Genomic DNA, 127,813 nt, shown 5'->3' on the forward strand with positions numbered 1-127,813 from the left:
CGTGTGTGCTCGCCGGTTTTGGATGTCACTCCGGATAGCGTTTCTGTTTTCTGCAGCTCCCTGAGAAAAGGCCGTGTGCTGCAAAACGTGGTGTGAGAGTCGCACTGTGAGGAAATGGTTTCATGGATGACAAAACAAAGTTAATATGTACAGTAGCCCTTCCTGTATGGCTGCTGTTAGCGCAGGAGCAGAATCGAAGAGAGAAACAACTGAAAGAGAAATGTGTGAGTGTTGGGGTGAGACAGACAGAGAGAAGACCACAAATAATACCGCAATTCTGGTCGCCTGAAGCTCTTTACTGCACTTTCAGTGCTGTACGCTGGGGCACTGCACCACAGTACACGGCGTTAGAGCACTGAGAGCCTGCTGGGTCATGGGTGCCTGGCCATGTGACACTAACCAATAACAGGCCTGTCCCAGAAGCCGTGGGAGCCAAGCAACTCGGGGACTGAAGACGCAGATGTGTTCTGAGCTTTCACCACTGTGTTTACGCTGAAAATGACAGCTTCATTATGAAGATCTACAGGGCCAGTGAACAGCATTTCTGCGGTTGTGGGCACTGACCATAATTCATGCTTTAGCAATAATTCTGGACCCTTTTTAGATAAATGTGTTGATTGATGCAGCTTAATTAACTCATGTTTACATGTTGAGTCTAAATTGACATATGCCAATCTAAAGAGGAAAATAGACTGTACTATAAGTGTATACAGAAAGGAAAAACTCAAATTTGCATCTGGCGTGTACGTCTTAGGCAAATCTAATTATGAATCAATTATTTGATAAGTGTGTTTACTCTTGAAAGCGCTTTCATTTAAACATTTTACTCACTGGGTCACCATGCAATTCATACACGAACAAAATAATAACTTGAGGTGTATTTCATTCGCTATCAATCAAAATATTTTAGTGCTTCACTGAAGAATAAAGTCATAATTGGGACCAGGACTGTGCTTTAACGATTCTCAGATGCATTTCAGCCACTATCGATTATTACAGCTGTTCACTAAGGAGACCCTTCCCGGTCATCGCAGTAATGAATCTGCCGTGCGTGTGAGCCGACAGCTCCAGAGAGTTTTGCTCAGCCCACACTCTCAGCTCCTGCACCATCAAGTGGAGAGAAGCAGCACAGCACTGACTTTGAGCGCCGTTGGCCGTCTTGTGCCGGAGCAACTCTCCTTATCGCTCTGCAATCTGACATCGCCCGCAGGGATCTGGTTTAGGCTAAAGGGCGGTGTTTTTGGACAGGAAATAACTTCACCGCATCGCTATCTATTTGACTGCTACTTTAGAAGGGATCTATTAATTTGCTCAAGGAAGAACATTCAGCGTGGAGAGCCTGAGATCTTCAAAGGCGACTTAAAATGTGTAGGAGTGAAGGACACAAGGAGATCAGAGTCCTGCCCGGATCCGCCTAACAAGCGGCCGTTTGTGCGTGACAGCACATATCGTGCGATTAGCACAAGCGTCGTTTGCAGTGTGGAGGGACATATTTTTTAAAGAATGTTCAGTGTTTATCTGTCAGTTATTATGGCGTGTTTATGGATCTGGATTTAATCACGATCTGTGGTGAAGCGATTTTGATTTTGATTATTTATTGTTTAAAAAATGATGTATGTGTTTTGTCTTTAGCAGAACTGACAACATTGATCATGATTTTAATCATGAGAGTTTTAATAACTCTCATCAGCCATGCTGGCTAGTGGGACTCGGTTAGTATGCAACTCTGAAAGGAACCAGACAAGAATCTAGAAGTGAGATGAAGCCACAGTTGTAAGTAACCTCTGCGTCACATCTGAGACAATGTCCACAGTAAACAGAAGGCTGCTCAAGGGAATGTGGAAAGTGAAGTTCCCGTGATGGGTGGAGCAGTGGGTGCAATATGGTGTCAGGGCTGGCGTGCCTCGGAAATAGGCCCACGGGGGAAGAACGCTGTGTGCTGGGCAGATATCTGGGCCCTCCACCCGACCCGGTCTGAGCCATGTAGCACAGGGGCTAAGACAACGCATTACAGCAGCAGCCGTGTATCTTCCCTAATGTGTTTAGCTCTACAAAACGAGGGTGGGGTCGGGTGGGATGGGTGGGGGTGAGGGGGTGGAAGAAGGGACAGGCACTTGGATTTAAAAGGGCACAGGAGCCGTGGCATCTGTGGTCTTGGTGGGAGTTGAGCTAAGATGAAATGGTGGTGGAAACAGATCGCAGACCATTAGAAAAAACAAGAACCAGCCTTATTTTTTTGTTTTGCTTGCTAATTATATATATATATATATATATATATATATATATATATATATATATATATATATATATATATATATATATATATAATTTGCAAGCAAAACAAAAAAATAAGTAATATATATAAGAAATATATAATATCCTCAATATATATATATATATATATATATATATATATATAAGCGCCCCCTTCTACTCTTAATCTTAAATCTTCACATTTTCAGATTGCTACAGTGGGAGTCGTCCAGCAGTATGAGCTGGGAGGCTGGGTCTCTCCTGATATCCATTCCAGATGCTGGCTAGACTTGGCGGAGCCGGGCCTGTGGTACCGGGCTGGGATTTAGTTGTCTTTTCCTCCAGGTGCAATGCCTCACGCTGATTCCTCCACATGTTCGGCCGGCCTTATCCAAACACAGTGGGCCCAGGGACAACGCCACAGCCCCTCCCCCCACCTCCTGGAAGCCCACCCACGGCAACGGAGTCTGCAGTGTGCACGCCCCCCGGGTCGCCTGCACGGCCCTGCCAGCCAGCCCCTCAGCCGAGCACATCCAGCCTCAGCGGGGGAAAAACCTTCGAGGGACTTCTTATATGTATTTGATCCCCCATAGGTTTAAATACATACAGCCTAGGAAAGAGTCCAAGGCGATACCTGCTCTTTCCCCCTGATCACATCTGCATTAGCAGTGCTGTGTTTGACCTTCCTGGAGGTCGTCTGAGCTATAGGCCTGTCACACTAATTATTGCTCTTACAACAAGAGCCTGGTCAGCACTGTTGTAGAACATATTAAAGCTGTCACTTTTTAAGCCCGCTGGGTTTTTAGGACAATGTACCTTTAGGTAATGAGGGGGGGCGGTTTGAGAAAAGAGGAGGAAAAAAACACGGAAGGTTAAAAGTTGCTCCGGTACCTTCACGCCGCTGCCAACCACACGTCTTGCTAATAGTGCAGCTTAGCAAAAGCAAACAGCGCCACAGTCTCCGTTCGGCGCTTGTTCTAACGACGTGACGCCAATCTCTCAGACCAATAGCGCAAACCTTTGAAATCGTGTCTTGAAGAAAACATGGGTCCGCTGAAAACATCGTTGAGGTGCGTCAGTTCTGACTTGTAGGGAGGTGCTATTGATGTCCACGAAACATGTATCCCTGATGTATGTAGTGGCTCTCCATACCAGCTATGCTAAACTGGGCGTCAGTATCACAGATCATTGTTCTTACATTAATGCATTTCACATTAGAACCTTCTATGCTGGTCTTCATTCATATAAACTTGAGACATTACCATAGGCTGCATATATGAAGTAAACATGGAGTATGCATGGAAAATCAACACATTATGCTAAATTAGTTTGGTACTATCAAAGACCCACAATATGAAGACTAATTAAAGCAGGAATTCCACTGCAGTGAGGTTAGTGGTATGTCATCCTAACCAAACTGGAACTATTTTTACCTGTAATTACTAGTGTAAAGGTTTTGAACAATAACACAGACATCCCAAATGCAACATTTATTTAAAACCAATATTATTGCGACAGGGAAGCCTGAATATTTCCATCTCCGCCATGGATTCTCTATGGGAAGCTGATGGGCTGGAACACAATTATAAAAGTATTATCTATTCTGACTTGCATAACATTGTCTTAGAGCAGTAGTATTCTTTATGCAACACACAAATTGTGAGAACTATTTGCACCTATGTCGCAAAAGGCTAGATTTAGTAAACATCTTAATGTGTTTTTTCTTCTTTTACAAGTAGTTACCCAAGTTTCGTAGACCGCAGTTTCCGACTACTGCGCAAACATGTTAAATGGCTGCTGTCCTCTGACTGTGGACCAAGACATATGTTAATAATTCCAAAGAGAAAAAAAGGCAACTCAAGCACTGGGAAAAGAAGCTAGAGATAATTATATGTTGAATTATCAAGATCCCACTCTAAGTAAATATTATTGTTTGGAGCTCATTGCAAACAAGGGGAGGGAGGGATTAGCCTAAGAGCTTTCAGATGGCACCATGGAGGAGACGGACCCTGTGGAGACACGTGGCACTGGAGACGCATTCTCGATAGGTTCTGTCTTCACCGTCACGTTTATGCATGGACCAAGCACCAAAGCCTATCAGCATCAGTTTCAGTCAGGGCTTGGTGATCGATGCAACAAACATCTAGTTGGAACCTGGTGCAGAAAAAGGAATTTAGACCTTTACAGGGCCCCCGTAGCTGGTATTAATTTCTGGGTCTGTTGGCTTGTGTTTCCTGGCACTGGTGGTTCTCTGTTTTCTAGAAGAAGTGTTACTGGAAAGTGGGATCTGGAGTTGATAATCGTTTCTGTCCAGATCTGCCAGCATCTGTACCAGATCTTACAGGCGATTTGGACTGTTGTGTCTCTGAGAGGGGCGAATGAAAGCAAGGAATCTTCTGGAATCATTCATCGCCATCACTTAAAAATGAGGGAAGACTTGCTGTGCATTGCTCACTGACACGACTGGAGCCTAATACCACAGTCGCCAAGGCCTTTGTGGTGTTTCATAAAACTTTGTCTTTGTCAAAAACAATTATGGAAGCTTGTTAAGCAGAGTGACGTGATAAGAAGCAGCAGTCGTCCAAATGAAATTTGAACATTACATTACTTTCATGTAGACGGCTGGAATCTGCTGTTTTGCAGAAATACTCAACAACCAGATGTCATTAGTTCTTTACTTACAGACTCTGCAGAGCACACACACAAAATGACCTCGCTGACCCCTCCAGCCCTCACCGGGTCTCTTGTCTTTCCACCACGAGCCACTCCAGTGTGGCACAGAACTCTCTTCCCGGGCTAATGTGGTTCTGTTTAGGCCGACGGAAGGAGGAGAGTAAATGACTTGCAGGACATAGGCTATACATCACAACACGGCTCTCTGGGGAACCCCAACGCTTCCAAAAACAAGCTGTTGAAGATCGTCTGCTTCAGCCAGAACGTGTGCCGGCATTGGGAAATCCCGGTTTGGGACGCCACGATTTCTACACAATAAGGAAATATTATATTTCTAATGAATCAAGATGAGAGAAAGATGTTTCCTTTTTGTGATGACAAGTGAATTTCAGCCAATCAAAAGCCTTTACTAAGCCTTTACAATAAGTACAAATACTCATCGGAGTGTTTCACTCACTGGAGCAAAGCAGCAACAGTATGCTAATAAATAATAATAATAATAATTCAGATTATTATTTGAGATCACTTTAAAGAATAACACATTGTTGCCTTGTGGCCCATTCACTAGGACAAGCTGATTGGCTTGGACAAGCTGGAGTGAAGGTGACCCAGAATTCCCTGCGACTCCTCAGCTGCCTGTTCCGCTGGCGCATCGCTAAACGCAGCTCGGCCCGTACGGCTCCCCGTTGCACCGTCCCGGAGAGCTTCTTCTCATTTGTCACAGTGCTGAGGCCTTATCCCTCACCCTCAGATGAAGGTGACCCGGCCCAGCCGAGACTAACACCGGTGGCGGGGGCCACTGGGTACCTTTCTAAGATTTGCCACGTGTTTCCCGAGTGTTTTTTTTAACTGTACCGTATCATCAAGGGCAAGTGTTCAAAGAACTTGGATTAGAACATGGACTAAAATAAGACGCTGCATCTCACGGTGCGCTCACTCAAGACGCAAACGAAATAAATAAATAAAAACCGGAGTACCGAAACCCTGAGCTGACAGTAGAGACCCTGAAGCAGCCATAAAGCACGGCCTGGACCCTCGGGAGACCCAGAGGCACAGCACGGTCCAGGCAGCAGGACGAGTGCGGAGCCAGAGAGGGGGAGGGAGGCACGGGGGGGGCTGTGATGGGGGTCAGTGACGCGGGAGCACGCGGCGGTGCCTCCGCACATGGCTCGGGGAGTGAGGGACCCGGACAGATGGCACCTGGTGGGTGACAAACAATTAACAAACCTACAAGAATAGCTGGCGCGACACCGTTCAGGCAGGAGCCAGAGGAAGAGGGGGCCCATCTGAGCACGGCCCATCTGAGCATGGCCCGAGAGCGCCGGTGCCTCGCAGACGCCATGGCCAACGCGGCACAGCCGTGGAAACGGGTCCTGGTTCTGTTTCATTGCAGTCATCTCGGTCTGCATCGCTGTCTGTCTTTACATGGATGACATTTGGTGAGATGTGATTGGCTCGTTGTTGAAGTGTATCAAAGCTGTTATTAAGGCCTTTGCAGTGCAGAGTCTCAGTGTCAAGCAAAGACCTATCCAGCACTTTAAAGACCTACCCAGCACTTTACAGACTTACTCAGCATTTTCTTAAACCCATGCTGTTCTTTCAGTTGTGTCTATGTTTCTGAACTTGTTTAATGTGTTCTTATGTTTCTGTATGGGTTGTCTGGGCATTGTGAATTGTACAGCATGGTTTCTGTCTTCTATTTATTCTGAAGAAGTATGATGGAAGTCACAATAAACTGAAATGAACTGAACTGAAAGCATTAATGTGGTCTTCAGCGTGCCCCACCGCTAACCCCGCTGGACCATCCATACTGCTTCTCCGCCCTCAAGTGAGCCTTGAGCAGTTTTGACAGTTTTGTAAAAGTTGCCCTCATCTTGGCAGGATGTAGGCTCGAACAATGGCTGCTTGTCCATGTGGGCGTACTGCCCACCAGCCGTCATCTGTTACCACACTGAGATCGGTGACGGCCATCGTGCACGTGGGCCCTAACTTCCATGTGCTAAAGTGGACGCTCTTTAATGCCTTGTGACGTGATTGGTTAAACAGAGCCACATCAGCCTGTGGAAGACAGCTCCACGCCGCACTGGAACAGCTCGACTAGCGACATTCGGATAAACGCTGATTGGAGTAGACGTGGCACTACTGTGGGTCACGGCCTGTAATACTGCCCTGAGACCAGTTTTGCGTTTCCATACGAATGGCTAAGGATAATGTGACAGTAAATGTCTTTGATCCTGGGTGAGCACCGGGGCTCAGTCATACACCAGTGCAGATGCTGACTTAGAGAAGTCACAGCATAAATCTCAGGATCCAACTTTTTTATCGCCATATCGAAATATTTAGAGGTGCAGACGAGAAGTGGGTTGGGCTAACACAGGCGGGTTATGTTTTTCTGTTTGTGCATGTGTGTGTGAATGTAAGGCTGGTGTGTGTGTGTGTGTGTGTGTGTGTGTGTGTGTGTGTGTGTGTGTGTGTGTGTGTGTGTGTGTGTGTGTGTGTGTGTGTGTGTGTGCGTGTGTGCGTGTGTGTATGTCTGTGTTTGTGTGAATGTGAGGGTGGTGAAAGCCTAATGAATTTTATTGAAAGGAGTTATGGTTAATCACGGAAATGGCCTTTGGGAAGTGTGGGGCTACTGCGTGTTGGTGGGCTGGCGTGGAGTGGGGCCCCAGCAGAACTCCCTCACACCACTTTATTGGGCCCCTCCAGAAGGCTGCCAGTTTCATTTACATCAGTACGCAGAGTGAACCCAGTATACACATGAGGCAAAATGATTGCTGCAGTATTTCTCAGGGAGTTGAAATATTGGTCTGGATTGGTAGTGGGATGAAACAGATCTTTCTCCTTGATTATGTGAAAGGGACGTCATGCCCAAATGTTTAAGCATAACTGAATTAAACATTTTGAATATTGAGAAATTATATATACTGTTCAAATATAACTGCACTTTCCCACTACACATCAGTTTAAAGAAATAGGACAGTTATGAGCAAGAAGTCAATTTATATGTTCAATGGACTGTCAAATAATATACATTTATATGCAAATATCTTTTGAATGAACAGTCAAATAAATACTACAGTCAAATAAATAATGTTACTTCCAAAAACAAAGTAATCTATATATTGCAATGGTTGAATGACTAAGAAATGACCTAATCAATACATATATGTTCCTAACTGACTGTAAATTCAAATAGAAATCTTGTGAACAAACCTCTAGTCTGTAATCTTGTAGATAGCCACTCTGGACACATGAACATAATAGAGACAGGCTTGCAGCTGCAGTTTGTCACATCACAGTGCTACTGCGGGAAAACGGCAAAAATCGATAGGATACAATCTGGGCTGAATATCGATCCACTGAAACAAGTGTATACTTGCAGTGCACTTGCAGGGACTCTGTGACTGCATTGAGTGTGTATGTATGTGTATGTGTGTGTGTGTGTGTGTGTGTGTGTGTGTGTGTGTGTGTGTGAGCATGCACGTGCCGTGCACATGTGCCATTGTGTGTGTTTGTGCGTGCGTGTGTCTGTCCTTAACACAGATGGGGTGGGAGAGGGAGGATGGTTAGCAAGCCGCCCCTGTCAGCCCACCAGAGATGAGAGTCATAAAAGCTTTCACAATGATTCACAGTGAACCTGAAAACGGCATTACCCTTTCCCTCACCCATACCGGAGATTAAACCTGGGCACTCTAAGCACACATAACGTTCCATTAAGTGTAATAGCGACTCATTAAAAGAATTACAAGTTTATAACTTCTCTTTCTTAAAAAGCCATATATGGTGTCTTTGCAGTGGCAACGTTTTCAAACATTGTCAGGTATGTTAACAGTGGTTCAACTACAGTTACATTCCCGACCTTAGGCATGACTGTGCTAAAAAAATATAGCCCTAACAAAGTAAACCTTGTTTGTTTCCTTCATTTATATTTAATGCCAAATATAAACAACATTTTAAAAATAGTATCAATTGCAGGTTTGACTGAATTCCTCCTGTTAGAAGCACGGTTAGCGCATGTGCAGAGCAGCCTTGTACCAAGCAGGGCTGGCTCACGGTTTACGGCCAGTGAGCGGTGGGTGATGGCGGGGTCGGGTGCCGGCGTGTTACTTCTTAATCCCAGTCCGCCTGCACCCTCCTGATTGGATGCCCTTCTTGTGTTGCCCCCCCCCCCCCCCCACGCCTCGCCTGCCCCATCTAGCTAACACTAACGAGAGTCATTTAGCACAGTCTGAATCGGAGGGAGCGGAGCCAAGGTGTGCACGGCCCCTGGCGGGCCCCTCGCTCCTGCCCAGGGCACTGACGCACCACACAAAACCCCCATTGTAAGTGCCCGAAGATAAGGATGGGTCCGTTTGGTCTGCGGCCTGTCTCGAGAGGCGCCAGGTCTATCTCCTCTATCTCCCCACCACCCCCCCTATAGCGAACATTCCAGCCAGCACTGACCCACAGCACACAGCCTAAAGATTTATGTTACAGTAACTTAATAGTCCCACATACACACAGAAACACATGCACACACACCCACACATATGCACAGCCTTTCTTTGGAGGTGAAAGTTTTGAAACAGCTTGGGCTGCCTCTCTACAGGGGGCTTTCTCGGGTGGAGATGCCACACTCTCTGGCTTTGATGTTCGTACTGGATGCGTGGTGCTCACATGCGGGGGATGAGCAGCACTTTAGCCTGCACTGGCATCTGCCGGGAGGGGAGGAGATGTTTACAGAGGAGGCAGTCAGCCACTTAGTGCACCACACACACGCACTGACACACACACCCACCCACAACACACACACACACACATACGCAAGCAGACGAACTTGCAGCAAAACCACAGCCACAGATTTTCAAGGACAGTACCTGAATTGCCTATGAACAAAAGACACTTTAAGAGAACATTTACCAAGGTGAGGAGAATCAGTGTAAGTTTAAAGTTTTTCTTTGATAAATTGCCTCAGAACTGTTTGCTTTCTGAAGCAGTTCACATGGGTCACGGTTCGTTCAGACAGCATGCAGCAGCTGAATGTGTGATGCAGAGTTTCATCACTCATGACAAAATCTAAAATTTAGAGGCAGCAAGCAATACAGTGCAATCAAAGGCCCATAGATGTGCACAGTCACAGCTGCAAGCATACAACATCAGTCATGCTTGCTAACTGTATTGGATTGTAAGTCACAATCAAAAAATACTGCAAAGAAATCTATTTGGTTCAATACCAATTATGTTTTTTCTTGATTACATTGTTCATGATTGGTTATTTCATGCTTAATCATGATTGGACATACACACTAGTGGGTGCAGCATAAAGAAGTCATACGCACATGGCACACTCCGACTCAAGCTGTCGAAGGCTGTCATGCCTATCTATAGTGCGTCTCACGCCCCCCTCGTCTTCGTTGTGTCTCCTGTGTGGACTCTCTCCCCTCCCCTAGCATCCGCACACCCCCCCCCCACACACACACACCCACCCCTCGGCCGCATGGCACTGGGGCTCCACGCTGATGTTTGTACTCTGCGTGGCGGCTGAGAAAAGGCGGTGGGGGCGGTCAGGTGGTCGTGCGACCTGCTTGGAGCCCAAGGCCAGCCTCGGGCAGGTGGGGGCTTTGGGGACAGTCACTGCTGAAGTGCCCTGGGACGGTCTTAAAGGTGAGAGTATGGGTGATGGGACATTACGCTCGCCGCCCCCATCCCCCACCACACTTGCCGTTGGCCCCAGTGTTTGCTGGGTATCGGGGTAGCTGGTCACACCCCTCCCCCTCCTCTCAGCTCATTTATGATACAATTGTACCGTATTTCTGCATATATGAGAGTTTCTGCCTTCAGTTTGTATTGTGCTTTTGAGACTTTTTCTTCTTTTAAAACGATTTCATAGTGAGAAGTGGATTTAATTGTATGTCAGTTCACTGTGGGTAGCCAATTATGGGGAAAATTGGAAGGAATGCTGTCAGGTAGTTCTATTTATTGAGTGACAGTATAAGCATGGGGCCACCATTTTGGGGGCTGTGCAACTAGCAATCTATAAAGTAGCTATGCTAAGCCAATTAGACTTCAATACTAGTAGACACAATAAGACACTAGCAGACAACAGCAGCCTAAATTTCACTTAATGAGTTAAGGTTTCATAAGAAATATGAATATGATGAACCGAAATGAACTGTTTACAGTGAAAAAAGCATGCTTCGTCACCAAGGTCAAAATGGTAATCAGCTTTCTGATACAAAACATTAAAAACACAAAGGGGAATGGTAATGGTAGTAAAAAGGTCATTTGTATTCAGCAGAATACATTACCTGGTGAAAGCACAGTGCCAGAGACACAGCACAAGCTGAAGCTCCTGGTCTTAAACCTTAGAAGGTTTGTTTTGTATTGAACTAGAAAATGGAAAGCTGCAAGTGTTCACCACTGGGGGTTTTGTTGTGCACGTGAGCGGAATGTATAACAGTGGTAAACTTTTCTGACCTTACAGCCATAAGGGCCAGAGGCCGCAGGGTGTGGACAGACTGCTGAAACATGGGAGTCATATTTCACCGCCGGTGGATGAGAGGGAGTGAGAGAGAACGAGGGACAGAGTGGGACAGAAAGAGAACAATTGTGAGTGAGAGAGTGAGATAAAGGGAGGAAGGATAGAGGGAGAGGGAGAGAGAGAGAGAGCACCCTGAAGGGAGCAGGAAGCAGGACAAGGTTAATGTACTATGACAGACAGGAGCCAGCAACTCTCTTTAATGTCATCCCTTTAGGGTGCCCCCAGTGCAGGCGTCTTTCGCATACTCCAGGAGCCTCTCTGCCAACAACTGGTGAGGGGAGCAGGGGCAGAGAACCAGCTGCCAAACATGACATTTGCTGGCTAGGGCCACTGAACCCCAGCAGGTGACATCTGTGGAGCAGCCTCCACTGCCTTTCATCCCCCCGTCCTCCTCGGCCCGGCGGTGGACGGGTACCTGTGCGGGGCCCAGGAGACGGGAGGCCAGATGAATGCGTTCCGTGTCCGCGCCCCAGCTGGGGCCGGCGCATAGCCACAGGGCCCGGGCGACTCGTGCTCGACCGCTTCCAGCACAACATCTGCACTCGTATTCACCCCCCCGTCCACCATTCCCCACCATGACCCTTCCCCCCCGCGGCCCACAATGCACTCCCCGCTGGTGACAGTGCACACACCACCGCACCTTTCCCACGCAAACCAATCGGCGGCGGTCGTCATGGACGGGAAGGTTATTGCCTCGTGGTGGGGGTTTGATCAAATATTTATAAACGCACTAGGGGAATGTGGAGCGGACAGGGCACCGTGGGGGCGGGGCTGGGGCTCGCTCTGACAGAACGGCTGGTTTAACAACAGCTGGCGTCAAGGTAAAATCCAGAGGTGAGAACACACATGCGTCAACAAAGGCCTTTCTTATCCTCTCAGTATCCTCATAACTGAAAAACATTTTGCTAAATACTTACTCGTTATGCTGCGTGTGTAAGATCCACTGTAAAAGATCAAATGTTCATGCTATACTTTATGCCGCCCTGTCCAGAACATTACCAGCCTCGTACATAAAAGAGCCCAGGCAGCATAAAGGATCGTGATTTTAATCCGCCTGTCTGAATCATTCTGCTTCGCCACTGCCATGCTTAGCATGAAGAGAAGTGACAGATTTGATTTGGGTACACTCGTCTTCTCAGCATGTAGGGAGGACATGAGTAATCTCAGCCTGCCATCTGGTTAAAGACACGGCCCTTGACACAGCTCCTCGCCACGGGGACGCACCGGCAGGGGTCAAAGGTCGGCTGTGCGACCTGCAGAGGGGAGCTGCCCCCGTTGCGCTGAGGTCACCCCTCCACTGCGAGCGCCGAGGCGGAGATGCTAGCGAGCGCCTCACAACCGCAGGCAGGCGGCTTGAGGGTCGATGATGAAGTATGAAGTGTTGAAGTTTCCGACATTCAGATGGTTTTCATAGCGGAGCTGAAGTTTGATGCTTTTGAAGTTTGAGCATCATTTAAATGCCACAATCTACCTCAGCACTGATCCTGACTGTCTCCCCTTCACCAAAATGTACCTGTCTTCAAATAGGCAATGTCAGTATGGACCAAAATCAAAACCTCTGAGGAACGTTTCCAGCACCTTGTTGAATCTATTCCACGAAGAACTGAGGCAGTTCTGAAGGCAAAAGAGGGTCCAACTTGGCTCTAGCTAAATTATATATTATAATATATTATAAATTATATATAGTTTCTGGATGACATTTTTCAACCTATTGTTCAGTCCTTATGTACATATGTTAATGACTCATCACACTTTCTACAAATCCTTGAATGCCTGAAAGGACAAACGCTACCTGCCAACTACTTGCTTTTTTTTTCATGCAAGATCCAAGAAGATCCCTCCCACAGAGATTATCTTAAGACTGGCTGAACTTGTGTTGAATCTGAACTGCTTCACTTTTGACTCCAAGTCAAATAAGTGGGGTCAGTATGGGAGCTGAAATGGGACAATCTCATACGAACCTCTTTGTTGGATTTATTGAGAAACATTTTTTTGAGCAATACTCTGGACTTCTACTCTTGCAATGTTTGATGACATTTTTGGTATTGCTCTATGCACATTAGAATAGCACGTTGAGGGAGGCATCCAGTGGACGCTTTTGCGGTGCGGTGTTGCAGACCGTCTCCGGGTGTGAGCACTGGAAGTGCGGACCTGCAGGCTTAAAACAGTGAACAGAGGGAATTGGGAACAGGTGCACCCAATGATGATAAGTGCCTAATAGACGGGTGATTGGGAAGGAAGGAGGGGTGTGTGCTGTGTGGATGTGTGTGTGGGCGTCTCCCTCACGGCTTGGGGCCGGCCTACTGTGACAGGAGCGTCGCACATCCTGGAATGAAGATAACCTTTTTGGATATTTCAGTGAATGTTACTAATTCTTGTTTAAATGCCACTATCTATTGTAAACCTACAGACCTTCATTCCTATCTACAATGCAATTCTTCCAATTTCAAGGCTTGCAAAAACTCAATTCTCCATTCACTACTCAGACTTAAGCACATTTGTAGTGACAATGAAGGCTTCCTCCAGAAAAGTTATTTACTTAATTAACCATTCAGATTCCAAGTGTGGTATAGTAGCCTGCAACTGATCTAGATGTGCTACGTGTAAATTTATTAACACAACCACTTGCAAGTGATGTAATCAGCATTATATTGGAGAAACCAAGAGAAGACTAGCTGATCGGTCTGTTGAATGTCTTCGGACCATCAGGATTAAGGATGTGTCATTTCCAGCATCAATGCACTTGAATACTAATGGATATTTTATTAACAACATATATATATATATATATATATATATATATATATATATATATAGAGAGAGAGAGAGAGAGAGAGAGGGAGAGACCTAGGGCTAGTTTCCCTAAGAACCTAAGAATGGCCCCAAAATTTCCCAAAGCTAGTGATTCATTCCATGAAATGATTTCCACCCAAAGGTTTTGTTTAGCAGAACATGACAGCAGGCCATCTGTGGGCCATGACATGTGACTCAGAGGATTCATAATAGTGCCCTTTGTTCACTCGTGACATTGGGCCTTGCTGATGTGGCCGAAAGACTCGTGCTAGTCCACTCGGCCGATGCTGGGTGCGTCTCCATTGGCTGACTCGTGCTCGTCCCAACCACTGGTCTGCTGCTCCGATACTTACGATGTGCTCTGAGCCAGCAAGTCCGTATAATGACATCATATGCTATTGTGGTGAAGTGGGGTTAGGTCACTGAACGAGGTCCAACACATCGTCATGTTTTTGTGCCAATAAAGGTGACGAAAAAACACTGTGAAATACAGCAAGCCCCAGTCTTGTAAGAACGTGTAGTCCCTGTCGGTAGGATATCTTCTGTGAAGTTCTGAAGCAGTTTTTATTGTTAGTCTTTTAGTTTAGTCTTTTGTTTCTGTGAGAGAAAGCTATGATTGTTCTATACGGGTGCAAAAGTGAAATCTGTTTGTTGGAGAGAAACTGCAAGGAATACATTACCCACTGAGTGCCTCAGGAACATTAAGTTAATTCTGTCAGTGCAAAAAAAGCACTGTGAGATAATTAATGAGCCTAATCTTTTAATCCCAAAAGGTAACCTCTTTGCTGTTTGACACGAACACCATCCGCTTTAAATACAAACATGTGGCAAGTGCGGAGGGGGTGAATTGTCCCTCGGAGACTCGAGTGCAATTATGATCATCAATGATAGGCCTCATTCTCCTTCAGTATGAGCAATTAGATTCCAACTGCTGGGAGCTGCCCTGACCCAATAAAGGAGCCCCTCTCACCTCCCTTATGGCACAGTACTATTACTGCAGCCCACTCCATGTTAGGAAGAATATTTATCTATGCCATATGCTTACAAGAGATTTCAAATCAAATCAAGAGAAATCAAAAGCCATGATAGGTAGCCTGAGGTTACATTTAAGGACAGATCACACACAAAAATGCACAAAGAAAATATTATCCACTTGTCTCCAGTTCCCAAGGGCTCTTGAAATGGTGTGTCATTTTGATCTAGGACATGCATACAACAGGATCCAATCCTGCAGGAAGTTCTCTTTGTGTTTTGCATCCAAACCCATGCATGACTTCTACGAAAAAGCCCCAATGTCATATACACCACCATCTCAGCCAAATCCCCAGCAGTACATTTCACTGCTCTGTTTGTGGTCCAGGTAGAAAGCCTTCACATGGCTGAAATTCCCCAGTTTCAGTGTTGCCGGGCTACCGCTGGCTACTGAGGCGAGGGGGGTGCGGGGCTGGGGGGGTTTGTGGGGGGGTGGGTTGGGTGTTATTATTCTCTATGGTGACGGACTCCCCTTGCCTGAGAAACACACGTACTCGTAGCGTCCATTAGTCATAATGGCATGGAGCCGCGTCGCTCTGCTGTGCTATCTTGAAGCAAAATAAAGGAAGCAGGTGTGGGCAGGAAATTAATGTAAATCCATCAGCTTTCAATTAGGCCTGCACAAAAAAGGAAGAAGGAAGAGCATCTTCTACCCCAACCAATAGGGCGCCACTTCCTTTGTACTAAAGCAGCATGCCTTTCTCTTCATCCATCTCTTTGTTTCTGCAGATAAATGCAGCTAACTTTAATTATGAAAAAATAGTTGAACAAATTCATCCAGGTGCATCTCTCTCTCTCTGCCTCTCTCTCTCTCTCTCTCTCTCTCTCTCTCTCTCTCTCTTCGAGGCGAGCAGCCTCACTGGTGGGTTTCTCCATTAGGCTGACAGCGTGGCGGCGGGTGTAATGTGGTGTGTGCGCCTGGAGGTGCTGAGAGCACCGGTCCTCAGTGCACGGCCCCCCAAAAGCACTCGAACCTAATTTGTTTCTAATAAAAACACACACACACGCACATACACACACACTTGCAGAAAGTACACCTGCCATGGATCAAGCCATGCTGGTCAGAAACAACATACAGAGCACACAGGGCCAGAGATTTCGAGTGTTGTTTTGCATATCTAACACTGCAGGGATCTACCCAAGGCTTTACTTCATGAGTGGGTGATGTATGCATTTCTGTGGCGCAGAGCATAGCATTACTGATTTTATCATGAAGACTCTGGGCACTGCTGTGATGCCACTGGAGCGATATGTAAACTATTTTGTTTAAAAAGAAGAGCGCATGGAGCATTTTGGGGCCGCGGCAGCTCTTTACTAAGTCTGATGCAAGCACAAATGAGCTAAACTCTGCTAGAACGCTGCGCTAATGACCAATTAGCACATGACATCGACTAAAGCAAAGGACCCTTTAAACGAGAGATGGCGAATGAAAATGAGAGGATCGCGTTTCGATCAGTGCGGCGCCGTAATTTACGATGATAGTGAGAACGAGCAAGCAGTGAGCTGACAGAGCTTCTCCGCTGAGGTCACTGTTATTGCCTGTGTTTCCCCCATTTTATTTAAGTATAAAATAGAGGGGTGCTTGACTGCTTTTCAAACAGACGCCAATAATGTAGGCTTATTAGGAAGTTACGAATGAATTGGGAACTTGAGCTCAGCTCACAAAGGATCATGCTGTTTGTCCTAAACGTGAGGTAACGAGGGATAGTGTGTCGTTTGGGATGCTGTGCGATGCGGATGTTGCCCGGTGAGGTTATATCTGGTTGCAGATTGAGGACGCTGCACACTTTACGTAATGGCGCGCCAAGGGCATTCGTGTAAACTGAGACGGAGTACGCCTATTTCCATCCGGTACCTCGCCGGCTGAAGACAGCGGTCGTCCTCTCAGAGGTTATCAAGAGACACATCCGACCGCTGGTGGTAATACTTGGTCTCCCATTGTATCTACTAATGAGGCAGGAGCATGTTCCTTTGACGTGTGGCTTCCTGTGGCAAACATAGGGGTGGCGAAAGCCTTTCGACGGGTCACGTGAAACATTAGCCGGGATGTCTGGCCGTTGGGCCGCTGCTGCACGTGCGATGTGAAAACCCAACGACCCCTACTGCGGAACGCAGCGCTCCTGAAAACCCTGGCTTGTCACCAAGAGGACAGCAGATTTAATAAGTGTTAAGAAGACGGATTAAAAGTACAATCGCTGGTTTTAAAATCACATGTTTCTTCATGGGTTTGTGCTCAGTAAACAGGAGCTATGAGAGAGGCTTGGTGGGGGGAGGGGGGACAGAGGGGGTTGTTTGGCACACTTAGCTGCTTGTGGAAGGAGCAGGTCAAGTTCTTGGCAGAGAAAGTGCAGTGTTGCCATGGCGACAGGAGATTTTCCTCTCACCGTGTCCCGGGGTTAGGGCGCCATCAGCAGGGTGAGCGCTGCTTGAGACATAGTACGGTCCAGCTCTTAATCGGACCCCCCCCCCCCCCCCCCCCCCCTTCCTGTGCTTTTACGGTGCGCGGCGAGCGGAACTGGTCACGCAGCACAGCGGTGGAGAGGGGAGGCTGGTTCATAACGCAAAGCAACGCACAAATACCTACTGTGGAAGAGACGCGTTAATAGACGGCAGTATGATAACAAACTTTAAACCTTCTTGTGCCTTATCAACAGAACCATTATATCACTAATGAGAATGGCAGACGTTTAGAGACGAAAAAACAGTGTTCAATACAAATATAGAAAAACCTTAAAAAAAACTATATACAAAAGAATCAAGCAAGGGTTAAGGATCATAAAAAACAAAGCCCATCAGTTCCAAATGTTTTACTCCGTGTCCTGCCTGCGTACGGGGGACTGAGCCGGGCTGTTTATTTGTCTGTCACGCAGTGACTCCCTCCTACACTCTTCCAGCTAAGATATAGCGTTCTCCATGTAACGATGCGCAGGGCATCCGGGGGAGGGAGAGGATACTGTATGGAAAAGAAGAAGAAGAAAAAGAAGTGAAAAAAGTAAACCTTGGCAAATGCTGTCGGCGCTCGTGGACTCGCGGTGCCAAAGAGACGTTATTTATGTTTGGATGGCAGCACTCGGTTCAGCTTGGCACAGCTTGCCGACTGCACTCGCTGGCTTCCTCCTGCTGTCTCCGTCCCCGCGCTGGGCCCTCGCCTCGCGCTCTGGCACCGCGCTCTGTCCTGCCGAGGGGACGAAGGCCTGCCACGCTCCCATTAACCCCCAAACCGCGCTCCGCTACCCAATTATGAAGAGGGCTTCAGAAGTACGGGGCACGCGCTCCGGCAAAAGTTGTGGAAGTCGGCTGGCGCCGCCGCTAGCAGGATGCGCGTGAGTCACCCACCTTACGTCTCGCCGTGCTCCCGTGCCCATTACACCCCCACCGCCCCAACTTTCCGTGTGGCGCGTTCGAAACGCCTGCCAGGACTATAACCGTACTCGGTCCCGGCGCGCAATACTCTCGGGTCAAGCGGACACATCTGTTATCGGTTGAGGTGGAGGGGACAGAGAGGAATAGCGGCAGGGTTTTTTTTTCGAGCTTTTCCGCTTTTTTCCTCCCGTTTTGCTTCAAAACACGGAACCGAGGCGGCTTTTCCTCGTCTGGCTCTGCTTCTATATGTGTGTAATTAGACAAGTATATTATTTATATGTCACAGGCACGCTCAGGGCCTTAAAAGGAAGAAGGGGCCTTTTTCCGGGGTGGGGGGGGCTGGATCAGGCGCGTCTGCGGAGGCTCAAGGCAGGGTCCTGGACTCGCCTGGGACTCTTCAGCGGGCAGCGTGGCCAGTGGATGGGGCTGGCCGGCCCATGCCTGGCGGCGGCGGTGGGCCTAGATAACAGCTGATAGGGGGACTAATTTGGTAATGTGCGGGCCCCTGTGGGCGTGCCATGGCGTTGCTGATAAAAAGCATGCCAGCTGAACTGGCTCCTCTCCGGGACGCCACGCACGATTTTATGACAGGGTCGTATCTGTCTTCGGGCGGGAACGGGCTTGCGCTGGGTACGCACACGCGCGCGCACACACACACACACAACCGCTCACACTAATGAAGCAGAGATGGTCGCTAAACTCGGCCACTTCGCCCACTGATAAAGGCAGCAGTGGAGTCTGTGTGCAAGCAGGAAAGGGAAGCTAACATACTTAGCTGTGTCATTACGTTGAACCAAAGGGTTGCACTATCCAAAGAGAGATAAGTCAGTGCTAGTTTTTTTTTCCCCAAACTTAGCTATTCCAATGAAAAATTCAAATTAGCTCACTGTCAGCATTCTGTGTGAACACAGTCATGTTTTGAGTCATTTTTCTCCTAGTGCCTTGCATTGCGTAGTGCTACCTTGTGGGGTCATGTAAACTCCTGGGTACGCTTGTTTCCGCTGTAGTTTTGTGTACGTCCATGCGCTAACTCTAAAGAAGTATCATAGTGATGAATAATGCAGCGAGGTCTGCAAATAATCTACAATAAGCAAGAGATAATTGCATCTGGCTCAGTGTTATTACCATTTAAATTGAAGCCCTAGAGTTGAGAGCCTCTCTACTGAACAATCTTACACTTAACTAAGCACACATGTAACAGTACAACCCTTTAGCCACATATGTTTCCATGTTCCAGTCGCGTTTCCCCCTCTTCCATGACTGAGACACTCCGAGCGTCACAATAAAGATTTATATTTTTGATGAATCCTCCATATGTCCCGATCGCCTGCACACTCCGCGGAAGGATAACGGCATTATGTAAACAGCGCTGTTGTCATGGGTGACAGATTGACAGTGGCCGACAACAATACACAGTTCTGTTTGGTATGCCTGATAGAGGCTGGCTTGTCTTAGGGTAAATAAAGCCCGGCGTGTGCAGCAGCGCTGGAGGGATGAGTGGATCCAAGCGGCTGGACAATGTCCGTGTCACATGCGCTATTCGAAGCTGCTGTATGTATAAGCACTGCCAGCTTCGGCCAGCTACTGACCACCACGCCTCTTTCTTCGTGCTCTTTTCCGGAACAGAGACGAGTGTAGGTTTTTATCTTAGCCACTGCAATTTACTGAAACTGCGAACAGAGTCAAATTGAAGTCCCGGGGTCATTGAGGGGTTAGGTGAAAGGGTTTGTTAATGAGCAGAGCGTGGTTATCAGCTCTCATTAACATGACAGAATGTGCGGCTAACTGCGCTAGCAGGCCCGTGTCTCAGTGAGCAACACGTGAGCAACTCGTTTGTTTCACATTCACTGTAGCTGTTGTGAAGATCAACACTTCTCATGTGCCTCGGTTCTTCCGAGAGCTACTCCATTGCACTGAGAGAAGCTAACTAGCACCCCCTTTTGAAAGAGTCACATCCTGCCTGAGCTGCAGTTTGATCAGAGCAGCTTCTATTGTTAGTTGCTTTTGGTTACTGTAATTCACACACTATTTCACATTTGTATATAGCAGTTTATAAAGAGTTTTACTTTTCTGTACATAAATTGTATGTACATGCAGAAAAGTCGGTCTGCACAAAGGCAGATGTCCAAAGAAATCTGATTAGCCAGCAGCCAAATGCTTCTATTTATCTTCAAATACAATCTTCTGTGAAATTGTACCAAACAACATCTAAGACCACGTTTCTAACTGCCGTTGCAGATGTGTCTGGTCTCTACAGAGTCTCCATGGAGCAGGAGAGTGTCATCATTGCCATGAGCAAGAGCAGTAAACGCCATGTAATTAATCCTACGCGCAGTCAGAACGCCTGACTCTGCTCTGCACAGACGTGGTGGTGGAACATCTCGTCTCTCTCTCTCCCCTCTCTCACTCGTCGGTCTTACCCCCAGCCCCTGGCTCTGGGCCCTCAACCTGCGTCCCTGCACTCTGCTTTCGAGAGCTGCGGGCTGGGTAGAGGACAGAGCTGGAGGCCCCGGCCCTCTGGAGAGCGTTGCGGGTGCGCTCAGATAAGCAGCTCAGACAGGATCATAGAAGGGGACTGGGGGGGCAGGCACTGTCTCTCTCTCTCTCTCTCTCCCTCTTTCTCTGTCTCTCTCTCCCTCCCTTACTGTCTCTGTCTCTCTCTCCCCCCCCCCCCCCCCCCCTCGCCTCAGAGCGGGGGGCCACGACTGCTGCTGCTGTCACCTTCTGCCGCGCTGTGCTCGCGTCTGCTCGCGCGCGTGCACTCCTTTCCTTCTCCCTCTCTCTCTCCCTCTCTCTCTCTTTTTTTTGTTCACAGAGTTTGGAGCTGCTGTAGGTCAAAGAGGAGACAGGCAGGCCAGGGTGCTGCCGGGCTGGGCGAGCGTTAAGCCGGTCAGGTGCGCCGCCACCAGTGATCATTAGGGTTACAGCTGCTCAGGCCAGATTGTCTGCTGCCTGCGCTGGGCGAGATGTCTCACCCTGGGAAAAAGAGCGAGCATCTGTCTGTCCTTCCCTGTAGACACGAACCTCCTACCAGCCTGTCCAACTCAACCCGACTGGTAACAAGGTCACCTAGCTCTCTCGCTCTCCTAACTCCCTCTCCCTCTCCTTCTCTCTGTACAGACGCCGTTAACCGTTTCCTTTCGGGTCAGGCAGGCCTTTTGAAGTGTTTCTGTTGTTATGTAGCAGCGCAGATAGCACACATTTGAATTACTAAACACATTTTAAATTTAGTAACAGGGATCCATGTTGGCCAGGGAAGATCATAATGGGCATAGAAAGTAAGGCCTGAAACAGTAATTAGAGCATGCGTCCCACCACGACACAGACATCACAACACTGAAGTTCATTCAGCCCGGCTTTTACACAGCCCAGTGTGGCTGGTGTGATGTCACTTCCTCCAAACGTTGCGCAGCTAAAACAAAAGCGGCAGAGGCTTGAGATAGCAAGAGAACAACAGGAGCACAGATTGACTCTTTTAATCCTCTCACCATAGGAAACATCCCCATTGTTGATTATTCTCAGATGTCATTATAATCCCCGTTAAACCATTAATAAAATTATGGATTTTAATCAGTGGGAGTGAACCTTTGTCTCCTGTGTCATTAGGGAAGTGTCACACAGGTAAATTAGAATTCTGTTTGAGTAGCCACAGATAACATATGGCCAAGCATTAATCTGTCAACAGCAAAATGCAGCAAACGTTCTGGTAAGCAACGAGTTATGTTAGTCAGATGATGGTTTGAGATGGACTTCTGACTCTTAAGTCATTACTGCCATTAGGCTACTGGAAAGGCCTAAAACGAAGTCCTTAGCCAAATGCTTAAAAACGTCTGTGTAAATACGCATGCATTTGTTTGCAAATAGGGGAAAGTGAACCAGGTTGGTGTGAAGCTGCATGTGTGTGGTATGATCGTAAGTGCGAGTTTTTCACATACGTAGACTGTGACAACAAACTTCCTCTTTGAGCCCAGTCAAAAACGTAATGTAAGCATATGTGAGTCAGTTCAAACAGTCAATATTCATTATTATGAATGAAAATAAGCGTGAATGTTTATGAACAATTACTAGATAGATAGATAGATAGATAGATAGATAGATAGATAGATAGATAGATAGATAGATAGATAGATAGATAGATAGATAGATAGATGGATGGATGGATGATATGGTGAATGGAGACCCTTCACAAAGGCTCAGGTAGGATTTAGTGAGCAGATGCCGGACGCATAATTGATCGTGACAGCTTCAGCTGTATGTAATTGTGGAATGGGCTACATTAGCTTGGCCTGGAGCAAACCAAGAGAAAGAGGGAGAGAGAGGGGGAGAGAGAGATGGAGAGAGAGAAAGAGAGACAGAAAGAAAAAAATCAACAGGACGAAACAGGTGTGACTCCAACTTTCTGCCTCACAGGAGAAAATGAAGCACGTAGTCAAGGACCTTGCACCTGGGCTATTGTCTACAACAAATGGCTTTTAAGTGCAAATTCCTGCCAGGCTTTAAGGAGGTCTATGGCCTTTGCACTTATTTTACGCATCTGAATTCAGATGATCTGCATAACTATAAAACATTTAAAGAGGAGTTGTGAACGCTTCTTTAGATGGAGATGGGGAGAAGACAAACAGCACCTACACGGTGCAATAAAGTCATCAACGACATACATTATTAGACTGTATTTACATAATTCTTCAGGCCATTGTTTGGACAATGCTAATATGCACAGTGTAATTAATGGTACAGCTTAATTAATGGTAGCATTGGTTCTAGAACATGTGAAGAAGTCTAGAACTTGCTATTTTTAAGGCGATCAAATAACAGGCCACATCGTCCTTTAGCTGCACAAGCAACATTGTTGCTGTCTCATTTCAAAAGATATGAAACGCAATCATTGCGGTGAAACACAACTGATTACATTGTCCATTAAGATGAATAATCAAATCTGTAACTTCTAGCAATAAATTAAAGTCTTCACAGAGTTGGAGATGTGTGTCGGCTACAATACTGGCTAACCCTTCATTCACTTCCCCATAGGCTGGAAATGAACGTCTCACCTGAATAAACAGACCTGGGCTCAGTAACCGAGGTCAAAGCGATTTTAATGCTTAATAACGCATGGAAGTGCTGATGCAAAACCTCAGGAATACCTCGAGACGTTTTCACAGAGAAGGGCCTTGAAAAGCCATCTCTAGCCAAAGCTGGAGGTAAAATGACCTAGCAAGGTTCCCAGCTTATTAAAACTACGTTTACATCTTAGAGGAGGGTCACAAATCGAATAGGTTATGTTGAAGTTGTGTACTGATCTCTCTGCAATAGGCATTGCTTGCGTGTTGCATCATTTCTTGCTCCACAAATTCCTTCCCCAAAGTGGCCCGTGCATATTAGTGTGCGGATTCTGAAAGGTTCGTACCACAGCGAATTTCCGCTTGATGAAATGATGCGTGAACCCGTGCTGTTGGCTTAGTAGTTCGGCCAAATGAAACATTTGATTTCATAAACATATTATGGAGATCCAACCCTCCCTTTGAATTTGCAACCTGTTTGCTGCAATTACAAACATGCATTGGAGATGCTGGACGAGTTTGGCATTATCTCTACTGTACAGCGCTGTCCTCAGAAGGCACTGAATGGGACTGCAGTTGCTCCTCAAGCTCATTGGGGGATTTTGCATTAGTTTTGTGCGTGCCCCCTTTCATTGAGCCCCCTCTCCTATTACTGAATTTCTCCAAGCTTGCTCTGCTTCCAGGTCCTGAAGATCTTTCCATCGGCTGCTTTGGGTTCTATAGCTCAGCTGAAACTCAAAGGGTTTGTGCCTGCCACTACACAGTAGACCTGTCCCTTCCACATCCACTAATAACACTAGGCTGAAATCTGTTTTTAACTCTTTGCTTCCTGACCTTTGCAGTTTTGATCCATTGTTGTGCTTCGAGGTTTAAGCTGTGGTGTAACCGATGTACGTCATGCAGTGCAACTGTATGAATCAGTTTGCTTTTAAATGTGCTTTAAAAACAAATGCTTACTTCCTTCACGTTGTTTCTAAACACGTTACTTTTGTTACTGTGGGTTGTGCTGTCTATCTGAGCACCAGAGTTGACACAGCGCTCTATAGCAACACGTCGATGGTTGGCCGTCATCAAGTGCGTTAGCAACCTGCAGGTGCAGCAGGGCTGTGGTCTTCCTGCACCGGTGCAGTGCAAGGCGTGTGATGGATCTGCATGGCCAGGTCTCGCTGGGGATTGGTTTCCTGCACCATCTCTGAGTCATTTCTGCTCTCATCCTATTTTCACATGGCATTCAAAGTCTCAGATGAGTCATGTGAGATGGGGAGTGGGTCACGGAGGAAACCTGAAGATGTAAACCTAAAGATGTAGCTTGGCTTGCAGTTATGGTTGTGTGTTGGCAACTTCAGAGTTTGCTCAGTCTCTTGAAGGATTATGCTTTGTAGCCTCAGCAAATATAGCCTGCACTAGCAGCGTGTGTGATATGCTGATCCATGTATAACGTTTTCATTGCTCAACAAATGGTTATTGTTACATGATCAGAACAGCAAAAGCAAGAGGCCGACTAAGCTGGTCAACTCCTTCGACTCTCATGATTTGATTTGATGCTTGTTCACATGAGTTCTTGGGTACACTTACTCTACACGTACTTGAGATTTTGACCGCTGCAGATCTGACGCTTCAGTCGACTGTGACTGAGTTTTTGCGCTACACGTTCGTGCTGAACAAAGCAAGCAGACCTGCCAGCCAACTTTTGTGCGAGGGTAGATTACACGTGCCTGCCTGTGCAGGACCTCTCCTGGGATACTTTAGACCACTGTAATAAAACTCTTATTGAGCCCCAGCCAAGTTGGGACATCTGCTCACCTTATCGCAGATAAGTGGGGGTTAGTCCCCGGCATCTGTTCAAATTAATCCATTTTGCAAACACACTTATCCTAAACCTCTAAATATGTCCCCTCACACACAAGAAATGCCAAGGAGGCACACTTCTCTCTTCCTGTTTACCAGCATCCCCTTTGGCGAGTATGTGAAACCACACCGGTGGAATAATAATAAGAATAAACACCCCCCCTACGCTCTGAGCCGGCATCCGAATCGCGCCGTCCGAATCGGGGTCGTCTGAAATGGGGCGAGCGCATGGCGTTGCCGGCCACAGTTACCAGCTCCACCACCGCACGCGCAGACACGAACCTCCTCTTTTGTCGGCTGCCTAGTCAGCAGTCACCAAACACGTGGGGCGCGCTTTGGCAGCACCTCGTCTAGGTAGAGAGGGCGGCGGACGGAGGCAGTGGCAGGAACCGAGACCTGTGAGGGGCTGACTGACGTTTCCATCTGTGGCGAAGGCTGGTAATTATCGGGAAGAGGAGCGCCCGCAGCACCGTGCCATCTGCTGAAGGGAAGAGGGGGAGGAGGAAGGGGGCGGGGGGGGGGGGGGGGGAAGAGGGGGGGACGGCTCAATGAGGTATGAGCGAGCTCTGCTGCACCATCGGGCCACTGCCTGCTTCTGACATGAGGGTCTCGCATCTGCTGCTGACGAGCCGTGGACCCAACCCGACACGCACACACTCGTGCACACACACACGTGCGGGCACAAATACACACACACACACACACACACACACACACGTGGGCACAAACACACACACACACACACGCACATACAGGAGGAACGGGAGGAGCCAAGTGCCCCCTGTGACCCTCTACCCTCCCCGTTTCCCCTCACCTACCATTCATGCCACCCCTCTGGCTGGAGCCGTGCACTCACCAGCCCCGCGTTGGGTGACGCCTCACACGGGGCACCATTTTGGCCGGTTCACCTCAGCCCGTCTCTCTCTCAACACACTCTTAATGTCTGCTAGCAGACGAGACAGGAGGCTGTAGATATGACAGGAGCTTGGCATGTAGAAGAATAACGGGTCACTGTTCAGTCAGACAGCGAGTAGGCACATGTGCATGTGTAGTTTTGTATGTGTAAACGTGTGTGTGCATATACATGTGTTAATGCACTGCAGATGTGGTGCGTGTATCTGACTCATCTGCAGGTCACAGCTTTGTGGGGCTATGGATGCTGGAGGTGGAGAGAGAGAAAGAGAGAGAGAGAGAGAGAGAGAGAGAGAGAGGAGCAGTGTTATAGCAGGGCTAGCAGGTGCATCTCTTCTCTCTCTCTCTCTCTCTCTCTCTCTCTCTCTCTCTTTCTCTCTCCCTCTCTCTCTCTGTCCAACTTTGATAGCTCTCTGCACACTGCCCGCAGACACACAGAAACATCCCCATTACTAGTGAACACGCAGCATCGGCCTCCTCTGGGAGACACAAACTCATGATGAGCATCCACACTGCCCCACTGCTATTATCTATAAAGACAGCTGTATACAGACAGTGTGTGTGTGTGTGTGTGTGTGTGTGTATACATGTATGTGTGTGTGTGTGTGTGTGTGTGTGTGTGTGTAGATGTACATGCATGTACTGTATGTATGAGGGCCTTAAAATGTTTTAACAGAACAAGCAGTCTGCCACAGATAAACTCATGCAACGATAAAAATGTTTACACATTTCCACATATTTGTAAACATTTGCACGGACATCTTTTTGGAGTGTGATGTATTTCCTGGACTTGCAAAAAAATGGATTAATGGACATCATCAAAATGTCAAATATATAACCCTGAGCAAAATAAAACACCATGAGCAAAACTCAACACCATGAGTGAAAGCTTGTATTTTTAAACATATTGTTCAAAATACAAAATTCAGTTTCTTTCCTTGTGCTAAGACACGATGAAAGTATCAAAAAGAAAATCACGCTCCATCATTTGAAGACTTCAGAGGTCTGCATCAAGGTCTTATCCTTTTCAGTAAAATGGCTTCTCGGGGGAAGCCTTGCACACAGCTCTCCCTCAGTCTCTCCTCTATAGCGTCGACTTTTCTCAGGTGCTTTACTAAACGCTGCGCAAATTCCTTCCTTTGTGGCTGTGTGCATTTTCCTATTGCCCCACTAAACCTCTCGGCCCCGAATGAGGCTATGAAATAGATGGGGGGGTTGACACACACCTCCCCATCACAGGAATTTGTCAGACTGTTTCGACAGATTGGTAGAATACAAAATGCAGCAGGGAGCTCTGATGTGGCAGTAAAGCGCTCGCCTTTGATCCCGCACCGGCATTTTTTTTTATTCCCCCATTTTCTCCGTGCACGTCGATGTCAATTACATCATACGTGGAGAGCAGTAAAGCCATCAACACTTTTTTCTTTTCGGTTTCACGCTGCTTTGAAATTGTGTTGCAGTGGTATGGACAGGTTGCAGCAGCCTGCAAAAAGATGCATGTTAACATTGTTTTCTCACTCCGTTTGTGTGTGCATGCGCCCACGTGTGTGTGTGTGTGTGTGTGTGTGTGTGTGTGTGTGTGTGTGTGTGTGTGCGCGCGCACATGTGTGTGCATATGTCTATGTTTGTGTGTCTGTGCACGCATGCATGCAGGTACATGAGAGACACACTAAGGAGAAACGGAAGGAAATGAAAAAAAATTTAAAATGTCTGCTGACAGCGTCCCCCTAAACAACTCCAACAAACTATTTCCACTAACATCATCTTACAATTAGCAACCAAAACATTAATTGACGGGGAAAACTGGAAGCGTCTCTTTTTCTTTGGCTGGAGTGGCTTTTTAGATGTCGCCAGCACTTAGGCGAAATCGGCAGCGGCGTCAACAGCCATGGCGGCCCCATTCAGAGGCATTAACTCCGTGCCATGTGTCTCCCAAACGGGGGCCATTCTGCAGTCCTTAATGACAAGGCAGGCACGCTCCTCTTGTCTCCCTCTCCGCTCCGTTCAAATTGCTCTCCAAATAAAGTACAGCTGTGCCGACCAGGTGCCGCCTGGCTCTACTCAGAGAGAACAGGAAACTGTTGGAGCCCCGAATTCCTTAAACGCGCTGTTTGCCTCCTTGGGTCTATGGGGGTTGTTTCTGCGTGCATTGGGTCTCAGACCACAAATACACGACCGCACCACACTTGGTGAAGCTCGGAAGTCAGGTGAACGAGTGGTCACGTTTAGGTTGAGGGAGAGGTCTGAATGGGCCTCCTTTAGAGTGGGGCCCAGCTTCACTACAGTGTAAACCATACACTCAGTAGGAACAATGAAATATGTGGACTTGTACTGGACACACACACAAATGTTTGTAAGAATTGCGTTATAAATGCTCTGATTTGTGTGTCTGCTTTTAACAGTGTAGGAAACATGTTGTGTTTCCACACAAACCCCCACTCACATCCCATACCCCAAGCAGATACGCATCAGGCATCCTGATTTACACACATAGTATATACAGAAAAAATAATAATTACTCAGTGGGATTATTAACACATGCTCTAAGGACATAAAGATAATGATTCTCTCACAAACAAACAAAAACTGTTTTGTCCTTGTGGAGGGACTGTAAAGAAGCGTATAGCTGTCTTTGTCAACAGAATCTGTCTAATGGGACTGGAAGGCAAGAAAGTACAAGGAATCAGCAAAACGAGACATGGAATGTCCTCTGTTCTCTCTACCTTGTGTCTTCTGTGTAAAATCTCCCCAATTGCTTGGGACAAACCCGTGAGGAACGTGCACTATTCCCCATTCTCTGGGTCATACCATTTATTTAAGTGAAACTTCTTTCCCCCCTAGTCCGCTTTGCTGTTCATGTACCTTGGCGGCATTCCCTCCCGCTCTGATACGACTCCACCACGCCAGCTCCAGAGTGCCTGGCAGGAGCGGCGCGCTGATCAAGCCAGCTAAACGTCACGCTCGTCGGAATCATAGGACACGTAGCTTTCAAGTCCTCCCGCACCATCGACGTTGACCTGGATCGGAGGCGAGTGAAGCTCATCCGAAATCAGCTAACCTCAAATGGGCAGTCTCTCCCGGACGCTTGGCAAGCTCTTTACCTCAGAAGAAAAAAGGGAGGCTCTTTGAAATGCAGAGTTCCATGAAGAATTGAGAAGCAGGACAGAAATCAAAGGATTTCTGATAGGAAAGCGGGAGAGAAAGTGATTCCTGAATTAAAGATGAGAGGGGAAATATGTCAGCTCAGGAGCGAGGACTGAGAATGGAATCAATATTATGCATACAGACGGCAATTTCCTCTCATGTTTTGCAAACCTTCGCCAGACTAACAGTCTCATTCTCAGTTTCACATACCACTAACAGCGAACAATATACATGAAACAAAATAGACGAGATTAGTGCTAGTTCACTTGCGGCAAACTGTAATAATCGTGTATGCCTTGCATATATTAAATCTCTAATCTTTGAAATATCTTTTCTTATCGCAGCTAGAAGGGGACAGACAACGGTGGCCGTTTTTGTGAGATATAAAAGGGGTGGTGGTGGGGGTGGTGGTGGTGGTGTTGGTGGTGGTGTTGGTGGGAGGGGGGGTGGTATTGTAATGCAGTCCTGACAAAGCGTGGTGGTGATGCTGACAGCTGATGACTATTATGTCCAGGTGGCCAGGGTTGTGTTGGGTCTCTCCGAGTGGCTCCCAGCTGCTGAGATTCTTCGCATGTCAATTAGGCAAGAAGGGAGAATGTATTCGTAGCCTTTTGCAAGGACACCCAGCGCCACGGCCGGGTCCACTCTGGCAAATAAGACATCGGAAAATTGAATTCCTCGCATTGTGCGCCGAGCCTTAAATATGCAGTGAATTCAAGAAGGTTTTAATTTGCTTTCGCGTGTGCCGAAAACCGCACAGCTAAAGGAGGCACCATGTCCTTCATTACGGTGATGGATGTGACTTCCTTGCCAATTCTGATTGAAATGAAATTGCTTACATGGTTAGTAGGGATAGCAGCACAGAGCGACGAGAGGCAAGAAAGGCTGCGATTCATTGTCCCCCGGTCCCTGAGCGACTGTATCACGCCAGTACCTCTCCACAGGGTGGGACTTCTGTGGTTCCACCTTGGGTGCATAGTAAAGGTCGAAGTGTGCCAAGACAATGCCCGTTGCCCTGTCCCCTGTCCTGTCGCCTGCTCTGATGGCATGCGTGGGGGTTACAGGTCGCGAGTGTGATCCAGTTTTAATGCCCGGTGGCGCGTGGCGCGGGTGGCGGGCGTCTGCGTGCTGGCCGCTCCCTGCACTGTGGCATGACAGTGGCGCTTGTAATTGGCTCAGGGAGGTGAATCAGGCCTGCCTGAGTGGCACGCTCCTCGCTGAATTTTGACACCAGTGCTGGAGGAGGTTGCGAATGTCACCAGTTGCCATAAGGGGTAACCTTGTTAGAGGAGCGCGTCATTGCAGGTGAGCTGACGCTAGTTTAGCCTCAGCACAGGACTTGGAAATAAAACGCTAAGATTCCTCCTCCTTCAGACGGGCCGTCCCCCGGTTGAGCGGGAGCGTTCACTAACATCGCGCGCAGCGTGGAGGGGGGAAAAAAAAAATAACTAGCCCAAAGTCATGCTGTAACGACTAATCTTACTCGTAAAATATCCCACGCTGCCAGCCTTAAGTTCCATATGGTGGAGTTGGACCTGTCTTTCTCTTGGCCTGATCTTGTATTTTTTTTTCCGAGAGGAACCGCTTCGCTCCTCCGAATCTCTACCTCCTCTGCGGCACACAGATGGTTATTATGGAGCTGCACATAAATTGATTATGTTGAAAATTAACTGTTGCTGTCAGAGACAGCCGCCAGACCCGTCCCTGTGTGTCCCGCTGCCCGCTGATGCATAGGATCCAGCTGATGAGCCAGATGTTGGATAGCGCTTTTCGTTTTTAAGGTCAGCACAGATGTGGCGATGGGGGTGCGGTTTGGGGGGGCCTTTCGCATGTACTTTTGCGTGTTATTTCGGGTGGCTTGTTATCCACATGCCTTGGTCAAAGAGGTAGGAGATTGTCGAGACCGCTTCGGCTCCGAGCGCATCAGAGGAGGAGGCTGAGAAGACGATCCTCAGGCAGTGTGCTGCACGCCATTTTTGAGCGTGACCACTGTTTTAGTGTCTTGCCATCTGTGCTGTCAATACATAAGTCTAAACTGATTCCGCAGAACAGAACTGTGGGAAACTGGAGAATCATCACACACTGTAGGACGAAGCTCTGCCATCTCCCCTAAAATATCCGTGTATGCTTTCCATCGGCCATAAAATATACGAGCCTCTCTTTTTTAATTTTACCAAGGCAATATCCATGTTCAGCAGTATACCTGCCACAGGCCACTCAGAAGTGGACGTTCAGCACAACTTCCTCTCTAGTGTAGGTCTTAATTAAAGCCCCACTCTCCAACACTTCTGCTTGTCGGACTGGATCTGGGCTGTGGGGTCTGGACTGGGCTGTGGGATCAGGACTGTGGGGTCTGGACTGTGATCAAAGTGCGTGTGAAGCCAGCGGGCCAGCCATACTCCTGCGACTTCCTCTCAGATCCCCCCGCTCATCTTCAGAAATGAGAGGAACTGGCATAATGGGCACTTTTGAGCACAAAGAAGACTATAAGAACTATAAACTGAGCTGTCTTATGTCATACTATATGTCGAACATGAACTACTGCATGCCTGGAGGAACTTAAGGATGTAACAGTCCACTGGGCCATACCATTGTTCAAATGGTTGTTGGTTAGTTAGGGATAGTTAGTGCATTTTGATGAGGTGGAAGCAACCTTCCCAAACAAGTACGTTAATCTCGCAGCCTTGCAAGTCTGAGGAAAATATCCCTCTTTGGAGAGAGAGAGTCGTTTTTGAACTGCTAGGCCCTGTTTTCATAGTGCACAAATATTACTCCTTATCCAGTGTCTCTGTCTGTGGCGCTGAACCAGTCTGGGCGAGGCAGCCATACTGAGAGCATATCTCTCCAGTTACAGCCTGCCGTTATCTCGGAACCAGGGAGGTGGGGGTGGTGGTGGTGGTGGCGGTGTGGGCAGTGGGGAAGTTGGGGGGGGGGGGGCGTCAAGCGCCGGCTGCGGTGAGTGTCTGGCCGAGGACGCAGTCCTCGCCCCATGAATATGGATGCGGCGTCAGGTGTAAACGAGTGGGCCCCCGCGCCCGCACACTGCCTGTGACACATCCTCTGCTCCAGTCACACCCCAGATGTACCCGAGCTGCTGCCGCTGTCACTCAATCTGCGGCCGGAGGCCCTGAGCCGGCGGGGACGGCCAGGACGAGGGAGCGGGCGCCGGAGAGAGGGGGACGTGCTAACGCCTGATTCGCCCAGTTCGGCGGGCCGGAGCTCACAGGAGAGGGGGCGGCGAGGCAGAACAATTCTGCACTCTGTCTGGAATCAGGTGCTACAGAACACGCTGCACAATGAGGATGAAGAGAAAAATTACAAATATTAAACAGTGATCCAGTCGCTTGTGTGGCAGGAATGCATTTATTAAACTCCCAGTACATCTTAATGCTTGTTTTCAGAAACAATGTCTTTCTTACCCTTTGCATCTGACCATTACATATCTTCCATTGCCTTTTGCAAGGATCATCTCTCCGTGATGAGTTTAATTTGTAAAGAAATTCAAGTCAGGGTTATTGTAGGAGTTGAAGTGAGATTTCTTTTCTCTTTTAAGGCCATTTTTTAATGTCACTGACAGTCGGTTTAGAGGCACAAAGAGAGCAGAGCATTTAATTTCTCTCTGGCTCCAAAGTTTGAAAAGCCATTTTTTAACACAGTTTACAGAAGTTTCACTCTCCTGTAATCTGTTAGCTGCTTTCATGTGCCTTTGCAAGCCACCATGGAGGATATCAACTTCTATTGTGTGTGTGAAAGGACGGAGCTTTTCTCAAACGCTATGTTAATGGGATGTGACACCAAATATGACATATAAGTAGACAGTCCTCCGCACACCCAGATGGGCATATTCAGCCCGTTTCAAATATTCGAGAAATTAAACGTTTGTGGGGAGGCAGAGAGAGAGGGGGGAAAAAAATCTTATCTCGTTTTACAAAGCACTCCTGTAGAATATCTCTGAGTATCCAGACGAACAGAAACAGGGGCGAAACAATGTTGAGATTTGGGAGCAATGTGCACTCATTGTTTTGTGAGTTAGATTAGAAATGGGTGTGGGAGGAGGGGAGAGTTGCAGGATTTTTTTTCCTTGCGTGATTCATGCTCCTCCTGCAAAAGGCGGATCCTTCAGTTCTACTCTATCAGGACAGAACACCTTGGCAGATAGGCGCTGTGAGGTGAAAAATAGCGAAATGAAAATTTCTCCACGCTTAAGCGGAGTGAGGGAGAGTGAGACAGAGAGAGAGGAAGAGACAGAAAGCATGGGATGAGGGGGCCATTCTCCCATCACTGCTCCACCGCCGTTGTTTTTGTTCTGAGAGGCCCTCTCTCCATTCTGCATGATTAACAATATTATCGGTACCTGCCCACGTCCGCCGGTGGGCCGCATGCCACAGTGTTCCTGTCAGGGGTGAGTGGCCAGGGTCTGCCGTGACACTGACGCCAGCATATCAGGTGCGACGGGAGGCCGGATGTGGGGGGAGGGGGGGTTGTTACGGGGCAGAAGAGGTGGGGGTGTGGGGATGTGGGGTGGGCAAGATTCCAGGTGGGCCCAGCGCCTACTGAGTGGGGCTCGGCCCGAGGGATCGCCACAGGGAGAGAGCGAACAGGCCGCCGACATCTGTCCAAAAAGACAGGCAGGTGAGAAGGGGGTGGAGGGTGGGGAGTGTGGTGGTGGTGGTGAGGGTGGTGTTAGGCCCCCACAGGGCCTGGTACACAGAGCCCCATCTGGTTGTGATGCTAAACAGAAAAGTGTAACCAAGTGCCACTGATACAGTAAGTCAGGCTAGTTGATGGATATTCTGGTTTGCCTTGGCTTATGATGAGAATCTTGTGATTTGATTGTTTGCATTTCGCAATTCTCTGCTGAATCTCTTTTTCTATCAAGTCAGAAATGGGTAATTATTTCAGTTAAATATGAAATAAAGTGTGAAATAGCATCTTGTGGGTATGTGTTATTTTTGCTTGTGTACCAGTGTACCAATTCAGAACAAATCTACTCACACTGAACCTGGGGGGGGGGGGGGGGGGGGGGGGGGGGGGGGGCTCATTCTGGGCCCCATGTAAGAGCTCCTGATTTAATTTGGAATTCTCTCTCTCTCTGGCTGCTCCTCTCTCCTGCCCCTCACACACACACACACACACACACACACACACACACACACACACACACACACACACACACACACATACACACACCCCTTTGCCCAGTATAATTGACTCAGCTGCAGTCTTTGTGATATAATAACCAGTTTACTCTACTGAATGACATTTCACAAGCTCAGCTCCAGCATAAAGCTAATTGTTCTAGAGAGAGCACCACGTGTGTGTGTGTGTGTGTGTGTGTGTGTGTGTGTGTGTGTGTGTGTGTGTGTGTGTGTGTGTGTGTGTGAGGCTAATGATAAGAACAGGGATGACATCCTCTTGCTGTGAGCGTGTATGGGTGGTGGAAGAGACATTTATCTGGAGTGAGAGACGTGTCCCTGTATGGGGATAAAGGGAATAGGCCCCTGGTATTTTTTTATCCACAAATACTTTTCAGTAACTACAATAACTCACCCAGAACACTGGTCCACTGTCCTGCAAAGCGAGGACTGGCAGTGGAATATCATGAGAACATTCCTCTCTATGTATAAGGTGAGGAAAGCTGTCTTTGATAACACTTTGATGTGTGTTTTATAGATTTATACAAAAGCTTTGGCTATTTCTCATGTCACATAACTCTACCCATTGCTTTATTAGGATATTATTTCTAAAATCCCATTAATTAGAAGCTGACATTATTTTATGAACTATGTAAAAATTCAGGCCTGAGCAGAGCAGATGCAGAAATGAGCAGATGCATAAATGTCACATATTGACAACATTTCTATATGTAGAATAAAAGGCGTTAGCTTTCACCCTGCATGAACTGTTCAATTAAAGCCACTCAAGACTCCTTGACAGCTTAATGAGATTGAATAATAACAATAATAATTATCATAATAACATACCTTATGTACCACCTTTTAAACCATTTTTCAGAGAAAAATTCATAAATTACTTTAAATCTTAAAAAAGAATAGGGAAAAGGGTAGTGATAGAATTAAAGTCAAACTTATAAATATAAAAAATTGGATTTGATTTTGTAGGTGCCAGGATTGTCCTTCAAACATAGGTTTTCGTATAGAGAATCTTAAATATGTGAAATTAAGAAAGATATTGGTTATGAATGAAAAATACTGATGGCTATTATCATGTCATTCCTTGGTCTAGTACATGTGAGATTTCCGGTAGCAGTATTCTGAACTGGTTTCAAACAACTGCCAGAGCTCTTGGCTGGGCCAGATGCGACAGCATTGCAGGGATCCAGTCTAAATGTAACACAGCCACATATTAGCATGCTTAGCATAGTTTTGCAGCCTCACTGGTGTGATTACTGAAGCTCTCAAAATGACTCATGGATTCTTCACAAAATCTATTTGCCTCTCAGAGGAGGCTATGTAATCACACATCCTCTTGTTTGACCCTCCCTACCTATAACCAGGGACTCTGTCTTACCTTTGTTTAACTACAAAGTTCTGAGATATACACTGGCTAATGTCATTTCTGAAGTCAAGATTCATTATGTTCAGCGGTCCTGACATTTGCTGTTTTTAGGTTATGTGGATCAATGTCATGTTGTAGCAATACGTTGACAGTATTCAACACATTATCCAATAATGAGCTAAGAACGAAATTAGCACCTGAAGTATGCAGAGGCCAGCCTGAGGAAAAAGTCAATGTTTCCCAAGAATGCTACAAGCTAATCACATTTTTAAAGATGAATTTAGATGTTCAAGGAGAAGTGAACGATTCTGTTTATAATAAAAACAAAATAAGAAACTCAGATCTAAGATCTAAGAATGTCTGACAAGGTTTCTGACAAGGTTGTTTTGTCTAGTTTCAGCCATTATTTATAGGTGTCATAATGAAATGTTAGTTGTGTGTGCTCCCAAAAAAGTGTCTTTTAATTTGCAAAATAGATACTGCATGTCTCCATGGGGCTTTGACATTGCCTGAAACAGTCTGAAACATCTGACGGTCTGCATCTCACAGCAAACACGTGTCTAAAAAGTCTCGCTATAGGTGGTTCCTTTAATAAATGAATGCTCAAACTTTAATTAATGAGCACACCAATATTTACTGATCAGAAACCCCTGTCGACTCTCCACATAGTTCTGTCCAAAAATATGTACAGGAATCCATTCTCCTTCAGAATGGTAAATGTTTGCTTGTTTTTCTATGTATGCAGCCTAAACATCACTAGAATATTGGTCACACTGCCCCATCCACACACACACACACACACACACACACACACACACACACACACACACACACACACACACACACACACACACACACACACACATGCAGCTTTACTTTGCACAACCACCATGTACCTGTACAGCTCATGATCATGTAGAGTGCTCATTGTGGAACCCATTTCAACAGCTTGAGCTTAACATCGTGCCCAAGCTCCTACAGTACATCATGAATGTAGCACTGTAAATATAGTGTGTTATGTCATGAGCCATTTGCAACTGCTGGGCATTTTGAATGGCGTTCTGGGGCACAGGCAGAGTTGTCAAGCTCGAGGTGCAGTTTGGCAGTCTGTGCTGATGAAATATAATATTTTTTTTACAAAGATTCATTTTTAGCTTAGATTCACTTATCATAATGCTGTAACTGTGAGTGCTTAATACATTTACTCTATCACAAATCTGTGGATTTATATGTATTTGCATCGATGTTTACTAACTTATAACTTGCCATATCCATGAATTTAGCTTGAAATGTGTGATTCAGTGAATATCCATGAGCATTAATCTCTACAGTGTCTAGAGATGCTCCTCCTAGATTCTAACAATCCCAACCTGCCCATCTTGTCCTCTGTAGCCTGGACACACAGTATGTCTGTCATACGTATGAACACCTCATTATTTCCCTGAAACAATTCTAGAAGCATTAGAATTATTTGCAGTCAGATCCTCAGTCAGCTCGTGAGAGGTCGTGAGAGGTCGTGCGAGGTCGTGCGAGGTCGTGCGAGGTCGTACGAGGTCGTGTGAGGTTGTCTTTGGCTCACTATTGCTCCCTTTCTCCTTCTGCGAGTGTTCAGAGTGTGTGGAAAGCATGTACGGCTCACCACGGAGTGGCAGGTGTGAACAGGAAGTCTTAGCCAACACCCTCTCTGCTCGACAGCCTTAACCCCCGTCACAGTTATCAGACACCCAACAGGGGGGCATGGGATCCTAGATGAGCCCCAGTGTGTGGAAGCACAGACAAAGAGGACTGTGTTTCACGCAGGAGCCATGGCTTATTCCAAGCTGGTTGAGTGATTATTTCAGCAGAATGTGCCGTTCACTTGCTGCAGCCAACGACTGGGACGTTCTGCATGTTAGCAGCAGGTGAATTAAACTGTACCTGCAGAATGTCGATGGGTTTTGTACACCTTGATATATATATAAATATATATGGCATATATATATGATGTATTTGGTGTTTCCAGATTTCCAGATTTGACAAATCCGATTGGCTAGTTTGGTAGAGCATCCATGATGAGCACTGTGGTTCGTGGCCGTTTGGGTTCTGGTGACAGCTGAGCTCAGTGCTGTCCCTCTTCTCTCCTCTCCTCTCTTCTCCTCTCCTCTTCTCTCCTCTCCTCTCCTCTCCTCCCATCCTTTTCCCTCTGCTTGCCAAAGCTTTCAGGGGCTGCAGAAATCTGCTCGGCAGATGGGTGTCTCGCTTTTTACATCTCACTTGAGGGACGGGGGAAAAAAAACGGCGCAATCTGCATCTCACAGTACAGCGTCGGCGAACCTATTGAAACGAAATAAGGAACCGATGCGAGGGCACAGCCCAGATTCCTTAGCAGTCCTTTTGAATCTTCATGTCCCTGCATCCAGCCCTTCAAAGTAAACCCTATTGTTTATTTATCCCATCACAGCAGCAAAGCAGGAGCACATAGTGTGTGCCTCCTGTTTGCCCCATTAAAAAAAAGCATAGCTGTTATCGAGTGCGAGGGGAGGGACAGTAGGGATTCACACATGTCGCAGAGAAAGAACTACAAATCCCAACAGGCTCGGCGGTGGAAATGGACCAGCTGTCCATGGTTTGTAGATCAGATCCCGTCGTCTTGATTACGAAATCACGAAATAATGAGGACCATAGTGCAGGCATGAGTGTTTTCCTCCTTTGTTGTCGCCTTTTCTTTGACAGAAGTTATTTTTCTGCCGTTGCCTCCAAGCTGTGGTCCGTAGCTGCCAATGTTTGGTGCTGGGCTACACTCTTTCCCTCAGACAGAAGAGAAGACTCATGCCCTGCCCTGCTAAAGCTGTCATCCAACTCCCGCCTCTTGTTTTATTTAATTTCGAGTGCAGCCCATACGACTCCCATACCAACTGTCATCATCAAAGTTGCAAAAGTCCGCAGCAATTAGACACTTTTTCCGGAAACTTCTGAAATGCCTGTGTTTCCTCAGTCATGATGCAGTATCAGGCTAGGACAATCTGTGTTAGATTAGCCAGGATCATTTGACATGGCTGAATGGTTCAAAATCTGATCTGCACTTTTAGCACTTGTTATTTAGCGCCTAGCAGCAAATTAAGAAAATGTAAACAAAATGTTCTCGTACATATTGTTGCATAAATTATGGGAGTCTTTCAGACGTTCATCCCCGGTGTGGCTTCCAAAGGGTGGTTCCCAGAATGGAAATCAAGGGTGAGCCCTGATAACCTTGGTGAAGATCCTCGCTGATTCACAGATCGGCACCAGCGTCAGCAAAGCCGCAGTTTCTTCACAGGAAAAGTTGCAAGTGAACACGAAAGCCCTCAAGCCCTCGCAACACACACAGCCACAGTTTTGAACCTTTCTAAGTTTATCATTCACGCTCTCTACACCGCATGCTTGTACAAATAAAGACAGGCAGCCTACAACAAATCCGACCTCTAGCACATAACGAAGACGATTCGTGAGGGGGAGCACGAGTGTCTCGGCGAGGGCCAAACACTCTCTCGTGGCGCTGTGTCCGTGTCAGCTGGGCTTCAGCACAGTCACGTAGCAGGTTGAGCCGTAAGCACTCTCTCCTCCGAGGGCACTGAGACACTCTGCTACGCTTTGTCTGGGTGGTGCAGTAAATGAAAAAATAAAAGTAAAAATAAAAATAAATGAAGTAGCGTCAGACTTCTCATGGCTCTGACGTAGCATGTAGCATTTGCTCCATGTATCATTCCCTCCTCCCCTTTGGTTTCGCTGTTGCTGTGATACAAAGATGAATGAAGTGGAGACAAAACAAGCATAACAACGGATGTAGAAGCAAATCCCTTTAAAAAAAATCTTGTGTGTTATAAGATATGTGTTATAAGATCAAAACTAAATCACAGACAAAGGATTATAATTTTGAAAAAAGCTTTCTTTCTTTTAATATCTATTTATTACAAATCTGCATGAAATGATTATTGTTGCTGAACGTCACGGCTTGAGTCCATTTGTGTATACCGTCATCTAACTTACAAGTTAAACAAGACTTCTCATAACACCCAGCACATGTTTCAATTCTTAGATCACACTTTAACTGAAACTTTAAGACAATAGATCATAAAACAACTATAACAAGCACTGAAACAGGGCCTGTATTGTAATAATAGGGTGAGAGAAAGAGAAAGAGAGAGAGATGGAAAAAAAGCTGACAGTGTTAATATGGAACCCAAAACGAGGAGTGCAACCTGGCATTCACTCAAATTCTGCACCTGCGCCTTAACAAATGGTGCTCTCCTGTGTGCCTCCCTGGCTTCCTCTGACTCCCACTCCCAGTTCTATTCAGCAGAATCTCTCTCTGCCCCACGTCCAGGCTCTGGGCAATGTTTTCCAGCCGTGTTTTTTTTTGTTATCCCTCTGCCCGCACCGTGCGGGGCCATACGTGCATTAATTTGTGGGACGGCGGTGGAACAATGATGCGGACCTGGTTTGTAGCGCCGGTCCAAGCCGAGGGGAGATGACACGGCGGCAGGCTGGAGACACCTGGACTGCCTGAAGGGTAAGTGGACGAGTGGAAGACTGCTTCAACCCCACCACCACCACCACCACCACCACCACCAGCCTACCTCCACAAGATCTCCCCTGGCCTCGATGGGTGGACCAAAGAGCTGTTGATCAGCAACGTACAGGCGCACATTGCCATGCTGACCCTGCCTACAACCACCAATCATCTTCAAGGCAGACGGCTCGGGCAAAGGAGGCGTTGATGGAGATAATGAATCCCTGTTGACCAGCCCCCAAGCAGACAGTGAAGCTTTATGTATTATGTATCTGAATCGTTGCTCGTTTTGATTGACTGGTTGACTCAGTTTGATCAGTCCTATATATGTTCTGAGGCCCTTGGTTGTTAGAGGAAAAGGTTTGGATATGCAGTATCCCAGCTGCCAGGACAGTGCAGGAGGCAGGGGGTGTACTGGGAGTTTACTGGGAGTGTACTGGGTGGGTTTTGAGCTTGCAGTGCCTCTTCACCTCTGTGACAACTGGTGCTCGCACCAGAGTGAGTCACAGTGAGGAGGAAGAGGGTGTGGAGTTACACTCTGTGTAGCACAGCATCCAAAAAAACATTCAATGTATCCAATGGACAAACAGTAGAAACACACACATTTAGTTTTTTAGTGATACACAGACTTTAGTGGAGAGGAGACACAGAGACACATTCAGGAGTCCTACTGCCCCTCTAAACACCAGCAGTCACTGAATGATCTCCTTAAAAACTCCTGTGTAGCTCACTCCTCACCCAGACCTACCCAACACTGCAGACATGCTTAACATTGCAGACATGCCTAACACTGCAGACATACCTAACACTGCAGACATACCCAACACTGCAGACATGCTTAACACTGCAGACATGCCTAACACTGCAGACATACCTAACACTGCAGACATACCCAACACTGCAGACATGCTTAACACTGCAGACATGCCTAACACTGCAGACATACCTAACACTGCAGACATACCCAACACTACAGACATGCCTAACACTGCAGACATACCCAACACTGCAGACATGCCTAACATTGCCGACATACCCAACACTGCAGACCTACCCAACACTGCAGACATGCCTAACACTGCAGACATACTCAACACTGCACACACACATACACACACACACACACACACACACACATACACACAGACACACACACACACACATACACACACACACACACACACACACACACACACACACACACGGTCAGCACAGATGAGTTGTGGGACAGCAAGCAGCTGCAGGAGGAAGAATAGGCCATAAGGCCCGAGCGCTTGCCAGATTTCATCATCTGTTATGGATTGGATGAGGAGCTGGTTCTGCAGCATCCGTGGCCACGCCCACAATTGCACGCCACAGCACACGAGGTCTGGCACCCGCACCTCTTCACCCTGAGTGAGGAAGGTGGGTAGTCCATGGGATCGAACACGCACTGAGGGAATACACAATGATTTGCATCAACAGTGTCTTGAGAAACTCATAGAACTCAAAGAATAATAATTAGATCACTGACTTTGCACCTTTATATATGTTCATTTACAGTATTTCATGCAGAGTCAGAACATATACATTTGAAACTTTTACACTAGACCTTTTGCTGAATATATGGACAAAACAGCATCTCACAGGTTACAGTGATTTCCTCTGATATGGTCTTCTGTGTTTACACCTGGTCCATTTGGAAGATCCTCCATTCTTACCTGAGATGTGTTAAAACCCAACATACAGAGCTATTTTTACCTGCTACAACAAACTGACTATAGGAGTCTGGGCTGTTGTGGCGAAGCTTGGATGTCTGCATGGCGCAGCCCCTGCTTTAACCTGCTCAATTGTGGACGTGGGGGCTCCCACAGGCCCCTGGCCCTCTTCTGGGGGCCCATCCTGCCATGGGCCACCTCCACCCTGCAGTCAATTGCCTTGTAAATCACAGGGCCAGGGTAATAAAAACTGATTTGTATATCACCAGGAGTGGAGAGTGTGTCTGTCTTGTAAATTTAATTAAACAGCAGGTGCAAAATCGGGTCATATGGCTTTGATGTGCCCCATGTGAGAATGACAAGCAGACAAAGATTCTAATATGGGAAGTATTAACATATTTTTGCATGGGAGCTCATATGCAGGGGGTGGGGGGCTTTGCGGGAGGGGGGGTATCACCTGGTAGAATATTGAACCGCCAACACCCCCCCCCCCCCACCCATCCAAACACCCAAATTAAAAAATAAATAAAAGGACATGATTCAAATGAGCTGACACCTTCAATTTTAATAAAGCTGAGCCAAGGCAAACGTTTAAGCTCTTCAGAACAGTCTCTGGTTGCCTAATGTCGCATAAGTATGCCTATTAGAGCTGCACATCCCATACAGAGACACTTGGTCTAATTGCATCCTCACTATGAGGTGGGTTGGGAGCTCATCAGAGACAGCTAATTCATACACCATACACACAGAAAAGCAAACAAGCCCACTAACAAACACTTAAAAAAAGGCCTAAAAAAGAAACACTCGACCGACTCCCTCTTCAGCGCTTAGAACGAGTGTTTCTTCTACTCGAAGACCACTCCTCGCAGGCAGCAGAAGAAGAAGCTAGAAATCACCTTCTTATTGGGCGATGTGACCTGTGACACGCGGCGCTGTCTCGACCCCCATTGGTCCCGCTCGTTTGATTTGACTTGCGAGATGTGTCAGATACCGACCTGATGGCAACACCCATCTTGTGTTTTTACCTTCTCTCTTTCCCTCCGTCCCACCCACCTCCACGTCCTCCCACCCACCCCCACGTCCTCCCCCTTTTCTTGGAGCTGGATAATTACCACCTAGGATGTTACCATCTGTGCTGCCCTTTCACGGTCTGTTAACTTGCCTCTCAAAAAGTTTTCCGGTGACAGGGGCCACGCATGTAAGAGGGTGCACATTCAAGCATCATTAAATTCAGCGCTAAAGAGAATAGGCCTACTTATGGGCCGGGATGGGTGGAGCTGAGTCTCCAGACCGGCCCAAAACAGACGCGAGTGAGAGAATCGGAAACTGCTGAACACCGAATTCATGGTCATTATGATTTTGGGGTCACACTAATTTTGGGGTCACATCGCCTTTGGTCGGGCCAGATGACACTGCTTGCCTTTGGCATACTGTCATTCCAAAGTCAAGCTGCCATTGCCCCCTTATGTCCACCAACACCTTTGCCCTTTTACTAAAGTTTGATTTTTTTTGCCCCTACTAGTGTCAGAGCTGAGAGATCGCTCTGCCGTCTGCTTCTTCCAGATTAGGAGATCGATTTGGACCGTCAACACAGAACAAAAATGAGTTATGAAGACAACTGTTTTCAGACTTCACAACCCAGAGATGTTATCTACAAGCGTGAACGTTTGTTGATGGTTGCATTCCTGAAGCCTCGTTTCAGAGACGCTCGTGTCAACTTGCGTGAGGTTTGTTTTTAATGAGAAGCTCCAAGCCGTGCAGATTGGAGCATCAGAGAGACGATACAGGTGCATGGCTGGGAGCTGTGGATGGTTGAGGGGCCAAGAGAGAACTTCTCTGCGCGGGATCTCCTCTGATTACTGGCACATACCATCAGAGAACTGAAGGTACAGCAGCACAGGTGCACAGTGAAGACATGAATTATGGAATTACAGGAGCCACACTAAGTGTTCTCACTATAATTCATACAAATGCTTTGGCACATACTGTGTCTTTAAAAAAAGGTCTTAAGTTACTTGTAGTGTGTGAATCAAACATGAGAAAAGTTACATGAAGCACACAAACAGGTGTCACCTTGGCATTTGATGTATATAAATGCCGCTCAACTAAATTCCAGTGTCAGACAGGTGCTGATAAATATGTTCGTCCTGGAGCCAAACTCTTCCAGCCAACCCAGTCCAACAGATGTGTTTACAGGCACAGCTGGGCAGGCTCGGGTGAACCACTTCAGGCTGTGTTCAGTCAGGGAGGTGTGGGGACCTGGGACCTGGTCCCAGTCCCGCACCACATACAGCCCGGAGAGCTCACATCCTCCGACTACACACACTACTGGAGCTGGGATTAGAAGACACCTGTGTGAGGAAGTGTGCGGCCCAAACAGTCTACAAACAATTGTGCACATTAACATTACAATTCTGTTCGCCTATGAAAGTCATAACCTGAGCCTGTGCTGCGATTTCACTGAATGCATATGTATTTTGTTGCAAACTGTATGTTCTGTCTTGTTTAGAGCATTCAAATTGTAATAATATGTCATAGCCTTTTTGATGGCACTTTGGTTAACGTAAGTTGTTTTGTATGTTAGTTGTATATAATATTTACTTACACTGAAATAATATGATAAATAAAAATATGAGAATATGTTGCAGTGTCTCAGAGAAATGTGGTTACTCTTGAAAATGTATGTACTGTTGAATATTTGGGGGTGGGGGGGTCAGAACTGTTTTTTTTTTTTTTTTGAGGTTGAAGATTCGCAGATTGCCAGAATTTTTCCATCTGCTGTCATAATCATTTGAGCTAACTCAGTGGCAGTGTTGTCACTTCATAATTTTAAGAATGTTGTCTTTAATCACATGGTCATTGACTACTGGCATTTAAGAGAGCATAAATAAAACTTTACAGATTTGAATGATTGACACATCAGTTAAATTGAAGTGAAGGGGTTTATGTTCTTACTGTCACCAGCATTGTTTAGCTGGTCCCCTGCCCAATAGCAGCCTTAATGCTAATGCCAGTCTTCAACACTGGGCCCAGGATTGTGTTTCATGGTTTTAATAGATAATACATGATAATGATAAACCAGACAGAGATGAGTGAGGCTTTTGTATTAGGTTTTCTGACATTGCCGAAGTCCATCATGTCTTCATCATAATCAGCAGCTGTATCAGCATCACACTTAAAGGAAAGGGCATCCTCATTAAGGTCTAGGAGTTTCTTATTTTGGAAAATAACATTTTCTGGGGTTGTTTTAGGCTTTGTTATTTATCATGCTTATCATTTTGAATAGATATAACTACATTATTCTGTTATATCTATGGATTTGATGCTGGACAAAAGCATATCAGAGATGCCTTGCTGTGTTAGCACACTGTACACACTGGGCGGGTATGCTTTCATCTCATCTAAGTAAAATGATGTGATGAATCTTCAGCGCGATTTCGCTGTAGTGGGTGGGCTGATTTGATCAAAGTGAGAGTTTTACGGTGCTTGGGTTCCCTCTAATGGTCAATCACGGAACTGCAAGTAGCTTATGGCTTCAGTATGACATTCATGTTGTGGTCTGCACGTGTGTTTAAACGTTTTGACATCGTTTGATATCATTAATACAAAACATTCAGGCAACCATGTTAAACATAATTATGGATGGCATTGTCTAAAAGCCACCAAAGTCGATGGTCTGTTTAAAACGGATTATGTGTTCAAAAAGACTGTTGGAAAGATTATATGCTCTCAGGTTGTGTAGGCTACGGCTACTGTTTTAACACCTTGGAAAGGGCGACAGTTACGAGGAACTGTTGAAAGGATCAACTCTCTAATAACTTTATTTTGAAAGCTTAGTATGTTTTTTAAGCTGTAGAATACAAATTTATAGAATATCCTATCCACTTTTTGAATTTTTTGAGCCCAAGAGGACAACTGCCCTGTGTAGTGTGTCGTTCCAGGGACCTGTAATAATCATTCAGTAGCTATATTTTATTTATTCATTTTAGCAGTGATTATATATATATTGATATATATATATAACATACAAATATTAATAAACAAATAATAAACAAATATTGGTGTTTCTCTTCTCTTTTCCTAAGGGATGTGTGTTTTATACAGGTCTGTGGTAATATCACTGAGACATTACGAAGGTCGAATATTCTCAGCCATCTCAACAGCAAACCCAAATAAAGCCGACCTATAAATAATAACGTTAGCCTACTTTCCTAATTAATATTTGCTCATTTTTGGGGTTTTTTTTTTTTACATTTTTTCTTCGGCTATTACATGAAAGCCCTATGCTTTATCATTCTGCAATATCCAGAGACTGGAGCATCTGGAATTTGTAAAGCTTGTAAAAAATTGGTGGTCGTAGATATTCTTTCTTGTGGGTTTAACGAGTTTTGTCGCCATCTGGTGGATGTACAAGTGTCCCAATTATGAACTTAGAACGTCGTATTTCATTACCTGAGACGCTGGAAAATTTCAGAGGTGCTGCAAATATCTGATGTCTAGCTACATCGGTGACTGTGCTGCAGACATAAACAGATCAAAATCTTTGTGGAAATCTTCTATAAACAGAAACAGACCAAAATCTCTGTGGGAATCTTTTATAAACAGGCAGTGACAACAGCACAGTGAATGTGGAATATAGCACAAGCCACAAAGCCTCTGTCAGAACATAGTTAATCTTCTAAGTGCTCAGATTATAAGAATGAATGTATGTACACAAATTTGCACACTTGAGAGTAAAAAATTATTTTGACATATTCCCTATGGGAAGGATATGTAAATTCTGCCATCTGAAATGAAATCTGATCTTTTCAATGTTTTAGAACTTTTAATATTCAATTTCTATTCCCAAAAAAACTCTTCTCTGTTCATTAACATAGCCATGTCTTCATTAACATGCTCTGGACTGTTTGAGACACTTGACCTTTTATGACCACGTGGGTTAGAACTGCTCAAGAAAGAGGAAAATTACACCAAAACAAAGTAATGTTTGAAGGCACTGCATATGACTTATGATTGCATTATATTATACAATTTGTACTAGATATATTATATACTGGAAACGTGGTGAAAGTACATATATAATACTGACTTTAATGTAATGGTGTCCTTAGACTCCAGCATGACGTTAGGATATCTTCCACATATATAGCAATGCAGCTAGCTCTGGATAAGATCATCTACTAAATTCTGTAAAAATTATAAAGTACATCTGCTTTTAACTCAATTGTATTAATTTAGTGAGAAGAGAAAAAATATTTCAAAATGTACAATACCTTATTAATCCACTAGAGGGAGACCAACTATTTTATTTAGACTTTCCTAGTGACACTGTGAAAATATTATAGTAGCTATTAGAATAATGGGATGAGGTTCAGTTATGACCAGGCCCGTTGACAGTCTTGCTGGGGCCCGGGACAAGAAAGATTCATGTGACCCCCCCCCCCCCCCCCCCCCAAGCGCCAGCGGCACGAGGGTTCGCGCGAAAATGACGTAATCGCAGTGGCTCCGCCCATGCGCGAGGGCCTCGCGCGCTGTCGGTTCGCAAGGTCGTGCACCTCTCGAATTTTGTAACTTCGCGCGCGCCGCGCTTCAGCGCAATGAACAAAGTCATGTTTGTAGGGTTCATACACCTTTATAAGGTGGAATTAAAGCACGTGTACGTCACTTTAAAGGTCCATTTCAATATTTTCCAGCACGTTAAACTTAATTAAGTTAAATATTTATACATATACTCGAAATGATTCGAAATAATTCGCTTTTTATCACATTATTTAATGGTTGTTTATTTTCAAAACGCCCAATCTTAACGTCTTCACGAGAACTGTTCAGTCAGACAGCTATTTGTTGTGAAACGAAGTAGTTACAATTTCAAGCATTTTCAAGTACTTTACCCTAAATTCCAGCATTTTTCAAACCTGGAACACAATGCAACTTTAAAATTCGTCAGGTAAATGTTTTTCCTTTCTTTTCTGCGCTCCAGATTTCTGTATTTACTTTAACTATCCACCACTGTATTTCCCGCTGTTGGGCGGATACCGGCCGGCTGCAGTCGGTGCTGGATCAAACCATTTTCCAGTGGGAGGCGGGGGTGTATGCACTTAATGGAAAATATGCAGATAGGTAAAAAACATATATATTTGAGCCATTGAGCTTATTATGAGTACATAATTTTATATTAATGAAAGATTTCAAGATTATTTAAAAATTATAGACTTTAAATAAAAAATAAATTGCTGGGCTCTTTGATGGGCCCCCCTGGCCCAAGGGCCCGGGACAACAGACCCGGTTGTCCCCCCCTGTCGACGGGCCTGGTTATGACTGTATGACAAAAATCAAAGAAAACATTTATTGTAATATATTTTGCTGCGTGCACACTTTCTTGACAAGAAGATAAGAAGACCTGTGTTTCATGTGAAAGCTTTAATAAATCACCCCAAAATCATAAAAACTAACGTGATGCCCTTTCTAGCAGCCTGTTGCTCAGCAACTTGCGACACATTTCCTATGTATTTATTATTTTTTTTCTTCCTATTTTTTATTTATTTTTTTCAACTATTACACTGACACTTGTTCAATTCCGAATTGTTTGCTTTGGCAAAATTGTACCTAGTATAGTCGTGCCAATAAAGCTGCCTTGAATTGAATAGCGAGACAACACTTATGAACACGTGTCCAGGCCCAGCCCGTCCGCTTAGCCACAACGACCCACTAGTCCTGAAGTTCTGGGAAAGATAACAATGTAGTTTCACCGAGTCAGGGTGGAGCAGACTGCGAAGAATGGACGAGTTCTGGGTCAGAATGGGAACAGTATCCAGAATACAGTTTAAATGACCTTTGGCGAAACACAGAGTGTCAGATCACAATTCCTTTTACACCTGAGAGATTATGGGGAAATAGATATGTGACAGGTCACCAGGTCATCATAACTCTCAACTGAGGCTAATAAACACAAAACCTGTGTCATAAACACAAAATTGCATTGACATAAAACGTACAATCTGATCGATTGCCACAGAGTATAGAAAGTATCTTGGAAGAAATATTCCCAAATGTTTCATTTGTCAAGGGTTCAGTGTGATTTTCTGCACTACTAAAGCCTACCAATGAAAATTTAAGTATGAATAACCAGCATTAAGCAGACAACACTAGTATATATAATATTCCAAAGTACGAACTGTCTTGTGACAAATTAATTTGCTCCGTTGAATTACAAAGTATTCTTTATTTTATTTATCTACTTTAATTTATAATAAAAACGTGGCTATATTTTATAATAATGTTAATAAAGAACAAATGGATCTTCGATGCTTTTTCTCTAGTTTCTCGAGCCTAAAAGACACTGGTGGACACTAGTTCAAGGGGTGGTTATTCCTCCGGTTACTGTTCCTAAACGTGAGTTCTGACTCCAGGTTACTTGCAGCTCCAGGTCCAAATGTGTGAATGCCAGTCCAGGATTTAGGAGTGCCCGTCCGAGCCTAAAGTGAGAGTGGGTCTCACTCAGAACTACCAGAGAATGGGGGGCAGCAACGCACCCGAACTCGCGTCCTTTGAATCATATGGCGGGACCTCAAAATACACTTAGAACAAAAGTGATTAAAAACATGGAAAACAACATAAATGGAACCTTTAAAGTGGAATAACCGGTCATTTGTGTTAAATGTTTTAAGATATTTAGAATAAAAATGCCTTTTCATAAGCGTATTGTAGTTCCTCAGCGCCCGTGCAGGTTGAACAAGGAGAGTTACAGTTCTGGTGCAGGACCTTCTCACTTTGGACCCGAAAAACTGCACGACTGCAGTGCTTTAAACTTGAAATTATGGACATCGTTGGATGATATTAGTGATGGAACTATGATAAACATACTTCACCAGCTCTCCGATCTGTCGCGACATGCAAGCAGCATATTTTTGGAAATACAGAAGGAGGCGACTTTGGTCATTCGCAGGGCGACCGTAATGCAGCAGCGGCTGGACCATCTGCAGGACACTGTCCGAAAACTCGACCACAAGAAGATAACACTCCGTAAGTCGACCATTTGACATTCACCCGCAACTAATGTCTTGGTTCTGTTCTCGCCTGTCACTATTTGGAGCAAGTGGAACGGACACCCGGTGCGTTTCTTCTCGAGTGAGTCCCGGCGACCGTCACAGGTTCATGCGTAAATTAGGTGGTCTCTGTTAGTTCGGTGGTTTCTGTTAGTGAGGTGGTCTCTGTTAGTGAAGTGGACTCTGTTAGTGAAGTGGTCTCTGTTAGTGAGGTGGTCTCTGTTAGTTAGGTGGTCTCTTTGAGGTGGTCTCTGTTAATGAGGTGGACTCGGTTAGTGAGGTGGTCTCTGTTAATTAGGTGGTCTGGGTTAGTTAGGTGGTCTCTGTTTGTGAGGTGGTCTCTGTTAGTGAGGTGGTCTTTGTTAGGTAGGTGGTCTCTGTTAGGTGTGTTTTAAAGTTACAAAGAAATTCTATACAAAGCGTAACACGTGTGTCCCTCAGGTTAACTTGGTTTTCTAACCCCAATTTTGTGGCTTTTAATGAATCATTATCAGGTTAAATTATTTTTTTCCACTTTCCTGCTTATACAAGCGTCAGTCCTTTTTTATAACCCCAAAATATATATTAGTCTATACGCAAAATATCATTAACACTGTCTGTAGGAGCCAGTTGTCTTGTCGATTTGTTTACCCTACTTTTATGAGTGAGGATGTTGGATTCCTTCCTATCCCTCATGTCAAACTTCCTCTTCTACGAAGGAGAACCACAAGCTGGAGGTGGATCGAGGTTGCTGGGTCAGGTCACAGGGATGAGGGTAGCAATGACGCTGATCTGTGCGTGTGTGTTCCCTTATAAGTGTGTTCCCTTATAAGTTACTCTTATGATCCAGATGTGATCAATCACTTGTCCCCTTTGGTGTGTGGGTTTGTGGGAGGACCTCTGTGGACTCTGCATGAGATATTTTTCACTTTTAATGTCCCTGAACCTTTCATAGTGGTCGAGAATGTGCTGCACAATGACATATCAGCTGAAATACCCGAAATGCCTTTTTCTGGTGCCATTTTTTGCAAACTATTCGAGCGTTCTTTAAACCAGGTAGAGTACACGGAATGTGTTCAGCTCTGAACTCTTATGTTAGTCAGGTTGTATTGTTATTATTTTACATCTATCTCCAACTGTCAGGCAGCCATTTTGATCAAAACTGTTTTGTCCGAATGGTGTAAATAAAAGTGAAGTGGTGATGTTTTTTCTGAGTCAGGATTTGGGATTTAAGCAATAAGAAGCAACACTTAAAAGCACAAGTGATTTTGACCCATTGCTAGTGTGCACAGAGCAAAACTGAAGCTCTTTCCATTCTCAGTGCCCAGTTCCACCTCTCTACTGGTGTAGCCATAACTCCCATTATGCCAGCGACTTGTTCTTATTGCCCAGTTTCTGTTCATTTGTCCATCTTATGCTGCCGGATGAGCCTCTTTGTATTGGCTCGACCCGCTGCCCGAGCCCACTGAGAGCCCCTGAAGAGAACAATGACTGTTTTCACTGCTCTTGCCTGCAGTGCGGAGTCCAGTGTGAGGTGATCGTGGGGCAGGAAGCAGACGCTAAGTGAACACACGTGTACTCGAGAGTCCTGCTACAGTCTCAGTTACCACAGTCTTCCTTAGTAAAACCAGACCCCGGGAAACAGAAAGGCTCTCAGTCCGGTGCATGCTATGGGATTGAAATGTATGTGTGCGGAAGGGCTGGATGGAGCAGGGGTGTGTGGGGTAAGTGTGAGTGGGCCAGGGGTGTGTAGGCAATGTGTGGCAATGGGGTATGGAGTAGGTAACTGCATGGCAGGGGCATGGACAGTAGGAGTGTGGGGCATGAGTGTTGATGGTAGTACATAGATGGGAGTACGGTGTGGTAGGAGTGTTTGTTTCTTTTGTACACATTTGATATCACCGGGTGGGTATTTCAGTACTTTAAATAAACATTTTTCCTAACTTTTCTGCATTAATTATAGGGCTGAGATAAAGCCAATGTAATATCCAATGTTATATTTCTAATTTTGGAGGAAGTGGGAATGTGTCATAATGAGACAGAACTATGACCTTTAAGATTAGTACTGCAGCAGTTGTGAAGTTTCTTGTTTTGATCAACTTTTTCCTGATTTCATTTCTGTACTTGCATTTCCTCTCTGTTGATGCAGATTAAAATCAAACAGTGTTCTTTACTAATAATAAACGAATACAGCAAAGGGGTTGCTGTTGACTTGTGCTGTCAAACAAAGGTCATCTCAATGTTCGGGAGTATAAACAACAATTTGCCACAAGTTGCACCACATTCTTGAAATCTTCATCACGTGACTCCTGGTTCTCCAGCTTTGTTTATGTCAACTATAATGTGAACCATGGTAGCAAACTTACCACTGAGTCTCAGAACCAACATGCACGTGCACGTGCGCCTTCACGTACGCGTTCACGTGTGCGTTCTCTGCAGAGCGCTCATTCTCACTCATACCACAGTGATGGGTAGCGGGGGGAGATTGTCAAAACCAGATGTGCCTGCAGCCTTTTGCATGTCTTTCCCTGACAGACACTGCTTTCATTACACCCAGATGCATACATACATACACAAACATGCATCCCAATGGTCTGGTTTCCTCTTCCTCTCATCAACACTCTTCTTTCAGCTTGATTTATGGGCACCTTTTCTAATATACCATCATTTCTTGTTTGCCTTTTCTCACATACAGTCTCTTGTCATCTTCTGTGCTCCAGGTGGAATAATTAGCCTGTTGTCTTCCTTGCTCTCATCCGAAGGGGACTGTTGGAATATGGGTGGAGCGTTTCAAGGTCTCAGAAGTTGAAAGTTGGAAGCATGCTGCATAAGTCGGTCCAAACCCCAGAAAGGCTGCTATCTGTTTAGAGTTCCTCTGAAGTTCACAGAGAAGGAAGCACAAACAGCCACATTTTGTGGCTTGCAATCTGGTCTCCTGATGGTGGAATTGAGTATGAATTCAAATGGCCATCAAACCATCCGCACTCCTGTAGAGAAGCTGTGGACCATGAGAACTGAGGTGTGAGATCTTCACTCCTCCACATTCTCTACACAAAAAATTCCAGCCTTCTGTCCAATTGTTTTTCTTCACCCAGAGATGATTCACCAAACTAAACACGAGCGTGATGGATTCCAGACGTTAAGAAACTATCATAAATTATTATTGATTTTCATCATAATCTTTGCTTGTTATTAACACACATTTCATAAGATATTGACCCAACCCCTTTTCACCCTTGCCACAGGCCTGTCCCTCTGTTTTGCGTGTTCATGCGTAGGGGCGGAGGGTCCCGATTTTCCCTGAGATAGAGCAGCAGTGTTCAGGCTACAAGCTCCTCCAAACTGAGGCTTTTCTGATTCACTGGCAACATGGCTGTGCAAGTAACCAAAGAAAAATGTAAGCATTTTCTCTGCTAATAAAGATACAAAAATTACAATAACTATCATCTTTGTTTCATGTCGTTTCAATGTATTATGGTTTTTTTCTTCATAATGAGCCCACAGCCCCTATCAGAAGACTAATAACAGCTAAAACATAACTGGAGTCCACCACTGAGGCTTCTTAACTGTACGGCACCTCCAATATCAGTGCAGACTGACACGGTTGCCTACACATCACTGCTAGCAGCCTGCTAATCTGCTAATGAACCAGTGAGCTTTTTTATTTGGTGACCGACTGATACATTGAAATTGAAACTGTGAATGACAGCTGCAGGTGTCCACCAGTGGACGCCTACAGCAAGAGAGACCACCACACACAAAGACAGCTTATTGGAAATGTCTGGCAAAATGTTGATGTTACATGAAGGCCACAACGAATACTGATGACATATTGGGTTCTTCACCATTTTGTTGGTCCAGATTTCCCTTGTCACTCAGATTCTAGGAGCAAAAACTTGAAAATGAGAGATAAGGGTAGTGTTGACTGTATTAAGTATCTTGATCCAAAGATCAACAGCATTTTAGAAGTGATGTGATGATGATCAAAGATGATATTCAGACACATTCTATGATACCAACAGAAAACACGTCTTTCTCCAATTAGTAATCTGATTCCTTTTTTTTCCACAATCTCTTGTTGTTCCAGCATGAAGTCATTGTCTTATAGTGTTCAGCTTTTTGTCTGTAAGATCATCTGGGAATATATTTGCAAAAACACTGGCTGTGACAAGGCTGTGTTTGTTCAGACAGTCTCTCACCTGAGAGAGCTTCATACTCTGGCCTTGAGTCCATGGTGACATCATGGTGGGACAATGAACCACTCTCTCACAAGTTCGGACAGAAGGCTTGCGTTGATTGGGATTGTTTGACTGCTAGTGAGCAGTATTTTGTTCAAGTTTAGGCGTGATTTGCAAAGCAAATACTCGTGATTGGTCAAGCTCCAATAATGCTGAGATAACTATACATGCGGGGAAAAAACTTTTTTTTTAAATATATCATTAAGCACAGTCCCAAATGACAGGTCCAGTAAGAGGACATCAGTGACCCATGGGATGAAAGCTTGATTTCGCTAGAAAGTACTTTGTAAAGGATCTAACTTTATTGAATCATTGCATTTTGCCATGATTAATTGGGCTGTGTCATTGTAGGTGGTTTACAGATACAGCCCCCCCCCCCCCCTCCCAAGCCAAGAACATCATGTCTGTCTTGGATTGGGCTATAAATCTTTTACTAGACACTTTCCTGACTTAGAAAAGAATATCCTGGATTTTACAAGCTTGTGTTTTGCTGTGCTCCAGTCTGACATTGCCCCAGTTGGGAGCTGTTTCTCCAGATGGTCCTCTCAGACTCCCGTCAGTGTGCCGTGACGCACTGCAGTGATGGTGCAGATGATGGTGGCGACATGGATGTGGAAGCAGGATTCATGACAGTGGAGAAGTTCTTCTGATTGTAAGGTGGTCCAGTGGGGAGAACTTGCTGACTCTTTTGGGCCCTTCCTCTCCTCCCACCGCATAGCCGTTCAACCTGAACAGTGTGCAGGACCCTGAGACTCCTAGACTTGCGTTTGTCTACACAGTAAGAGTGGGATTCCCAGAAAGGGAAGGGCCTTGAACCGAAGCTCCGTTTCTCACTGACCGTTTACTAAAGAGAGAACAGCCTTAGTGGTCGATGGTGGGAGGAACCCCTCACATGTGAATTAGGGGTCTGTGGAGACCAGGGGCGAATGCTTTCGCCGGGTTGGTGCTCTTCAGCTGTGTCCTCAGTCTGCACTTTGCGACGCATGAGACTCCCACTCTCTCATACTTCACGGCAGTCCTGTTTGACTTGGATCCAGTCCAACGATCTGTGGAATAATGTCCCGACTGCAGTGTGCTAACAGCGCCGACTGCTCATCTGGGAAAGCTAACTCATGAAAAGTACATTTGAAAGTTTTCTTTTAAAGTAGTTTCGATTTTCTCTTGCTTGTGTTTTTATACAGTTCCAGTCTTCTTCTGCTCTCTCCATCTTAGTGCTGTTTTTGTCTACAGTCTTTTTTTTTTAAGACCATATGAACCACAAAATATCAAACACACACATCAACAGTTTTTTTTTTTTCATCAAACGAATTTTCTCTGTTCTATTTTCCTATATTTATCTTTTTATGTGCGAGGAGAATGACTTGTAAAGTATTTCAGGACAGATTACGTAAGGTCATCTTAATATAATTTGCCCAGATTCTCTTCACCAAGCTATTACCGCATGGTTTCCTAGGCGCTGGTGGTAGGGACTCTCTCCTCCATTGTCTTAGTGGGCACTATAAACCCTTTGTGTAGATATCCCCTTCAGCCTGCCCTTCACCAGTCTAATTAAACGCTCTCGAGGGGGACGAGATGGAAGAAGTGGGTCAGTATGGAACGGTTTGAGTTGAGAGTGAAATATGATTTGGGAGGAGGTGGAGGAGAGCCCGCACATTCCAGCTTCCAGGCCCCCGCCAGGGCGCTCACACCTGGAGCACTGGGCTCAGCAAACACACCGGGCCTTGGCTCAGTCTGCCCTTACTTGAGTTATTGTTTTTAGCCTACACATCCACCCACCCCAGCATGTGCACACACACACACACACACACATGCAAAATTTAAAATACTGTCTGTGTTATGAGTTTATGTTGATATTCTTTTATCGTTTTCACATCGGGGGAATTCGACTTTCCTCTTCTATACTAGCAAACTTTTGCAGATCCGTTTGAGCGGGTTGTCTGGCATTCCATTTGTTCATCGTCCCCACAGCCAGAAAGACACACCCAGAAGGAGACAACAGGTCTGTGAGAGGACACAGGAGCAGAGAGGACAGAGCGGTGGACTCTGGCTGTCTGCTCAATAGCATACTGATTAGCCATATCTACACTCTGGTCCCTCTTCCCATGATGTAAAGAATGAACACACCTAATTAGCCTGCTAATTAAGGTCTGAATCACCAACCTATAGTCTATCACTGCTCAGAACCGCCACTCACAAGGGTGGGGGGGAACACACCTAGCTGAGGGTAAGTGCCCCAGGACATCTGAAAGTAACGCTTTCATTTCTGCGATTCTGTTTTAAAAGTTAGGTTTTTATTTATGAAGCGTTTGAGCTCTGGAGTAAGGCTGTGTAGTTATGGGATTGGTTCCTGTTTTGTTCCAGTAGGTTTGTGAACTTGCTGAAATTGTGACATGCCACAGACAATGCGAAATATCTTGATATTAGAGAGAGAATGATTTCCATTTGCCATATCAATTCAACTTTTAAAATGCTTATGACATTGTTGTCATATCATAACTTCATTAGTGTCATATTGCTGAAACAAAACAGATTGTCCAGCCAAATGGCCGACAAGACCTTCACATGACAAACGTCATCTTGCAATAAAAGTGCTTTCAGAATATGTGATCACTCTGTAACATTCATGTATCTATTAAATAGCTTCATATCAGTAATAGTGCATCTTTATCATGTTTTTAAAGCTTTATGTATTTTACATGTCATCGTGGGAACTCATTACAGAGCTAAACATATTTAAATTTCACAGCACACAGTAAACATGCCCAGGATGAATTATTAATATTACCCTCTAAAATTCTATTTTGAAATTTTCTAATTTCCTTTGTATGTTCTCTGGATCTCCAATCAGGGTTCTGCTACTCTGGGGTCTGTTTGTATCAGGACTTTCTGGAAGTGTTTCCCCTCTTGGCTCCCCCTTAGATGGAGCAGTCCAGTGGGAGCTGAGCCCCCGGGAAGGGGGGGGGGGCTCAGCTCAGTGTCTGCCATTCTTAACGTCAGACACCTCGTGGTGACTTAAAATGAACCTCAGAAACTCAAACACCTCCCTGTTACTTGGATTTAGGGTGCTACATTAGTGGTGCGTTGTGTTTCCCTAACTCCTGCCCTTCACATACATTAGATTGCAAGGCAGAAGATCTCTGCATGTACCATGTCTGTGTTGGAATGTCCATTACATCAAAGTTCTTCGTTGTAAACCAGCTACCTTGTATGCCTCCCTGATATGCGCCATGGTGCACCCCTGTGATAAGACCCCAATATGTTTACTTGTATCCTGCCTCCCCCATATGCCCCCTGGTATGTTTCCTGCTTTTCCCTTTGACATTTTCCCTTTTCCCCCAGATACACCCTCTCCTGTTACCCCCAGATACACCCTCTCCTGTTATCCCAGTGATATGCTCTCTGATGGGCTTCTTGATCTGCCCCCCTGCGAACAGCTTCACGTCGGGGCAAAAACTGCACCTCCTGGCATCACGGAGTGAAGGCTTCTGCTTGTCGGAGTTCAGATGAGGACCCCTTCACGTCAAGCCCCTTCCCCTAAGCCTAGCGTCTTTAGGAAGCCTTTCTTTCAGGAAAAGGTGGAAGGAACAAGCAATTCCCTCACTGCCTTCCTGCGTCTGCGTCAGCTGCTGAGGCATGAAGGGCGCTAAGAGAGGAAAGCGGGGGTTGGGGTGGGCGTTAAACGCTTTTCAGCATTTTAACTTTAAAATTTGTAGGGTTGCGCTAAGGTACACCAATCCCTGCGGCCCGGCCGAAAACCTCAAGCTATGGTGTAGTAACTAAAGCACACCTTTCTGACAGAAAGGCCTGGAGTCCTCAGCACAAGTGAAGGGGACAATGTGGGGTGGGGCTGGGGGAGGAGCCTGGGCGGGGCTGGGGGCGGTGAAGGGTCGGTAAAGGTCATCCCTCTTGTTTTCAGAACTCGGTTTTCAGCATCCCCGTTTAACGCGTTGAGGCCTCGTAGCTGGACGTTTATGAGTGGCGGTGTGGATCTGCCGATGTTAGCAGACCCTCTCTTGTTTGTTTTTTTCACTCTAATTGAAACCATCTGATACAGGGGCACTTCAGTTTCGCCTGTTCTGGTGTATGCTTTGAAAACTCGTGAGGTTGGGCAGATCTCTGCAGTGATACAACACTGCCCACATTAATTGGCTGGAATGTGTGTGAGCAAGAGAGATGTACAGAGGTTTATCCTCTGAATTTAGTGGCTTTTTTGAGCTGGTCTGAAGTGGCACAAAAGTGGCCAAAAACTACTGTCATGTCCTTTCTAAATATACTGTATTCCTAGGGGCATATTGTTTTCCTTGTTGCTAAACTAACAATCTATTTACTAATATCTATTAAAAAGCTTCATATCAGTAATAGTGCATATTTATCATGTTTTTAAAGCTTTATGTATTTTACATATTGCATATTGTTTTCCTTGTTGCTAAACTAGGAGGTTTCTAATCTGAACGGGGAGAGTAATGCAAAGCCATAGTGTTACAATAATTTTTGGGGGGTGTTTGGAACTAAAATGTACTATATTAAAGCTGGGATGTATTCCTTAGTATAAAAAGAAGTAGTAGTCAGTAGTTGTCAGAAGTAGTGATTTGACATTTGTGGTGGTTATAAACAAGTTACCTATTGAAAGAGAACCAGTACATTTGGATTCTTGTGTCAGTGTTTTACTTGGAATAGCCTGCACAGTAGTCTGAAATAAATAAAAGGCCAATTTATGAGATTTTTAATTGAGAAGAGAGACAGCATAGGTTTCTTTATTGCATTCACACCTACAAAACCACTGTGTGGGCAGCTGCTGGAGGTGGAGTGTGGCCTGTCTCCCCTGACAGGCTTGAGGAGGAAGCTTGCTAAAATGCTGGCTGTTTGTATTTTTCTGAAAGATCCACTCCAGGAAGTCCTGCGAGGTTTCCTTCTTACTCGTGAGGGGAAACAAGTGACACCAAAGGGCTCTGAGAAAAAATGCTGGTACTGCACACAAACAGGAAGGCAGCTAAGCGTGTCTTATGAGCTTGTGTTTAAGACATCTTTTGATTTTGTTAACACCTGATTCTCATACTTTACTTCATGAGTTCAAGAAGCTTTAAGGTCAGTTTCAAAGAAATAAAAGCTTTATGGTGGCTACATTAACATAATTACACATTGTCTGTCCCAGGCTGCTCTGCTCTGTACCTTTTTAAACATTGCTTGGCTCTGTAGTGCCATCTTGTGGATACAATCACCTTCAAGTTCCACCGCGCTGACCATAGTTACTTTTGAGATGCTGTGAACCAACATTTATGCTAAGATAAGTTTTGTTAGTTAAGCAATAAGAGCTCATCGACTCCAAAAACGTAGTTATTGCACAAAAGATTCCAACCCTGACCATGTTACGGCTCCCTGGTGCCCCGCATGGCACCTGAATATATAAAATAACCATAACCATCTGGTGAAAATAAAGCAGTTCATTGTTTGTATGTGTGAGTGTGTAAGCCTGTTGGAGGGCATGGGCATGTATTCTTGTGGAGATGTGATAGTGTATAATTGCACGTGTAAGTTTACGCGGCTGTAAGATTTAATAGTCTAAAGAGAAGCCCGTGGTGGGCCTGGGTGATGGTGTGCTTGTATAAACTCAGAGAGAGAGAGACAGGGGCTTTTCACTGTGGTGGACTCTCTTGTGCCAGCTGGCTCACATCACCCCTGTGGGGCTTTTATGTAAGTGATTCAGATCATGGGTCGGCTGTTTCACAGCTTTACATGGAGACACAAGTCTCCCCCTTGGGCCCGTGGACATGGACCCAGTTACAGCGACTGTTCGCTGCTCTTCCCTGGCGCTCATACATCAGACAGGGTTTACTCCGCCGTAATTCTGGCCATCAGGTGCCGTTTGATTCCAAATCACATTATTTCTTATGATCTGAGAAACGTCACATGGTCGTGTCCATCGAAACGGCAGATGGAGAAGTATGAAGAGGTCTTTTCAAGTCTACACAGAGCTGAATAAACTACGTAGTGCAGTGTTACACAGTGCACAGTACTCTTCCAGTACGTTTGGGAGTTCTGCTGTGAGTGGAATGGAAGGTAGAGGTATAAGTTATAAGAACAGGTATATTTTCATTTAACTCTTGCCTTGTCTTCAGTGGTGATGGAAGTTGGTTGCTTACTCTTACTTTTAATGGGGCAGAACCTAAAAACAGATCTACAAACTGGGTCAGAACTTGGGGTCAGATCTCCCACAAACTGTCAGATCTACAAACTGCCGTGATGGTTTAGAAAAATCTTTGTACTATCTTGCAATTTCATTGTTCATAAGTACTACTCAAGAAGTGGGGACCTTAGTGAAAACAATGACAGAACCAGATGTGGTTAAATAAGGTGGTGGCTCACTAATACCTTGAGGTGCCTTTTATGGCTAAATCTTTTCATTCATATAAACAGAGTTCAGCTCCAACAGTTGGAAACATGATTCTAGACTGGGGTTTCTGTTCCCATAGATTTAATGCATACAGGCTGCGTGTAATAGATACAAGTATTTTTATTTGGGAGTGGCCCACACCCTTGACACCCTTAGAAATATGGTTGAAAAGCCACAGTGTTGTAATGCTGTGGCTAAGAGGTTTTAATGGCTGCATAGCTCATAAATGAATAGTCTGCTTTAATTACAATGCAGCCCCATCGATCCTACTGTAATTCAGTGTCTCTGGAATTTACTTATAAGACATTGCAATTAATTTTTAATAAAGAATCGTCACTGACAATATAAATTATTTTAATTGGAAAACAACCATAGACCTTTAGGTCTCAGAGGAAGAGCAGGTTACGTGAGAACAGTAAGACAGTGCTCTGAGGACTCAGTGTGGCTCATAGGTCTTTGGGCCAGTCATTTTTCATTCACACAAGTTCGTCTAATCTGCTTATAGGGTGTGCAGGGGCTTTTGAAGATTAGAGAGAGTGGGAGTGCGAGATGACAAGAGCGTGAGATCTAAGAGACAGTGCTGCTATTGTTTTGTCACAGTCCCAATCTGTTTCCACTGTTTGTTTTTGTCCTTTGAATTCGGGCTTCCTGTTCAGACACGGGAGCTGTTTGGCCAACGTGAGTCAGCGTGTGGCTATCTCCACTGTCGCATGTACACCTGAGGTGATGGAGCAGTCAGAGGTGAAGACCAAGCAGGTAGAGCTCAGAGGCCCGACCCCACGTTGCCCGTTTGACTTGAGCTTCCTCAGGGACGTTCTGCAGTGGGGAGTCGAGCATGTGCGTGCCTGGAAACTGGGCTTCCATTCTGAGCAGGCAGCGACGCCGGACAGGCTGTTCTGATTTGGAATGAGAAGGGAAGAGACACTGTACTACCTGGAGAGGGACTGCTGTGACTGCGGTGGTAGGAGTGATTGTGGTGGTACTCTGGGCTGCTCATTCTCGCCTGGTCCTCAACACGACGAGGGGACGCTCGGAGCTCTGCACTCTGCGCCGATGAGCAGGGGGTCTCAGGGAAGGGGATGAATTGAATCTCCCCCCCCCCCCCCCCCCCCCCCCCCCCACGCCTGTGCTGAGAGCGCACGTCGAACCTGCGTTCAGGCGATGAGGAGAAAGTGGGTCGCCCTGCGTTTCTGTAGTGCTGGAGCCAAGGTTGCGCTCGTCCTCAGAGCACCGGTGTTCCTTAGCGTGTCCTTGCTGTCCCAGAGGGCTGTGCTCTTTTTCTCCAGGTGCGAAGAGCAGCTGGGGCCAGAAGAGGATTTGGATGAGAGGTGAGATCCTCATAGGGGTGGAGCTCCGTCACAGGGGTGAGGGTGGAGCTGACCTCCCCACCCACATTTGTGACTTGTAACTTTTGCAGCAGTCGTGCTGTAGTGTAGTCATACTGTAGAGTAGTTGTAGTGTAATCATAGTGTAGAGTAGTTGTAGTGTAGTCATATTGTAGAGTAGTTGTAGTGTAATCATAGTGTAAAGTAGTTGTAGTGTAATCATAGTGTAGTGTAGTCGTATTGTAGAGTAGTTGTAGTGTAATCATAGTGTAGAGTAGTTGTAGTGTAGTCATATTGTAGAGTAGTTGTAGTGTAATCATAGTGTAGAGTAGTTGTAGTGTAGTCATACTGTAGAGTAGTTGTAGTGTAATCATAGTGTAGAGTAGTTGTAGTGTAATCATAGTGTAGAGTAGTTGTAGTGTAGTCATACTGTAGAGTAGTTGTAGTGTAATCATAGTGTAGAGTAGTTGTAGTGTAGTCATACTGTAGAGTAGCTGTAGTGTAATCATGGTGTAGTAGTTGTAGTGTAGTCATAGTGTAGAGCAGTTGCAGTATAATCATAGTGTAATAGTTGTAGTGTAGTCATAGAGTAGTGGTTGTAGTATAGTGGTTGTAGTGTAGTCATAGTGTAGAGTAGTTGTAGTGTAGTCATAGTGTAGTGGTTGTAGTGTAGTCATAATGTAGTGGTTTTAGTGTAGTCATAGTGTAGAGTAGTTGTAGTGTAGTCATAGTGTAGTGGTTGTAGTGTAGTCATAGTGTAGAGTAGTTGTAGTGTAGTCATGGTGTAGTGGTTGTAGTGTAGTCATAGTGTATAGTAGTTGTAGTGTAGTCATAGTGTAGTGGTTGTAGTGTAGTCACAGTGTAGTGGTTGTAGTGTAGTCATTGTGTAGTGGTCGTAGTGTAGTCATAGTGTAGAGTAGTGTAGTTATTTGTGCTTCACTTAACAGTCCTCTGACGACAAACAGCCAGCCCCAAACCTTGAACCACAGATGAGGTTCTCCCCTCAGTCTTGTGGGGCCCAGATAAGAGTGAATCAGTAGCCCTGGCTTTAGTGGCTGAGGGTTGCAGGTTTTAGTGGATGTGATGTACTGGTGGTAGAATGTGAGTTTTGCTCTGTAGCAGTTTGGCTTGGGATTTGGCCTTTGTAGTAAAATGTAACCCTACCTTCTGTGTTTTTTAATATGGCAAACTGCAGTGCATTATGGGCTATTTTGTTACAAAGATACCATTGGACACTTGTAGTTATGAATTTATGATTATATTGTTTTTTTCTAGAATTGTGAAGTGAAACAGTGTTGTTGCTGTAACATGATAAGTGCATTTTATTTATAGAAATATTTACATGAGAAATACTTTACTGTTCCACTGTAAATTATTTCCACATCTTAGCTCAAGCTTGATCTGATTTGACCCATTAATAAATTCATATTTCTTTTCCTCCTGTTTGAAAATCCCTGCTGATGAATTAGATTACAAGGGGAAACAGGATGAATGATGTTGAATGATGTCAAATGATGTCATCTTGGAGACTTTTTGGATAACTGTTTTATTTTAGATGTCCACTGAGCATGCAGTGCCTACAGAGAGATGACATCATAGGACACTGGCTTTGCTTGCTACGTTTAGCCCAAAGCACGAGCCTCACAATATGTCAGATTAATCAGTGTAACCATGACGTGGCGAGGAACACTAGTGACTGGTGGCAGCTCAACACAGTGTCCCCGGGGGGGGTGAGGTGGGGTGTCTCGGTAACAAACAACTGAGTCCAGGGGACTTGGCTATTTTTATAACTCTTATGTGTATCTCCAGAGCTTGTCGGTACTGACAGCCTTGTAGAGAACAATCAGCCCAGCTGTAGCGGAGGACAGCACAGAGAACGAGAGTGAGAGGGAGTGAGTGAATAAGAGAGAGAGGAAAAAAGTGAGTAATGAAAATAAGAGTCAGTGAAAGAGACCAAAGGAGAGGAAGAGAGCCCTGCTGTCTGTCTGACTGTCTTTCCTTCTATCAGTCTTCCTCTTCTTCCTTTCTTTTGCTCGCTCTCGCTGTTTCGCTCTTTTGTTGTTCTGAAGGAGACAACACAGCTGAACCACTGGGGTGTATGTGCAAGGATTGAATTGCACGTTCTCATAGCACATGAGCTGGCAGTCTGCCACTCCGGGAGTGAGCAGCGGCGTGTGTGTGAGTGTGTGCGCTGAAGGGGGAGCGGGCGAGCGAGGGAGGGGGTTAGAGACGGTATCTATGAACCTGTGTGAGTGTGCAGGGGGAGTTGCTTCAATTAGGACACCAGTCTGCGCAAGGACGGCTCTCGCGGAAAACTCAGACTGACTTTTGAGCACACTTTGGAAGGCACTCTTACGCAGCAGCGCTGGCCTGCAGAGACCACCATGTTCTGCCTGAGAGGTAAGACTCTTTCACAACTGAAGGAGAGGGAGAGAAATGGAGACAGCGGTAGACTGCTGTGCTCAGCATAGAAACGCAAGCAAAGAAGGCAAGCTGAGGTGGATGCAGGGTGGAGAGAGGGGTGGGGTGTGACCCGAGGACAAAAGGGAGCGGACCGGGAGCCGGGCGGATGAGCTCCTCCACTCTCAACTTCCTTTGTTGTCTTGCGAGAAAGTGGAGCTCACTAACTTTGAGGACTGGAGGGGGGGAGGGGGGTGGTTCTGTCCGGAGTTACGCCAGGACACTGGACCCTCCAGCTGTTTTGGGGGGGGGGGGGGGGGGGGGGGTTCTTTGTGCATGCTGCTGACGCTGGGTGGGAACGGACAGCACCGCGACTTGTTGCTGTTTCGTCTCGCAACCTGAACTTTGTGGCTCTGCAGCTGAACAGAGCCAGTGGTTCATGGTGTCGTTTTAGACATGCAGAGTTTGCAGTTCATCTTTCTGGAGTCTTAGCTTGCACTTTCAGTATAACATAACAGAGGTTTATGAAAGGGCTTTTGAGTTTTTCTTATTGTGTGCAGAGGTTTTGGATAATGAGGTGGCTTTTGGGCTTTAGCTTATATTGCCTCTCTGTATGTTTGTATCCCTCCCTCTCTCTCCCTCTCCCACTCCCTCTCTCTCTTTCTCTCCTTCTTTAGCCACTCCTCTTGCTGTGATCTTTTTGTTCTGTTCTTCACATTCTGTCATGTTGTGTAGAAACAATCCACTCAGCACCATAACTGTGGGTTTTAGAGGCGACTCACCTCTGTCTGACCACTGACCTGTTAGTGAATGTGAGTGTGTGCTTTTGTGGGTGTGAGCCCCTGAGCCAGGAAGGCATGCACTGATAATATCATGGATTTTCTAGCCCCAGTCAAACCTTGGCAGCCACCAAAAAAACTAGAATGCAGTGGTCAATACATGTTGAATGTCATGCATGTGATTAATATGGCAGTGTTTCATCATACACTAATGTCATCATACACTAAAGCATTAAGCCCTTGTCATTAAGCTTAATTTCATTTTCTTTGTATATAGTAATATACAGAATATTCTGTGAGTAAAATATAAAAATACATTTATTTAAGCTTGAAGACAGATTTGCTGTAACACTGGGTTTTATTTTTAGAGCTCATGCTTTAGTTGAGCACGGACATGGTCTTGGCTGGGCCCAAGACTGGAAGAAGCCATATTAAACCACAAAGAGACTGCATGCATTTAGTGGTTCATTTAACTTTCTAATAGCAAGGTTATGCCAAAAGCTTTATTTAGCCTCCAACTCTTGAGATTGTAACAAAAGTTGCTTTAAATCAGATGGGCAGAATATTTGGGCTGATGGGTATAGTGTGTAGATTTGCCCAATGACATTTAAGAAGTAGTTGAGTTGCCATATTGTCAGTTGTGATTTTCACCCCAATTGAAATTAGTCCTCTGCATTTACCCATCTGTGCAGTGAGAACACACACACACACACACACACACACACACACACACACACACACACACACACACACACACACACACACACACACACACACACACACACACACACATTAGTGATCACTAGGGGGCTGTGGTACACACATGCCCAGAGCAGTGGATAGCCCTAGCCCAGCACCCAAGGAGCAGTTGGGTTAAGTGTTGTGCCTTAAAGGCAATTCAGTCAGGGAATCACTTCAGTCAGGCAATCAAATCCACAACTCCCCGGTCACAAGACCGGTTCCCTAACCACCAGACCACGACTGTCCCTCAGTGTATACTTGTAGACTCAGCCTTAGCAGTAGTGATTTGGTGGTATTTGAGTGTAGACGCAGCTTTAGTAGTAGTGCAGTAGTGCATTGGTGATTTGGTGGCATTTAAGTGTAGACCCAGCCTTAGCAGTAGTGCATTGGTGGATTGGTGGCATTTGGGTGTAGACCCAGCCTTAACAGTAGTGTAGATGTTAGGAGCAGAAGCTGAGTGTGTAGGATGAGTCACAACAGGCTATAGAGGTCAAGAAGATCCCCCAAGTCCACCACCCCCATGTACTGAAAACACCCTGCGTTTGAAGTTGCTCTTTCATCCTAGGCTCACACACTCATGAGAGGAGACCAAAAAGTGCTGGTGAAAGAAAGCCACTTTAGTAGAGACATAATGCTTTCATAACGCTCGCTTTGAGGTTGAGGCCTCTGACTTCGTCAGCGCGTCAGGCCTCGACCTGCACACGTATGCACTACCCAGCTTGGCCAGGGCAGCAGGTCTGGGACCTGTCACATGACCTGTCACATGACAAATGGTGGGGAGTCAGACTATGGTGGTACAGGAGACTATCTTGACCTCTTACATCACCTGTCCTGGGCCGCCTTTGGAGACGCACCTCCACCAGGAGAGGAACAGCTCTCATGGGAGTCAGCAGTTGAAGCCAGTTTATTGTAATTCTCTTTAAAAGCCTGAAAGCTGTCCTCTGGTCCTAAGAGTTTTTAACAAATGGCTCTGTCGCTGCCTTTAAAAGCTGGTCCACACCCACCAGTTGGCCATTGTTGTGAAGCAACTTTGCATCCCACTTGTCCCCCCACAGTAGATGAAACTGTGTTTTGTTTTACTGAGATGATGCTCGCTTTGTGCCTGAGGTTGCAGTAAGATCCCAGCCGTTATTCTCTCTACTGCCATGCAGTGCGTTTGCAAGTCAAGGCCACTTATTGACCTGACATCTGTATTCCATTCTCAAGTACTTTTAAATGTGTGTCACATTATTTTCTATTACCTAGGGGCAGACAGTCATTCCTGTTGGTGGGACACTTTTGAAGGAGACAGTTCACTGCTGTGGTTAACAGTGAATGCGAGCTAATGTCGTTACAACTTTTCATTCCTTCTCCACCACAAACAGTGATGTTTGTCTGAGTTTGGACAGGGGCCACAGGCTTGAGTGGGTCCAGAGAAAGGCATAGGATTGCATTTCTACTGTCCTCATGTCAGCCTGTATTAACCCCTCCCGCATGTGCATATTGGCTGCAGATGTGATGGGGCAGGGTTAGAGCCCCATTAACAAATGACCAGACACAAACAAGCTCTTCCTCGGCTTCCAGGATTGGACCGACCCTCCCTTGCATTACTGGAGTTCTGACCTTCATCCCGAGGGTAATTTTGAGGTTATAGTCCTGAACTTGATCTTCACATCATCCCCAGAGATCAGCGCAGAAACAAAGGAGGCCCTTTCTTCCTTTAATCAAATAAAGAAGGGTGGGTCCAAGATGGAAACCTTCAAGGGAGCGATTAAGCGTTTTGGATCAAGAATGTGTGTTTTTATATCCATTAATTCACCGGAAGCGATGATGGATCGGTGTGAGCTTGCTTGGCCAGGCTGTAAGAGTATTTGTCACAAAATATATTTTGATTATAAAAGTCTGTTCTCGTCTATTGCAATGCAATTCCCATTATTCTGTTCTGTATGTCATTCGCCACATTTAAGACTGACATCCACATTTTGATCAGGGCAGCTAATCAAAACAGAGACTTCCCAAGAATATCTCAGGCTTGTCTGCCTCGTCTTTCTAGTGTACCAGTGTCCTCATTATCTCACCATAAGGTTCAAAATGTTCTCCTGTACATGCCACAGATTATGCCTTACTCAGCTGAGACAGAAATTGCTACTCTTTACAAATGATCCATTCATCCAGCCAAGAGCACTATTGAAATGGCTGAGATCTTTGGGCTGGTTTGGGGCCTTGAAGGTGAAGTCCTGTTGCTATTAATAGGGATCTGTTACCCAGTAATGTCCGTTTCACCGCTATGACATTTATACTTGCATGTGATCCTTTATGGCTGTATATAAACAAACATTGTGGTATAGGAAGTATGTACATAGTAGTTGAGGGCTGACAGTGCTCATATTACTACTGTTGTTCTGTTCTCATATCTTACACTGCTTTAATGCTTTAGTCCAGCACAATGAATATTTTCTTATTAATGTATTTGCACAGAGAGGCATCTTTAAGCAATTTCTGAAAGTTCAGGATTTTAAAACGTTTCCATAAAAGTTGGGTGATGCAACTTTTCCCCATTACCACTGCACGATTAAGAAATAACGTGAACTAAACTACGTCCTAGAACAGCCTTTGTCAGCCAGATGTTTTTATACAAAGCATATACACTAATTCCTGTCTGGCAGGATGCAGTCGGACAGAAATCCAGCCACGAATGAGCAGCTGCAGAAATGGAGGCGGCAGGGAATGACGCTGACCACCGTGTCTCTTCCAGCAGGTGCCCTTGTCCGGAACGAGGCCCCCGCGCCTCCATGGCAACCATTGTTGCCTGAGCATTGTTGCCGCAGCCGCCTCCCTCCGAGTACAACAGGCCTGCGGGGGGTGTGGTCTCGCCTGCAGGGGGTGTGGTCTCGCAGGGGCAGTGGAGGCGTTGTGATCATGCCGCTCCCCTTACTGCCTATTCAGAGTCACTGGGTTGTGTTATCTCACAGGGAGGCCAGCTGGGTTTGCTGTCTAAGGCCGGCCAAAAGAAAAAAAGGGGGGCCGTTCAGAATGGGACCGTTAGGAGTGTTAGGTTGTTTTTAACACGGTGTAGTTGTGTTTTGATCCATAGTTCCAAAGACTATACAACTGTATTTTTGTGTAGAGAAAGTACACCTTATCTATTGCTCTGCCTAATAATCTTAAATCTCTTTTTTTCCCTCATCTTCTTTCTCACATGCAATACGTCTTTAAGGCTCATTTGACACTAGAATCATTTTGGAAAGTCATGCTTCTCAGGTACATTTCGTCTCACGAGACAATCGTCCAGCATCTCTTGTCACTGTAAAGCAATATGTGCAGCTTCTGAGAAATGCCTCTAAGCTCCACAGACTCCAATCTCGGTAAATGCCCAGAAGGCCGAAATACTTGTCTGGATAAGTGGCTCCAGATGGCGAACGGACCAGCGACCAACCGACACAACGGCGGTCTTTGCAGGGAAGCTGTTGAGCTGCTTTGCTCCCAGCGGCGTTGCGAGTTTCTCTACGAGACGGAGCCTGATGGCTTTTGCCGATGGCTGGAGGGAGGCAGAAGGACGCGGGGTGGAAAAGGGACTCCTGCCAGTAGCTGTCCTCCTCCAGGCTAACTTCCTGTGCACAGTGACAACCGTTCGCATCGCCGGCTGGGCCTTCGCACACCGTGCTTGTCACTACATGAAGCAAACCAAGAGGGCAGGAGGAGTGTGAGGTTCGCTGCCAGGCCTGCGTGGCGGGCGAGGGCAGGTCGTGCCCTCTTCGAGCTGGATGCCACGCCTGTTGTGATGAAGTCCTCTGTGGGCTGGAGCGGTTCCCTGTGGTTGTACGAGTTTGGCTGTGGCGGAGAGGGTAGGGTTTCGCCCATCTCACTTTCTGGGTTAGAGAAGAGTCAAACCCTGGTGCTGGGTGAAGCACACCACTGTTTGGCTCTGTTCCCACATGGCGCATGTTCGCAGAGCTGAGCTTGAGGGTTTGGACCGGCCTCCACATGGAGGTTAATCAGAGCCAAGTGTGATGAAATGGCTGATTTAATTGATTTCATTGCCACCATATGCAGATGAGGTGATGCAGTAAACTGTGTTGGTATTGTTCTGTAGCACGAGTGCTCTCTCTTTGGAGCACAGACATGGCAGTCTCAGCAGTTTTGTGTGTGTGTGTGTGTGTGTGTGTGTGTGTGTGTGTGTGTGTGTGTGTGTGTGTGTGTGTGTGTGTGAGCCTATGCTTATCCTCTTGCATTCAACTGCATCTGTTAGTAGTCACCAGCAGGTGGAGCACATGCTCATTATTTTGGTGTATGCAGATGTACATAGTCAAGGATCTTCATTATCTGGCCATCAGCAGCTCCCCTAGTTTGTGATCTTTATTTGTTTCATTCTTAAAGCCCATTGATTTAAATTGTAAGTATGTTCAACTAAGGAAATTAGCTCCAAACTCAGATTCCAATGATATGATGACAGAAGCCTCATTAGTATACTAGCAATACTAGTAGCTGATGTAAAGTTAGGCCTTCCCAGTAGCAGTAACCACCTGTTGTGAGATGACCATCTGCAGCGCACAAGTCTGTCTTCAGCAGGACTTGGATGCCATGGGATAATCCCATTTTACAGATTATCCAGCCAAGGCAAGCAAGCATGCGGAGTAGGACATCCTATCGATCCAGACTGACATGTAGTTGGTCAAGGAATCCAGTGTTAGTTTCACATTCCGCTGTTTGTGACCATGAAAAGTTTTAACTAGATTCCTGGACTAATTTTGGAGCTATTCGCTTTTTCGAAGATGACTTTTTCAGTGGACATCCCAACCTTGCCGCTCCATGATGTGTCAGATGGTCCTCTCTGGCTCTTGTGTTCCACATTATTTGTTGAGCTGGATCTTCATCTTTTGAGTCTGAAGCTCAGGTCTGTCTGCTCAGAGAAAAAGAGGAGGTCAGGGTTGGGGACATAAAGAGAATCCCTGGAGCTGCAGACGCCGAAGTCCTGGTGGAAGATCTAGTGTCAAGCTCAAGATGATTGCATATGTAGACTGTCTCTCCGTTGAGACTTCAGCTGGAACAGGACTTACTCTGAGGATAAAGACAAGCTCATTCCTCTCCACAACTGCAGGATGAGCTACCTCCAGCTGGAGAGCAAGAGCCACCCCCATACCAGACTCCTCACCACCAAGATCCACCAGCAGCAGAAAGCCCTCTGCCTGTGCTCATGCTGTGATGGAGGTCCAGCACACGCAAACCCTCAACCCCAGCCCAAACCACCCAGCAGCGCCTTCGGATCCTCTCAACTGGACAGGAAAGGTTAGCTCTTCCAGTGACTTGGCTAGCTCAGCCTAAGTCCTCGAAGTGAACTGAGACAACTGCCTATTTTCTCCGGGCTGTGATTTCAGTAGTCTGATGGTATTAGCAGGTGTTAGAACCGTATGAATAGGGCCCAAGGCCGTTTTTTATGTTGTTGTTTTTTTTGGGTCCTTGGATGGAGTGTGCTGACTGAGGGGGATGATCATAACGGTGTGTAATTTGGTGCCCAGGCTGGTTACTTGTGTCTGAGCTGTTCACATGGCATGAGGCAGGCAGAGGCAAGACTGCTCTTGAGACTTGCAAGGAGCTATTGAAATGAAACACTGAAGTGAGTTTGCTGTTAGTCAAGCCAACTGAATAAATCATGTGCTCAGAAGGAACCTAGCTGAACTTGTGTACCTCTCCGAATTTCATCTCTGTGTCTTCTTTATCTCCTCGTCAAGCTTTTGTTTTTCAAGGTTTTCCCTTTCATGGGCATTTAGCCATCATTCACTCTGTTAAAGATAAATGTATACTTATGCATTCATGCAACTGGATTGTGTGAACAAAACTCAATGTCACAGTAATTTCACAAAATAACACAGAACTACAATAGATATAAAATAATCATTAATTCAGCCCTAAGATATTTTTGGCTTTGTACATTTAAAATGGTCACATGGCGTCAGAATTATTTTATCCACTCTATATTAAGTAAGAAGATTATTTCAGCTAAAATTTCAGCTGCCTTGTTGGGTAGCAAATGTTTTCTCTATCCCTAGCTCAACCACCCAGCACCCACTTACTGCTATGTCAGTCTGACTATGTTAAGAGTGGTCCACCACCACCCCAAACAGGTCAGCAGTGGTCAGAAACCGACCAGTGACGAATGGCACAAGCTGTGCATAAGCTGTGCATAAACTGTGCAAACAGATGTGCTATACATTTAGAAAATGAACCTATAAGATGTAAGATAACCTCTAAGATAAAAACCTCATAAAGCGCCTCTGTCTTGATCATTGAGCCGTACCTTTCTCTCACATGAGGTCACGGCAGCCTGAAATACAGTATAAGGATTCACCTGTTGCAGAACAAAAGTTCTAAAATTCTAAAAGTTCTAAAAAAACTGCCTAAAATGTCCAGGTTTACATAAGCCATTGAGGCCTAAATGAATAGTATAGTTGATGGATGTAGTGATATCTTTACTATTGCTAGTCCTGTGTATTTGGTAGTCAGCTGAAGAAGGGATACCACAGGGTTCTACACTATACTGTATTATTCTTAGTACTAGTTACAATATTGCCATTTCTGACTTTTTTATTGTGTTGTGAACATCCCGAATAATTTCAGACATTCCACATAACAGCACTGTGGGTGTGTGACGAAACACGACTTTCACTTACCAACAGAGGTTTAATAAATTTGGTCAGAATAATGCAAGCCAATATCTTCCAAAAATACACAAAAGGTTTGTCAAACAGGGCAAATTGCAATTGCAATACATAGCTGTAGTAGTATAACATAACAATTGTTATGCAGCTCTAGAGGAGGTCTAGTGTAAATGTGGCTGGGTTCACCCGACATACGTGATTGCCTGCAGGCCATACAGATTGTAACCACTTCTAATGCTGCCTAATTAGCATAATTACTTTCAAACAGGCTTTAAGTGACTTGCCCTGTGTAAATACTAGAACCGATTTTTTATTGACTACCATTTTCACATTCAAAACTTGTTTTAATATTGCTTTCTTTTGCTATTGAGTTTCTTATTCTGAAGTAAACTTCTTCCACCAGATGGTGCCACCTCCATTAAATTTGGCATGATACGGAATTTTGATTTACACCCGCCATTAAACTATCACATCAGTATCACAAAAAAGAAGCTTTCATTTTCAGTTTAGAGGACCCTTAGTCCTGTGATTCATGTAGGTTGAAGTCCAGATAGTCACCAGCCTGTATCAGATGTCACTCATCTATAGTTTCAAGTGGCTCTGTGAGGAATGTCATTACCCCCCTTTTCTGAGTGGTGACAGTAGTGCCTGTTTCAGAGATAAGTAGTGTGTGGACGAACAAGGGGACAGACTCCAGAAGCAGACAGACAGGGGACAGACTCCAGAAGCAGACAGACAGGGGACAGACCCCAGAAGCAAACGACTGCTAAAGTCCCAACCCTGCAGCAGAACCCTGCTCCACAACGTGAGCATCATATCTGAAGAGTTAGGTCTGGCATCCACTCTCCCATTCTCAGACTCTCTGTGCCGAGAGCAAAACATATGAAAGGAAATGCAGGTAGGATCATTCCGTCTTTTCCTTGACAGAAACGTGTCCATTTCATGTTTCCAGTGTTAAAGAGAATGTGGTGACATATCATGGCAATTGGTGATTAATTACTCTGATTCGGAGCGCTTGATTGTGAGGACGTGGTGAGGCACAATGATTTGGATTGGCTTTGGGGAATAAGGGACCCATGTTGATTGGCTGCTTTTCTTTCTCTTCTGTTGTCACGTTCCAGCTGGCCAATGGGTACTTGTCTAATGTGCACAAGCTCTAGGAATAAGAACTGGATCACGTACACGGAGGGTCTGCATACTGAACAGATTGCTTGCAACATATGAAGCATTTTTCTTAATCTCTCAATTGTGAAATACCATACATAAAAAATGTTGGTCAGTGGGCCAGTTACCTGGGGAACACATTCAAATCCTTACATTTCTCATTTAATGAAACTTACTTTAGACTTCCTCGTTCAATTAAGTGATGTAAGATTCCATTTAAAAAAGTGTTTAAAATGCAGTTTTAATACTTAACTATTTCTTGTGGAAAAACTGAAAATAAATCCACCTCGAAAGGCAGACAGCTGATGTCACTTCAAACCACCCCCCTCCAGTAGGTGCCAGTTTTCTTAGCTTAAATCCGCATTTGTATATAACATACATGCAGAGTCCATGCAAAACCCCTCCCCAGCTCAGATGATCCCTCAATAAACAAGTGTAACAGATAGCTTCATGATTCCAAAAAGGCCCCTCTATTCCCTGCTGATTTACCACGGGAGTCAGATTTCCCATTTTGTTGGCAATGACCCAGTTTTCTGACACACTTTTTCGAGCTGTTGGTGGGGCAGACACTTCATAGATCAATGAGCTCCATATGGCTCGGCCTGCAGAGTAAGGATGGACTCCTGCATTGTTTATTTCGTTTGTCCGGTGTGATGTCTCTCTGCCGGCCTCCACAAGATAATAACGAAAAACAAACTCATTTTCAGTAATAATTTTTATTCATTATGACCTTTGAATTGTTACAAGGCATAGATAGGTCTATAAAATATAGATAATATAGTAAATATAGATAATATAGTATATTACTATTATTCAGCTTCAAACAGTGATGAACATAATGTGGAATGATTAAAGGCTATAATGCATTATTTTGATTAAATGTATTTTTCAGCCTGGGTTATTTTGATCTAAAATATTTATGCTTGTCATAGGCATGCGATTATTTGCCAAAAACCCACATAAGCTCATTGGAAGCAGTTAGTATTTGTCATAATTTAAGCACCCTCATATTCATGTTCTATGTTATCAATATTTTGATGGCCATATTACAATATATCAACAGAATTGTTACTACTGTAGTACTAGCAACCCCAAAGAACTGGATCAACTAAAGCAGGTTGTTATCCAGCGCGTCAACGCAGGCGTCCTTCGCTTCACGAGCCTGCTGCTCTTGGGCCGACCTCTCTCTCCTGGTTCTGTGTTGGTGTTGCGCAAGCAGGGCGGGCCTGCGGTGGAGGCTGCGTCTAGCGCTTTATCAACCAGGGGCTTTATCAACCAGGAGACGCCGAGCTGCTCTCCAGACCCCGCGCTGCGGCGACTCTGCGGTGGGTGAGGTGATCCTGACCTTTCTGCATCAGCCCACTCAGGTTCGCTTCAGATGACTACACAGCCCCCTCGACTGTTATTCAAGCTGCTTTCTTCACCATCGCTTTCATAGTCTACCCTGATACACATACACACACACACATACCGTACATATAGTGGCGATATTTAGACTCATATGTTATTTTGTAACGCGTCGGTCCCATTGGCATTAGACTTAAAATGTGATCCGTTTTTTGAACACCAGATGGCCAGTCCTTGAGATACTGACCTGCACCCGATAAAATCACTGTTATTGTCTCATTTGGACAAAGTGCAGTTTGACTTTGGCCGAGCATGGGCGTTACATGTCTCTCAGAAGTTCTAAGACCTCGTACCTTGGCGAGAGTTTGTGGAAGAGATCTGTGTGTAATCACTGCAAGATGGAGGACTTCGTTGAGCTGTCACCATGTCAGATTTCATTGAGTTTCCTTTAACTTGCTAAAACTTGGTTACCATAGTAACGGGGTCTACATGCAGTCGTGGAATTTTAAGGGTCAGACTTGGGCTTCTGCAGCAGTGAAGAGGACTCGAGCTCCCTACAGCGTTGGCTGGGAAACGCATTTTGACATATGACCTCTTTAATGCACCATAAATGCTTTCTGTGTTTAAGAGGTAGTTGAGAGCTGTGTTGTGCACACGGCCGTAAATATGAGTCAGCTCAGTCACAAGCATTCGCTGGCTGTAAATCATCCCGCTGCTGCTGAGGAAGACCTGTCTGGACGAGGCGCTTAACTAAGACGTCGCCGATGTGTGGATCTGTCCGCGGAGGCGGGCTGCGTAGGTGATGCGGTTGTGTCTTTGTGTTTGTTTTGGGGGTCTTTCAGCGTGCAGGTGCCTGTGCACACTAGCACCAATGATAAGAGCTGAGATGACGGCACACCTTATGTGACTCTCCCTGCCTGTGCTCCATCAGAGGACCCACTGTATTTGGACTCTAATATCTAATCACTGACAACATTCTGCCTTTTTCTCTGTGAGGGCTCTTTTTGATTAAAGGTGTCGAGCTGACCTTTCCCTTCAGCAGTGTCAGTTACAGCATATATGAATATGAAAGTGGTGCAAAGATTCATTTGCATATGTTGGTTTTTTTTCCACATTTGCATATGCAAACAGGGATTGTGCCTTTTTTGCACAAGAGCAGGTTCTTTAATTCAGAGTTGATTTTTGAGCTTGGATCTGATCTAAAATTAGTGTAAGGTGGTGTCATTTAACCTGCTTCACTTGCCCATTAACCATTGTTTAGTATTTTCAGTAGCTGAACCAGGACCTTCTAACAAACTGCAGGCTTATCCAAGGAATGTTTCTTCCGCTGCTTGATGAAGAAATAGCATTCTATCATCATATGGAAGGAGGGTGGGTCTACTTTGTGGTTAGCATAGAGACAGCTGGTTGAACTGGTTGAAATTGGTTCATCTTGTAGTCCAAAAACTGAAGTTCTTATTTTGTGGTTCTCTTTGTTTCTTCACTCTTTTCATGGCATTTTCTCCATCCATCTGGCAGATTTACAGAGTCACCCGCAATAGCCCATAAACTGAGTCCGCACAACAGATCTGGTCCAAAAAACCCAGACTCATTAAGCAGCTATTCAATGTTAGCATGCCAAAGCTAATGCAGCATTGAAAGCCCCAGCTGTGATGCTATGCTAGGCCTTTCCTGTGGGTTTTGAAAATAATTCAGGTCGGTTAAGTGGATTCCTTCACATTTGACACTACACCACCTTCTCACACTAAGAATTTCCCAAGTCTTTCAACCCATCGGAACGGAGTTACTCCAGTATGTAAGTCGTCGGGCCCATCAAGATGGGGAGCTGTTCATAGAGCAGTTCACTTTTGCAACCGACGTGCCGAGTCTTAGTAGACAAGAAGAAAACATCATACCAGATCAGTCATCAGGTGTTGTGATGCCTAATGAAGGCAGCATTCCTCACCTCCTCCTTGTTCTGGTGGTTCCTCGGGGGTGGAGGTCTGAGTAGTAATGGGCCTCCTCTATTGAAAGTGCTGTCTGAGATGGAGAGGAGGCCCAGCAGGACAGTCTGCTTCTGGTCACCACAGCAGACAACACAAAAGAATCAGCTAAGCAGAAACACAGGCCTTAAGGCAGCTGAATTGTCTGGGTTACCACAATACCACTGCCTGGAATTTGCTCAGACTAACTGTGGAACGATTTAGTGGTCGTACCTTTTGTTATGACTTTATTAAGAAATCCTACAACTTCTTTGTTTGGAATTTCTACAACTCAGATGAGGTTGCTATAGCTAGTTAGGGATGCTGCTCAGATCACTGTAGGTGTAATTAAAATAGCTTGTCAGCATTTTCTAATCTATTATAAATTCATAACCTTTATTAAAGTGCAAATTATGTAAGAAGTAATTAGCTTCATTAATAGGATGATATGACCTTGACAGTCTTCCCACAGTAGAAGTATGGATCTGTACTAGTCAAAAATGACCCTGATCTGAATGTTTTTGTGATGTTTGGATGTACGACGTATAGACCAAATGGACTGCAGTTAAAATCCACTCTAATTAATGTTATTAACACTGCCAGAAAGATGTATGGCCCATCCAGACAGCTTGACACTGGGTCTTAAAGAAAAGGTCTGCAGTTAGCTTAATTCCTTAGGATCAAGCAAGACTGTGTATGGAGAACGGACATGCTGTGCACTGGACTAGGTTACCTAAGTAGTCTACAGCCTCGTGTATGAATGCACTGAGTGCTTCCTTCATGCCTCATTTACAAATGGTGGGGTGACCCCCAGTAAGAGAAGGAGAGAAAGCATTGTTTCTTGTTACTACGGTGACAAGGCGCTGCAGTAGTTCAGTGCTATACATCCGTAGGGTGGGGGAGATTCCCTCATTTAAATCTGTCACCAGCTCTTTTTTTTTTTTGTTTCATTCTTGCTCATTCTAACTTTCTAGGGCACAGAAAGAGGTGTAAGAGAAGATGGAGAGGGGGGTTTGCACCAGTGTAGGTAATCAGTGGCGTGCTGGTGTGCAGGAGCCCTCCCGTGCCGTACGTCGCCGGTGCGGTGGCGTGGAGGAGAAGAGCGAGGGAACGCTGCCTCCCGCACACTCCAGCCTCAGCACCGCTCTGCAGACACACGCAGAAGGAGGCGCATAAAGCAAGTATGGAGGGAGGGAGTGTGTGAAAGAGGCAGGTGTACATCCTTGGGAAGTGGGGAGTGTGTGTGTGTGTGTGTGTGTGTGTGTGTGTGTGTGTGTGTGTGTGTGTGTGTGTGTGTGTGTGTGTGTGTGTGTGTGTGAGAGAGAGAGAGAGAGAGAGAGAGAGAGGGGAGGGGCAGATAAATGTAGCTCTGCCAGTCAGCGTAAAATGAGAAGAGTGTGTGTAGTGTGGGCAGTGACGGCGTGCCGCTCTGCCTCATCACACTCGCTCTCTCCTCTCTTCCCCCCACACACACACACACACACACACACACACTAATGCTGGACTAAGACAATCATAAGCGCATCTTCCCAGAGGAGACCAGCACCCCGGTCCTGGCTCGGAGCCGCTACCATGGTGTTCATCAGTGTGACTCTCAAATCGGTCATTAAGTACTTCAAGAAGAAGGGTAAGCTCCTCTCCCTCCTCCGCCACCACGTCCACCCCCCCGCTGCGTCGGCTCAAGGTCAGGTAGGCACCCGGCTGGACCGGGCCTGGCAAGTGGCATGTTCGCCTTATGGTCGCGGCGGTCTCCGAGGGTTCCAGCTGGGACATAGTTTACTGGATGGAGAATGGAGGCAGGCAGAGTGGAGCTCGAAGCCGCTACTCGGGATGCCGGTGGTTATTCTGTTAGTGGGACGTATGGCAGATGCGATTCTTAAACGCGTTTTCTCATTCGGTTTCTCTTTTGCGGATCGTGTGTTTGAGCGTTAAGTTCTCGTTGAGCTCACTCCAGTCTCTGCTGATACCGATGCATTTTAATTAGAGTTGTGCAGTGAGCCTCTCTGACAGCAGTTTCTGTTTGGTCATCAGTTATTTTGTGAACATGAGCTGCTAAGATTTTCTCTGCAGTGACTTCTACTGACTTCTTTTAGGGTCTGTGTTAGGAAGGATGAAGGATGATGCATGAATGAGAGGTCATGTGATTTTGTTGTAGCTGAGTAATCTTGACAAAGGAATGAGCACTGAGTCCAGGTGTTGTGTCACCTTGAACCAGTTCATAGCTGAACGAATGCTTGACTGTTGGAAACTTGAAAATCAATGTTCATGGCTTTGTAAATGGAGTGGAAAGGGCACCACAACGACTACAAAGACAAGAATATCATATTTGTCCAAAAATCTATAAAACGTATATAGTATATATTATAGTATTATATTATCACACGAAATGCTTCGTAGCCCTTAGCTCTTTGAACTACAATTGATATTTGACACTGATATTGATATTCCAGAAGCCTGACCTCTCACTCCCCGTGATACTACGGATCAATAATCGGCGTGCCCTTACAGATGGTGATGTGATTGGCTCCGTTAATCCTGCTGCGGGGCTCTGTGCATGTATGTCAATCGTGTTCAGCAACGGTGCCACCCAAAGAGCTCTGGCTGCGTTTTCAGGGCTGTGGAGCGACACATCCTTGGAGACGCATTTTACCTGGTTGCTACCCCCCCTCCCCTCACGTGCCTCTGCAGTTAGCCCAGTCCCACTCCCCATATCACAGCAGAAACAGCAGCAATGGGGCTTGATTCACAATTTTGCTGAGGCACAGGCAAAATGAATTTGTGCTGGATGCAGATAATTTAGAGGTTCGTTTTACATAGTGTTTTAAAATGTTTCAATACAACACTCACAAAAAAAAGACAAAAAAAAAATTTATAAAGAAGAAGCATCAAGTCAGAAGCGGTTGGAACTAACATGGATTCAGCTGCCTAATCGCTGTCCAGTTTAGGGCGGCCTCGCAATCACTCTATAATCTTCACCCTTGACCCACAGTGACCTGAGCATGTCTCCTCTTCTCTCTCTCTGTCGCCGGCAGCTGTGTCCAGCCTGGATGAGGAGAGCAAGTGGTCGGTCCACTACACAGCTCCCTGGCGTCAGCAACAGAACATCTTCCTGCCGGGCAGCAGGCCACCCTGCGTGGAGGACCTGCACCACCAGGCCAAAGTCAACCTGAAAACCGTCCTCCGAGGTGAGCGGGAGAGCAGGAGGAAGATGGAGGAGGAGGAGGGGAGTGGGACTGTGGGAACATTTTTAGAAAAGAATACTTCAAAAAAGTATGTCACAGATGAACAGGAGACTAAATTAGGTGGAAAGAGGAAAAGAAGTATAACATTTAGATTCTTTCCTTCTGGGAACAAACACTAGATTTCTTTCAGTTTAAAATTTCTCCCATTATATTTGTGCAGAACACATTTGTCAGTGCTTGGCATTAAGTATCATTCCTACCATGAATGCATCTCTGTGTAATACAAGTGTACATTAGGAGGCTATGTTGCACATAGACCCTTATAACATGCAATTAGTTAATCGACAGGTGATACAACTGTCCAAATTTAATCATCTCTTCAAAATTGAAATAATGAGAAACCACTTACCCAGCAATAGCAATAACAACAAACAATCCCCTAAGAGTCTAAGAGTCTAATGTCTACAAGTCTGCACTATAGCCTGGACCTCACCCAGTGGGAGACTCTATTTGTTGTTTGACCTTTCTTTGTTCTAAGGCCACTCAGCTCAGAGGTCGTGCTGCTGCATTGTACACCAGATACTCTTAGCTTCATGTTTTTTCTCAAATCTGTTTTGCCTGAATAACAGGTAAAAGGTGTGTGTGCGTGTGTGTGTGTGTGTGTGTGTGTGTGTGTGTGTGTGTGTGTGTGTGTGTGTGTGTGTGTGTGTGTGTGACCCAGCAGATGGAGCAGGTGGTCCTTCTTTTTTTCTGCTAAATCTGGCATCTTTGTTGCAAACCCCTGAAATATCACCTTGTACTTAGCAATGGTGTTGAAAGTTTTTGCTATGGTGTAATGAATGTGAATTAAATGCTTGGAGCAGGACCTTTATACATGCAGTTTTCCTACAATATATTATCCGTTATCTATTGCTTATTGAATATTCAATTCAAGTTGTGCAAGGCCAAGAACCACAGAGGCTCTTTTATCTTTAAAGTGTCAGATGTAATGATACATTTCCTGTGTGACAGGTGATTGTGCTCATTGATTAAAAAAACGAACCATATATGGATTTGTGGGCCGGGTCTGTGTGCCTCTCCTTGACAGACAGCCCAGTGTTGTCAGACGGAACCTTTTCATTTAAGCTAAAATATTGTTATAAGAAAGGGACCTTGGATCAAATAGTTAGCTATTTGTTATGTAAAAGCATATGTGGCCTGATAGAGGGGACCATTTGCTGTGTTGAGAAGATCCATCAGAGTGCAAAACAAAGGGCACTGAGGGAAGGAAAAAGACTTTAGATGTTTGACTGCTTGCAGTAATAACCTCAACTTTTTATGAGAGCGACCATGGGTGTGTGTGTTGTGCACTCCCCGTGAGTGTGTGTGTTGTGCACTCCCCATGAGTGTATGGGATATGGCAGGGTCCTAAAGAGACATCTCATTAAGGCCGTTCTGCTTTGGGATTAACAGGAGAGCTGTCATCTACTCTAAACCCGTCTCTAGCAGATTGAAAGGTTGGATTCACATTTGCCATGTTTTGTTATTGTCTAAATATGACAAACACTTGAACCGTTAATAGAAGGAGGCGTTGTGTGGTAATTAGAAGGTGAACAACTTCAGTGTGAACTGCTGGAGACAGCACAGCCACTTGAGATGTGTTGGTCTGCAAAATGTCACATGTGTATCAACGCTGTATATATTCTTTGAAGATGTCAGAGCTAGCCCATTCCTGATGGCCTTGCAGAACTGTGTTCAGACCTAACACAAGATCTGCAAGTGATTCATCATGCAAAAGCGATGTGATCAGAATTAGAGTATCACACATTAATTTACTGGATGAAAATTATTGGTGAGATAAGGGGGCACAGCAGGACCTACCTCAGCAGAGGCCTATTACCATAAGTGGCCACTGCCTGTTTCTGTATTGTATTTCTGTGGTCCTGAACATAATATTTGGCTGTGTCCCGTAGGGAGCGTGTCTGGAATGTACGGCGCTGTGTGTTCAGAATGTAGGCCATGTGGCTACAGCTTCCTTTATCTGTCACCTTCAGGCTTGCTGAGACAGCAAGTCTGGAGAACTCTGCCTTTGGCTGCCACCGAAATGCCATTTAAAATCAGTCCATTGCAGTATTTGCTTATCAAAAATCACTATTCCCAGTCCCACGCACGTCGATGGCGTAGGTGGTTATTTTGCTTTACTGGGTCGGGTGAAGCAGAGACACTTTATATAGTCGGTGGACCTCAAAAGAAACACTGGTGCTTCTCCGCAGTGCCCTACATGGCAGAGATTGCGTTAGGTAGTAACTGAATTGGTTCTTTCAAACTGCTCGTAATGAAAGATTATTAACCTGTAGGATGAGGTAATTACCTCAGCCTCTGCAAAAAAGATGAGAACAGTGGGGGTGGAGTGGGGAAGAGGTTGGGTTTCATTGCAAAAAATGTGTAGAATATGGGTTGAAATAAATCAGTGTGGTAGGTGGAAGCGAACACCACCCCCCTCCCCCCAGATGCGTCAACTTTTCATAACCCAACATTCATATATGACATATTCAGGTCAAACCGAGATCTCTTTATGTTTGTAACAGTTTCTTTTGTTTCATTTTTTGATAATGGGATAGGGTTGTTCAAAGGTTGCATCTTTGAAGAGCTGTCATGTTTCCATGATACTGCGTAAAATGTTTTCATTGAAGGTCAGACTCAAGACAAGTTCTGCAAGGCGACTCCTGTAGTATCAGTGCAGTGAACTTCTGCGGTGCTTGAATCCCCACCATCATAAATCTGACAAACTCTTTATGCTTTGGGCGGGTGTGTTTGCCATCCCTCAGAATGTGACAAGCTGAGGAAAGACGGGTTCCGTAGCTCCCAGTACTACTCTCAAGGTCCGACGTTCTCTTCGCCCGTCCCCTCCAATGGCCCCCTGGACCAAGATGAGACACAGAAGAAGAAGAAGGTAAACTTGCAACTTGCTGCCGCACGCTCTTCCATATATGGCAACATTTTTGTCCAAGCCAATAGCTTTTGTGAATGTCCAGAGGTGAACTCCAGCCATAACATTACAACACAAAGAACCGCACATGTATTCATACAGTGGACCTAAACTCAATATTTGCTTTAAATCTGTTTTATACTGTTAATGGAATTCAGTAATGGATTAATGCATGAGCAATGTTAGACATTAAACTCATAATTTATTCAGACCCTGTTTTGATACTTTTCTAGTTTGTAATTCTCCAGACTGTACCCAACACCTTTGGCATTCAGTCTGTTTATATATACAAGAACTGCAGTAATTTGCATTTCTTGGAATAGATTGTGTCCTTCTACCTTTCTTTAAAACTTGAATCCTCAGTGTATTGTTTTGCACTGCCCTCTAGTGGATATTACTAGAGCACTTGACATATTTGCAAACTAAATGTTTTGATGGCTACTTTCCAAAAACTAAGACATACTTGTTTATATCCATCCATATTGGTTTATATCTATCATAATTCTTGTTTTTCTCTCAACAAGTGGTCTAGAGTACTGGACCATTTGTTAGAGTCTTTCTCTCTCTGCTGTCATTCAAAACCTTGTAGAAAACAGTAGAGCTGGTTCTTCTAATACTGTGGTAGGCTGTGGTAACGTTGTGCTCCTCTATGAGAGATGGCCTCATCCCTACAATCCATTCTAGCTACTTCATGAAGGAACCTCAAAGTTCTTGCGCTTTCCCTCTTTAAACTAGAAAAAATACTGTAGATTTTAATTGCAGCATTTGCCGGAAACAGTTATCGGTTATATTGCATTTATATGTCCTTTTAATTACTTGAACGCGTTCATGTGACGTGTATGTTTGGTTTCTGTTGTTATAGTAAAAGAAGTACTGTAAACAAACCCTGTAACACAGAGCTCAAATTAACATGCATAATTTACAGACCTTTGGTGGTACATTTTGCTCTCAGAAAATATTGCAGTTGCAGAGTAGCTCCTCAAGTCATTCAAGAAGAGTTCGGAGTTAATTCCTCTCAGTATCAGCTGGGGAATGACCAAGTACGATTCCATTCCCTCGGCCGTTCAGGGGCTCAGGCGTCGTCATTTGGGCTTCCTCCTCCTCGCGTCTGACTGCTTGTGTTGTGTCCAGTCCTCAGAGTCTGCGGACGACGCGCTGTTGTACGCCACGACTCCACAGACCCCTCTGCTGAACGCCGCCTGGGAGGCAAACACAGAGCGAGTCTGGAGCAAGAGTCTGCCCTTACCCACCCCAGAGGAGCGGGTGAGGCAGCACGCCCAGGCTGTGGCCAGCAACGTAGTGCCCATCAACATCACAGGTACCGTACAGCCGCGGCCGTCTGCAGATGGCTAGGGGAATGAGCTTTTGTGTTTTACATGCTTTTATTTAGAGATTTTTAATTCGAAACAAACTGTAGGTTTCCAGTTAGAGACTGTAACCCATGTCTTGCTTTACAAAGTTTTTTCTTGGAATTCTTAGTCCCTCTTCAGAACCATTGTGGATTGAATATGGGGGGGGGGGGGGGGGGGGGACTTTACTGACAGGAAAAAAATCTCTGCAGTACTGGAGTGGCTGGTAAACCTTTACCACATTTATCGCCCACATCTCGCCACTTTAACTGCTGTGTCAAGAATGGTCCGCCTCCACATATTGGCCCTCAGTAGTGATCTTGTAGTCAGAAACTGACCAGTGGAAAATGATATATTGAATATCATGCATGGATAACATATTGTGCCTCCCATTAAATGGTCTATAGTCTCTAACGGCGTCATTATGAAATGAACTTGTAGGTTTTTATAATAGCGAGGACAGTTAATGTAGGTAAAACTTTGGTGTTTGTAGCTTTTGACTACAAAAACAGATTTGTCTGTAGAAAGTTTTATAAGCTTGGAATGTAGAAATGAATCAGGTATCGTTTTGCTAATCTGAAGGTACATTCAGGTACATGACCATTTTTGCTTGCCATCTCATAACAGGTGAGAATTTTGACCGGCAAGCAAGTTTCCGCCGTACCTTAATTAACACTGACACACTTATACGGAGATCAAAGAAGGTAAAACGAAGGAAGACAATTACAGGGGTTCCTGACAACATTCAAAGGGAATTAGGTATGGCTCTGTGGTGCTGTATTAAATCCCTTCTTTGTTATACATGCAGTAGGTTCTGCAGTAGGCTCTGGTTCAACTGTAGCACAGATCTAATTCCTGTTAATATGAAATTTCTTGAGTAATTATTAAAAATTATTAATTTGTTATTGTCTTAATATGATATTCATAATTTCACTCACTAATGTAGTGTTGGTCTTTGTCTATGTTGTACTATGTTGTATGTCATTTATTTCAGTTAAATAACTTTGCGTTAAAATACATCTAACTTTTTTGCAGCCACTAAAGGACAAACTGAGCTCAGAATTCAGTCCATGTACATGCCGGGACAGTACTCCACCCTTGGCCATGCGGGGAGTGCTAACTCCACCCTGAAGCTCTCGGACACCCGTGACTCTGGCTGTCAGACAGACGAGGTGCGGATCGTGCAGCCCTCGATGCGCAGGATTCGTGCCCAGCGAGGTCATGGCATCGCTGCTCAGATGGCCAGCGTCTCCCCCTCCACCTCCAGCAGTGTCTCCAACATGGGTGACGGCACCGGTGCTCTTCACGCTCCTCAGGGTAATGGGAGTGAGCAGGGCTTTCACAGTCTGCCTCGGCGAGGTGCTTCACTCTCTCCTCAGCAGCCCAAGTACAGCAGTTCCCCCCACAAGACCAATGGCTCCACAAGTTCGTTGCCTTACCTGTTTAACATACAGCATGTCAGCCCAGCAACACAGCACATGTTCTCCCGTTCCAAAAAAAACACATCGCTTAACCCCAAATCTCCTGATTTCCAAGGCTTTCACAATGCACAGCACAATGAAACACAAAGCTACATGGTTGGCCATCACAACAGCAGTCAGACCTCACTCAGTCTCAGTGACGATCTGCAGAACCCCAGTGACTTTATCTCTATCCACTTAGCACAAGACTTTGGTACAGAAGAGACCTTGTCCCAGCCTGTATCTTCTTGTCTCTCGGACCCCTCATTCAGCACCTCTGGTACCTCTTTATCCGTCGACTCCTCTCGCTGCCAGTCCCCGGCCTCCCTCCAGACCGCCACCCACACAGAGACCGAGTCCCAGTGCAGCACCCTCGATGGAAGGAACTGCAACAGTCCTAGCGGTGTGTCAGAGATCAGCGCTCAGAGCTGCAGCACCCTGACCACTGACCAGTGGACATATGAATCTCCTGTAAAGGGCCCAGATGTCTCCGACTGTTCCTCGCCTGGCAGTCATCTCTACAACAGCCTGGAGCGATCGCCCAGCAAGACAGACTCCAGCTCACTGTTTTCAGTTGATACAGAGGGGTACTACACTTCCATGCATCAAGACTCGGGTCTTAAGTCCCATAGCCATGATTGCATCAACAAGTCAGGCAATTCGAAAAGTGACTTGTATGAATGTAGGCGGCACCACAGTCAATGCGACCGTGTCGGACTACACAGCGACCGATCTCTGACACGCAGCATTTCCCTGCGGAAGGCTAAAAAGCCCCCGCTCCCTCCTAAAAGGACAGACTCTTTGCAGCGCAAGCCACCTCGAAATCCCCAACACGGCGAGACGGCTCTTAACACGCCGCTGATCTGCAACCACTGGGAGTCTCAGGAAGGCCACGGCGCGGCATCCTCTGGCCCAGCGCCCTGCAGTGGATTTGAAGACCCGTGGGTGGTGCGTCCCAGGAGCCAGAGCACGGTCAGCACGGCAAGCAGTGGAATGTCAGCGCCGGCTGCTGTGTGTCCAGTCACACCCACACATAGTGATGGCGGCAGCCAGCGCTCAGAATTTGCAGAATCGTGGGACTTTTGCATGGATTTCCCGCGCTCACGTTCGGAGCAAGGCACAGTCTCCCCAACTGTGAGGTCAGGCAATGCAGGAGAAAGTGCAAGAGGTTTCGCCAGCAAGTCTGGCCATAATGGATTTCCATCAGGTCATTCCAGTAGTACCCGGGTAAAGTCAAAGATGGCTATATCACCAGACAAGGTACCACAAGTGGCTTCGCCATCGAGTGGTTATTCAAGCCAGTCAATTACACCAACTGGAGGTACACCAGTAACATCTCTTCTGAGAGCCAAATCTCCAGCAGGGAGGCCCAAACCAAAAGTCCCTGAGAGGAAGTCCTCCCTGCGGTCTTCCTCTTCCTCTAATTCCCTGTGCTCAAACACCTCAGATTCCGTCAGTAACCTTCCCACACCTCCACCCCTACCTACAAGTTTGCCTGGTTTATTTGAATCAATTTCAATTACACCTGTGTCCAACTCAGACACAACATCCAAAGCACCCCTAACCCCACCACCACCACCTCTCCTGGCTATATCGTCCACACTAGGGACTAAGCAAATTGTTACTCCACTCTCACCACTAACACCAGAGAAATGTAAAACATCCAGCAATTCACTCTGCCTGCCCTCTCCTCTTTCAGATGTCTCAGATTCTCTGTTGATCAATGGAAATTCACCAAGTCCTGTACCACCCTCACCACCTCCTTCATTTCCTCTTCCAGTGCCATGTGTCCGTGCTCCACCTCTCTTGCCACTCTTAGTTGGGACAAATCTTCAAGCAGTAGCCCCTGTAAAAATAGCAAATCCTCTACTATCTGTGGAAAGTGTGGAATCGGACAAACCTCAGAGACCACAAATCACAGCCCAAGCTCTTCAGATGGTACGGCTCCGACCAATAAAACTCACAAAGTTGGAAAGTACGTTCTCAGATATTATTACAACTGTGTGCGCTCGTGTGGATCAGCACCAAAGGCAGGAATCCAGAAGGAATTTAGACAAACCTGCTGAGATCCCAGAAAACATCATCACTCTTGATTTTGCCAGTCCAGTAGAAGAGACATCACCATTACCCGTGGGGGAGTTGTTAGAAACACCTAGTTTGCTGCCCCGTCACCAACCCTCTGCTTCAGGTGAACAGGTTACCAATACCCAGTCTAATGAGGATATTCTAGAGCTTTCCATTGATTTGGAACCTTCAAGTACACCTCCTGCTTTCTGCAGTCCTCTACAAACCACAGCTTCCCCCGTTGTACTTCAAACCATCCCCCAGAAGCAGAAGCCTCCAATATCACCCAAGAGGTCTCAGCTGTCACTGATTATACCACCCATCCTGCATCATTCTCTCTCAAATGGCTTTGAGCCTCTTGAGGTTACTGGCCCAATGGTGTCTTCAGAACCAGAGCCATTAAATAGTCCTCCTCTCCCAGATTACATTAACATGGAGGAGATTCCGTTACGGGTAGAGAGTGAGAGTGATTCTGGAAATTCTACCCCAGTGTGCCCCAGCAGCCTGTCTCTTAGCAGTGAGTTTTCTTCAGACAGCGTGAGTGATCCTCAGCTCACTGGCCTGTGTCTCAACGAGCATGACTTTGGATTGAGTGATAACGACCTTGGGCTAAGTGACGACAAAGGCATTTCAGATGATGGTTCAAGCAGCACCTCAGGGTCAATCATCTTCAAAGATGAGGAAAATGGTGAGTATCAATATTCTGTGTGTTTGAACATATCCAACATGAGAAGCCAGCACAAGTGTATCCACAGCAGTGCCTCTTAATAACATCATAGAGGAGGAACAAATGTATGTTCTCAGCACAGGAAGAGTGACATTTTATTTTTCCTCATTACTTCTGCCCAGGTATTTTGTGCTGTGAAGAGAAAGCACAGTCCAAGCAACACTACTCTGAAAGCTGCTGCTCAAGCAGAAGTTTAAAAATAGCGAGTCTATTTCACAGTTCTAAAGCTTAAACACACCACAATCTTCTAAATGGCCCCTTTTGTGGTTCCACAAATAATCGTAAATGATATATTTTTCTTCCACTTGCTACAATGACTTACGGGGTGACGAACTGTTTGTTTGCAAGCCCCTCGTGCCATGGCTCCGTCCAGATCGGATGTAGATAGTAAATAACGTGATTTTGCGTATCCTCCACCCCCATCTCCCTGCAGTGAGTGATGACAATGAGGATCCCTCTGCACTACCTCCCCCACAGTTTCTGTTGGCTTTCTGTGTGGCGTCTTGCTGCAGGAATGATCATTTCCCTCATAATTCGTTTGATCTTACATGTCATCACTAACACTTTCTGCCTCTGTGAGTGGGAAGGATGGATGTGGGAGGAACAGCAGAGGTTAATGGATACAGCTTAAAGTGTAATATTCACAGCTACTGTGCAGTTCCGCAAAGTTCACATACAGCGAGGCGGCGACGGCATCAGCGGGGTGTGAATAATTAAAGCTGCTAGAACTGTACATGGTGGGGCAATTTTTAGACCATGCTGCATTCCAGTCAGAGGTAGCCTCAGCTTTGGTGTTTTTTTGTGGTAAAAAAGCGGAGTTACCAGGATTCATGTGATTTGTTGTCCTAGGTGCTGTGTTTGACTCCAGCGCGGAGAGCTCCTCTCCAACTTCCAGCCCTATCGGAGAAGCTGTTGAGGAGATGGTGACTCCTGCTCGCTTACGCACTACGGAGGACCTCTTTGCAGCCATTCACAGGTATTCTGAGTTCTGCTGCAGAAGAACCGATGTAGAAGAACACCGGGTTATATATTATACATCTTTTAAATATTTAATTTCTGGAAATAATATTTGTGAATGATACAGTATGAATTTATGAATGATATAGTACTTGGTCTTATTCTTGGTTATTCCATTATGAGTTGATCATCAGCTATAACCTCTGTGAAACTTCCACTGTGTTATATATGTCGTTTTGTAATTGGAAGTGATGTGTTTACCTTTCGCTCTGTGTTTACCTTTCGGTCAAGTTGCTGAAGAGAGAAAAAAACCCCCCAAAATACAGAAACTCCACTCTCACTTCACTAAGCCTTTCTGAGTATCAGTGTAATACATTTTGTCCTCACATCTGCTGTCGGTCTTCTACGGACATGTGTATTGAGTCAGATGCCCCTGTGGAAACGTCTGTGAAGCTAGAACATGAACATTCAGTCACAGGTGTGGAGTGGGCCGGCTGGTTCTCCTCCCCCATAGCGTCGTGAGGCATGGGTCTTACACCTGAATCTAGTTTCCTGAACAAATTCACTATGCTTGGCTTTCCCCTCTATAACCTTTTTGATATCCCGAGCTATTTGTCACTGTGCTTGTGATGTACTTGAGATTTGATGTTATGAGGTCCCTAGGTAAAAAATATGCAGATCTTAAAATGTGCTTTATTATGTGCAGTTCATGTAGTGGCAGTAAAGGAGCTTTCAGCAGCTCTTAAGCTACAGTTGAGGGATATGCAGGTTTTTTCTTTGCTGCACGTCACTGTTAACATGTACAGTATAAATCAAAGTTTAATGCACTATGAGAGTAGGCATTAAAATACATGTGCAGGGCAGTCTTTGCTTGCCCCTTCTCCAGGGAAAGTGGGGTAGGTGTTAAATTACTCCCAAACAGTACTGTATAAAGAGAAGGAAACACAAAAAATTCACAATAACATCTAAATATATATGAATAGAATAGAGTTTCTTGCCTCTTAGTCATTGCACCTTAAAGCATGACTTTTTATGTTATGTATGTCTGTATGTCCTAAAATACAGCTAAAATGTTTTTTTCAGAGGAAAGAAATTGACATTTATTTAAGACATTCTCTCAGTTTCAATTCCTGAATACATTCTTTGTCCACAGGTCCAAGAGGAAAGTCCTGGGCCGTGGTGAGACTGAGGACGAGCGTCCCCGAGGCTCGGTGCCCTCACCACCCGTCACTCCCACTGGCTCCTGGCCTGGCCTGTCCCCCGTGTCCCATCAGAGTGGCTCCACCCAGCGGGGCGTGCGTCGCTCCTGCACCACCAACGACAGCTTCAAAGCCCTGCTGCTCAAGAAGGGCAGTCGGTCCGAACCCGGATCCCGCATGTCTGCCGCCGACATGCTCAAGCGCACCGATCCCCGCCTCCACAGGGCTGGCGTGGAGGCCACGCCCCCAGACGAGCCCTGCGCCTCGCCGGGCCCCAGCCGGAGGGCGTGTGAGGAGTGGGCACGCACCGAGGGTGCCTTACCCCGCTTCTCCCCCAGCCTGACGCCTTCCAAGTACGGCCGCTCCAGTACGCCGCCCTCTGCTGCCAGCAGCCGGTATAACAGCCGCGGCCGCGTCCCGAGTGGACCCATGACTGTGATCAGCGAGAGGGAAGGGGAGCTGGCAGAATCAGCGGAGGGCTGCCTGACTGTGGAGGTTCCCTTCCCCATGTCTTTGGCCCCTGGCGTCACAACTTAGAGGTGTTTCACAACTTGGAGATCTTGTCCAGCCAGTAACAACCAAAGAAGAAAAGGCTGTACTACCCACCCAGCTCCAGAAACCCTTGAGCACTATGATCTTGGTCAGTACACAAGCTTGTACTGGCCCAGGAGAGACACCAGAGAGAGCAGGTGGATTCTATTACCATGTTGTCGTTCTTCTCCATAGAAGTCTTTAATTTTTCAAGTGAGAGATTTGCCAACTTATAAAAAGTAATATTTCCAGATGATTACACTTGTTCATTTGTTAATTCTTCTTTGGCAGGTTAGGAAAATGCAGGACTAACGTAGGTTTCCATTAGCTGTGATAAGTTTCAGGAGGAATGAAAGAGGGTTTTTGAGGTGGCTGGATTGTGAGTTTTTCTGCTTCTCCGGTCATGAAACATCCAGACCCAACTAAGCACTTACTAACAACAGCTTTACAGATTCCTCCATCACAAACTGTGTGCGTGAAAAGCTGGGATCAAAGAGGACATTTTGGTCAAGAATGGATAATGGGCACATGACTGAAATGTAATAGTGAAGTTGCATTGTGAATAGAATGTATGTAAAGTTGTGATGGAACAACTGGAGATTTTTAGGGGGAATTGAGAGACTGATTTCAATCATGTAGATTTGCACTATCTTTCTAATTCTAATTTCTGTTGTACTGTGTCCAACAACCTTCTCATTTAGATGCATTATTGTTTCATCACTGACCAACACGAATTTAAAATGTTACAATATATAAAAACAAATAGGCAGATGTTTAGCAAATGTTTTAAAAAGTCTTTTTTTAACCAAAGAAGGCAAAGTATGATATGGTGATATCTCACCCAGATATATCACCATAATATAATATATCTCTGATATTTCACCATTATTTTATCATTGTATAAAAGAATCTGGTGTTAAAAGACAAGCATCATAGTCAGTGCATATTCAGGTTGCTTCTCTTCTTTGCTTCTGATTATATATATATATATATATATACACACACACCCTTGTACAGATTCTCAGTGAAACTTTATACATTTTTGTATCTGTTGTTTCTCTGAAGGTACCATTTAGCTTTGTTTAGCTTATATGACCTAGTACACGGGGTGGGTTACTGTACCTTCAGAAGCCCGGGATTGAAGAGCAGAAGACCTTGGAGGTGAAGGGTGTGTTCCTGTGTTGACAATATGATTATCTTCACAATAAAAATGTGACATTAATCATATTTTTTCTTATGACATTTCTCTTATATGGTACTGACCTCAAACTTTATACAAATATCTTATATAGTGTGTTTCATTTTATATAAATCCTAAAGAGATCATCTTGGATTAGGTTCAACAAATCACAAAATATGCTTGTGTAATCCCATTCAAGAATAGAAACAATTGTTGACTGTGGAAAAACTGTGACTGCTTAAGCTACTTTTAAAATATATGAAGCTATATTCACAATTCCAAGATTATAATAATAGTAATAAAAGTTCCAAGGTACCTGGGTTGCTTGAGTGTAAGATCAGTACTCATTTCTAAGTTCTCAGCCGCTGTGCTGTGATGGTCTGGCTGTGAGTGAACTCCTTACAGTCTAATATCAGTGTGTGGGATCGCCTCAGCATGCTGCTCCAGGGCCCAGCACGTTTCTTTCGTTCTGTTGCTGAAGGAGCTGCTCCGTTTCCTCACAGGCGCATGGAGGGAGTGTGAGGCGGCCGTGATGACTCCTTTGACCACATCAGCCTTCCTGACCAGTTTGTTAAACATCTTTGCAGCACTAGTTGGAATGCTGTTCCTCCAACACACGATATCATAAAAAAAGATCCCTGGGAACTAAATGGTAGAACAATCACAACAGAAACCTGAACACCTAAGGATCTTGGTTTCCTCAGAAAGTAAGGGGCTGTGGCTCTTCTTCTACACTCCTTGTATATTTTTAAGTGAGGCACTCCTGTGCTTGACATTGTCATGTATGTGATACACAGCCAAGCAGCCTCCCAAACTGCGATCTATTCTTCATGACATAATGGGCACATTCAGGGGTTATCACCCCAAAATAATTCAATTCAGATAAATGTGTTTCTGACACTGGCTTGGCCTTTCTTGAGGACTGGGATGACACATTTTCCTGATAACTAGGACTTTTTGCAGTGTAGCTCAGGTTGAATATGCACTGTAGGACTCCACCCAGTTGCTCAGTACAAAGCTTTAGCAATCTGGTCTCAATTTGTGATCTGGCAGGAGGTCTGTGGAGAGGTGAAGGAGATAATTAGTCTTTGCTGGGTGTGGGTAGATGTGATAGTTGTCCATTGGTGTGAATTATGCTGGGATGGGCAGGCTCTGAGAATGGTGTCAGCTGATGATCAGAGGTGTTAAAATGAAGTGGAAACAAGCTGTAGAGAGGGTAAATAATCAGGAGATGGGCCATTGTCCAAACTGTTGTGCACATGGTTCCGATTGTATGCATGTTCATGGCTGCCCTGGGCTGGACTGTTGTTGCAGGTATTATATTCTGTCTCTGACTCCCTTCAACACATCACAGACATTTCTCTGATTCAGTTTTTTTTAATCCAGTTAACTGATTAGCTAAACAACCCATTTACTGGGAACCTTGGCAGACTGACAACGTGTACGCACAGTCTCTGCAGGGCACTGTCGTGCCATCCCAAATTCACAGTTCTGCCCTCAGTAAACATGGCACTGTTTCATCAAAAATCTAGGCATTTCTACACGCATTTCTACATTTGTATGGGATGCACGATTTGGCCTATGATAGCAAAATGGACCCCACTAGTTTATACAACACCCCACCCCTACGTTTTGGAACTTTGAACATGTTCACTTATTTTATTTTTTTGTTCCTTCTTTGCAAGCTCTTCCTTCACAAACATACTATTTAAAATTATTAACTACTTATTTCATTAGAACAACTTTCAAAAGCCTGTAGTGAGAAATTGACTGCTGATAAATTATGTGACGGGTGTTTGAGAAGTGCATTAGATTGAGTTGTACAGGTTAGACAGCAAAAGCCCTTTCGGTGCAACCCTGGAATTATGGCCATATTGGTAGAGGTTAAAGGGCTGACGTTACATCTTAGTTGACCGTTGTTTCTCAATGACAGGGACCGAGGAGCAAGTCTCTCTATTTTTAGGCTAAAGGTTAACGCGTAGGTCTTGGGTATGGGTGCTCTTCAAAGAGACGTGTACTCGAGGCTTAGCTTGGCCATTTTTTTCACGGCTTTTCTATTTTTCGTGGACGTATTCATTGAAAGGAAATCTTGCAATGACAACACGGAAAACACGGAGCCTTTTAACTACACTGGTGAATTTAACATTTCCCAGGAACACTCGTGGTTGAACAATGGGACTGACCAGCTAAACGTGAGTAGCCCGTAAGGCGGAGTACTGTTTGTCCTTCATAGACATACAAAACCCAAACTACATACGGAGTTCATTCATAAAAGTATTGCTAAAATGTATTTTCTCGTTATAGGAGTCATTGTGTACATGGAAGAACACTCTTGCGCACGGACAAGCGACTTACACGACGGGTTTGCTGATCGGGTCCATTATTGGAGGAACTTTATCGGACAAGTCTGTCATTCAGTTAATACCTTACTCATTACAAGAGCACGGTGTAATATCTTCATATCTCTACAGAGTATTCTCTCTTGAACAGATACGGGAAGAAACTCCTCCTGGTTAGTTGCTGTGCTGTGCACTCCTTCACCGCGCTGCTGACCGCCTTTCTGCCCTACGCGTATTTCTACCTCGCTGCCCGCTGCATCACTGGCATAAGCTGTTGTGCCATTCACATCTGCACCTACAGTTTGGGTTGGTTCCTCCTGAGGGATATTTTTTCAAACTTAAGGAGTCAATGAATCAACAAAACGTCCCTAGGTTTTTCAATGGACATAGACTATAAATACGTTGATCTGTTTTTACAGGGGTGGAATGGAGTTTACCGAAGCATCGCATCTGGCCCCCTACCTTCCTCTCCTTCATCTTCAGCGTGGGCATGATGGTTCTGGCTGCTGTGGCCTACCTCACCCGCGGCTGGATGCAGTTCCACCTGGCCCTGGCCATTCCCCAGATCCTATGCCTACCTCTCTATTTGTTAGTTCCCATGCTTTTATAAACACACGTATAAATGCACACTTGGTCTTTTAAGTTATATGGCATTCTCTTTGTTTTCTGCACAAACAGCTCGATTCCAGAATCCCCAAGATGGCTCCTTCTAAATAAGAAGTGTACTTTAGAGCGCTACCGTGTTAGGAGTCCTGAGGACAGACGTTATCTTGATTTGGTAAGAAGAAACTTTGGTTCTTACCACTAGTATATAGATAACACTTCAGCTCATCTAACATTACAGTACAGTTTGATTTTAATCAAAAAAGCCACTAAAACTATGAGACATTTTGTGTCAACACTGCCTCACTGACAGCTTTTGGACAGCATGCAAGACGAGTGTGAGAAGGTCAACACACAGGAGAAGGATAATGAAAACGTTTCTGCGTTCACCCACTTTAAATCAGCCACTATAATAACACGCCTGTTCATCATGGGTTTTATTGGGTAGGTTTACACATTTACTCCAGTTTACTCTTTCTTTATACTGAACTTATAAAAATATTTCACAAATCCTGTTTGCCATTAAGCCACTGGGTAAATACGTTATCAAAGACACTGAAGCACTTTTATACGAGTTTTTCTTTTTGTAAGATATCAGACAGATCCGGGGAATTTTGTAGCTCCTCGAGGGAGATGACCTTCGCTCTGAAGAATGTCTGACATGAGTTGTTGCAAAGCTCAAGTTTCAGGGCAGATTATCACTAATGACATGCAGATAAGTTATCCGTGGAATGCCCCAGTGTACAGGTACCAGATTTGTTGCAACACCGCACTAATTAGCTCTTCTATATCAGGGGTTTGAACAAATTACGTTGAGTATGAAACCCTTAGTTGGCATTTAATAGAAATACATATTTTGTGAAGTTATTATTCTGAAATCTTAGAAATGTTGAGTTTAGATTTAAATACATTAAATAAAATATCACATGTAAGCATGCAGAGGTGAATGTGGTCAGTGTGGATGTGGGGTGAATTAATTAGAATTATTAAATCTGTAGCCTACAATACTGTTTTGGACCCCTGTTAATTGTATAAAGGACCAAGCATGACAGGAAAAATAAGGTAACCTAAATTAATTTGCTAAGTTATGATCTTATGATCCGTGTTTGACCAGAAATCCCCAATATTCCTGGAGAGATGAGTTTAGCTATTGTTAACACCACAGTTCAAGAAGGGCCTGGATGTCTGATGATTCTCACATTAATTGGACAATATGGTGATATGGTTAGTGACATGTGCTCATTATATTGTTACACTCTTTTTATGGGGCCGTGTTCCAGAGTTCAGATGAGTCTGATCTTGGGCTTTTTTTGTTTATTTTGCTTTCCTTTCCTCAAATTCAGCGTATCTTCAACCTCGTGGTTTACTTGCTCCTGTTAGGTGTGAAGTGCTCGAAGGGTGTTAAAGGGGAGTTTGCTGTACCCTTTGTTTGTAGTTACACTTTGTTGTTTCCATTCTTTGCTAATACACTGGCTAATGGTTTGGCTCTACAGTTTCCCTTTAATGCTTTGGGAACACTTTGGGAGTTAACTGCTATTATTGAACCATTTATTACCCACAATCAGGGCCGGCGCCAGAACATATACAGTGGGGAGGGGGGGGAACCAAAAGTATATATGATTGTAAATATTCATAAATAAGATTGTTATTACACTTGGAATAGGTTCAAAATGACGTTTGAAAAGTACAGGGACCCAGGGACATCCTTCTTCAGTGTCCAGCGCTCATCTGTTAATTTAAGCAACTTATTTATTGGTACCACTTTGGTACCAATATACTGGAACACAGAATAATTATTATGCAGTATAATTATCAAATCATCTTTTGTTTCAGTGTGCAAAAATACAAAAGAAATTAAATATTTTAGTGTTTGGGACAGTACCTTGGTTTGTAACGTCCCTGTAAGATGTCTCGCTATGACTATTATGACTAGTATGACTATTAGATTCAAACTCTTAACTCCTTACATTAAACATTAAAATGTAAGGGTTGGCTCCCGGCCTACACTACCAGCCACCACTAGAGGGAGCCGATTTTAATTAGATGGATGAGCTACACCTGCCTTGAGGGCTTTATATAGGCTGACTTCTCAGCAACTCCTTGCTGAGTTTTCTTATGTCACAGCTCAGCTGGTACGGTATCTTGATTCATGGGAATTTTACTTCTAATCATCCTGTCCCTCCTGGGATTCTTTTTCATTTATTATCTGTTTTTTTTCTGTGCCATTCTCAGGTTTTCTAACCTTTTCTTGCCTGATTTTTTAGTTTTTTGTTTTAGGGATGTTATTTTTGTTGTAGTTTCTCTCAGTCCTTGATATAGCCAGCTCTTCCCCTGGTGTCCTTTATTTTTATTTTTTGTTTTATTTAATGTTGTCACAACATTTTTACCTGTGTCATATCAGCAGACATTTTTGTTTGTTTGCATCTGTCACCTAGCACATGGGTTCTTACCTCCTTAAAAACCCTATGGTGGTAGAACGGCCAGCTATCTAACATCTAAGGGCTTTTCCCCACCGTTGGCAACCCCCCACGTAACTTGTTGGGCCATTTTGTAGTTTATTGCTGTATTCATTGTGCATAGGACAAAAAACATTGTGCAAGTTGGATCAATTAATTAATTATCCTGTGCATCCAACCTTCAACCACATGTATTTTCAGCACTGGCTGAAGGTACAGATAAATATAGGTGTAGTATCTAAAATCCATATGGGACTGGTGGCATAGAGTTCAATATGGATTTTACAGTTTAGGGAATGATTTGGTTGTGCAGGGGCTGCACTGTGGGGAAATATGGGGAGTTTAATTCAGCGTGTGCTGTTGATGCAGTGTGTAAAGTCCGTATGGACCTGGTAGCACTGAGTACACATTAATTATGTGAGTGGAGCCGTAGCTGCTGGGGAGGCCAACATGGACTTTAAGGTTCAGGAGGATTGATGATTGGCTGAGGTTTGAGAGCTAGGTCTGTGGTTTAAAAGTGAGCTTGAAAAGTGGAGGGTCTAGGATGAGACCTCACTGTTCACTTGTCTGGAGGTGGTGTGGGCTAAATTGATGCCCCCTGTGAATAGCTTGCAATTAACTGTTTTTTATTATTTTTATTTTCTCATTACATTCTCCTAAATCCTGCTACTTAATGAGAACTTGGCACACTATTCACAAGTATCTCTCCTTTAACCTTTGTTCTCAGATTGGCGTCCGCCCTCACTTACTATGGGATCTGCTTCAGTGTGGGCAGCTTCGGGGTGGACGTCTACCTGGCGCAGTTCTTCTCGGGCCTGTCGGAGTCTCCCTCTCTCCTGCTGCCCTTGCTGCTGGCCCGCTGGGGCCGCAGGTCCTTCTGCATGGCCACCCTGCTGCTCAGTGGCACCGGCTGCCTGCTCTCTCTCCTCGTCTCCAAGTTCTGCCGTGAGGGACACCGTCCACGGACGCCGCGTGCCCCCGCCATCCGTTTTATGCAGCGAACATGTCGAGGGCTTGTACATTCAAATAGGGTTGCAGTGCTAAATGAAGGACATCACAGCTTTAATTCACTAGTGCTTGTGGCTTGTTTCTAGAAATTCCTGCACTGGTGATGGCTCTTGCTCTGATGGGGAAGCTCTGTGTGCAGGCCACCGTCTGTGTTTCTCTGCTATATGGCATTGAGCTTTTCCCTACTGTTATAAGGTAAACGCTCATACTTGGATAAAGATCTCAAATTTGATTAGTTCATGATCCATTTCTTTCTAACAATTGCACACTGAATTTATTTGGTCTCAGTCTAGCCTTAGCTGGACGTGTGTAGGCAGTGACAGACTTGGCAATTTGGGGGCTCAAGGCGAATTTAGCTAGGGGGCCAATCAACATTAATATGCGAAAAATAAGTTAGCTAATCAGGGGGCCCCTACAGTGGGCTGCAGTGGGAGGGGCCCAAGGCAATTGCCTAGCAACGCCTCTATGCAAAGACCGCCTCTGTGTATAGGTAACCTTTTTGTGAAGCCTTTCCGTTTCTCTGTACATTCCCATTACAGTATGTATCTTGGATGTTTAGTTACATGATGCATTTGCTAACCAGATTGTTACAAATATTCCACTTTCATATTCATTACACAAGCATAATCTAAATTCAAGTCCATCACTCCACATGTGTCCCTTACTGCTGCTTAAAATCTTTCTCGCAGACAGAAGTGTGTTGGCCTGGTCAGCTTGTGCTACCGCGTGGGCTGCATCATCAATGCAGTGGCGGCCCCTAAAGGCGGGGTCTCCCTGGGAGCCATGATCTGTTACAGCAGTGGACCCATCCTGGGGGCGGGGCTGTGCTTGTTCCTCCCAGAGACCAGTGGCATCCCGCTACCAGACACGGTGCAGGACTGCAAGAGGCAGCCCATGCTGAAGATGCAGCGCACATCCTGCTGTCCCCAGTGAGGCGCCGGGTCCTCTAAAGCAGACTGTAGATTTGTCCCAATATATGTTGTGCACGGTTCTGAATAGACCGCCATGATGTGTCCTTGCAAGCAGACCATTTGCAGCAGTGTGAGGGTTTAACTCTGGCACCTCATGAGTGAGTGGATGAAAGTGTGCCGGTGTGAAAGTGCTCACATGTGCAGTGGTCCTGGTACAGGGGGTAGGCTGGTAAAACTATAGAAACTGTACAACAATGGATGAAGTGGTGTTAGTCATCCTGACCTTCACTTACATTCTCCTGCACTTAGCATATGGTAGATGGTTTCACTGGAGACCATTCAAACAAGCTTGAACTCTGAATCATCATAAATTCACACATGGCATTCTGAAAAGCTTTATGCTGTAGGGCAGTGAAGTTTTAATATCATGTCTACAAAAAATGGTAGATTTTGAAACTATTGATCACAAATGTAAAATGAAGATGCAAAGTTGATCTCTCTTGATCCTTAAGCATAGTGGTTATTTGAGCAACACGCTCTTTGGGGGCAGTAGTTTGATGAGCCCATCTAATGTGAGCGGTCTGTAACTTCCAGATCAATTTCAGTTTATTTGGAACTGTATATTTAAAAGGTTACTGAGATTATTGACTAAAATCCAAAGGCATCTGCATAGTGATCCTACTGACAAGATATTTTAAACCGGCACTAATCATGTGAGCCAGTAGAGCCTACATATTGCACTGCTGTTGTATGCTGCATGGCTTGTGCATGGCTTGTTTTTTTGTTTTGTATTTTAAGTATTATTAGTTTATTATTTAAGGCTTTATGAGAGGCATTATTATGTTAAGGTTTAAGATGTGTTTCTTGACTTGCTTTGCAAAATTGGATCAGGTCAGTGGGATTGCTACTGCATTCCAGCTGTTTGGTGAGGCTGAAGTTCAGAAGTTACTGCTGTATTTTTTATTTCTGTGTTAGCATACACTGTGTAAGTGACGCTTAAACCATTAAATCATGCCTCTAATATCCCTTTGTTCATTTTAATTAGGTGGCCACCAAATTCTAAATGCAAAAATAAGGATTTCATTATGTTGAAGGATGTGGAGAACCAAAAGGAATACAAGACCTTCTCATCATAAAACACCCTCAAGATATGAAGTTCTTAAGAGATCATGAAGAGATTGGAAGCCTTGCTACCAAACTATTACCAATCGAAACAAAAAAAGGCATTCTCTATCAAAGAGGCCTTCTCCAGCTCCATCAGCAGAGCTGAGATTACGTGTGATGTTTGGTACACATCTTCACAGACTATAGAACGTGATCACACCGCAGTGACCTCATTTTCCATCGCGGGCAATAAACATGCCAACATTAAAAGTATTGCAGGAGCTGCAAATGTAGCCTCCTTTAAATGTCTACTTCTGATGTTTAGATTGATTGCAGGACGGACAATTGGACAATTATATAATTATATATAATATAATTATAATAATAATTATAATTCAGAGCTCATGTCATATCATTTCAGAGCTCATGTCATATCATTTCAGGGCTTAATAATAGATGTCCTGAAGATATTTCTCCACCAGTTACATTTGTCTAAATACAAACGCATCTCCTGCCCCCAGAGGCCAGTGCTGGAATGACTCTGTTACCCTGGTTAGTTGTGGTCATATAATGTTCTCCGCTACAGTATGCGAAACAAAAATGTATACGATTATCAATTGAGTCTTGAATTATTCAGCGCATTTGAAGGGACACCAATTTTGTGCTTTTCAGAATTGGAATCACTGCATTTATAAAGATTATTAAATAACTTAAATGTTTTGTTTTGAAACCACCAGCATTTCCTGTATGCATTTCTAGCTCATAAGATAGATTTTCAAGTTGACACAGTGCTAAATCGTTTAACTTATGAAACGCTGCCATCTTGTTGACAAAAAAGAAAAGCAAAAAGCCTTTATTTAGATCGCAGTTATTTATTCAGAGTGGTTTGCTAGATTTCTGCATTTACAAATTACATGCAAGTGAACATTAAATCTGTGTAAAAGTTACCATTCGAGCTGCAGTTCCAGCTCAAGCCGTGAGCCGTTTGCTCTGCACGGCCCGGTGCTGTTCGCCGTAGATAGCGTGTCCCTCACACCTTCACGGCGCCCTCCAGGAGACGCGTGCAGGACATCTTGCGCCCGCTCACCACACATTCAACGCTAGGCATTGTCTGCCCTCTTGTGGTGAAGTAAGGTTAACTCCTTACTGGAGAGATGGTCAGCTCTCTTCTAAACAATTAAAACATTTAGCTAATGAACATTGAGGATGGGGCTGTCAAACAGAACCACTCAAACATCCATGAGGTGTAAGTAACAGATTTAATTTGCATTTGTCTAATCACAAACATCTGCTGTAAACATCTGGATATTGCACTCTATTTATTATAAGCATTATAAGCAGGTATAAGCAATATTACACACACACATGCACATACTTAAAACCCATGTATTTAATCCATGTTGTGCAAACATCCAGTCTATCAGTGCTACCATGTCTACCACAGAGCTAAAATATGAAGTAATTGAAAAATAATTGAAAACAAAACAGTTGAAGCCTGTTGACGCCAGCTGAATGTTTCTTTCATAATCACACTAGTGTCACACTCATTCAAGTCCTAGTGAAAGTCAGACTAAACAGGCCATAGAGTTAGAAGTTCCTGGCAGTAGAACAAGCTGGCAAACCAGAATGACAACTGAGTATTACTCTAAATGGTCGAAAAAAACAACAACGATAAGATTGCATAATCAATCAAAAGAATACAGTAAAGATGAATGAAGTTCTTACAAAATCAGCAAGACCTTAAACAGTCTCTACCAATGCTCAGTTTAAAAGAACATTTACCTACTTACAGGTGGTGATCACTTCAACCTTCAGAGTTTAATTTGTGCTAGTGTGTATATGCTTCACAAAATCTATAATACAGTCAAAATGAATAAGAAAGCCCCCCCCCCCCCCACACACACCCATGAACTTCAGTTAGAAAAACAGTGCATAAAACTATGATTGTAAACACCTGTATGTAACGTGAAACAGAACAGACCAGGAAACGGCCTGGGGTATAACCACCCTTTAAACCTCTTCAAATACCTATGTACCCATTTATACAATAAATATAAAATAATTAGTACTTTACAGTAAGCAGAAAAAAAGATATATGAGCTACTACTAGTATGTCAACACTGAATAAATTCATATATTAAAACTTGTCCTTTGTGTGAGTACCAAAATCAGTATGAAAAATGCATTCATCTTCAGTGCCTGGAACACATAGGAGCCCTTGAAGGCCAGTCACCTTGAAGGCCAGTGACCTTGAAGGCCAGGTGCAGGCACACCCATGTTAGGTCGTTCAGTTATAGGACACAAAGTTGGCGGGGAAGATGCCCACCTGTCCCCTCAGCTCCCCCTCCCACCAGTCGTACTGCGCGTCTGTCTTGGTGAGGACTTTGATGCGGTCTCCCACGCCGAAGCTCAGGTCCCCGGGCTGCTGGCCACTGAAAGCGTGGATGGCCGTGACCATGAGGGGACCGCCCGACGCTTGGCCTAGAACAGGAGGTTGGGGTGGAACAGTCAGGTTCTCTGTATATAGCCCGTTATATGGTTCCACAGATAAGGCTATGAGATTTAGGTGATAGATAAAAAAAAAAAGTTCTGCAGGTGGTGCAATAATATTAATTTAAATACAAGCGCATTTAAAGGATACATTTATGGTCAAACAGAAGTGCTTTGTAATAAAGGGCATTAATAAACACTTCAGAAGAAATCCAACCTCATACTCCACCTCATTTTAAAATGTGATCATCATCTACCCATCAAAATATTAAAAGAAAGTGGACGCCCCAAGGTCCCATTTCTCCTAGTATGCATGCCAATAACGTGTTTACTGGGAAATGTTGGTTTCCCTTTAAACACAACTGTCTACAAGCATCAGGAACAAATGACAATAATATAATCACAATCTTATTCATATGGACTACTTACTCAGGACTCAAGCAATAATACCTCTTAAGATTATACAAGTTCTCTATGCACAAACTTGTCAAACTCTTTTAACTCAAACAGGTCATCAGCGCAAATACAGACATTGCCAAATTATTTAATATGGGTTATACTTGCATAATATCTGAATGAGTGCACGTGATCCATTTACTCGTCAAGCATATACCAAGTAGTACGCCGTTAAAACTGCCAGTGGCATAACACTAGGTGGCAGCCTAACATATGAACTTCTCTGACGGTCATAAACTGTGCCAATGAACTGTGAAGAAAGCATCACTTGTTAACCTGTATCTATAGCTACTCCACCATGTACATATTATATGCTCGGTCAGAGTTAGACCCCTTTAAATGTGTTTTCTCTCACACACACCCCTCTATGTTCTTGTGCAATCTTCTGTCTATGTTCTCTGCGCACACACACACACGCACACATCTATGGTCTTGTTTGTTGTATGTGGGTGTTGTGCACCACACTCACAGAGTAGTGCTGGAGCAAGACCCTCCCAGGAGGACAGCTATGAGATACACCAGACAGAGGGCTGGCAGCCCACGACCGACACCCAAATCCTGGGCCAACACAGAGTTCCGGGCAAGCCGTTTTTCCACACAAAACACCCTTGACTTCAATCCCGAAAGAAAGGCAACCCGTCAACAGAGCATTCGTTTCCACCAACACAAGCGCAAGACGCAACAAGCTACGTGCTCCATAGCAACACGGTCCAGAGTTCGTGTAGATCTGTCAAGCTCGTGTGTTTTGGCAAAGTGGCGACATTTGAGCTACGTGGTTTTCTGCTCGCGCACGCAAAGTCCAAAAAGTGACAGCTCACGAAAAGGAGGAAGGGGAGACAGGGGGGTGTTTCTGTCACTTCACGTATACACCTGCGACTCTGCAGTTACCCCAGGGTAAGTCTCGTCATGCACATCAGTAATCTAGGGGCCTTTTTATGAACGGGGGGGGGGCTTTTTTAACGCAACAACAGATCAATCATGGACATTCAGTGGTACCCGAGTCGCATGGCTGTGGAAACAGAGGAAGAAAGCAAAGGAGGAGGGAGAGAAAGTGAAGGAGGAGGGAGAAGGAGGAGGAGGAGGAGAAAGAGAGTGATTACTGGAGGTCAATCACTTCCATCCAGCTGAACTTTCTGTTCTCACGTGAAGTGCAAAGCTGGATTAGGCCCTACGTGGAAAACACCAGAGAGCAATAAAGCGCTCGTACTTCACAAGGTCTCTCCCTCTTACACAAGTCTCAACGTATGGATCATCTTTTCTCTTCTGCCCCTCACCTACCAGCCCTTCACCAGAAGCACCTTTTCATTACTTGGTGTGCTAAAGGACCAGAGGCTCAGGAAGAAATGTTAATGAAACTCAGATGATTGAGAGTTCTGAGGAACTCCTTCAGAGCATGATGATTAAGGTGAATGGGATAATGATGGTGGGACATTATTATATAAATGAGGGGGTGGATTGTAAACATGACTGTGGATCACCGTGGGGCCCCCTCAGTGCATAAATACTGTATTTTATATAGGTGTCAAATCTTTTGACACAGACTAGCAGGGATCATGCACATGCCGGAATCTTCTCACACAATCTTCTTCAGAATGTAACTGTGGGGACGCTGGTTGTGTGTCACTCCACAAGTTTGCATCACTAACCCTAATCATAACCCTATGAATGTTGCTTGGTAACCTTTTGTTTTACTCCACCGACAACAGCATATAACCAGCCACAGCTGCCTGCAGTGTTGCAACCGAGATACCGAATACAGCACAACTGAGCATGCTCGGGGGCTGGATTACAGTGACTGCCTATTACTGTTACAGTGATTACACTGAGAATCGAGATTAGAAATCTGTGTGCTAAAGTACATTCCATACATTAAGTACAAGCCCCTTCCAGGCAGGCCCTGGTCACAGCTGGGGACAGGTCTTCTGGTTTATGTAAAAGACCCAGTGCATTACTGCTCCACCACGCACACCACTCAATGAGCACAACTAATGCGTCTGAATCAGAGATAAAAATAACAACAGAAATGCACCACAATGGCATCTAAACCAATTAAAAAAGTAAAGAGGGGAAATGAGTGATACCAGGAAATTATTCCAGCAATAAAAGATCTGGGCTCATGTTTAAATGAGGGAGGGAACTTGCTAAAATGCACATATTAATGTGGTTCTTGTAATCGGGAGTTCAATGCCTTTCTGTAAAGTTTGATATCTTTAATTAGGGATACCAGACTGTGAATGAAAAGCAGGTATCACGTGGGGCTGCAGGTATCCCCCTTCTGCCCTACAGGCAGGTATCCCCCTTCTGTCCTACAGCATGGCTGGGAGCGCTACACACAACTCACAGCCTTCGCTTCCGCCAGGAGCAAGCAGCACTGATCCAGGACAAGAAAATGAACCCAAAGAGCGGAAACCCAAGACTTTTTGGTTTTCTACGGGACTTCTTTGTGGCCCACATCTGCAGAACATGCGCTCGCATCGGGAGCGCTGCCCGAGAGCGGGCGGGGGTGCGGCTCGGTGCCGACGGGAGCCTGGCGCTCCGCTTCAAGCCCAAACCAAGTCCTGGAGAGGGGGCATTTCCCGGGAGAGCCCGGCCAGGTGGCGGGAATGCCAGAAACGTGGCCCGCGTTCATGTGATGCCATAGGACGGCTGCATTTCCCGCAGCACTTGCCACATCAGAGAGCCGCTCAGGCGTACGCGAGCGGTTGTGATGCTGTACGTCACCACCCATACTGGTTAGCAACCGTTGCTCATCTACATTGTGCCATTTCAAAACACTAGAAATCCTGGCGCGGCGATGAGAGACGGGAATGTGGCCTGGCTGCGGCTTGTGGCTGCTCACGGGGAAGGCAGGTGGCGCTGTTTCACTGCATGCCTTCTTACTCCGCACTAGCCAATTATACTAAACTGCTATTATTACAGTCCACCATACTCTGGCCTGGAATGAATGAAAAAGAGGTTTTTTTTTTTTTTTTTTAATTGCCAATATTTTTTTGTTTTAAATGTCTTGAACAGGTTTCCTTTCATTACAACAGATTCCTTGTCATGATGTCCATACTGCTACTACATTTGATTTACAGTTTTTTTTTTCATGATAAGGACTTTTGACTTGTAGACCACGCAGCCCCAAGGCCGTTGTTCTCCCATCAAAAAGCATCCAGTGTGGAACTATATTCTCCTTAGTGAGGGCTGCAGGATCTACAGGTGCTTGTTCTTTAAAATTTGACCATTTTAAATTAAATGCAATGCCACGCAAATGCAACGCAAACGCAATTTGCAGTAATTTCATCTCGGATCTCAGAGGCTACAGCTCACCTGGGCTTTCCATGGGCCAGCTGGAGAGGCTGGGATAGATGGTTGGCTTTGTTTCTGCAGGAGGAGGGGGGGGGGGGGGGGGGGGGTGTTACTACTCAAAAACGACACTGGCATAAGAATATTTACATTTTGGGCATTTAGCAGACACTCTCACCCAGAACAACTTACAAGGTGCTTTGCCATCTGTTCACAGAATACATCCTAGATGGTACCGTAGGTAGGTCGGAATTCAAAACAACCTTGAACCAGACTACTGCTAAACTACAGGAAACTACAATGCTATTGCCTGGCATTGCAAATAAACATAGGCTCAAATTTTAACCACGGGATTTAAAAACCAATACCTAGAAGTTCAAACATAGACATAAATAAATACAATGTAAAGTACTTGTACAACAAGTGCTCTGTTAGAAGTCCATAGAACACAAATCATAGGACCAAAATATTGGCTTGGAAGCACACAAATGACTGAGCCAAGTACTACACAGAAGGTCACCATTTCTGTTAAGCATATAGTGGTCAGATTACATAGAGCCTCCGGCTACTACTGCAGCTACTATTACTACTATTAGAGATGAGAGCTGAGTATCATTAGAAGTGTTTACCCTCGAATGAAGGAGGCTTGCGAGTGAAGGTGGGCCTTGGCTGATAGACCCCTTCACTGGGAGGAGCCCTCAGAGAAGGCGGCTTCGGCCTAGATGGCGCTGCACTCATCTGTCAGGAGGAAATAAGAAGATTCAGAACTTCAGTACTTCATTCTTCATGCTCCTTATAAACCAGACCACCCAAGACTTCTCTAGCAGCGCTGTTAAGGGGCTCCTGCTTACTGAATGTACAATGTGTTCAAGGGAGTCCTGAAGCACTTTTACAACAGGGCATGTGAGGTTAAACCATGAGTTCGCCATAGAAAAAGAACAGCTGGTAAGGTGTTAAACTGAGTATTTGCTGTTGGTCCAATTTAGGCAGATTTTGAAAAGACACCCAAACAATGCCACTCAGGAAGAATCCTTACCCTGCTGGTGGTGGTGGGACGCATGTTTTTGCTCTGCCACTCGCTGGTGTACTTCTCTGTATAGTCCTCCAAGATAGTGTACAGGTCGTAAGCTTCGGGGGGAGGTTCCACATCTCCATTGAGAATTGCAGATGCACGAATATCTTGGGAATAGAACCTTCCGGATAAAAGACAGAGAAGGAGAGAAACATGAACTAACGCTAGAGTACAAATGGGGGATCATCAGTTTGTTTCTAAAATGCTGCAACGCGCAACTCTGAGGTGATTTGGGGAACTCACTTTCTGTTGGTGTCTTTACGCTCAAGTATGCAGGAGCCAACTATGGACACACCGGCGTAGAGGCCTCGCGACTTGCAGTAGGAGTAGACGGCTGCCGTGCTGCGTAACGCCACGTCTGCCTCCAGATTCCTGCGCCAGGCACTCGGTCAGTCGGGACAGTCGGGCAGCACACAGGCACAGCGAGGCACCGTCCGCGGTACAAAGCCACAGTACAAGATGGCTGCCTCCATGGCTCTCAGAGCTACAGGCTGCCCGCCTTATTCAGATTCGTCTGTTTATATCACTAAATACATCTGTTTCAGCTTCCATTTAGGGCAAAATCAAAATACAAAAACGTGGGATAGGCAAGAAAGCGTTTGAGTAGCTGGCTCCCTGTGTAACTATAAAACATAAAACCACCAGGTCTCAGTGAGGCACACTGCGTATAAAGGGTATTCCCATGGTTGTACGCAATACTTGCAGGTACTCTTCTGCATGCTCATGCTTGCCGAATGGTGGATAATTGATTTACCGGTTAGAGGTGGTGCTGGCAACGCTAGCGGATTTGATGTCTATATAAATCCCCTTTCATCAAAGGTAATGGCTTTCATGAGACTCCAAAATTAAAGTCAACACTATAAAAAGGCAGCTATATATATCTCCCGTGATGAGGGGAAGAGGTCTTGTTAGAAGTAGTATTCATGTACCTACTAAAACGATAGATAATTTATGTTTATTGAAAAGGCATCCTGGTGTGCACGGGCTTACGTCTTGACGAGAGCATACAGTGGTTAGTTTAATACTGGCCAAATCCTCCATTAGTCGGATGCATCTATAATGCTCTCTACATTTTAAACACCACTCATCAAAATAAACACACATGGTCACCAGCCCATCAGCAAGTGTATCTGCAGCCTCAGAGAAAACATGGGAAATAAAACAAACTAGAATGACTGTCGACCACATCTACGTGACGTCCACAACACTGCGCAGTTGCCCCCTACCTGCCGAGAGGCCCCACAGCTACGGTGCAGTTGCCTCCGAACGTGAGGTTTCCCCCTTTGCTGAAAGCTTCCACAGCCCTCCGCTGGTTCAAGATGATGACAAAGTCAGAGGCCTAAAATCACAAAAAAGCAATTTTTAGCAAAAGTAGACTCACATTTACCATGTTAATACAGAAAGGAATCTTGAGATGCAGGCCTTTATACATTATACCTTTATACATTGGATAATGATCCAAAGTGTTGCCACTCTTCATGACAACTTAATGCAAGATTTAATAACCCAGTCCTGCACACGAGTGGAACATGTCATGGAAGGAAAAAATGCTTGTTGCACTCCAGCCACCATACAAAGGCTCCAAATTGCAATGTCCTTTTTTGTATTCATTTATTTACTTACTTATTAAATAAAATAAAGATCACGTTCCATCAAAGGTATCAGCCTTCATGACGACAAAGTCCCTTAAGGGTAATATGCTCGTCCATCACACTGACAGCTAAGCTGACAACTATTGTGCGTCTGTCATCAACACAACATTTAAAAAAAGAACTTTCAGACTCTATAATTGGTCTGAGTGCTGGATAGCTTTGTTCGAGTTGGACGGGGTTCAGGTGTGCTGATGTCTGTGCAGTGAGCCGACAGGAGTGTGACTGCACTCTGCCGGCAGCGGGAGCAGGCAAGGCTAGTGTGCGGAATGCCTGGTCACACTTGGTGTGTGATGAGTCACACCACACTGCAAACGCACACCACGAGGCAGGACTTTCTCTTCCCGGGTTGCGGCTGTGCCCTTCAGGACCTGGTAGTGCGACAGAGCCTCGGGAAGGTGAGGTGTGTGTTCTGGCTCTTTAGGCTGGTGATCAGAGCATGCATTTACCATCCGGACGACCCGGGGTTCAAGAGCGGGTGTGGTCCCTGCAATCAGCCTTGGACACACCAGTGCTGATGTATGACCACAGCTGAGGCCAAAGACTCCTGTTTTCGTGGGCCAGAGGAGAATCCACTCAGTGACCTGTGAAGTCAGCAATCTATAGCCACAAATGGCTCCCGAGTTAGGGAGTGGGATTTGGGATGTGCAATGCTTCAAAGGAGTACTGAAGGTCACAAAGGTGTCATCTTGCACTACAGGCATCGTTACACATTGTTACACTGTTTCAGTGAATAAGGTGCTGGTTTAAAACTGACCTACCTCCAAACCAATTTCAAACCCTCCACCGAGACCAGCTATGCCAATAGCTGTGGGGGCGGACCATCCTATATCAGAACACAATCAGAGCACATGTTATGACAATATATAGATCAATCTCCTGCTGTGCAGGAAAAGATCAGATACGATGATACATAACAAAAGTGGGCAAGATATTCTAAAAGCCTAGACAGTAGTCATCAAAGTGACGTACAACATTTTCAACAAGTGCTTGAAGATGATCAAAATCCACTGTATCATGCCAAACTGGCTATATTCCAAAACGCATTAGTCATCGACATATACACTAGAGAAGTATGTGATTAATTGTCCACTACAGCAGAACAGAGCTATAAATAAATCCTGCATAGCAAAAAGATATTTCAGGAGCAGATCTCAGAACAAAAGTTATGAGGTAACACTTTGTGCAAAGCACTCGGTAAGTCGCGCTGGATGAGAGCGTCTGCTAAATGCCATAAATGTAAATGTAAACACCTTCAACCTGTCTGCCACACACAAGCTCATCTAAAGTCGCTCTACAGCTGGCAAATGATCACATTTTGCATTTGTTTAAGATGTAAGTAGTACATGAATTCCCTTTTGGGGTGAACAGGCTTTGCTAGAACATATTAGAACATAGCAGAATTCCCACCAAGCCATTTATAACTGCAGCGAAGAGAACTGGGGAGCATTTTGGGATTCTTTTTTGGAACAGATCCATCTTTGTGGAAATATATAGCTATATTTATTCAGACAAGAATATTTCTATTCAGCCTGGGCCATTGTGTGACTATTTTACACCATATATTTATTAGTCCTAGTGCAAATTCTTTGGGGGACTGAAATATGCCAATTTATGTTTTACAGTCATCAGTGTAATAATCTGAGTGAGAAAAGTTCAGGACCCCAAGGCAAAAATAAACTTACGTCCATCGGCAAGACGAGCGATCACAATCCCACTGCCCCCGCGAGCAGTAATCATGAACCCTGCTTTGATGACCGACAGGATGGCCAGTCCATGGGCTTTGGCAATCACGTGGGCTTAATTGGACAGGGAGGAGCAGAAAGCAAAAATCAATCAACAGCTACAGATGACCAGAAGACCCTCCAAATTAACCACCATCTACCCACCCACACACACACACACACACACACACACACACACACACACACACACACACACACACACACACCATCAGGCAACTGTGTCTGCAGGTACACAGAACCCAGGAGAGAACGTCAGTCTAAACAGTAAGATCCAATGGTCTGCAAAACGTAAAATCAGCATAAAATCTGAGGGACAGATGACTTGTGAATGCAGTGGGTTAACAGCATCATGGCAGAATGTGGTACCTGGAGAAGCTCTCACTGAGAAATTGTGCCGTGCTCACAAACTCGTACAAAACTCAAGAAGACTGGAATAATCATGCAAGTTGGGTATAACCTGAATCATACAATCAAAGCTTTATGAACATACAGATGAGGATTTGACAAATACTTCTGAATGTCCTGCACCAGGTAAGCCACGTAAATGGGTGTGGTCAGGATGGGATATTTTAATGACTGCCATCAATATGAAAAACAAAGAGGCTTAAATGCTAACGGATTGTTCCATGCACAGGTTCCCTGGATACATGAAATGCAAAAAGAAAAAATAAAAGCATTTCAAAAACAATGACCATTTTAAGAAAGACATTATGTCTTATCCAAGCTAGCACTAGCATTGTACATTAACACCCATTTCAACAGAAACATTATCATGTGTAATTCCAATGGGAGACTTTCACCAAATTAACAAACTGATGCATTCTTCTAAGTCAGGGAATACAAAGACTTGCAGACACAAGCATTTCAAAAACAACACCCACCCACATCATTCAGTAAAGTCTTTTCTCACACAAATGTGTCAGTGCTCGAGTACTGACGATCACTAACTGGAATAGCTTAATTTATAAACAAAACATAATGAAAATCAATCCATATTCTCTGGGGAAAATAAATGCTCCTGACAAGACAAGTCTTTAAAAGATTAAAATAAAAAGCCAGGTCTTTGTTTTGTGTATTACCAGTGAAAATAAAGTGAACACAGAAAGAGCCCAGTCATGTCATGTAAAGACATGTATGAACAAATACTTGGCATCAGCTAGGTTCACCGATGACCTCAGTACCCAGCAATGTTCTCTCTGAACAGAGTCACTGGGGAACCTGCACCAGGTACAGCTGCTGTCACCAAACAGCATCATGGCTTCAGTCTTGCAGGCAATATTGTTTTGGATATGTATACACAATAAAGATGACAGAACAACACAAAACGGGGGAAAATGTTCCATAAGGCATATGTTCACCCAATGATGAGCAAACAACAGAACTCTGTTATAAGGACAACAGACAGTACTAATCTCAGTGCACTGTGGTATTCTTCCAATGGAGACATTTTAAGTTGTTCCCTTAAATACATCAATGAATAATATTTGGATAAGACAAAGTTTTACCCATATGGTCCCATATGGGTATATTACACATAATTGATTGCTTAGTCATACTAAATGAAGCACAGAACACTTACCGGGAATTAGCTTGTCAGGGCCTTGTCTGTTTGAAATCTCTGTGAATTCTCTGAGGATTTTAGCAGCCTTCTTTGCCTCAGATTTCAGGTTGGATGGAATTGGATTGTTCACTGTAAATAAATATTTGTACACAGATTATTAGCACACTTGAATCTCTTCTTTAGTTCTATACTAATGGGTACTAACTTGTTCCCCGTGTTTTCTGTAAAACTGAAGAAAACTCAACAATGGTGTTAAAAGTCGATAAAAGTTTGGCCTTAGTGTAACTTAACTTTGAGTTGCCCATCTAGCCATCTAACTTTAGTTTTGCTTTAGTTATAATCTCTGATTATATTGACAGTGCACATATATGGTTGGTTTTTGTATCTGCAGAACAGAATGATGGAATTTGTTTTCAAGAGGTTTGTATGCATATAAATATTTCTGTTGTGTGGTGTTTAACTGCAGATTGGATAGATTTACATGTCAACACACAGCGTAATTAAGCTTGGGAAATTCACTTTAATCAGGGTTAATTTTGTGCCTTCAAATTCACTTTCATTAATTTCAGTGTTGTAACGAATGTTAAGATACTTTATTCATTGTTTTAGTACTGCTTGATTAGCCAAACTTCTGATCAAATATATGTTAAGAAATAATCAAGTCTTCTGGTCAGTCACTGATGAGTGATTATAAAAATAATAGTTGCTTGACAAACAAGCTTCCTTCGAATTTTCATAAAAGACATTTTTTATGAACTGTGATAGCTTGGAAGCAGGAGTATGTTGGTCCCATAGCTGCCTTGTTATTTACTTCCCAAGCTCTTTCTCCATTAACCTTTCAGTTTCTTTTGGTTGGGAACCTCAAGATTATCTTTGGCACAAGAAAGCTCCTGCATCGGCCTCTGGCATGGTGGACCCAGGGCATGTCTCATGAACCATATCTAAAGTGAATGTGCTTCAAGACACAGCTTCACAAAACTTAGCAAAAACAAGCACAGCTTTTTTTTGTAACCATGTCAAGTCAGGCTTACATACTCCAGCTACAATTACCCCCCGAGAAGAGATATTTGCCTTATCTATATAACGTATAAAGTTAAATCTACATATAGAACTCTTAACAACACAGATTTTCACAATGCATCTTTAAGGACATGGACTCAAACACTTTTAAAGTAGAAGACAGAGGCAGGAGTAGAAAAACTCCCTGAGTGGAAATGAGGAAAGAACATTGGAGGATCAAGGCTTGTCCTCCTTGGCTGGCACACCAATAGACAATCCATGCTTTATTACATTAAGCTTAGTCCAACCAGCCATTTCAGTGAGCCTAAATAAATAAACAAAATTTTAAAATCTATTTTAAAATGGAGTTTTGTAATATTTAGGCAAACATGTTTCAACAAATTTGTTCTAAGCTTTTGTAATTATTATTTAGATAAAAAGGTTAGGGTTACTTCAAAAAGTCTAAGTAGATAAGTTAAAACTATGTGGTATGTAGAAAAACAGCCACTAAATCACCACTTTCTGCATTTATGATGCAACATGTTGCTTTTTGTGTTGTTTGCTACCTCTCATTTAATGGTTTGATGCTAGGTTTTGTTTTTCCATCTTTACTTCAGGTGACTATCTGAAATTTAAATTGAGATTCCCCTAGAATTACCCAAAGTTCACCGTTTACTTGGTCGTTATCTAATAAAAGGGTTATTTGATTGTAGTCATCTCTTGATTAGGCTTCCTTTAATCATATCTAGCATGCAGTCAATTGAAAAATGCAGCAAGTTGGCTTAATATGCATCAAATTAAGTTTTCTATACTGATTGTAGACGAAGACTGCAAACAAATGATTCAAAGCAAATCTACTTTTGGTGTCACAGAGCCGTCATTTGGAATGATCACTTGGTACAACTCTAAACGAATCATCAAGTAAACAATGAACAAGCAAAAATGCAAATGAGTTACTGCAAGGAGTTCCCCTAGCTATTAATAGCCTCTGGTCAAATTGATGTCAGTGGCGTACGCCTCACGTCTTCCCCACCCTTTTCCCTGGAATGACTTATTGTAGCTCTTTGTGTCATAGTAAACACATACGTGCCACAAGAATACAACAGCAAAGCACTGATTACTACACTCCACAGCCCAATGATGTGTGCAAGCTGTTTAAGGTTTGTTGTTCATTCAGAATAGAATAAGAAGTGCCAAGATTATAAATCCTTTCATAATCCCCATGTGCTTTTAAAAATCACTGTACACTTTATAATTAAATTATTTGTTTGCATGTTTATCCGTCTTAAGAATAACTGCAAATGACTATACGTAAATATATACTACAGTCATCAAAGGAGGTGACAGGCATGAGCCGAAGAATGAAGTGTTCATGCAGTAAGCATCAGTATCCCACCTGCTGGAGGCAGGACATTTACTCACAACTTTCTACTCCTTAAACTCCTACCAAACACTTGAGATGATCTTTCTTCATTTTGCATTGATTAAAACCTCAGGCCTGAATCCTTATGTTTAAACCCGAGCATCAAAAGAACAAGTGATACAAAAGCTATTCTGGGCATGTGCTCGGTTTATGTGGTATACCCAGGGAGGCGCTTACAAAATGTCACTTTCAATGCAGTCTTTCTGGTTTAGGAATTCTTGCTAAACCGGCTTTGTCAACAGCACACATTTTCCTCACAGCTAGGAGATATTACTACCCAAATTGTAATCGCCAGGTTAGCACCATCGTGCCAAGCCCTTTCGCTGTCAAGCCAGCTCATGAGTTCAGTTCTGTCTATTCAGCATTGCCATTCAATCTCACTTAATAGTAAAACAGAACAAATTAATTTACAGCCAGTAAATTACATTAATCACAACAAGGCTAGTTATAACACAAAGATGAATGAAAAGAACAATTTCATTTGATCATTCCTTAGAGAGAAAGAGGGGAAAACTGAAGGAAGACCATGTCAATCAATGAGTTTCCAAATATATTAGCTCTGGCCTTAAAGAGCAGCAATGTTTACTAGTGATGGAGACAGATTCTTCTTTTATATACAGTGGTTAACTTTGGCAAAGACAGGTAAACCTATATTAGCGCTATTATAGCTTTAGTGCTTGCAAGTGATATAGGCCTATAGGACTGTGGCAAAAGTCTTTGGCCACTCAAGAAATACGTTTTTCTATTATGGTTAAAAAAGATTAAATAACAATCAAACAATCAAACAGTAAATGTTTGTTTCCAAGAGCTATTAATATTTGACACAACTAAACACTACTTCCCATATAAAAGACAGTGAAATATCATCTACAGGGGTGCACCCTAAAATGATTTTAACAACAAACAATGCAAAAGCTGGAGTTCATTAAATTTCAATCTAATTCTTGCAAGTACCTTCAAAAGGCTGCGAGGTGAGATTAAACTGTGTCTTAGATTTGGCATGCTACGTCTGTAGGAGGATATCAGAAAGATGACCACATGGATATTGGCTAGAACTGATCAAAGACGCTGTACTTTCATGTCATAATGCTTAAATCCAATTAGTGATCAAGTCCTTTTCTACAAAATGTTCTTGTGAAATGTTTAAAGTGATCCATCTTGTGAAATGTTGGTCTGAAATGTCTGGTCTGATATGGATCAAATTCATTTTGAAATATGGTATTTCACAGTTTTGGTCACTTGAAGTGCAGCTCTGCACCAAAAGTAACATAAATCTGCCTCATGAAATAGCAGTGTCAGATAAAATTTCAGCTCAATTGGTCATCTTATGCTAAAAAAAAAAAAAAAAAAAAAAGACCAAAACAAACAAACAAAAAAAACCCCACTAACTCCATAAGAAAGGTCATCCTCCTTAAGGTTCATGTGGTTGGATCACATGAACAAGTGAATAACCGATTTGTTCATTTCACAGAAGGAATTAATTCACTTCTGCTCAAAAAGAGTGCAAAGGCAGAACTGAAAGAAACTTGTGTTATGTCCCTTATTAGATATGGAGGTTTATGAATGCATTCAGTATGTAAAATCACTTCCTTTAATGATAACGATACACAAATATGGTAGAAACTAAAGTGAAAAGATCTGTTTGTTCACCATTGTGGTAAAACCCCCGTGCTCCCTGTGGATCAGTGGTGCTCCTGAAATCCCAGAGATCGATGTCCCTGTATGTATACACACCCGATTCATGGAGTAATTGGCAGACTTAGTCGGTGTGTCATAGCACACCTTTACTGGACCTTTACTGGACTCACTCCCCCAACTTAAGCACCCCTGACGTACATGAAAAAAAGGACTGAAATTACAAAATGTCTCAATAAAACCTAAAATTACTATTAACGAATAGTTAATATTCTGTTAAACGAATTAAAGGATTTGCAGACTGTATTTGTATCCCTGGTAGGTATTAAGTCTTTAAAAAAGCCTTGTTCACTAGTTGAAACACAAGGACCATCACTTGTAAAGCGCTGTAATTTGAATATCATCAGTACCATCAGGCAGTAGCATGTAGGATGGTGAATGCTAAACAGTTGTAAGGTGTATCTAGAGTTACGGAGCCCTGCAGATCACGCTCGAGGCCTGTTAAGGCAAACAGAAACCGTGTTCCCTTTCTACTTAATTCAAGTTTATATATAGCTCTGACGCACCTGAATCTAATAAAAACCCCAAGGAAATCTCATTTACACCCATTTACCTCACTTGTCGGCCTCTACACCCATTTACCTCGTGTCGGTCTCGTTCAAAGCCACATGGCAGTGCCACCCATCTGGGAGGGGCTGCACATTCTTTCTGCAAAGTGTCTCACCGTGCATCACGTCAAACCACCTGCCATGTGAACAAGCCAGAAGAGTCCCTTGGCCTAGGGATGCAAAACTGCAAAATACCACTTTATGTTTGCAATGCATCCAGCGCATTGAAAGAGCATGCACTTAAAGATAAGGTTTTGTCATTTCAGAATAAAATCATACTTTGTTTTTTCGACAAAGTATGTGTTATTGTATAGTAGGCAGATACAGTTTACAATATTAAGATTAACATATTACTTATGAGGGTTAAACAAAATTGTACTAATTAAATGGTATTTACATGCCATGGTGTATTAGAACCATGGGTTGTTTTGATTTGTTTACACAAACATTTCTATGTTTATCTGTATTAATACCAATCCTATATATGCCCTTCTACCTTTGATTTTACTTTATATCAATATGACCTATTATTTATATTAACTATCTAACTGCCTGACTCATGAGTGACATTTTGGGATATTTTGTACTGCTTAGAGAGAAACCAACTCGTGCAATTAATTTCACCAAGCTGTAAAAGATTTTTCCACTGAATACACCTAAATGAGACGTAAAAATAAAATTTTAAAAACTGGGACACCATGTTGCATTATGAAAACAGCCATAGGGGAGAACAGCATCACAAGAGTAATGACAAGCTCAATTGTTTATTGGTAAATTGTACCAGGCAGGTTGTTTGAGAAGCAGGAAAATTAAGAGGGTAATTCTAGATGCAACAATGATTTCTGGGTGACAAAATCAATCAATCAATCAATCAATCAATCAATCAATCAATCAAACTCTCTCTCTCTCTCTCTCTCTCTCTCTCTCTCTCTCTCTCTCTCTCTCTCTCTCTCTCACACACACACACACACACACACACACAACAAATCTGAGTAGCCCATCAGTTCTACAGATGAAATGTGTGATACGAGGGGTACTTCCTTCTACAGATCTACGACCTTGTAGAATGTAATTTCAAAATAATCGACCAACAGTGAGATTGTGCTGAAGGTTCACATCAGATATATTAGACTGAGGTTGAAAGCACACACTGGTGGGTGGCAGAGGGTCTGTAGTCAGGGATGCTCACTGCCAAACTTCTTAACTGTCTCCAAATTCCTTAGAACACTACTAACTTGGATGAAACCAATCTCCAAAAATTCCCCTTTGTTAACTTGGCTGAATTTTCTGCTGGTCCGTGCCCATGAAGGTTAATATATTGCATGGAGTGCAGGTCCTGTGAAACAAAAGCCAGAGAAACCTCTGCCGTCAGACCAGACTACCTGCCCAAAGGGAACAGACTAATGAATGCAGGCGTCATATAAGGATTAACAATAAGAATATAATTTTTGTCATTACTACTGTACAAATAATTGCTGCTTACGCAGATATACATGATGCATTAGTCAGTAATTGGAGAATAAGTGAGTAACATAGAAAAGAAAAAAAATTTTAGCATGTATAATGCAAATGCTTGCGACAATGTAATTAGTGGTAATTCACATCTAGCAGAGATAATGAAAAATTATAAATGCAGCGTCCATCCAAAGAGAGAAAGCTCTAACATCTGCTGCAATCGGAGCGGATTTAAATTTTGACACAGGACTAATTTGATAGGGTGGATTCTGCACCGTCACTACAGTGAGCGCTACTTACGTCAGACAAACAGATTCACAATCAGGAAAGAGAGATCTTACAGTAGAAGTATTGCTACTTGGTGTCCACCTCCTTCTTAAATGTACAGCAGGACATGGCCTCCAAGGGTTGGATCCATATGCGTTAAGGGCTTTATTAAAACTTGTAGCCAAATGCTAAGTGGGCAAGCTTCAAAGCAAGCTTTAATTCTTAAACTGCTTGAGAGATTAAAACTCACATTTATATTGTCTGTGCTCTAGACTCTCTTCCTGCAAGTTTGTGTGGCTGCTCAGATCAACACCAGTATCACTGAATTCATTGTTATTACATTCATGACATCATGACCAAGACCTTGGACTGATCAGTGGAGGAGATGAGACACTGCAATATTCACTAATCTGATTTTACATTGTCTTTGCTCATCTAGACTGGAGACCTTGTGGTTACAATAACAGTATTTACTTTTAATTATGTTTACACATCATGAAGGCATGTGGCACCATGTTCAAGTGGATCAGCTGTTTAGTGATGTCACAATAGTGCTTTCAGGTAGATCATACAAAACACCTCCTAAAACGTACTTGAATGTCACGCGTTACACCCTCAGGACAGCAGCGGGACGGGGCACTTGGGGGGGGAGGGGGGGGCGGCATGGGGCGTTGGTACTTCTCACATTGTTTATCAACAAGAAATAAAATCCATCGCACAGCAAGACCCACAAAAATATTTCAGAGCAAAAACTGTTCTTAATTTTTTCCAGACAAATATTGTTATTTTACTTAAATTATTAACAAGCTTCCAGAAGGTTGTAGTTCTATTTCTACATGATGATGGAAATATGTACTATAACAATACTGGAAATGTGATGGGGAAATGATGACCATAAATTAGTCGAGAACAAGCAGATTCTTTTGCCTAAAACTAACCACCTTTAAAGAATCTACAGATGTGAAAACAAAATTTAAGCTAAAACAAACGATTTCTGAAAAAGACTGAACTGTAATTTTCAATTAAATTCACACCCAGTTCAACAAAACAGTCACTTCATTGAAGTTGCCCTGGTCTCGTGTAGTGTCGAATAAATGTGTTGCTGTGAATAACCTACTGACGGCCAAACCAATATATCTGTGCCACAGCAAAACTGTTCAATGTGACCATGTTTAGACTGCGTTAGGGGAGCTGACATTTCTAAAGGAAGTCTCCTCGAATATTATTACAACGCCTCAGCAAACACTTGTCTGGATTGCGCATAGGAAAACTGATAGGGAAGATGAAAAGTGTATCATTTTCTACTTACTTTTACCGAGAACGGACTGTATTTGCCAGGGTTGGAGAAGCTTCAGTTTATCAAACTTTTGCCTGATCTCACCTGGCCCAGGTAAAGTAGTTTTTCGTATGTGTTCTCAACTTCCGACACACCTGCCAAACCTGTTGCTTAACTATAGTCTTAAAGGACCCAGGTCACGTTAAGTTACCGAAAAAATAGTTAGGCCTACAAATATTCGATGAAATTATAAACAAATTATGTTAAATGTACGTATTAACTATTTTTTTTACATTGCTCGCGCAACATAGCAGGCTATATCGCGTTGTCAGGTATTCTCAATTTTAGTGCAGGCACAATTTGGACACAGGGATGAAAATGACGTCAGAGCCTTCACAATCAGGACCCCCTAGTGCGCTAGTGTGGCAGCAGCAGCACGTGGAAGAGCGTTGAGAGGTATAAACACAATATGGTTAAATGGTTAATGCTCAATAAAACGCCAAAGATTAACGCGCTCTATGAACGAATGGAGAGTGTAGGTTATTGAGGACTTTAGCATAGGCATGGCATTTCAGTCTTTAATAATACTTTTCGTGATCAAACACAAACAGTACAGATGTCTGGTTTGGTGTAGTGTCCATCCCTTATTAAGTGTTTTTATAATTTGGCCGTGCTGCGGTGTGTTGACAGGACAGGAATACTTCCAGACAGGAATACTCCCATCTCAGGAAAAACAGACCACCGTCCTGTCGAAACTGCTTAGCTTGATTCCTCAGTGGTAACGTTGTAGCTATGCTGAATAAAGTGATGAAACAACACGCAGAAACCCAAATGGACTGTATGCGTGCTCGCCTGTATACGTGTGTGTGTTGGTGGCTTGTACGCATGCGTTTCTCAGTGAAGGATTGATAGACTTGTAATTGATTTACTTTTTACTCTTTATATTATGACTGTCGGATATAAATATGCTGTTAGTAAACTGTCAATAATACTTATAAGGTGTTAAGATAAGTAAAATTAGGTCCCAAACGATATTTCAGGACGTTTACTCTCTACCAATGGGGCCGAAAACATGTTTGGTCAGCGGGCGTATAAAACAATAAAAAAAAAAAAAAAAATTTTATGTTTTATTTGGAAACATACCACTTGGACGTGCCTTTTGTCAAATTGCTTAGGTTTTTGTGCACAGGCCCAGATTTCTGTTTCCAGGTAAATGTCCTTGCCAACAGCACATTTCTAAAAAAAAAACTGGGAAAAGTGTTTTTGCCTTGATTTAGATGCACTGAACAATGTTTCAGTCTTAATAGGTCATATATTTGTCAGAATCTGATCCATATAAATTAGTACAACTTATTTGAGTTTTGTAATAATAATCATAAATCTTTCAATTTATACCAATGCCAAACATGAGTCATTCTGCACATTTATTTTAATCTTTGTTTCTTATACCCTTTTTTATACCCAAGTATCCGTTTGACTTATTTGACTTGTATGTTTTTATTTATTATGACTAATTTTTATCTAATTTGTCTAGTGACAAATCAGACCTGGCCAAACATTTGTTTGGGCCTTATGCTGTCTTCCAAGTATGTGGAAAACTCCACCAAACTTCATTGTTATGTGTGTTGCGGTTGTCAGATGAAAGACATGACGCTGTGCGCACGCACATGCAAAGGAACACACGCATGAAGTGCTGTGTGTGAATCACCGCATGCAGCCGCCCCGCTGCCAGGTTCCTGCTCCCTCTGCACTGTCCTACGGCCTTTGCTCCTAAGCTCTCTCCCTGCCCTGGTAGCCAAAAGAAATATGCGCTCACTGCACCTATCTGGGTTTCCTCCAGCCACCCCCTCAAATGTCAGTCATCCACGCCCAGCTATGCAAGTAATGTACCCAGCGTCTCATCCTCCCTGCCTGCTGCAGTCAATTCAAGCACCTGGCTGGAACGTAAACAAACCTGAGTTTTTTTTTTTTTAAGTGTTTCCTACCTATGGGGCAAAATGTGCAGTTTTATACACAGTGAAGAAAACCCTGTCACACCCTGACAAGTGGTGATGCACATTTAAATGATGCTTCAATTTGAATACAGATTTGTACTATTCACTTTTTTTGCTTTTTAATTAAGTTTAATAGTCTACAGCTGTATATATGTGGTTGGTGATTGCAGCCATCTCTTATCAGTTGGCACAGTGGTATACTCTAATGCACTGCCCTGTCAACAAAACATTTGCACAGTATTCGGTATCTTGAGGCATTTGTCTCTTCCAGTGTATTAGAACTATGTGATTCTTTATTGTGTAATCTAGGAATGGCAAATGTTATGAGACTCATTGTTTAAAAGAATTTAAAGTGTTATGGAGGAACTGGATTTGTTAATTTTGCTGATTTATCCAACTGCTTAAGAGATTTAATGCACAAGATTGGATCATTATTTATGATGAGATTTATTTGCAAGGACTTCAATCTTTAAACAGTTGCTCACAATGCACAGTGGAATTTGCAATCATATAAACATCCATTCCCAAAGATTTCATATCTAGTATCACATAATAAGACATGACATATAAGCCTTTGTCATATAAGACTCCTATATCACAATGTCTTTCAGATTTAAGATTAGCTTTTTTTTTTCATTTCTTAATAAAAAGTCAAGTGAAATGAACCTTTTCCCCCCTCAACCGCTTAACTTGATCCTTTATCAATCCCAGCTTAAGAGGGTGGAGAATGGGACTGGCACATTGGGTATTCAGTGCCTATATTAAGGAATGAAGCCATTTTAATTTGTGTGATGTTAACCTGATCATACATCTGGCACTCTGAGGCAGAGGATTTTTGAGGTTGTTCTTTATACACCTATTTAGTTTTCAGATTACATGCTTACCATAGTTTTGACCAGACTATCTTTCCTAACACTGGTAAGTTTCCAGACTGTGTGTAAGCCTGTAGCGGTTTGAGTGGCAAATTGTAAAAGGTTGCTACTTTGAACCTCCGAGATCATGTGCTCACCAATGGACCAGTAATCAGCTTATGGAGTTCCACGAATGCTTCATGTCACTTTGAGAGAATTAATGTTTTGCAGGGCATTGCTAACCAGTGTGAGAAAAGGAGGTGGAAGTGTAGAGCATTTCCAGCTGAGAAAGACATTTTTGTCCCTAATGATGCAGTTTAGACAGATAAAAGCCAATGTAAATATTAAATGTTAAACGTTAACTTATTAACCCTTTCACGTGCATTGGGTGGGTATCCGGGAATTTTGGAGCTCAGGCAATATGAATTGCATCCACAACACTGAAGCGCCATTGTCATTATAATTGAGAAAGTTAAGGCCTGACAGCTATGTCTCAGCTAAATTTAGAAAGCCTTTGAACCTGTGGCACATATTATAGTACTCTTTCTGAAGTCAGTACTCACAGATTACCTTGATTACTGCTGCCCTGTAATCGCATTGTGACACCAGCTGCTATAGCTAATGATTTCAAGCATTACACTTGTTAAAGAAAATCCAATATTGCTCCAGATAAATTGTTACATGTTTAACTAAAATGAAATTACTCATTCAATTTGTACTTGTCTTTTATGGTACATTCAATTTGTACTTGTCTTTTGTTACATCTGCCACCATGTGTTATGTTACCTAGTCAAAAAAGCTTTGTTTTGTCTTATTAGATTATGTATGCTACTCTGTGAAAATCACTATTGCCATTTCGTTTAATTCTTCAAAATGTAATTATGTTATAAATTCACGTTTCATAAGAATGGCATTGGAAATATTATCATGAGCAGTTAGGGCCATCAGCAAAGGTGTGGTCGATGGCCATCTGTCACGCAACCTTTGAATGAAATGTGCCTGTCTTCAAAGAACTTACTCAACCAGGTAAATTGCCTTTCGTAAACCCAATTTTGTATCAAATTTGTATGCACTTATGTGCTTAATGTCATAGGTCAGCACTCACATGGTCTCTCATCCTGCCTTGAGCATTTGTTTTTTTTTAAGTGTGTGAGACCCGCTGGCTATGAGCTTCATTTGCTCACTGGCTCTACCTGCTGGATGAATAATCCATTAGTCAAGTTTAAGGAGATTCCCAATTCATTACAGCACACATTCCTCAGGTACCAAGGACAGTTAATGAATTAGACTGTTACATTCCAGATCTGATCCTCTCCTAGATGACATCCTTCCTTTAGGTGGTGTCCTCAGTAAGGATACCCAAAGGCCGTGGGTAATAATAATCTTTTTTTCCCACAGCTTTTACTACTAGGATTAATGGTGATGAAGAGCAGTAAAGTGACATTTTATAAATATAGACTTCTGTCTCATAATCTAATTTAAAGGCTCCCGGCTCACTCTTTAATAGTCTGATTTGGCTTCCACCCAAATAAATACTCAGACCAGTTTAAACTACACTTTTTGGCATATAAAGCTAGTTGGAGTTCCCTAAGGGGACACAGAGTGAGATTACCTTAGTTGAGAGATATACTCCACTTACACATTACCTTTCAGCACATGACCTGTACTCTGGAGGAATGGTTATAGATATATGACTGAGTTCATTTGCAGCTTGTGTAGTCTATACATCTACATCCTAAACATGGGCATAGTGAGGCAATGAGGCTTCATACATAAATCACTCAGAAAGTGCCTTCATATTATGTCTTGTTTACTTTTAGAGTTCTGTAGTTCGATTTTGATTCAGGCACATGATAGAAGGGGGACGAATTTCTTAACCCGGTTCAGTTCAGTGTAAAAACAAGAATGTGGGGCGCACTCCTAATATCCAGCTTCTCTTACTTGATGAAACACATTGCCTGCTTGCTCACTTCAGTCTTCCAAAAGAAATCTTCCCTCTTTTCTCACCCTGGTGTTTTTTCTTATTCCTTCGTCATTTGCCACCTTCACACGCGATCACCTTTTCATGTGGCTCGGTGTGAATGTACAACTGTTAACTAATTGTTCTAGAGGTGGATTGAATCTATAATGTTTTATTTTGCAGGTTTGTTTTGAGGTTTTTTTTTTCTTGGGAGTCTTTTAATTGAACGATTTCTATAAACTTGTTAGACTGAGTACTACCATGGCATGTCTGGGCATATGACACAAGATAGATCTGTGGGTGGTGTGGGCTAGGGGCCTAATGCATGCCAGTAGTCAAACTTCCACCCCCTGGGAGAACAGCAGAAACTGTTACAGTGGCTTAAAAACAAAGACTAATTCACATACAAACCACATATCAAGCTTCGCCAGGTCTGTGAGTTTTATGCAAGTTTCTCAATAACTGTTGCTTAGTGCAATGAGATTTTACCTGCCTGATTTATTATTTTACCATGATATCATACAGAGTTTAAATAACATTTTACCTCATGTAATACCAGGAATAAGACCAGTGGTTGGTCACCATGTTTGCCATGCGCTTGTGAGCTGCGTTTTTTGTTTTGACTGCTTTATTTTTGAGTCATACATGACGATCCAGTGTGCATGCTGGAGAAATCAGACAGGGAGAGCTGGAGTTTGTTAGACATGCTGTCCAACTCCCTCGGCAGTAGTGTTAAAGCCCTGGACAGTCTTCATGTCTGTTACTCCACAAATAGGGAAGCTCTGATCACAGCTGGCTGCTCCAGTGGCATTGTTAGCACAGAGATATTCAGAAGCAAGTTATTTGGCCAATATTAATCCGGCAACAAATGCCAGCATAGCCCAAAACTGAGCTATAGCAATAAAAACATCCATCCTGATAAGTGATCGAACGTTTGTAAGTCCAAACAAAAACATGGAGTGAGTCCTTACATACATGATGTCTCTGTGCTTAACTGTATATCACTGCCTCTGCTCTTCCCATTCCAATACCTAATACCAGCATTATTCTTGCATATTTACATCAAACCTTGTGATTATAATTGACAGGTCTAATATTAATATGGAACATACTTTCACACGCTCGTCTATCGGCTCCAAGACTTGTATGCCAAATTTTCTACATGGTTGCAGACATAAAGGATATGTGCAAATATTTTAATACCATAGCATACTTAGAACATTATATAACAAACATGTTTATTTAAAAGTCATATTTATATGTACAGTATTTACATATTGCACTCTAGCTGGGATGTTGATGTGTTTGACAACAGCAATTGACAATAGCTGAAATATATAAATAGAGTATATACTACATGACATACATATTGAGGAAAAATTTGTTATTTTTTGTTTTGTTTTTTTTTCCCTCAGAATAAACTGCACTCAGTACTGTTCAGTATCAATCTCTGCCAAAGCGAAATGTCTTGAAAATACAAAATTTGCTTTTCATCTGTTTTCAGGAGTGTAACTGAGGATGTTGATTTTTGGACCAGATCCTGTGCTCAGCAATAAAGGTGATTTTTGAGGACATATCAAACCCAGCATTTTAACCAACATGAAAGCATCTACAGTAGAACGTGTTGCCATGGTCATTTTGGCAGTGGCACGCTTGTGTTTCTATAAAACATCATCTTCACTTGCACCATCAGAGTTCAAGA

The 127,813-nt window shown here is 44.3% G+C and overlaps 4 protein-coding genes across 12 annotated transcripts in view; 2 read left to right on the forward strand and 2 right to left on the reverse strand.

Moving 5' to 3' along the window:
- The first annotated feature begins 49,843 nt into the window (after positions 1 to 49,843).
- On the forward strand, positions 49,844 to 93,008 carry nhsl1a (NHS-like 1a). Of its 7 annotated transcripts, none has more exons than XM_076977711.1 (8): positions 49,844 to 50,361; positions 80,377 to 80,529; positions 83,334 to 83,458; positions 84,626 to 84,812; positions 85,471 to 85,602; positions 85,879 to 89,055; positions 89,944 to 90,070; positions 91,205 to 93,008. In XM_076977711.1, exons 1-8 carry the CDS (start codon positions 50,022 to 50,024, stop codon positions 91,785 to 91,787), a joined length of 4,824 nt encoding a protein of 1,607 aa, XP_076833826.1. In that variant the 5' UTR covers positions 49,844 to 50,021; the 3' UTR covers positions 91,788 to 93,008. The 7 variants fall into 7 exon arrangements, with proteins under 7 accessions (XP_076833826.1, XP_076833827.1, XP_076833829.1 ...); XM_076977714.1 differs by lacking the exon at positions 49,844 to 50,361 and adding an exon at positions 52,030 to 52,087; XM_076977717.1 differs by lacking the exon at positions 49,844 to 50,361 and adding an exon at positions 62,299 to 62,320.
- A 1,769-nt stretch (positions 93,009 to 94,777) lies between these two features.
- LOC143480467 (solute carrier family 22 member 13) lies at positions 94,778 to 101,301 on the forward strand. The gene is made up of 9 exons (XM_076978181.1): positions 94,778 to 95,153; positions 95,266 to 95,366; positions 95,452 to 95,606; positions 95,720 to 95,888; positions 95,979 to 96,078; positions 96,217 to 96,347; positions 99,087 to 99,304; positions 99,454 to 99,562; positions 100,057 to 101,301. The coding sequence occupies exons 1-9, from the start codon at positions 94,953 to 94,955 to the stop codon at positions 100,298 to 100,300; spliced, it is 1,428 nt and encodes a 475-aa protein (XP_076834296.1). The 5' UTR covers positions 94,778 to 94,952; the 3' UTR covers positions 100,301 to 101,301.
- Positions 101,302 to 102,622: 1,321 nt separating this feature from the next.
- sh3yl1 (SH3 and SYLF domain containing 1) lies at positions 102,623 to 121,654 on the reverse strand. Of its 2 annotated transcripts, XM_076978182.1 has the most exons (10): positions 121,340 to 121,654; positions 113,662 to 113,772; positions 112,023 to 112,136; positions 111,099 to 111,163; positions 109,915 to 110,027; positions 108,932 to 109,060; positions 108,653 to 108,809; positions 108,246 to 108,354; positions 107,641 to 107,694; positions 102,623 to 103,863 (listed from the first exon to the last, which is right to left on the reverse strand). In XM_076978182.1, coding segments are annotated over exons 1-10 (1,047 nt in total). In that variant the 5' UTR covers positions 121,341 to 121,654; the 3' UTR covers positions 102,623 to 103,669. The 2 variants fall into 2 exon arrangements, with proteins under 2 accessions (XP_076834297.1, XP_076834298.1); XM_076978183.1 differs by lacking the exons at positions 111,099 to 111,163; positions 112,023 to 112,136; positions 113,662 to 113,772; positions 121,340 to 121,654 and adding an exon at positions 110,787 to 111,088.
- Positions 121,655 to 126,675: 5,021 nt separating this feature from the next.
- The window catches only part of alkal2b (ALK and LTK ligand 2b), a 4,363-nt gene continuing 3,225 nt past the window's right edge, over positions 126,676 to 127,813 (reverse strand). Inside the window, exon 6 of one of the 2 annotated variants that reach the window (XM_076978184.1) lies at positions 126,676 to 127,813. This exon is cut by the window's right edge and continues 205 nt beyond it. The gene's annotated coding sequence lies outside the window, so the exon portion shown is untranslated. The other variant, XM_076978185.1, reaches the window with a different exon arrangement.

Source organism: Brachyhypopomus gauderio, chromosome 17 (genome assembly GCF_052324685.1).
Source record: "Brachyhypopomus gauderio isolate BG-103 chromosome 17, BGAUD_0.2, whole genome shotgun sequence".
NCBI classification, from domain to species: domain Eukaryota; kingdom Metazoa; phylum Chordata; class Actinopteri; order Gymnotiformes; family Hypopomidae; genus Brachyhypopomus; species Brachyhypopomus gauderio.

Excerpts from the sequence above, each read along its gene's own strand:
- nhsl1a (XM_076977711.1), top strand. The coding sequence starts at position 50,022 with ATGCCTTTTCATAAGCGTATTGTAGTTCCTCAGCGCCCGTGCAGGTTG. Across the intron at positions 80,530-83,333 it reads CCTGAAAACCGTCCTCCGAG|AATGTGACAAGCTGAGGAAA; the intron begins GTGAGCGGGAGA and ends GCCATCCCTCAG. Across the intron at positions 89,056-89,943 it reads CTTCAAAGATGAGGAAAATG|GTGCTGTGTTTGACTCCAGC; the intron begins GTGAGTATCAAT and ends TTGTTGTCCTAG.
- LOC143480467 (XM_076978181.1), top strand. The coding sequence starts at position 94,953 with ATGGGTGCTCTTCAAAGAGACGTGTACTCGAGGCTTAGCTTGGCCATT. Across the intron at positions 95,154-95,265 it reads ATGGGACTGACCAGCTAAAC|GAGTCATTGTGTACATGGAA; the intron begins GTGAGTAGCCCG and ends TTCTCGTTATAG. Across the intron at positions 96,348-99,086 it reads TTCATCATGGGTTTTATTGG|ATTGGCGTCCGCCCTCACTT; the intron begins GTAGGTTTACAC and ends CTTTGTTCTCAG.
- sh3yl1 (XM_076978182.1), bottom strand. Across the intron at positions 110,028-111,098 it reads GGTTTGAAATTGGTTTGGAG|GCCTCTGACTTTGTCATCAT; the intron begins GTAGGTCAGTTT and ends TTGTGATTTTAG. Across the intron at positions 107,695-108,245 it reads CAAGCCTCCTTCATTCGAGG|AAACAAAGCCAACCATCTAT; the intron begins GTAAACACTTCT and ends CTCCTCCTGCAG.